Source organism: Eleginops maclovinus, chromosome 12 (genome assembly GCF_036324505.1).
Source record: "Eleginops maclovinus isolate JMC-PN-2008 ecotype Puerto Natales chromosome 12, JC_Emac_rtc_rv5, whole genome shotgun sequence".
In the NCBI taxonomy this organism is placed as follows: domain Eukaryota; kingdom Metazoa; phylum Chordata; class Actinopteri; order Perciformes; family Eleginopidae; genus Eleginops; species Eleginops maclovinus.
Window position 1 is genome coordinate 5,019,062 of NC_086360.1, and position 124,754 is coordinate 5,143,815.

The following is a 124,754-nucleotide window of genomic DNA, read 5'->3' on the forward strand; positions in this document are numbered from 1 at the left end:
CCAACTCCCCAATTTAAAGAGAAGGAGCGCTAACGATTTCCCCGGACGGCTCCTCCGGACTGATGGAGCCCGAGAGGAGAGGAGGCGCAGAGAAAGTAGAAAAATTAAGCCTCAGCTCAACAATGCATATAGATGGGAGCGAGGCTATGAGAAAATTAGCTTTTAATGGTGAAATGCATGTAGTTAAAACACAAACAAAGGCGGAAAATAGCTTTTAATATGTGGGGGTGAGAGAAGAAGTGGATGCAAAATGAGGTTTTTAAGCGGGAATGCATACAGATGGGGAAGAAATTACTGGGCAATTGGTGAACTGCATACAAAGAGAGGAATTTGGTTTTTATTGCAACAATGTATGTTAAACAGAAAGACTTGGCCCATTTCTTTGGTATACTGTAAGTAATGTGAGGCTATAAACAAACTACATCTCCGTTGCATTTCTTCATGTGACCACTGCTAAGCTAAAGAAGGGTAATGTTCGGCGTTGACGTTTAGTATAGTCTCATTTAGTCACTTTGTTAGCAACCACTATTTTTACGACACACAGAAAGCTTCGGAAATTCACAGGTAGGGTGTTGTATGATGTATTTTATGTCGTTATGTGAAAATATCTTCAGCTTGTGTTATCCACAGACCCTATTTCAGGCATCAAACCAAAAACAAGAAGTCGTCAAATATACCTCATTTCCGGGTCTCACTCTTTAATGGACCACTCTATGGGAGGCACGTAAAAAAATATTATATAATCAATGACCATGTACCAACCTCCCAGGAGAAGATACTTAGAAATATTTTTTATCAAACCTTTAACAAATAAGCACATACTCTCCATTTCTGATTCAACTTATACTATTGCAGCATCTATGCTAACCTTGTTGTTTAAAGGAACACACCTGAATCTCCGTAGTCTCACTCTTTAATGGACCACTCTATGGGAGGCACGTAAAAAAATATTATATAATCAATGACCATGTACCAACCTCCCAGGAGAAGATACTTAGAAATATTTTTTATCAAACGTTTAACAAATAAGCACATACTCTCCATTTCTGATTCAACTTATACTATTGCAGCATCTATGCTAACCTTGTTGTTTAAAGGAACACACCTGAATCTCCGTAGCCAGTATCTTATCACTGGACAATGTGTTTCAGATGCAAATGCAATACTTAAAGCCTGATCAGATGTATTTTTATTTGAAAAGGAACTAAAATGCAACAATGGATACTTTTTTCTTGGGTCTTACCGCATGAACAGGCCTACGGGGTTGGAAGCACCCTGATTCTCATCGGCCTGACACAGGGTCTCAAACAATATATTTTATGGAAAGCCTCGGTCACTTTTTAACAGCCACCTGCCTGCCAATCACCATGATATAAATACAGTGTAATGTCTCACGGTCCTTATCCGTGTACGTCGATATGTAATTCAGTACAGTGTTAGTCTCAGTCCGTACTCTTCTACTGTGTTGAATGTCAATACTTCTGTGTAGAAATGTCAGCAGACTAATTCCTGGGCATCTACAGGACCTGGTGGCCTCAGTGATTCTGAATTTGAATTGACTGTGTGTCATTGTCATAATATCAAAACTATAATAAGACACAGTGATATATGTGACCACCCCTCCTACTCCCCCTTGCTCTGCTTTTGACACATGTAACTATTCATGTTCCAGCTCGCCTGCCCCGACCTGTCAGCCCTGTCAATATGATTATTCCTCTCTCTAATTGCAGTCAGATAGAAGGAGGAGGAGGAAGGACAAGGAGGTGGAAAATAAAACAAGAAGGGGAAGGTGATAATTGTTGCTGTAGATGAGAAAAAGACTTGCAGACTTTATTGGCGGGTCAATGTGGTTGACGTTTTGACCATGACTCCCCAGCCTTTCATTGAACTTCTGGAGCCCTATTCTGCTCATTTTCAGGTTCATATTGGTATTTTGTGCCTCTACGGCGACATGTCTCCATGCTTTAATGTTCAAAAAGCTCTTTATTTTTATCATACTTACTGCAGCACCTCTTTTGAGCCTCTGTCTTAAACCAGAGCCGAGTCTGCTCTGATTGGTTAGCTGGCCACCCCTTTGTGATTGGTCAACTGCTTGAAGATGTGTCGGAAATGTCCCTCCCCTTAGCCTATCACGTACAATGTTTTGGAGCGCTAGCTATTAAAGAGCAAGTGTAACATAGCGATGTCGTTATGTTGCAAAAGTAAACAAAATACTTCAGTGGAGGTATTTCAGGCGGGGGGGGGGGCGGGGAGTCCCTCTGGAGCAGTGGCGATTTCTCTAAGACTTCAAGGGAAGCTCAGCTTCCTCTAAAATGTCAAAAATTAAATGGTCAAATATGTACTGTTGTGTTAACATTTAATTGACTACAAATGTGTTAGAAGACGTTCATCTCGAAGACGAGTTCGTTCAGAATCACCTACTTATCACAAGTCGACTGACTCGATTTTGTTAACTTCTCATACATTCCCGTAACGTCAATGCATTTGCCCGTACAAGCCGAGCTTCCATCCGCATTTTCATTGCCTCGAAACTCGACGTCATTGGATAAATGCCACAATTTTGTCCCGCCCCCGGACGGTCAGCGTCTCTGGGGGTGGATGGAGTGGTAGGCTGGCCTCGGCTAGCCTGGACGCTGGGCTTCCGCATGATGATTGGAGGATCAGTCGAAAAGCTGAATCACTTTTTGATTGACAGCTATTTTGAGATCCATGGTCACTTGAGCATTTGGGAGCTCAGACCCATCGCAGATTTTGCAAGTGAAGTCAAAAGACAAACTATTTGCTTGGCGAAATTGCTTGACCATTTCCATTGTTCATTTCTTACACTGTAAGTAAAACACACACATCGTATTTCGTTGTTTCAGTTTAACATAATTCCCACATTTCCTTGTTCGAGTTTAATATCGTTTTGTTAGTTTGTTCATTCATCCATACTGTTGGCTAGGTCAGAGTGAACTAGCCAGCTAGTAAGTTGCACACGATGGCAGATAATGCTAATATTGTCGACCTGATTTTGGCGAAGCCATTTGAGAGTCCTCCTTACGAGGAGAAACTTAGAATTAAACAGCAGGGCAGATCAACACCTGATAGATTTGGTGGAAAAAGTAGGGAAAAGTAACAGATCTTTTCAGCTCTCCTGGTATGACAAAGTTAGCTGGCTGACTGGAAGTGCTGTGACAAAGAAAGTGTACTGTTGGCCATGTCTCTTGATGAAATCATCTCAGGGATGTGTTGTCTGGTCAAAATTGGGTTTTGGGGATCTGTCTAACTTTGACAGGGCATGTTAAAGTCATGAAAAGAGCACTCGCATTCAAGTGGCAAAACATAATCAGGCAGTCAAACAAAACAGGGCCTTCCTAGACCGCCTTATTGATGTGACTTCCTTGCTTGGCCGGCAGGAGCTATCATTTAGGGGAAATGACTTGACCTGTGCTCTTGCAGCCACTGTTTCTGATGAGATCCGAGATACAATTCAGGATGCTCCCTTTTTTGGATGGCAAGTGGATGAAACAACTGATATTGCTTGCCATGCCCAACTCTCTGTCATTGTTCGCTATGTTGATCGTGCAGGTAGAATTCAGGAGCGCTTTATCGTTTTTTTTATGTTTCTTGGGGGCGAGATGCTCAGTCTGTTTTTGAAGTATTAAATGGAAACATGCAGGGCTACAATTTTAGGGATAAACACGTGGCACAGACATACGATGGGGCTGCTGTCATGGCTTCAGCCCTCAATGGTCTGCAGGCCAAAGTGAAGGCAATTGCTCCAAGTGCAATGTTTGTGCATTGCTGTGCACACAGACTTAATCTGGTGCTGTCACAAGGGGCTAAAGGCTTGTCTGAGTGCAGAATATTTTTTGCATCACTCTCTGGGTTTGCCACATTTTTCTACAAATCCACAAAGAGGACACATTTTCTTGAGTCTGCAGGCTGTTCAAGGTTGCCCAGAAACGCTCCTTGTCCGTTTCCATTCAGTTTAAACACTCCCAAAAACCCCAGGACACAGATGATTCGTTTCCATGAAGTTTACTGGGAATCTTGTGAAACTGTAAACACAAAACAATGAGATACGATCAAGCTAACCAAATAGCAAGCAATGGTAAAGCGGAAAGCTAACTTTAGCACTAACTTAGCCTAGCAACACAATTAGCGTCTTAGCCGTCTGAATATACTCGCAAACTCAAAATACTTGACGACATAAGGTTATAACAGGCATTAATACTTACAGACGTTGCCTTAGCAAAGAGAGAGAAAGAATAGCCTTTAACTGAGGAGCTGATGACTGGACGTGCTCACGCAACTGTATCTGATCGCGGCATGGCAAATGTACTTCCTGTCTCCCAGAATGCACTGCTTTTATATTGCCATGGTTGCGAAAATAAATAAATCGCATTAAACTATGATAGCAGAGTAACAAACACATTTCTAAAAATAACACATGGGATTGTGCCAATTCCATTCTCTTCTTGCTTTTGTCAAAGAGAAGCAGTCAGAGGGGGATTTTCAGGCTGTTTATGACTAAGCAGCAGGTCTCACATCCGACCCATGAAATGAGCCCATGAGAAAGCGCCGTCTCTCCCAATTCCAGGATCCCCAGGAGCGCTACAGAAGTCTGTACATGGTCATCCTTGACAATATCATGGAGCAGATTCCTCTGCGTTTTTCAAATTTGGAAAGTTTGCGCTAGTCAATCCAGGGAAGTTTGATGAGATGAGAGAAGGGTTTCCAGAGGAGGCATTCCAGAGTGTCATGGAAAGTTATGGCCAATACTTTGATTCAGGTAGACTGAGGTTTGAACTTCAAGTCCTGTATTCAAATCAGGACTTGCAGGGTAACAGGTGAAAGCTGTGTGATTTCTTGGTTTTTCTAAAAGACATGGAGTTGGACAGTGCAACGCCCCAGGTGTACAAACTGTTATCATTAGTGGCAACAATTGGAGTTACATCTGTGGCTGTAGAAAGGAGCTTCTCCAGTTTAAAAAGGCTTAAATCTTACACCCGCAACACAATGGGCCAAGACCGTCTAAGCAGCCTAGCTCTGCTGGCCATTGAGAGGACACTGGTCAAGTCCCTGGAAAAGACGCCTACTTGGTACGACAGGGTCACAGACCATTTTCTTGAAAAGGAACGAAGGGCAGAATTTAGGTATAAATAAACTGACAACTTTTATGATGTAGGCCAACAATGAGCTTCCCCTCTTTGAAAGACCAGCAGCCGCCACTGCTCTGGAGGGAAACTATTTAACACAATACAGGAAAGCCCATAAAAGGGCCTTTTAAAGGGCGTTTTTAACACCAATCAAGTCTAAGCTTTTGCCAATAAAAAATAAATAAGACAGTGGCACGAAAAGCGCCTCACTCCAATATTCAGTTGAAAATGTGACTTAAAACTAAAAGAAAAAGTAGAACCTTTTTTCAGTTGTTTTTAAATTATCAGCATTTCAACTGGATTGTGTCTTGAATCGGAGCATACAGCTCTGTTAAATCTCCTCAGATATACTTTGTAAAGTTACAGAGCTGCATTGTACATGTATCATGTACATTTGAATTCAAAAGGCTGACAGAGTTCAACCTATAGGTTTTTTTTATTTATTACTGGAGACCATTTTCCTTTTCAAAGTTTTCGGATTGATTTTCGACCTTCCAGGCACAGACAGAAGACCATTCAATTCAAAAGATGTTGAAATGACTTTGCTCTGTTAGAAAGATACAGGCTTTAAAAGCGTGTTCAGAGAAGAAACTTCAGTTCTACTCGTACCGTTCGGCTACTTTAAACAGGAAAGACACTTGGAGTCACAGTGAAAGGCTGGGAGGAACTTGCGCCGTTATGTAGCTTGTATAGACAGCAGTATTTATGAAACACAACTTATATATCTGGAACAATACCAAAAAAACTCTTTCATGATGTTCATTTACAAAGTTTAAGGTATGAGAGACTCTGTCAGTGTCAGAAAGTTTGTTGGTCCACCAATGTTGGTCATTGCAAAAATATCTGAAAAAACTATTGGATGTACAGTATTGTCATAGTACAACATTTTAAAGTCCCCAGAGGACAGATCCTTCTGAATTTCCTGTGATCCTTCAACTTTTCATTTAATTCCACCAGCAGATGACAACTTAACATCCTTAGGATGGATGGATCTGACTCCACATTTGGTACCCAAATCTCTTCATTTGAACTGTACATCTCTTTTCATTTTAAAACAGATGCTGTACTTCCATTAAAGACTTTTCTTTCTTTCTCTTGATAGAACAACCATGTCCCGAAGACACACAGGAAGTATGAATAAAGGGGACAGAATGCGGCGAAGACGTTGCCCCAGAACATGGGTAGCCTACTTCATCAAGTGAGCAACATCGGCATCCATATTTAAGTCACAGTTTCCTTAAAATACAATTGGACAAAATACCCTTCAGTCCTCTCCTTTGGGTTTCCTTAACGTTTTTACTTACTGAAAATATTTCGTTTCCTTTGTCGTTATCTTGTCTTGCACAATTCTACAACAATAATGACTTAAGCTACCTATGAATTTATCATAACTCCAACTTTGTGGAGGCTATAGCAGGAAATAAAAAAATGATAATATCCCAGTAGGCAATAGATTTTCGTCTTGATAGGATCAATGATCTTTCTGATGCCTTGTTTTTCAAATCCATTTGATTACTGTTTACTCTGCGGTTGTATGGGACCGGATTACTTACATGGCCAGGTCAATGGTTTAACACCCTTACAAGTGCTGAACACTGTAATGTTCCCCGCAAAACAAGACTAGGGCGAAAGTTGTTAGCAATGTTACTGTAGCATGGCAATTAGTGGAAGCTTCAGGCTTGGAGAATAACAGATTACATATACTGGGATAACGTAATCAGGATACGAATATGAAGTGACTGCAAGCTGCCTTCACACGATACACGGTAAAACGGCTCTGCGCTAACGTTGCCGTTGTGTTTTTACAACAAGAGCGGTGCCGTCCGTCTATACGGAAGTGTCACCCTCAACGTCGCACACCGCTCAGAATCGAGGCCGAGCACTGCGCTCGAATTTAAAATTATATTAACTTTGATCGCTGACCTTTCGACATGCAACCTATCATTGACAGCTGTTTGTAGCAGGGGTCGTATCTGCCCAACCTCGCTGTGAGCAAATAACAAATCACGTATAATATAAATGCAGCTTTACAGTAACATAAAAAAGTAGTAGAAGTAATCAGAATACAGGAAAACCTTTTAAGAAGGGTATTACTTGCAGGATTACAATTAAAACAAGGGGATTCTGGAAAAGGAAGAATAGTATAGTGATACAAGTGAAACCATAGCTAGTCCTGGTCCTCATTAAATGTCATGCTGGCACACATCTCAAAGTGTTGGTAAGCTGAATGAAGATAAAGGCAGCAAATGGCTGGGCTTCACAATTACATTTTTACATAATATACTAAAGTAAAAGCCATCTTATCGGTATTTCCTTTCTCTAGTATTTATTTGCATTGCATTTCACATTGAAGCGATCCAAAAGTAACTGAATGTAATCAGTTTATATTACTTTTATATTGTCAATGTGAGATTACATTTTTTACCGGTAATTTGTAATGGAATGTAATATGTCTTTTGGTTTTTATTTTGGATCACATTTCAACTCCAGTGTACATTTATACATATTTAGTTAAATAGTTTTACAGAGTGGTCCATCTTCTTCATTTTTCTTAACAAAACAACAACAGTACACACACTCAAGAACATGGGGTGTTTTCTTTTCATATAAAACATTGACAGTATAGATCCTCCAATAAAAGATTCAAACAGTTAAACAAAAGAAGGGTGTTTTCGGGGTAATATATGCTTTCCATTTCTCCCAAATTTCCTCAAATTGAAGTTCTTGGAGCCTCATAGAGAAGGTCATTCTTTCCACAAAGATTTTGTACATTATGTCGTACCAATCCTGTATAGGTGGGCCGTTTGGTTTGAACCTATTCTTTGTGATTGCTTTCCTGGCAGCTTGGATTATAGTTTTAAAGTAACCCTCCCGACGCTGGTAAGCATTTAAAAAAATGCTACCATGACTGACATTTTTGTTTCATAATCACATGAATTATATTGTATTTATCGTGTGCACATCATCAGTTTCTTATAACCATGCCACAGCTTCCTTAACTGAGTCCACTGTTATCTTTACTGATGGATCAAAATGGGAGTTATAATGCCGCAGAATGATCTTTAATATTAGTGTGAATGCAGCCTCACAGTTGTGTATTGGTTGTGCTGTGGTTAGTTTGTAGTTGTGTACAGGTTAGCTGTTAGTTCTCAGGGCAGCTCTGTGTCTGATGATGTGTTTGCTGCTGACCTTTAAACAACTCTGTCCCATCATGCTCCTCTTACAGGGGCCTGCAGGGAGTGCGCACACACACACACACACACACACACACACACACACACACACACACACACACACACACACACACACACACACACACACACACACACACACACACACACACACACACACACACACACACACACACACACACACACACTTATACAGAGAGGGAAAGGATAGACAGTGGTGCTAATAAAAAAACATGTAAATAAGTTTCTGCTGGTGTTGGAATACACACCGTATATGCGTGAGGATAATCACTCAAACACACACATATATGAACACACACACAGAGAAGCATCACTGTCTGAGGTTTGGTGGTAATGAGGCCTGTCATCCTTCCACACTGCCTCTTCCCTCCCTTTTCTTTCTTTCTTTCTTTTTTCATTGATCCACTAACAGATCCCCAATATAACAACTTGAAGTCGCAGTGGGAGCCTCCCCTCTTTCCTTTCCTCCTCCTCTTACCCCTACCACTCCTCCTCCTCGACACGCATCCCTCCGGACCATTTAAAAACCTACCACCACTTTCTCTCCTCCTCCTCCACCACCTCCTCCTCCTCTCTGTCTCTTTCTCTCCGTGTCTCTCTATCGCTTCCTATTTCTCTCTTTCGTCCACTCCAACGCTCTCCTCTTGCCCTCCGTCTCGGGCTCTCTGCTGGTTCAGACAGTCTTGTTATATCGGCTGACAAACGGAGAGAGGGTTTTCCCTTTCGCAGCGTGCTTAGGAGAGCTGGAGGATGCTTACGGTTGTAGTTTGTCTCACCCTGTGCTCCTGTAGAACAAATAAAAAGCTGGGAAAAATAGACCCAGCTGTGATGTTTCTAACAGGACACAGAACCAGAAAATGACATTTATCTCAGTTTGTGCCACTGCTTTAATACTTATGTATTACATATATACATACTGTATATGCTCATTTAAATGAGCCTCTTACTTGTTGAGTGAGAGTTTCATTGAGATGAAGCACAGAATACAAATATGAACCTGAAAATGAGCAGAAAAAGGCCCCTTTAAGGAGTTTAAGACTAAGATTACCAACAATACAGTCCTTACAGATATAGGAAATGGCAATCTTTATCACCCTCCTTGGCTATCACTACCCAATAAGAGATTCAAAATAAACCTTTAAGCAGCTTTCCTGGGAAATAGAAAAAGAATAGGACAGGAAAGCAAATGGAAGTCCAAACAGCCTTTCTGATGTTTTAAAGATGAACCGAACCAAACCCTCAAGCTGCTGATCACCTTTAGCTCTTCTCTGATAATCAGAAAGGAAAATCTGGACTATTTTCTTAATTTTGTGGAGATCTGACGTTTGTGTGGAGCGAGCGCATTGAGCAGACATGGGTGATATATTTCATTGTTTTCGGTCGACTTCCTGTCTTCCTCCAGAGATTTCTGCTCCGCTCTGACCTTTGTGTTCGGAGATGTTTTCCTCCCCTGTGTGTGTATGTGTGAAGGTGTGTGTGTATCTGTTTATCTGTTTGAATCTGTGGTTGTGTTTGTGTGTGTGTGTGTGTGTGTGTGTGTGTGTGTGTGTGTGTGCGTGTGCGTGTGCGTGTGCGTGTGTGTGTGTGTTGTAGAACAGGGGAAAACAAATCACCCGCTGTAGTTCTCATTAGCAGCAGTTTTGTGTCAGCTCTGAGAGATCAGCTGTCAGCTCTCGGCCTTCCTCTGCAGCTTCACCTTTTACCGACGATAATTACACCGCTTAACGCCAACGCTTCTTAAACAGCGGCCCGCAGAACCACCACTGGATCAAATGCAAGACTCAAAAAGGGTCTGTTTGATATTCAGGATAAAGTTGGGTTCTAAAGAACATAGTGTTTCAATCGTTTTCAAATCCCGCCAGTAGGCTTGTAACCCTGTTACAGTCTGTAAAATCGAGAAATACAGGATCTGCCGAGATCTGGTAGTGCTTAGATTCACATTTATAGCTCGCACTGATGTTCAAAATGTTTGTTAGTCCACAAAAATGAATCAAACCCTTTGGTAGCCATGTGTTTGCCCTAGTTGGCTAAAATGGCATGCAGGTCAAGTGTGAACGTATTCATAGGGATTGGCAAAATGGAGCTGTGGCAGTGAGAGTCCGGATGACAAAAAAGGCTCGTAACTTTTAAACTGATTCACATACCATGCCTAAACTCATGTAGTTCATTGAGGGATGTTCAGAGTGAAGGGGCTGCCAGTGGTCCGGCGCCGGGGAGCAGATTGGGGTTCAGTGCCTCAAAAGACATCTCGGCTACGGGTCCTCACTCTGTATTTGTTTTTTGTCCGATCGGGACTTGAACCAGTGACCCTTTCCCAAACCAAGTGGAGACTGAGTTACTGCCACCCTTAGCTAATGTTAAGGTACTGTTGTAGAGGCAGTCATTGCACTTGAATACTTCTTGATTTGGTGTGGTTTAGCCCTGCACTGTAAACTAAAGCCATGCCCTCACAATTAATAAACTGTTTGTCTTAGAGTCTTGTTGGAGGCACCATTGGTCTCAGAGTTACCTTTTCATTGAGGTTGTCTGATCAGTCAAAACATCTTGCCATGACTTGAGAGAAAGAGAACGTCTAAACATTGGTCATCCACCAATCATAGCTTGAGTCTTTTATTACCTGTGTTACCCCACCAACATGAAGGTTAATTATTGTGGCTAACAATTTTGATAGGGCCTTTTTCTTAAAGGACATCATGAGGTATCTCAGATATCACAGTAATGTTCCCCTACGATAAACATCCATCCATCCATCCATCCATCTTCTCCCACTCCCACTGAGAGCCCCAAACTTCTCTTTCCCTGGCCACATCAACCAGCTCTGACTGAGGGATTCCAAGTTGCTCCCAGGCCAGCGAAGAGATATAATACCTCCACCTGGTCCTAGGTCTACCACTCAGTCTTTTACCAGCTGGACGTGCCTGGAACACCTTCCCATGGAGGCGCCCAGGTGGTATCCTTACTAGGTGCCCGAACCACCTCAACTGGCTCCTTTCAACGCAAAAGAGCAGCGGTTCTACTCCGAGTCCCTCCCGGATGTCTGAACTTCTCACCTTATCCCTAAGGGAGATGCCAGCCACCCTGCGGAGAAATCCCATTTCGGCCGCTTGTATCCGCGATCTAGTTCTTTCGGTCATGACACAATCCTTCATGACCATAGGTGAGGGTAGGAACCAAGATGGCCCGGTAGACTGAGAGCTTTGCCCTCTGGCTCAGCTCTCTTTTCATCACAACGGTGCGGTAAAGCGACTGCAGTACCGCTCCCGCTGCTCCGATTCTCTGGCCCATCTCACGCTCCATTGTTCCCTCACTCGAGAACAAGACCCCGAAATACTCCTTCACTTGGGGTAAGGCCTCATTCCCTACCTGGAGTGGACAGTCCATCGGTTTCCCGCTGAGAACCATGGCCTCAAATTTGGAGGTGCTGATCCTCATCCCAGCCGCTTCACACTCGGCTGCGAACCGATCCAGTGAGTGCTGAAGGTCACAGACCGATGAAGCCATTAGGACCACATCATCTGCAAAAAGCAGTGGTGCAATCCTTAGCCCACCGAACTGCAGACCCCCTCCCCCACGACTACACCTCGAAATCCTGTCCATGAATATCACAAACAGGATTGGTGACAAAGCGCAGCCCTGGCGGAGGCCAACCCTCGACGGAAATCGGTTTGATGTGCTACCAAGGACCCGGACACAGCTCTCACTTTGGGAGTACAGAGATAGGATGGCCCTGAGTAGAGACCCCCTCACCCCATACTCCCGGGGTGAGGCTGAGTAGTGTGATGCCTTTGTAATTGGCACACACCCTCTGATCCCCCTTTTTAAAAAGAGGAACCACCACCCCGGTCTGCCACTCCTTCGGTACTGTTTCCGACTTCTACGCAATGTTGATGAGACGTGTCAACCATGACAGTCCCTCAACACCCAGAGCCTTCAGCATTTCTGGGCGGATCTCATCCACCCCGCCACTGTGGAGTTGTTTGACTACATCAGTGACTTCCCCCCGTGAGATTGGAGTTGATCCCCCTTCATACTCCAGCTCCGCCTCTAACATAGAGGGCGGAGTTGTTGAGTTCAGGAGTTTCCATCATTGCCCACATGTGCGTTGAAGTCTCCCAGCAAGACTAAGGAGTCCCCTTCGGGAGCCCCATACAGGACTCTTTTCAGGGTCTCCAAGAAGGCTGAATACCCTGAACTGCTGTTTGGTGCATAAGCACACACAACAGTCAGAGTTCCCCCCCCCCACATAACCCGCAGGCGTAGGGAGGCAACCCTCTCGTCCACTGGGGTAAACTCCAACAAAGCGGCACTCAATCGGGGGCTTGTGAGTATCCCCACGGGACTCCGGAGAAGAATAGAGTCCAACCCCTATCAAGAAGTAAGGTTCCAGAGCCGACGCTGTGCGTAGAGGTGAGCCCCACCAGGTCCAACTGGTAACGCTCCACCTCCCGAACCAGCTCCGGCTCCTTTCCCCCCAGAGAGGTGACATTCTACGTTCCCAAAAGCCAGCTTCTGCCGCCCGAGTCTGGGCCTGGCTCCAGAAGGGGAGCCCGGGCTTCCTCCGGGCCGGGTATCCTCGCTTTCAAGTATGTTTTCCATGAGGTCTTTTGAACCAATCTTAGTCTGGCCCCTTACCTGAGACCAATTTGCCATGGGAGAACCTAGCAGGAACACAAGTTTCCAGACAACACAGCCCCCAGGTTCATCGGGGCACACAAACCTCTCCACCACGATAAGGTGCTGGTTCTTGGAAAGGATAAACGATAAACAACACAAGATAAAATCGCCCCCTATTTTATTCCGACAGTTTATATATCTATCATTGAGTTAATATTATGCAGGAAGCCTGTCTGCTATCCACATCATTAATGTATTTTATTTCAGATGGCACTGCAGATTGCTGTTCCAGTGTTGGGTCAAAGTTAACTCTATGCACTTAACAAATTCCATTTAACAGGTGTCTTTTAATTTGAGGTTAGTTGAAAGCAATTATATTAACGTAAACCTAATATTGTTTATCTAAACTTAATATTATTGCTTTAAGATAACCTAATACAGTTGTGACATCTGTTGACATAATACATTTAATTAGTCAACATTTCAGTTGTTTTAGTGAAGGTACAGTGACAGGATGTTAGCCATGTATAGTTCCTAAGCATGATTGCATCATTACACTGAAAAAAGAGAACTAATTTGATCAAATGTATTCAATATAACAAAAGTGTGAACCTTTGTTTGGAAATTCATGAATAAAAAAAGCCATTCACGAGTTCACAAAGATTATCTGGATGCTGTGTAAACCATGACACAGCCAAACAACACAAATTGGACAGAGACAGAACACAGATACCAAAATAACATCAAATACACATCACTTTTTTTACAACAGCATATTGTTTATTGTAGAAAAAACACACCTGTTGGCACTCTGCTTCTGTGGTTGATCAATAATGAAAACAGAACTCCTGATATGTTTGTTGAAGAGATCTAAAATGCTACATTTACTTCATTGATAGGAGAAGTAACCGTCAGGACTTTGCTAGATTACAATGCTACAACAACACACAAAGAACAACATTTAAAATCAACATTGAGAGGACAGTTAGAATATATTAATCACATTTTTTAAAACATTTTCTTTCCAGTCCAATTTGTGCTGTTGTTTTTGCAAAACATGATATGGTGGATAATGCATCAGGAGAATCTCAATAAAATAAAAACATACAAAGAACCTCTTTATGTTCAATAATGGAAAGATAAAAAATAGTGCATGATTGAGTTTTTGCTAAAAAGTTAGTTTTTTGCATATGTCAAATTTGATATACTTTGATAAGATGCATAGAAAGTGCAAACAAATTTGGCAAATGTAGAAATATTTTGGCAATAAGAGATTAAAGAGGAGCTACATATTCTTTAAGTGCAAGTTTCCATGATGTGTGTCATGTTTGAGGTCACTATTCCTTATTAAGTTTGATACAGAGTTGCAGCGATGATGCTACCGGGCACCATCTACTGAATATACAAGTATGCTAACGTATAAAACATTAACCACAGTGAACCGGATGAACACGGACTACTCCTCTCTGCATACAGTGTGTCATTACTGACTGAAAACCTCATATCATCAAGTAGAATTAGAATGGTTATATATCAGGGGTCCTATTACACATAGGATTTCACCAATAAATAAAAGTGAATAGCTAAAAAAAATACATTTACTGGCAAATTAAATAAATTCCGGAGCTAAATTGGCTCATATGTGGATTGTTTCTTTTATTGATTTGATTTTCTAATTCCATTAAAGTTTATTTCCCCTCAAATCATGCCTCAAGGCTTTTTAAAAAATAAAAAAAACTAGTTTAAAACGTGACATCTTTGACACACTCCTCCTAAATTGGCCATTTTGAAGATATAAGGTGTTCAGCCAACTGTGTAGTGTTGATTTTTAGAAAGTTGATATAAATCTTACCTCCCTTCACAGACAATTTTTTGACATCATAGTGTGATATGTTATAACTAAATGAATAAATCTGTTACTTATATTATCTCTGTAGAAATCAGTCTCAAGTTGAGATCATCGTAACCAAGTTAACTGGACAAGCTAGCATTAGCAAGCCTGTTGTTAGCTTAATACAGCTAGATTTGAACTTGCTTAAATTTAGCATGTAACATTTAGCCTGGATTACAGTTAGCTTGTTGCATGTTAACATAAAAAACATTCAGTGTAAAATCATTGATAGGTAGGTTAGCTTGTTTTTTTGTTACCTACTGAAATTCAAATTCAATGCTCAGTGAGTTCATTAGTTTTGCTCAGGTTAGTTGAAGAAATGTTTCTGGGTTTAAAACATAATCTGTGATGCATAGCTTGTTGTTGTTAGAACCTTAGAATGCGAAAGCAATGATGTCAAAATGTTAATTTGCCAATCTGCATATGTGATTGATCACCAGTTCATAATAATCGCATTCTGTATTTGTAGTTAACTGTCGAACAGTGTTGTCTACCAGCCCTCCACCTCCACCACAAAGGGTTCTTTGACGGGGATCCTGCCGCTGTTGACGATCACACACTCAGTGTACGGCAAGTTCCTGTCGTTGGTGTCCTGGAGCTCGATGGTGTGAACCACAGACTGCCAGAGTAGACGGACAGAAGCAGGTTAGAAATACTCAATAGAGATATTTATAGGTCGTCAGGAGGTATTTTATAGGAGTTTATCTGTAATATGCAGCATGCTGTATTTCTCCATAACTGCACAGGATAGATCGCATTGTTCTGCTAACATTTTGAAAGCTGACCATTTAAGTCTTGGTTCTGGTTCTCTTTATCCTTAAGATGAACTTTTCTAATAACAGATACAGGAAGGGTTTTATTTTGATTTCATAAATTCTGATGCTGCTTATCTAATCTGGTTGTTGTTCAAGAAGTAGTATTGAAAGAAGTATTGGCATCCTTTACTTCAAAGTACTAATGCAACACTACCTTAGTAAAAGTATGCAAGTCTTATCAGCAGAATGTATTTAAAATATGAAAAGTAAGTAGTAGTTCAGTTTATCAATCTACAGCAATGGATGATATTCTATAAGATATTTATATTAGGCCTGATATTTAATTAGCTCTGATGCTTTCCTGTGAGAATCATTTATTTCTAAAAAAGTCAACTTTTCATCCATCCACATGTCACAACACAACTCCCTTTTCTTAAAGATTGCATGCAGCAAATTTCTGAAAAGAGTTTGAGGGGCCACCCACCATCCCGTCCAGGACTTTGCCGAAAACCACATGTTTCCCATCCAGCCACGGTGCTTTAGTAGCCAGGATGAAGAACTGTGATCCGTTGGTGTCCGGACCGGCATTCGCCATACTCACCTGGTACATAAACACACACATACCCACACACACAAATACAACATGTTCAATTTCATACATCACATCATAATCATTTTGAAAATGATGTTTAAATCACCAAGCCAGTCCTCTAATCAAGAAAAATGAGTGTACAAAAAGTGTGTTATTCCTACATATTGAGGTCATAAACAGAGATGTAAGCTCACCCAGCCTGTTCCCAAATGCTTTAGTTTGAAGTTTTCATTGGCAAAAGTTGTTCCGTAGATACTGTGACCTGGAAGGAACAAGTTGTGTTAAAAGGTTTAAATAATTGGCAAAAAGGTAAAAATGTGTACAGCTGTAGTTGGTTGGCTCTGTTGTGATTGGTCAGCCGCTTAGCCTATCATGTACAATGTGTTTGAGCAGTAGCAAATAGAAGCATGAGTGTTACCTAGTGATGTCATTATGTTATGTAAGTAAACAAATTAGTCCATTAGAGGTGTTTCAGGCCAAAACAAAGTAGTCCAATAAAGGCGTTTCAGGCCGGGGGGGAGGGAAAATTGCTCTGAAGGGAATTTTCGGATTTCAGCCTTTGCAGACCATTTACATGCACACCAGTGTTGGATGTGACGCATTACAAAAGTAACGGAGTTACAGTAATGTATTACTTTTTGCTGTAACTCAGTAATATAACGCATTACTTCTGAAATGTGGGTAATATAATACCTGTTACAATTCTCAGTAACGCAGTTACAACACATTTGAACCTGAAATGATGTGGTGTTTAGCTTCTAAGAATTCACAAACATCACGAGACATTCCGACACCAGAGAAATAATTGTGCAGGTAGAATACTAACTCAGTAAGCCTGAACAGATTCAAGATTGAAAGCTGCTTGCTCACAATGGAGAGCTGCAGGCTCGGAGAAAAGAAAAGAAAAAGACAGGAGTGCACACAGGCCAGAGCAACAGTAGGTAACTTTCTCTCGGTCTGCTGGTTGAACCCCGAGAAGTTCAGAGACTCGTGGCAGAGTGTTGAAGATCTGCAGCCTCTGTCCTCTGTGGAATCGCTGGCTTTTAGAAAGCTTGTCAGCCAAATCCCCGTTAACACACCAATGACCAGGTGAGCTAACGTTGCCACCGAGACTCGTTCATATACAGCAGGTCACAGGGCCGTGCAGAGGCTCCACTAACATTTTATTAATAACAAACAGAGACGTCATGTTACCGGTATCACATATTATTCAGCCCACTTAAACGGAGCATACCTTTAATTTCAGCATACTGCCATAGATAGCTTTAATTAATGAGCTGCAATAAACTACATTTCAGCATTTAAAGCCATACTTTTGAGGTTATTTTGGTGAAAGTAACTCAAAGTAACGCAGAAGTAGTGTAACGCATTACAGTGCAGAGACAGTAATAATGTAATGTAACTTATTACTTTAAAAAGACTGTAATAAGTAATAGGTACTGTATTACATTTTGGAAGTAACTTACCCATCACTGATGCACACAAACCTATATAACACACTACAGGAAAGCGAAACCCCCCCAAACGAGAATAGGCAACCTTTTAGAGGTCATTTTGAGTCTCACCTCCAGTTCCATCTCCAGCTGTGAAGTCTCCTCCCTGGATCATGAAGTCCTTGATGACTCTGTGGAACTTTGTCTCTTTGTAGCCATAGCCTTTCTGCAGAGACACATGACCAACACGCATTCACAGGTAGTAGGAACATTACATTACAGCACATACCAGACTCAACAGCAAGTAGATCATAGATGAAGTTAACAAAAAAATGAAATTTGGTTCAAAGGTTTCCTTTTTTCTGTAATTTTTGTAACATACTTAGGTATTTCACAGAGTTTAGAAATAGAGTTTTAAATATACATGCTTCCTAAACTAAGTGACAGGTTGGGAACTAGTCTGAATGAATGCAAAATGTTAATATCAATAAATAGAATAACAAATGTGTTGGTGGAATATATGAAACAGTTTTAAAAGTTATGTGTGTGTAGGTGTGTGTGTGTGTACACCTACCTCTCCGGTTGCTAGGGCGACAAAGTTATTGACAGTCAGTGGGACGACCTCGCCAAAAAGGCCGATGACGATGCGCCCAACCTCATGACCTCCGACTGTAATATCAAAAAACACCTGGACACACACACACACACACACACACACACACACACACACACACACACACACACACACACACACAGTAAGAAAAAACATTGAAATGTTTAAATTATTCAACTCTGGCATTTAAAAGAAATATTGAATATCAACTTTTTTTACTTAATAACATTCACCTGCAAATTAGACAATGGAAAGCAAATGTTATCATGTACTTATGTACCATTTTGAGGTATTTGTAATTAATTAAGTATTCCTGCTACTTTGTACTCATACTTCAATACATCTAATAGGTACATTTATGTGATATCAGGTTAATAGCTAAAACATATAATAAACAATCAAATTATGAAATAATTAAATGAATAAGACTGTTATTAATCCCTGGGTGAAATTCATTAGCTAACCAGCAAACCAAAAGTTCCTTTTGCATCAAAACGTACTTTTACTTTTGGCACTTTTAGTATATTTTGTATTTGTATTGGTAAATCTTGATTAATAGCTCTTTTATTTGACACATCACTATTTTTACTTAGGTAATTGTAATACTTAAATTATAAATAACAACAATATTTTTTCAGACTGATTATGAGCTCTGTAATATTATTTTCAAACGTTATGTCTTCAACCATCACCCTTTCACAATAAAAGCATGAGACGAGAAGCCAAGGTCACGTCATAAAATGATAATGTTATACTGTATATGAATTCAAGTAATGCATTAACCTAATGTACACACCAATTAAATATACTATCGTACACATGCACTGGTTCTGTGTGTGTGTGTGTGTGTGTGTGTGTGTGTGTGTGTGTGTGTGTGTGTGTGTGTGTGTGTGTGTGTGTGTGTGTGTGTGTGTGTGTAACAACGACCTGCAGGCAAACGCACTGCGCATTAAAAGTCATTTCAGTGGACACGTGTACGGCTGTGTGTGTGTGTGTGTGTGTGTGTGTGTGTGTGTGTGTGTGTGTGTGTGTGTGTGTGTGTGTGTGTGTGTGTGTGTGTGTGTGTGTGTGTGTGTGTGTGTGTTGAAACAAGTGTGAGTTCCGATCCAGGCCTCCCCCCGCTGAGATCGTTTAGATCGTCTCTGTGCTCGTGTTTGTAAACGCGCGCGTGTGCTCACTGTCAGTCATTATCCACGCTCCGGCGGCGCGAGAGAATACGCCACGGAACGAAGCGGAGGGAGACAAGACTCAGTTCTTACATTATTGCTTACACACAGGGAAATGTCATCACCCACCTTCTCGGTGACTTTCGGTCCTGTCCGTGTAGCCGCGCCACACAACGAGTGCAGACAGGCGGCAGAGAGGAAGAGCAGAGTGGGTATCATCGTCCGGAACTCCATCTTGACCCGCGGAGACACGGGCCCTGCTGCTGGGAGTAGGGGGTAGAGGAAGATGAGGAAATCTCAGCGAGTCACAGATGGAAGGCTGGCGGGGAAACAGCGCTCCAAATTCCGCTACATCATCAGAGCACTTCCCCCTGTGGGCTGGACCTGAATCTAAGCCCCGCCTACTGAGAAGAGAAAAGAGGAGAGGAGTGGAAAGGAGACAAGGAAATAAAGGAGAGAGGAGGCTTCACTTCAGGAAATAATGTGAAAAGAGGAGACAAGGAAAGAAAAGAATACTAGGAAAGTACAGTAAAGGAGAGGAAAGAACAGTAAGGACATTTAAAGAGGGGAGAAGAGGAGGAGAGGGGAATAGATGAAAGGAGTTGAGAGGAGATTAAAGAAGACGTAAAGTGAGGAGAGGAGATAAGAATATCAAAGAAGTTGAGAGGGGAGATGGAGAGATTATAATAACAAGAGGGGAGACGAGGAGAGGAAAGAAGACAAGGAAACGAGATCAAAGGAGATGAGAGAAAACAGGTACAGATATTGAATAAGAGGATAAGTGGAGGAGAGGAGATGAGATGAGGGTATTTAAGGAGATGAGAGAAAACAAAGAAAACAGTAAAAGGAAAAAGCACTAGGAGCGATGAGACAACTAGGTGAGCAAAGGAAAGGAGAGGAGAGGAGACAAATAGAAATGAAGTAAAAGGTGATGAGTCAAGCAAAAGAATAGAGGAGAGCAAACAAGAAGGAGTGAAATATAAATAAATAATTTTAATAATAAATAAATACATTTGTAAATAGTGTTAAACAAAATAAAAAAATAATCAATACGTTTAAAATCAAAATACAAGGGAAATTAATTCAAATGCAAATCATAAAATAAACATATTAAGACTAACATATTCAATTATGTCACATTTTCTAAATACAAAAAACATCTTGATTTCTTTTAACATTATTCTAAACTATTCAATGTGCATGTTCCATCCTTAATAATAATGTCCCTCAATGTAACATGCAACGCCCCCAAACAAACAACAAGATATCAGACAGAGAAAAAAAGGGTAATGCTTTGAGTCAATGGTTCCCAACATGTGGATTGGGACCCTCCATGCGGTCTCATGATAAATATGAGGGGGTCATGAGACAGAATAGAAGGAAAAGCATTGCTGTAACACAACTGATCCCCCTACTCAAATAAAGGTTAGCAGTCCTGTTTGTGTCGACCTTTAACATCCTGAGCTGATGGAAAAAATAACAGCAGTGTGTTTGATCATTTGTAGAAACAAGCGGAATGTCACACCTGTCAGCCTGCACACACCTGGAGAATCACACAAGTACATATCATTATACTGAGATCCAAGCCTCTAAAACTCACCAAAAATATGCATTTATAAAAAAAATCTAAATAACACAATGATGGATGTGTTTCATTTACCGGATTAAATACATTTGATTAAATAATCTTCATTAATCACAAATTGGGATTTATTTTTCTCACAGCAGCATGTTGGCATTACACATACGTTTGAAATATAATAAAACAAGATACAATTACAAAAATAAGCAATATATATACAGCGGGTAAAATAGGTGAACACGTCACCATTTCTCTCAGTAAATATATTTCTAAAGGTGCTATTGACATGAAATGTTCATCAGATGTCGGTAACAACCCATTCAATCCACACATGCAAAGAAATCAAACCATAGATGTCCATAAATTAAGTTATGTGTAGTAAAATGGAATGACACAGGGAAAAAGTATTGAACACATGAGGAGGTGCAAAAAGACATGGACAGCCAAGACACCAGCTGAAATCTATCAGTAATTAGAAAGCAATCCTGCCCCTCACTGCAAATTAATATCAGATGGTTCAGTCCCAACTGATGGCCTATAAAACCGTCTCTCATTACCAAGGTGGCACACAAGAAAGATCTCATGATGGGTAAAAGCAAAGAGCGCTCTCAAGACCTTGGCAACCTTATTGTTACAAAACATACTGATGGCAAGACAGAAGGATTTCTAAACTCCTGAATGTTCCAGTGGGCACTGTTGGGGCCATAATCCGGAAGTGGAAAGAACATCATTTCACCATAAACCAGTCCAGCCAGGTGCTCCTCGCAAGGTTTCTCACAGAGGAGTGAAAATAATTATCAGAAGAGTTGTCACACAACCTCTCTAGAAACCCCATACCAACAGTGAAGTTTGGAAGTGGGAACATCATGGTGTGGGGCTGTTTTTCAGCATACGGCACAGGCAAACTTCATATAATTGAAGGAAGGATGAATGGAAAAATGTACAGAGACATTCTTGATAAAAATCTACCAGGATGATGAGGATGAAACGAGGGTGGACATTTCAGCAAGACAATGATCCCAAACACACAGCCAAGGAAACTCTCAATTGGTTTCAGAGAAAGAAAATGAAACTGCTAGAATGTCCCAGACAATCACCTGACTTGAATCCAATAGACAATGTATGGAAGAACTAAAGGTCAAAGTTCATAGAAGAGGCCCACGGAGCCTTCAAGACTTGAAGACTGTTTGTGTGGAAGAATGGGCCAAAATCACACCTGAGCAATGCATGCGACTGGTTTCTCCATACAGGAGGCGTCTTGAAGCTGTCATTACCAACAAAGGATTTTGTACAAAGTATTAAATACATTTCAGTAAGCGTGTTCAATACTTTTTCCCTGTGTCATTCCATTTTAATACACATAACTTGATTTATGGACATCTATGGTTTGATTTCATTGCATGCGTGGATTGCACGTGTAGTTACCGACATCTGATGAACATTTCATGTCAACAGCACCTTTAGAAATATATTTACTGAGAAAAATGGTGACGTGTTCACCTATTTTACCCGCTGTATATATATATCAGTAGAAATATGTACAGTTTATCCATAAAGTATCTAAAGAAAACACAATATAAAATCAACAGAATAACATAACATACTCTATAATGGACCAACCTATGGTGGCCGACCCGTGCAAACCCGTTACTGGCCCAAAACACCTACATTAGGAAAAACGCATTGCACTTTCAAACGATGTAAATATAAAAACACAAATGTGCGAAAATGCACTCAATTGAAGAAACATCTTCACCAACTTGACAACACATGCGCAGCATCCAGAAAACCTACGGCAACTTACGGCTATGAGCTACGTTGGCTACGTTAGCTTATAGCAGATCTACAATAATATCGGAAAGAATGACGTGATTAAATTGTAAAAATAAGCCAATAAAACTTACATGTTAGCCCCTGTTTCCAGTGGCAGTAACAGTTGGCCAACTTTATGCAGTACTTTTTAGTGTCCCCCTTTTCGTTGTGTTTTGAGCTTCTTGCAGCGTTTTTCGTATGCACCGCTTTTAGTTTATCCTGCCCATGTTTCGTCAAGTTTGTGAATGTTTTTGTAAATTCTGCGTACATTTGGCAAGTTGTGGAAAATGTTTCTTCGTTTGCATCTGTTTTGGCACATTTGTCTTTTTATAGTTGCATATTTTTGCAACTTCAGCGCGTTCCTCCTAATGGAAATGTTTGGGCCATTGTAACGCATTTGCCCCAGTTGGCTACCATATCTAAATAACCAAAATAAATAAACACAGAATCTTATAACATTTTAAAAGGGTGCCAAGTTTTTTTTATTATGAAAGTGCTTTCAGGTTGTTAAAACACTTTTAAGGAGGTTATTAGGATATTATGTTTTTTATTATAATAGTTATTAAGCTGCCGTTGAGAAATATTGAATGAGAAAGACCATCAGAGTTTTAATTGTATAAATCATAACGTGATTATGACAAATCCGTAGAATGTAAAATCTCAACTCAAAACATGAAAAAATGATCGTGCAGCTATGTGGATTTGAATGTTTTCCTTCCTGATCGACAAACAAATGCATTTTCCAGCATGCAGCGATCAATAATGAGCTGCAGCGGTTAGTTTTGAACAATAAACTGAGGGATAATGAAGTCCATGCAGACGTGTTGGAGCTTTAAAACACTTTAGTGCATTAAAAACACCTCCGCTCAGCGCGGCTTCAGCTGCAGGAAATAAAGCTGAAAAAGAGAATATAGGTCCCTGCTGAATACATGTCTATAGAGATGAATTATAATAGTCAGCCTGCTGTGACCTTAACACACACATACACACACACACGGTTATCGGCCTCCTGTCAAAGCGGCCGTCCATTCGTCTTTTCTCCCCGCCATCCGCCGAATTAATTAAGCAGAAATGTAAACGTTTTAATTGAATGTCAAAGCAGGACCTTAACAACATGCTCCTATGTAAATGGATGTGACACAGCTTTAAACCTCTATATTCATATATATTCAGGGGGCTGTACATGTATTTGTGTGTGTGTGTGTGTGTGTGTGTGTGTGTGTGTGTGTGTGTGTGTGTGTGTGTGTGTGTGTGTGTGTGTGTGTGTGTGTGTGTGTGTGTTTTAATGAATAGTGGCCATGCAAACATTTTAATTGAATTACGATCAGCTGTGTGCTAACAAACCCTCATGGATTTGCACTAACACGGCCTCATTTAGTTGAAATGAACCCTTAAACCTTAAATTGTCCCTTAAAGGCTCCATTAGTGGTTTGTGAATGTTTACATGTGTAAAAGTATATTCAAATATATATATATAGTTTTTAAAAGCAATAACATATGTTTCTTGAACAATTCTGGTGTTAATCATCTCTCTTCATTTTGAGATGAATGTCTTTATTTGCAATCTTATGTTTAATAAAGACAAATCAAAATAATAGATACATAAGGGGGTTGACTTGCAATCACGTAAACAAGCTAACGGCATCAGAACATAATATTGAAGTGATCTTTGAGAGTGTAGACCTTCACTAATGGGGCATGTAAACCAAAGTAAAAAATAACAAGTGTATCTGTCCAGTGACGCAGATCCACCTTAAATTTGAATGGGATCTTTGGTTGCCTAAGCTTCACCCTTAAACCAAGTTCAACTAAAATAAGAGACTAATGTTTTTTTCATGTGTAAAATAGAGAGATGTGTAGCTGAGATTAAATGAAGGCAGGGTTTGAAGATGAGTGTGTTCAGAGGAAGGGCACCTGAAGTAGGAGATTAGGAAGTGGGAAAGCTATATTTTCATATAAATGTGGGACAAAATCCACAGGAGGAGGTCTGCATTTTTTCCTGTTCACATAAACAGATGATTAGCATGGTGAGAAGAGTCCACACTCACTGGACATATTTCGTTTGGTGGAGGCAAGGCAAGCGGCAGATTTCTTAGAGCCACTATATATACACCATGTATCCTCCCTGTATGTTAACCCCTGTGGATGCACTTAAATATACATCTTCTTCCATTCTTTTGAAAAACTGTGACATCAGTTAAATGCTTCATGTTCATGTTACATTTGATCAGCAGATCTGCAGTGTTCTCATGCAAGAATACACCACTCTGCTAAATGAACCGTTGTTAATATTGTGTTTTTTCTTTTCCTGCAGCCGTCTAAATAATTAGCTTTTGTTGTAGAAAATGATGAATTTGGGCAGTTAATTTATTGATCGACCCGCTCCTCCGATGTGCTTTGCTTTAGAAAGCCATTAATCAATGGATGAAAACACCTAATTCTCCTCCCGCTCTGCCTTTTCCTTTTTTTTCAGAGAATTTTATCTCCAGCAGCCACAGTGTGGAGAACAATTGTAATTATGGACAAATGTTGATGATGATGATGATGATGATGATCAAGTGGAAAAATAATACTTTCTGGACTTTTACGACAAGTAGGTTCATACATTACAAAAAGAAACAGCTCAAATGTAACAGAAAATATGATAAAACAAAGATGAAAGTTCAAATGTCCCATCAACTTCATAGAGAATAAACCTTAGAAAATGGTTTTAATGGGTTAAAAAAGTGTATTCATTTATAGTTCTTACATTAACATAAAGCTTTGCTCCTGGCAGTTTGATTTGTCTAGAAATATAATTATATTAATCAAATCAGACTATTTTAAATAAAGTTTACCTTTAAACAAGAGTTAACAGCCACATTTTATTTCACTTTCACCATAAACTATCTAAATTATTCCTCAGAGGGGCCCTATTCTTTTGGGGTGGGGGGGGTTCCTTTCCTGTAGAGTGTTATATTGGCTTGTGTGCATGTAATTGGTCTGCAAAGGCTAAAATCCCAAAGTTTCCTCCAGATGTATTTACTAAAAGGGCTTTGTCTTTCTGATTTTAAAATGCTGTTTAAATTAAAAAGGAGCAAAAAGACGTTTAAGTAGACATGTACCTCATTTTACTTCCTTTAATGTCAGAATCTGTCCACACACAGTCATACACTTTCATATAAATTATGAAAAGACACCTCATTTGTAAATAAGTTTCCTTTTCCTATTATTAAAAATATATTTTCAGTCAACTTGAGTTACATCAAACTAACTAAATACAAACTCCTAACCCGGTGAATTCCCCATTGGCTACCGTCAACCCTGAACTTGAGCTTCAGCCAATCAGACGGTATGTTGTTGCTCCACATTCCTCTGGGCTGAAAAAGTTGCCGTAAGCCGACGAGAGTTCATTTTCAGACGCTTATGTTTGTGTTTTTGTTCGTTATCAATCCACCAGAGGTCCCGAGGATGACAAATGGGGCCTGTCAGGGCAACGCCAGTCATAACAACGCACACACATACACACACACACACACACACACACACACACACACACACACACACACACACACACACACACACACACACACACACACACACACACACACACACACACACACACACACACACACACACACACACATATGTCTTCAGGCATTTAGTTGATGTTCTTATCCACAGCAGCTTACAATGAGTGATGTACACACACATACTGTATGCTTCACATGCCTAGCTAAGTGTGTGTGTGTGTTTGTGTGTGTGTGTGTGTGTGTGTGTGTGTGTGTGTGTGTGTGTGTGTGTGTGTGTGTGTGTGTGTGTGTGTGTGTGTGTGTGTGTGTGTGTGTGTGCATCTGCGTGTGCGTGTGCGTGTTAGTGTGCAAGAGAAAGCAGCAGACTGGTGGGAAAGCTTAGGGTCGTGGATAACAAGACAGAACCAGAAAACACAATGAGGTTGACTGTAATCTGTCTTATCTGCACACACACACACACACACACACACACACACACACACACACACACACACACACACACACACACACACACACACACACACACACACACACACACACACACACACACACACACACACACAGTTGAAGTGTAAGGTAGATCAAGCAGCTGTGGTGAGCTGACAGCAGGATGCCCCCCGACATGACCGGTAATAATAATAATAATCAGTCCTTACTAAAGGAAAAGTACAAAAGCTTAGCGAAATGTCCTTAAAGTATAAAAAGTAAAAGTAATCGTTGTGTAGAAAATGGCCTTTAGGTGTATATAAATATATTGTTGAATGTGTCATTTGTAGATAATATTGTTGCATCAAGTAGCATTTGACTGAAACAAAATTCTGAATGGCTATTTGTAAAATATTTAATTAGTTTGATTCCTTTGTGACTTAAAGAGTTTGTCCACTTCAATTATAGTTACATTTTTAGATATGCATTTAGTTAAAAGTAACTAAAGCTGTTAAATAAATGTAATGGATTAAAATGACAGTATTTATTTTTAAATGTATTGGAGTAGAAGTATATAGCATACAATGAGAATACTCAAGTAAGTACAAGTACCTTGAAATTGTACAGTACAGTACTTGAGTATTCGTACTTAGTTACTTCCCACCTCTGATGATAACAATAATAATAATAATAATATTAATAATAACAAAGGTGGTAATGATAATCTAAGTTTCAACATGGGCGGACAGGTTCAAAGCTCCTCAAGATAAATGAATAGAGAGAGAATTTCACAACATCACTGTTACGGCCGCCGCCTCCCTCGCCTCTCTAACTCTCCTTTGAATCTGTGTCATGTAAATGAGCTGTGCAGTCGCCCGGATGCCGTTGGCCGCTGGTCCCCAGTCCCGCCCACCCGCCCGAAGACTGTGATTGGAGCATGCTGGCCGAGACGCTCCAATCCCCGTGAACACCTTACCACGAAGACTACAAACCCTTTGGCCTTTACCTTCCCTGAGAAGAAACCTTTCGTGTTTTGTGGGACTGATGTTCCTCTTTTCTCATTAGTTATCGTTATGTTTAACCTCTTAAGGCTCAAACCGGTATTTGAAAAACCTACTGTATAGGCATAAGTTCCAAACAAGCATTCCTGGCTAGGCGAGGAAGTTTACAGCAACAATACATCACATATCCGACAAAAACATTCTGATCATTTGAGTCAGCTTCATTTCCTCTGTCGAAACTACTTAAAAAACAAGTGTAGCCTATTATTTAGTTATTAAAAGCTTTTCAAACCCTTATTCTTTACCTTTTGTAACCTTTTTACGGCACATGACCCAAACCAACCGGTGAAAATCCGGTAGTTTGTCTTTGGTGTTGTTGTTTCAGACACATGTGCATCACCATGTTCGAGCAGCAATGGGAAACAAGTGTTTTTTTTACAGAGGCTCAAATTCTGGAATTAAGACAGACGGATAAGGCAGTTCTTTTGATGTGTTTTGACATAAGCAGTTCAACAGTGTTGTGTTCTGGCCTTCAGAAAGTGCTTTCTCTTTTTAGTGACATAAAATACAGTTTGTGTGTGCTGGACATTTGAATTAATGCAAAGTAATGAGTTTGACTTTGAATTATACTCAAGTTCAACATTTTGTCAACTTTTGAAAGCAAACCATTCTGACTGCGCTGACCTTTAAGGGTCAAAATAGGAAGAAAGATGTCATAACGTATTAGCTGGTGTGTCACCATCTGGTTTTACATCTAAAAGAATAAACTGCTATTTCACATTACGTGGTTTACCTAAAAATAGCTTTTTTTATGCTAATAAATCAGGTAAATGTTGGCACACAAGCCTGGTCTGTATTTATTCCACTCTTCAATAACTTTGTGGCTGGCTATCACGTCAGCATTTGCCAAAAACTGCAGCTCATCACAGAAACTTGGGTTTTGCAAGGTGGATGACTTTTGCCAGGCACCTTTTGGTTGACCTTTATGACCCCATGATATCTGCCTGATAATGCTCTGCCTGATAGACCAATGGAAGAAATTTTCCGTTGGAAGTTCTGTTGCTATTTGTTTTATCCTATGAAGTGTGTCATAGTGGTAGCCAACAAAAAAGCAGGATCTAGGGCTCCCTATGACGTACAAACTTGCACGCCAGACCATTCACCCTTTTGCTCTCAACTTGGTACAAGTACAAGGAATTGAAGTCAGTCCCTGACACCTCACCCATCCTTTTTGCACAAGTTGTGTAAGAAGCCGATTGATAAGGGTCTATCTTATAGTCTGCCAACGTGCTGGGCAAAGTCATGAAAGACTATGTTGTTGACTTATCTGACACGGGATATCTCGTTGTGGCTTAGCCGGTAGAGTGGGTTATCCACTTGCTTTCTTGGATGCTTGCATCCTTGGGCAACACACTGAACCCAAATTGCTGCCCATAGTTAGGCCAGCAACTTCCTTGGTAGCCTGCTGCCATCTGTATACTATGTGGAGAAATTTTCCAATAAACTCCAGACAATATCGAGAGAATCAGGACTGCACATTGTCCAGAGTATCGCTTTCACATGACAGGGGATTTTCCATGTCAGAAACATTCTGAATTACTGGAAATACTCCATTCAGGCGAGGAGTAGTGCATGGGAGTGTGCAAGAGGCAAGACAAGCAGTGGATTTCACTGTGGTCTCATAGCCAGTCATTGTATGGTCATGAACAACCTCTCTCTCTTGTCTTTCCTTGAATTTGTTTGCTTTTGCTCATATTAATTCCGAATCTAGCTATCTTTTCAATTTCAATTTAAGTCAATTACAGTCTTCCTGTAAACGACCCTTTTTTCTTTGTTTGTTTTCTTTCTGTTTTGCGTCAGTCGCGACAGAATTATGATCAACGCAACTAGCTCGCACTGAATTCTCTGGGCAATTAGCAGCTCTGTTCACAGACGGACTGAATTGGACATCAAGTCACCTTAGTAGTAATGACATGGTGTAGGTTAAAGTTTGTTTAGTGTCCAGTCCAAATGATTTATACAGTTGCGTTCTCTATATCATTCCAGGGTTAATTGCATGTGGGAGAGGGGCTTCTGAGTGTTTCTGAATGGAGGGTGCAAGTAAAAAGTTAGAATAGACCATTTACCATTTAGGACAAGCTGGACTTGTAACCAGTGACAGTTGGCCAACTTTATAATCCCCGAATGTCGGCAAGTGCTCTGGTCCAGCATTTTTTACTTGCATCGTTTTGTACTTGCAGGGTTTCGTTTATGGAGTGCTTTAAGTAAACTCTGCGCAGGCTTTGTCAAGTTAGTGAATGTTTTCTAAATGCTGCGCATGTGTTGTCAAATTGGTGAAGATGTTTCTTAATTTGCATGTGTTTCGGCACATTCGTGTTTTTACTTTTGCATCGTTTTTGAACGTGCAGCACTTTTTTCCTTATAGTAATCTTTTGGGCCGTAGCGTCTTTTGCCCCAGTTGCCTACCGTACAAAATAAATAAACTCAGGACCCCATGAAAACCAAAAGCGTTTCTCCCAATGAAAATATGTTGGGCAATTGTAGCGCTTTTACACCTGTAGGCCACCATAGGACCATTTATTAGAAACATTTAAGAAAGTTACATTCTGTGTTTTATCACTTAAGTCTGTAAATGTGTTGATTCCTTTTTTATGTCTGTGAAGAGGCATGCAAAACCATCTTCAAAAAGATTGTACCATGTTTTCTAATTTGAGTTTTCGACAAAAAAATAAAAGCACTGCTAACATACAAACAAAAAATAAAAATAAAAGTTCTTCATTTTGTCTCTTTAGCCAATGTTCTTCAATAAAGTGCAGACAGACAGTATCTTTATCTTTTGAATAAGCATAGATCAACATATGATATACAATACAAACAAAAAGATAACAAAGAGCTACTGTTCAAGAACTGCAAAGCCCATATTATATTTTACAGTCTAATCAACCTTCAGATGGAGAACTGTGGTACATAGACTAACACAAAGGGTTATGTGTGTTGATCTGGGCATATAGTGTCAATAAACACCATTTGAATCAAATTTATCTGAGCTGCATCTGGAGAGAAGAAGAAAAAAGAAAAGCAAAGGAAAGGCTGAGACTTGAGAAAAGGAACACGAGAAAAAAGAAGATGAGGATGGGGAAAAGAAAAAGATAAGAAAGGAAAGAGGGAGAAATAATACGTGTGAATTAGAGGGGTGGGGGGACTGTAGGAGATAAGGGGAGGGTAAAGGGCAAGTGAATGGAAGAGAGAGAAGGAGAGAGAGAGAGAGAGAGAGAGAGAGAGAGAGAGAGAGAGAGAGGCTCGAGCAGCAACCGCTTCGGTAGTTTTGGCTCCGGAGACGCGCAGGACGCAACGAAGTGTCCCGGCTCCCCTCGATGGTTCACCGCAGCACGGAGGAGGGAAAAACCTTCCACCGCTGCCCGGAAATCAGCGCGAAGGAGCTGCAGAAACTGTTACCGCAGTAAGCTTCCTCTGCGATTCAACAACTTTCACATAACAACAAAGAAAAACACCCAGAGAAACTCCGGGGAAAGCCAGCGGAGCGTCCCTACCTCTCTACCCGCCCACCACTGCCTCTATTCGGCCACGGACAGCACGCCAGACCGCCAATCTGACCTGGACTTAACCGGACCTATTTATTTATTCAGATGAAACTTTTGCGCCCTGCGTGGTTAACAGCAAAAACTTACCCGAAGTGTGCGTGAGAGCGCGTGCATGGTTTTATTTGGTGTGTTTTTTTGCACTTGGCGTGCGTAAAATCGGCACTAAAACATCCATCGGAGACCGACACAGCGGAGCAGAGCAGGGCTGAAGCGGAGGGTCAACCAGGCTAAAGTCAGTTTACACAGTGTTTTATTGGCTTCAGAGCGTATACACATTGTATGTCTCAGAAATAGCGTTTTATAAATGCTTTTTATTAGCGGAAATACACTTTTCTGGTAATTCTTTGGCATAATGACAACAAACAAATTGATTTAAAAATCTGATAATGTGAAATTAAATATACTCATGAAAGTCTCAGTTATAAGATCATTTTAGAAAATACCTTTTCTGGTTGAATTATGATTGTTGTGCTTTAAAATATACCACTTTCCTTTCTTCTTTTTTTTTACAGCTTTTAGAGATATAATAGGGGCAAGTGTAACTTTATTCATACATTTTTATCACAGAGGTAAACAAATGTTGTCAGTGAGAACTGAAACAACCTGTCTGCACATCTCAAACTGAAATAGGAACATACTGATACTATCTATACTCCAAAATATATCAAATGTATTTATTTTAATTATAAACATGTGAAAGTTTACACTCCGTTGTAGTGAAATCCTGCAGGCTCTTAAAGTGAAAAGTATCAGACTGAATAGAGGTTTAGAACTACTGGAACAGTGACATAATGTCAACATACTGTCTTGGTCATTTTTGTACCAAAAATGTGTATTTAAAGTGGGACTTTTAGGTCTGATTATATCCTTTTTAGCTCAGTTTGAAGCATATATTTGAAAGTCAAGGTCATTAACAGTAAGGAAACCATGAAACCAGACTCCGCTAAATGCAACACACTCTATTAAAATTAAGAAACATTTATAATTAGGCTCATAAAGCAAACCATCGCTTTAAATATTGATTGATCAAATGTAACAGTTTCATTGAAGGCTTTGGTTTGGATTTAATTTGCTCCACTTAAAAACCTCATTGTATTACAATTAACAGAGATTTATGTTAAATATCCATCATGCATTTAGATTTTTATGTGTGATCCACCTTAAATCTCAAATTGACACAAAAACGTAACCCGACTCAAGAAAATGCAGATGTTTGTGCAAGTTGAAATTCTGCGTTCCATGTGTTCATGTTGCAGATTTAAAACAGACACAGTGTGATTCAGGATGAAACAAAGTGGCTGAGGTGCTCCATCTTAATCCAGATGTGAAACCCTTAACATCAGGTGGAGATCAGGTGCGATGTGGCTAAGAAAATGAGAATCTAGTGATGAGGCCGAAATATGATCAGCATAACTTGCACACCTTTGGATTGAATTTAGTGCAAACACACATTGTAATTGATCCTATATAAAGCCTGAAAATAATGATTTTCATGTGTAAATATAGAAATTGATGTGATATATTTGTATCAAATGGGATAAATGTCTCACCCTGAAACACATCTTACATCTGTTTTGGTATCTAGATTTGAATTTTTCTGCATCCAGAATTTGACACAGTGTCGTGTTCACTCCCTTAAATCCACCATGAATAGATTTGACCCGCTGTGTGTCCCGTACGTGTCTACATCCTGCCCGGACCTCTTTATCAATGATTGACACCTCGTCCTTTCTGCTCCCCCCCACAGCGGCCATGCTGAAGCCAGGTGAGCCCAGCGGCTCAGCCTTCCTGAAGGTGGACCCGTCCTACCTGCATCACTGGCAGCAGCTCTTCCCTCAGGCGCAGCTGAAGACTCCTCTGGCCCCAGCGCCGCCTCCACCTGACCGCCTCTCCATCCCCATGGACAGCCTGCGCCAGTCCCGCCTGCACAGCCACCTCCTGGCCTCCACGCACTGCACCTCCTCTTCTTCTTCTACGGCCTCCTCAACGTCTTCGTCTTCAGCAGCTGGAGCTCTCGCCCCATCCTCCTCCATCTCCATCTCCACCTCGGCGGGGATCTCCCAGCTGCCCGTTCCCCAGCAGATCGCACTCTTCGGGCAGGCGTTGGCCCCGGTGTGTGCCGGGCCTGTAGGACCTGGAGGAGGAGGAGGAGGAGGAGACCTCATGATGGTGGTGCCCCCAGAGAACCAGCAGGGTCACAATCCAGTGGCAGGGCTTCTCCATCAGGCCAAAGAGCAGAGCTGCGGGGGGGTCGGGGTGGTGTCGTCCAGTGTGAAGAGCAGCTGTGGAGGAGAGGAGGGCAGTAAAGGAGCGTCGGCCAGGTTTAAGCTGACATCAGAGGAGCTGGACTACTACCTGTACGGACAGCAGAGGATGGAGATCATCCCTCTGAGCAACCACACAGGAGAGCTCAACAACCGTACGTACACACACACACAAACACACACACACACACACACACACACCTCAGGCCTGTCAATGTTCAATGTGGTTACGCTATAATATTCCTTAATCCTCAGATAATATTCCCAAAAGGTCACGGATTGTGTCCCTATTGGTCAGCCGTGACTTTTGACCTAGTGTCACTACATCTATCTCCTAAAGTTCCTGCAATATTCATATAATAAATAATATTTCTACATAGTTTTATATTGGTCGCTGTCATGTTCAGCAGTGAGTTGGTACCTTGTGATGTTTGAGTCTTATTTAAGTTTGTAAAATGATATAAATGTTGCAGAATAAAGCTACAGAAATATTTGTATTATTTTGTATTTAAGTGTTTCAGTAATATTCCAATCATATTTTGTTTTGTTGTTTTTCCAGACAGTGATTTGAAGTATTTTCATAATTACATCATTGTTGCAATATTTTTAATATATTAGTTTATTATCAGTTTGTTATGGTTTATTGAACTTTAACCAAGCTGTTTTAATTATTTTGGAAATATTAAAATATTACTCAAAATTATTATTTTTTTCTTCCATAATTTCCCCATAAGCTAAGTTGTTGTCAGCTGTAAATTCATAATTACTTTATATATTATTTTATTCTCTTAAAATATTTTACAGTATTTCATTAAGCATTAACAACACTATTTATATTATTATTATAATACTTCTAAAACATGTACCTATTCAAGGCTCTATGGTGAATCAAGCCTTAATTGCAGCTAAACAGAAATCAATAATTAAGAAATACATTCATGATCTTTTCTTATATATTGTTCCCACTTTAAAACAATTTCCACCAGGGTAAAATACAATAACTACTTAAAGCTGTAATAGGAAACGAATTTGATCATTAGTTTTAGCGTGTTTGTGGGATGTTACAGTTGGTTAAACAGCTGCAGTGTTGGACAGTAGAGCTGGAGGAGGGTGTGTGTGGGGGAGTCAGAGGTCAGAGGTCAGCAGCAGTCCGCCCTGGGGTTCAAACCCTCAGACAGCAGCAGCAGGCCTGCAGCACAGTCAATATTAAGCACACTTTATTTAGATGTTATTAAAAATAATCATCGGGTTTTACACCTGCCTACCTCACATAGTCTTTAAACTTTAGTGTGCTGTTATGTAGCACATGTGGGGTAATTTCTAATTTAACTTAAATAAAAATGAAAGACATCGATTGATAAATATTTACGTATTATTTTACTTTTTGGCGCTCAGGGCCGTTTTAAAAAATCGTACGGCGTCAGAAGCGTTTAATAACACATTTATTCTTCTTTTCGTTTTTCTTTTCATTCTTTTCCGGAACAGTTAAGACATTATTTTTCATAATATGTTTTAGTTCTTTTATTTGCAATTTTAAACTTTGCAGTAAAATAATAAGAACACAGTTTTCTTTATTCCGCGTGAACGGATCAAACTCCTTTTATTACTGTGATCTCCGCTTTGTGTGTGCTTGTGTTTTTTCATGCATCACGGGCGCCGTTGTCAATATCTGTCCTCGCGCACACACAAACAAACGCACAAACTCACACCATCACTGTCATGTTTCAAATCTGCGAAACAGAGGTGCGTTTGATATGTTATCTCAGCATGTCCCGTTACACACTTTAGGTGTTCCCTCAGTTAGAGGAGCTCAGCGGGTGTGTGTCCAGTTTCACCGCACCAAACACTCCCGGTTTGAGCCAAAGTCACCGCTTGCCGCCTTGCACGTGGAGAAGATCCAAGTGAAGTCTCGTGTCTATTAGTTGGGACTGTTTAATGTTGAAAACTCGTGTTTTAGAAGCTTTACATTTTACTTTATGTGCCCGTTTATATTGTATCTACCATAGGCCTATAGATTAACAATGTAGGCTTATACTCCATTAATTGTTTTTGTTAATGTTCAACTGGCGTTTAATCAACTTCAACATAACTTCCTCAGAGGCAACTCCATAGCCTGTAACTGTCGTTTTATGAGCTTTACACATGTTTTTAAATTCGGTTTACACTCTCGAAATTATAATACCTCCGTAACGTGTCCTTAGGGAATTTAGTGTTGCATCACGATTGCTTGAAAAAAAAAATAGTAAAATAATAATAATACTCTAAGCCTACTCATATTTTTGGTTCAATGTGTCTACTGAGCGTATCAGGCAGTGTACGGGTTGTTTAATATAATGGGATTTAAAAAAATAAGTAAATACAGCTTTTAAACGATTCGTTTAATATCTCCATATTATTAAATTGCGTGTGGCTTCTCTCTTTAAATAGTGTGTCTGGCCTATAATAGCCTCTATTAAAGATGATTGGGGGCTATATCATCGTATTGATATATTGTTTTCCAATAATATATGTGAAATATTTCTATTGGAGCTTTGAGTTGACGTGAGTTATTTTAAACTCGTTTATGTTTAATTAATTTGATCTACTGCGGCATTTACAGGCGATTGGTAAGCATATTCTGAATATTTGTCTATGCTTTTATCCTGCTACAGCGGTGTCAACGGGCTTATATAGGTTACTGCTCTAATTCTCCTCCTATAATAACCCTATAATATAAGGTCATAGGTTCACGCTGTGACATCTGTATAGAAACTTTTTTATGAAGTGAATGTCGCTGTTTTTGGTTTCAGGCAGCCGCGATCCTAAACATCAGTGTGTGTGTGTGTGTGTGTGTGTGTGTGTGTGTGTGTGTGTGTGTGTGTGTGTGTGTGTGTGTGGTGTGTGTGTGTGTGTGTGTGTGTGTGTGTGTGTGTGTGTGTGTGTGTGTGTGTGTGTGTGTGTGTGTGTGTGTGTGAGTGTGTGTGTGTGTGTGTGTCTATATGAGCGCTCTTCGCTGTATATTCCGCGGTGATAAAACGGACCATCAGCAGTAATCTGCGTCGATACGCGCCAGCAGGGCCGATGAGGGATGGAGGGACAAGCAGGAATTAATTGCCGTATATAGTTTTGTGTTTACGGAAGAGTGTGTGCGTGAGAGAGAAAGAGAGAGAGAGAGAGAGAGGGGGGAGGGGGGTTCAGGGAGGACAGGGAGAGGAGGGGGATCGATCCACCAGCCACCGGCCCGCTATTTATCATCCCAACACGGCCGTATTGAGGTCTCTGGGGTTTGTGTGTGTGGTGTGTGTGTGTGTGTGTGTGTGTGTGTGTGTGTGTGTGTGTGTGTGTGTGTGTGTGTGTGTGTGTGTGTGTGTGTGTATGGGGGTGTGGATAAAACAGTCTCAGAAACACTCTCTCTCCCATGTGTCACCATTCAACCTTGATTATTATTTACACCAATAATATTAAGAATAATTAGAATAATAGTTGTCCTAAAAATATAAAAAGTATAAAAATAATATTTTTTCGGTTATTGCAATGTTCTTTCAAATATGTCAAATGTTAAATATTTCTTTATTCTATTTCATTTAAGACTATATTAAATGAATACATATTTCTATAAGTCAGCCAATCTCGATTTTCTATCATTTTTAATGCAATAACATCAAAGATTCAAGATCAGATTTATTGTTCTGCAACATAAAAGTTTCTAAAGTGTTGTGAAAAGCGTGAATTTTAATAATTTATTGAATTGACTTTTAATCGTAGAGAAGATTTAAAACAACCATCTGAACCATAATGTATGAAGATGCAATTAAAACAAATGTTTATATTAATAAACAAATTATCTAATTTGGTGAATTTTCTTTTTTTTTAACTGTTAGTTCCACTTCCATAAAGTTAGGGTACTTGTGTGACACAGATTAATGAAACAGATAAAACTCAAAGCAGCCCAAGTATAGATATCCTGTCCATCATATGGGTCATCTCCCACCCACAAAAGAAACCCTGACAATGTCATAGTTATGTCATCATCGGGGTTACTTCCTTTTCAGACTTGGCCAAATGCCCCCAGAGACTTTGAAGATGTTATCAAACTGTTTTTACAGACTGAGTAGTCCTTTTTAGTGATTCGTTAAAATTGCATGGCTTTCGCTTGGTGGCTAACATTTTTTTTTTACATAGGTCGGTAAGGGTTTCAAGAAATTGATACAGCCTTAAACACAGTAAGAATTTGGTGTATTTTTTGATTGTTATCTGTTAATTAAAAGGGCGGTCAATACATTTGGCATTTAAAGCATTGTAGATAATAATACTTAAAATACGTTTTCTGACATATTTAAACTAATCCTTTTTAACCATTATCGACTAATATGACTGAAACATATTTGTTATATTGTTAATGGTATTTAGTAGATGCAGGTTTAATATCTTTTTACTCTGAAAACTACAAAGTTTTATCCAGGTTGCTATTTTTTTCCGAAATGAAAAATACAAGTCCATACATCAACAGTTCTTCTTTTAAGGAAGCTAGCATTGGAAGAATCTCTGGAGATTTCAAATTCGATATATAACTATATACCATTTATTATGTTCTGTTAGAGAAATACAGCTTATGACTGGAAGTTGTCAAATGACTGGGACACATAGAAAAACACAAATCAAGTTTTATAATTTCCAGCTGCACTAAAAGTAAGCTGGCAGCTTTATTGTGATTTATTAAACTCGTTTTTAAAAATGCACACACACACACACACACACACACACACACACACACACACACACACACACACACACACACACACACACACACACACACACACACACACACACACACACTCGCATACACCCAGATCTGTTTGTTGGTTTCCAGCCGATCCTTGAGTCACCAACTTCAAATGTTTTTGTTTAGAGGCACCATACGCATAAAGCATAAAATGTGTAAATATGCCTAGACCTATGTTGTATTTTTGGTTGAGTTGTGTACTTACATTATCCAAAATGTTTCCATCCATTTTCTAAAAAGATTTTGTATTTTTAATAAAGCTAACGGTCCGTATCATTTGGTCTCCTGGAATGGCGACGTGTACCCTTTGAGCATGAGTCAGCGTTGTGGTTGTTTGACATAAATTGAATTATTCTCCAGTTTTAAGCCACATTGTTGTGTACACATTTAAAGGTCTTTGTAAGTTTTGACCATACATTTTAATTAGATGAACATTAAAGTAATCAGATGTCTGGATCTTATGTTATCAGAGAAACAAGCCGAGCAATAGCAGTAGCAAAACTGCTTTAGAGAAGCACTGACATTAAACATGTAACTGCTTTATATTACAGGTTTCAACCATGTCACTTTATTTTGGAGTAAAACAGGCCCCTACAAAAAATGTGGCCCTCAGTGTTTATCCTTTGAATGTCTAGATCTTAAGTTAACAGAGAAACTAGCTCAGTAAACATTAGCGGTTAGCTCTCAGCCCCTCCATCCTTTGTCCACTAAACGGTGTATGAAAAACATTGTTTTTTAATTGTGAAAATGCTTCGTTTAGACCCCATTTAGAATAATTTGGCTCCCTTGGAAAACCCCTTGAATGATGAACAATGGAGGTATCCCATGCTTCATTAAACCTTGTCTTTTGTTAAATGCCGATTTCAAGACCCTAGTGGCAGAAAAAGACACATTTTTAGTTAAATGCGATCGTTTGAACCCATGTTCGAGATGTTCAAACTGCTGTCCCACTCTTTTTTGGTCTCCACCATCTCCTGAGGGAAACGTTTGTCTATTTAGCTGCTAAATGCTATGCTTTGTTCCCTAGCTAGGTCCTAAATGTGTATTCAAACACCAGTGCTGTTTGCCGGGGTGCATTTAGTGTACGGGAGCTTGTTTGATGAACAAAAAGTCGAATAAAACCCAAATCAGGAGCTAAAAGGCTCAGATAGTGGAAGTTTGTTCTGTGTGGGATTACGGATTATAGAGTAGTCTCTCTGTGTGGTCCGTCCTCATCTGGATTTGCAGCTGTGTTGGAAACAAATGCAGTCAATATCCTTTATGAAGTGTGATGGTTTTGTTGAGAAGGAATCCAAGAGTTTGTTAAAGAGCTTCGACCTTTTCTCTTTGTGATGGCAGAAAGTCAGGAAACTGTTTTCTTTTACACTCAAATTTAGAAATGGGAAGGGACTAACTTGAAGTTACTGACATGTTAATGAGTCGGATTATTACCTGTGCTTTAAGATACACGTCTTTTAGAAACATGTTTGAAATCAAGGTTTTTATGAAGATTTATTTACCAAAGAATCCTTATTTTGGGGAAACCAAATAAGTTAAAAATGCCCGCAGACTTTTAGCTGGAAATGGCGTTTGGTGCTCAGACTTCAAGGCAGAGCGGAGCTGTCTAAACACTGGCGATGAATGTAACAGAATACTGAGTTTGAATGATGGGCAGCGAGGAGAGAACGCCATAACAAGTTCACAGCCAGTTCATCAGTCTGAACGAGGGGAAGAGAAAAAAGGCTGTAACTAAAAGAGCAGCGAGAAGCATTTGGTTCATTTACTGTGTATGTAGTGTCAGTATTAACCTTTACCGATATCTTGTTGCACATTTGCTGTATTGCTGTCATTTTCAGATGTTTCACATCACATGAACATTTTGGGGATTTATTGGTAAGGCATTGACTTTCTCAAATCTTTTTGACCTTGTATATTAACCCAGGTATTTCTATTGACAGAAACATTTGAACACAATGTTAATTGACTTTAATCTTCAGGTAAAATATTGTGGTCTTTACGAGCAAATGGATGGATGTTTGCTCAGATATAGAGTGAAGATAGTTGAGACGTTATCATGTTATTTTAGTCAAGCAAACACTAGTACATTGACTATTAGTAGTGATTGAAAGCTCCAGAAAATGTTTGAAGGTGGAACATGTTGATTTGTTTATTGGTCTCAAACGCTCTCGAAAAGTGAAAAAAAACACGTCTCTTTTTTCATACATGAAAAAGATATTAAATGTTATTTGATAAATGTAAAACTATTGTAGATGTTCTATATTTTAATGTAATGTAATGTAATCTTTCTAAAATAATTTATTAAAAAAATGACTGTATATCATTTATCATTCTTAAAGTTATTAAGTATGTAGTGAATATATGTAGTGTATATTTTAATGATAAATAATTTATGTTTGGCAGTGCACCGAATACTGTTTGTAATGACTTATTTCATTCATAGAACATTGCATAGTTTTGCTAAAGTATGTCAATATATACATACTGTATCTTATTGCATCAGAGTAGTAATAGTGATATAAGGCCTACGATTAGAAGTCGTTGAAGTACTATAAATAGTAAAGGTATGATAATGTTCCATTGTATTCCTTGTTATATTCTTTTGAGCTTGGTGGTTTTTTTTTTATTAACCTGAATTCTCACATTTAGTGTTATAACACAATCAGCTGTATTTGAAATAGGCCTTTATAATTTGAATCAAAATATTATCTCACCAATTTTATATCAAATTAAAAAGGCAAATTTCATATACAGCTGATTGTGTTAAAATTCTGGATTATTTGTATTAATTAAACACTAAGTAAAACACAATCATGTGCAACACATATATTTTTGTTGAACTCACCTGCAGTCTGTGTGTGTATTTGTATACGTGTGTAGTAGTCACTGCAAGTGTATCAGTAAAAAGTGAAACCCAGCATCAGAACAGCGACTCGACTCCTCTGTTGACTTACTTTTCATGTCGTCTACATCCTCTCCGTCTCTCTGCGCTTTTAACTTTTTACTGAAGCTGTGAAAATAATCAGAGTGTGTCGCCGCAGACGGATGATCACAGCTCATCTACAGCCGACACTGTTCCCTCCTCCTCTGTATGCAAACTAAATGATATCGTAAAGTGAAAACATATTTAAAGATAGACTTACGTTCGCTCTTAGAATCAAAGAAATCTTATTATTCTCTGTGTAAGAAGAGAGTGGTTGCAAATTTGTGCTTGTATACCTTTCATGTGGAAAACACATGCACTGAAAACAGTTGACTTTAATTAAATATATTATGTCAACAAATTTCAAACAACTGTAGTAGGTTAGTTGAAAGCAATAATATTAAATTCATACAGTTATGTGAAATCGGTTGACATAATACAATGAATTAAAGTCAACATTTCAGTTTTTTCAGAGTATTTAACAAGATATTTATATTGTTTTACATACTTTGAAATGTGTCAGGATATTTAAAAATATATACATTTCAACTTCAGGGGATTTAGTCTTAGAGTAAAACCAAAAACCCCTCCATGTTCTTCACCTGCTGAAAAAACTAAATTTGGAAAACACAAGATGTGGCGGACAGCTCTGGGAAAATAATGATAAAGACCCAGTGTTGGAAAGTAACCAAGTACATTTACTCAAGTAAATAGTAAAGTATTATATTTGATTTGTACTTTCTCTTTTTAAATTTGTTTTACTTGATGGCAAGTAGTGTAGTTTCACTGTACAAAGTGACAGCATTAGTTCCTTTTCCAATTCATATTATTTCTACGAGAAAACTTATTCTTATACATTATGATGATCTATAGGGATTAAGATAGCATGCAGTATAAAACGTTATTAAAATTAGCTCCACCGTCAACAGCGTTAGATTTAAAATTATGAACACAGTAATGGATCCTAAATGATCATTTATAGGTGTTACATATATTTTGTTTTTGGTACTTTAAGTGTATTTTGATGCTAATACTGTTTTATTTTTACCTCAGTAAAAATCGATGCGTTGTTGAGTCAAGACATGGTTAGCCTAGCTTAGCATAAAGTTTGGAAGAATATGGAAACAGCTAACCTAGGTTTTGTCCAAAGCTAAAAATGAGCACTTATTATCCTCTCTTATGAACATCCAAGGGGCCCTATAATGCTTTTTGGGAGTTTCCTTTCCCGCTAGTATTTTATAAAGGTTTTTGTGAATGGAAATGGTCTGCAAAGGCTAAAATCTCAAAGTTGCCTCCAGAGAGAGTTTCTCTCCAACACATCCCCCCTGCCTGAAACACCTGACTCCTGTTTACTTCTTTAACATAGTGACATCATTATGTAACACTTTCACTTCTATTGGCTAGCTCTCCAGGACATTGCACGTGATAGGATGAGGTGCAGGACAAATCTAATTGGTTCAATATATATATATATATATATATATACAGTATGTACAGTATATTTATATATATATAATATGTTGGGATTTCTACCCTTAAATGTGATCTCTCTTAGTTCCTTGAGTCAGAAATTTTTATTTTTTTATTATCTAGTCAAATAAATACATTTTCTTCACACAGCTGTTAAGCAGAGGGTGACTATAACCCATTAAACAGTGTTCCCATTGGTGAACACTTCCAGATAAAGTCAAGGGTTCCCGAGAAACTACGCCTTTTTAACATTTTTCCCATTTACTCAACTGTGAAGCTGTGTCTCATTCTGCGGTTTATTAATGACCCTAATGTGCTTTAATTTTCTTCAATCCATCATGGTGTCAAAGTAGCAGTCACTTTCTCAAACTGCGGATATTTCATTTTGGGAAGAACAGAACATTTACATCCTGTTCCTCTCAGCCTCGCTGCTCTGTGGGAGTTTTGTGTCCAGATAATAATCTCTCATTATGTTGCTACAGTCAATTAACATCCATTACTGTCAGACTGCATCTCTGAGTAAATGTTGACACTCGCTAATTCCCAGCAAAGCTGCTCGCCACATTTAACCTGAAAAAAAAAAACATGCAGAGAGCAGAACAGACTTTTTAGGAGAGTTTCAAACACATGCTTTTTCTCCCTCTAACCTTGTTCTTTACACAGTGTTTAACTTTAGCAGAAAGTTATTTAATTAAACCAAGAGTCTAGTTAGTTTGGAAAATAGTCAGATTTCTTTTACAGTTTTTTATCTTCGATGAAAGGAATATGCAGTTAACTTCATGAGCTGCATATTATTTTTAAGTAAAGGCCAGTAGATCACTCCAATAAACTTTTGATTAAATATTTAACCCCTTACTCATTTTAAACCTTCTGTTGTTACATTTGTTCTCCGTGTGGTATCTTAATTTAAAGGAAGTAAGTAAAATATGTTTTTTAGTAAACATATTTATACAATATATTCACTTAAATAAAAAGAAAAAACACAAAGAGAATATCATAGTATTAACACTAATCACAACCACTGTTACAATTTGCAAAAGTTTCCAAAAATGAAAAGTATTAAATTCAAGAAAGAAATAAAGGTCACACACAGCATTTCAATTATAACAATGTAAAATAAAGGTTGTGTATTTTGATCATCGAGCAGTTTGATGATGGTGTGTTTGCTGGTATTAAAATGTAACAATCAGTCATGTCTCCCCTGCAGGTTGTGACATGTGTGCAGACAACAGGAACGGCGAGTGTCCGATGCACGGGCCCCTCCACTCACTGCGGCGCCTTGTAGGCACCAGCAGCACGGCGGCTCCCGTCACACTGCCCGACGTCCCTGAATGGCTCAGAGATCTGCCCAGAGAGGTGACACTTCCTGTCTGTCTGACAAATGTTTTTTAACAATTTGTGGGAAGAAAACATCCAACCAGGGGACTTTCATGATAATATCTGTTAGTTTACCTGCAGTGCAGTTTGTAGTTGCAATATTGAACTTTACTTATTAATTTTTTTTTTCACGTATTCTGAGACAGAAATCTCCAATTTGGGAAAATAATAAGAAAAGGCCTTATATTAGAAATCCTGTAAAATAAAAAAGTTATTTTCTTAATGTGAATAATTAACTGCAGGAGTTTCATGGTGATGTCTATTAGTTCAAAAATAAATCCTTATTCTCCTGTAGTGTTTCCCCTTTGTTAGCACTTTCATTTTCTTACTATACTTTACATTATTGCGTTCAACTAACCGAATACAGTGAAATCTGTTGACATAATACACTTTCATTAAAGTCAACTTTTCATTGTTTTCAGTGTAGATGGGTATTGGTTGGTGAAGTGATGACATGGGCTCCCTTAACAAAAAGCAATGTGGTTTTTCCATTGGATTTCAGAATATCGCAAAAAATAAAAGCTGTGGCAAACGCACGTTTACGATAATTACACGTTTTCTTCAACAGGATATTAGATTCATCCTACAAGCTTTCGGCAACCATGAATAGTCTAATTAAAGACATATTTAATGTTGTAGAGCAAAATGATGAAGTCATTTAAGCTTGTGTTGATGACAGATCTTATTTCTAACCATTCATTTTTGAAAATACAATGTTGACTTTAGGACGCAGGAACTGAAAAATGCTAACTTATTTCCATTTTTAGGACTCATTCGTGCACCACTCTATTAACCTGCGTGTGTTATGTGTGCAGGTTTGTCTGTGCACCAGTACAGTTCCTGGGCTGGGTTATGGGATCTGTGCGTCTCAGAGGATCCCTCAGGGGACCTGGATTGGCCCCTTCCAGGGAATCCCTCTGCTGCTGGACAAACTGCACTCTGGAGCCGTCAGGAACAGCAGACACCTGTGGGAGGTAAGACACATGGCCACACACTGCTGCTGGTTTTATTCTTACATGTTCATGTTATGGCACTTTTGAAAGCATATCATTCTGTTTCCTCAAAAAAGGTTGTAAAATATATTGAAATATCGGGTTGGTTCAATCCTTTTTTGTCTGGAATTTCCGTCAAAACATTTTTATTTTTAATTACATATTTTTAAAGAAATCCATTCATTTAATTCATGATGCTTACTTGGGTGCAGTTGCATTAATTTAGTTTCTCATATGGTAAGAAATAATAAATATTCTGCCCCAACAAGTGTTCAAAAGCTTAAAAAAATTATGAAAAGATATTTTTGTAAAAATGTCTTTAAAGTCCTGAATTTCACTCTGTAGTCTTGAATGTATGTTGTAATGTGTGTGTTTCAAGGTTTCAAAGTTTCAAGGTTTCAAGGTCTTATTGGTCATATGCACAGCATATACAACGTATATGTGCAACTGCCATACCAGGCGGTGATGCAGCCAGTCAGGATACTCTCGATGGTGCACCTGTAGAAGTTGCAGAGTATCCTGGAGTCCATGTTGAACTTCCGCAGCCTGCGGAGGAAGAACAACCGCTGTCGAGCCGTCTTGGATATGACCCTGGTGTGATGTGTCCATGTCAGGTCGTCACTGATGTTTACCCCGAGGAACCTGAAGGAGTTCCTCGGAGGAGTCCCGTCGAAGGTGATGGGTGTGTGTGCCTCTCTCTGCCTCTTCCTGTAGTCCACAATCAGCGCCTTTGTTTTGCTGACGTTGAGATGGAGGTTGTTGTCCTGGCACCAAGATGTCAGGGCTCTGACCTCCTCTCTGTACGCCGTCTGTGATCAGGCCGATGACGGTCGTGTCGTCAGCAAACTTGATGATGGTGTTGGAGCTGTGTGTGGCCACGCAGTCGTGCGTGAACAGGGAGTAGAGGAGAGGGCTGAGCACACAACCCTGAGGGGCTCCGGTGTTGAGGGTCAAGGTGGAGGATGTGATGTTCCCCATCCGCACTGCCTGGGATCTGCCCGTTAGGAAGCTCATGATCCAGTGTGTGTGTGTGTGTGTGTGTGTGTGCGTGCGTGCGTGCGTGCGTGCGTGCGTGTGTGTGCGTGCGTGCGTGCGTGCGTGCGTGCGTGCGTGCGTGCGTGCGTGCGTGTGTGCGTGTGTGTGTGTGCGTGTGCCTGTGGTCAGCGTCATGTCACCTCTCAGTCCATTGATCAGAGCAGATTGTATTTACATACAGTGGCAGGGGAAAGTCAATGTGGCAGTTATAAACAGCGGCATTAGCATTAGTGAGAGAGAGGGGGAGACAGAGAAAATGTGTGGGGGGGGTGAGGCAGTGAAGGATGCTCGGAGACAGAGAGATGGATGAGTCCCTTGTGGCCGAGCTGGTAAAGGTCAGTCAGACGTCGGTTGAGCGGACATCAGTCTTTCTGCTGTTGACCACAGCAGGACTTCAGAAAGGAGAGAATTGGTGGGGGTGGGGGATGCAAGACGGGGTCTTAGGTCAGAGGTTAGCAAGGGTGGGGCATGCAAAGTTATCATGGGCCAAGTCCAGCAGGAGTGAGGCTTCAAACAGAGAAAGAGTTGAGTTCACTGACAGCAGGATTTCGACATATTTACACCATGAAATAAATGACCGAATAGAAACTTATATTAATAAACACTGGGACACAGATGTGATGTTTTTTTCATAAAGAGGAACTCACAGAAAACATTTAGGGTGATGGTCCACCCAAATACTGTTTACCAGGCACGTGAAGAGGATGTTAGAGGAGAAGGGGCTCAAATGCATAAAAGGGCCTTTCCGCGATTTTTGTTAATAATTTGATAAAAATATGCCTAGAATCTCAACTAAAACTAGATAAAAACAAAAAAAAAAAAACGATTTCTTGATATTTTTCCTCCACAGGTTATGTGCTTTACCATAAAATACAAATTAAGAATTAAATGTAGCAAAATTATTCATACGAACTACTAAAAAAGTCTGAAGATAAATTCCTATATTATGGTATTTTGAAGCTCAGTTAAGAATCCTTATCTGGCTGTTGTCTTAGGACCCAAGAGATTGGAGCTGGGGCCCACTGTGGGGTCCCAAACCGGCCTTTGAAGCCCTCTGCCATTGAGAACTGCTCATCCGATAACCCGGCTCTAACCATCGGCACATTATCGGCTGCCGGGCTAAAACTGGTCATTAGGTCTATTGATGAAGAAGCCTCACACGCAGATCCCATTAAAACTCACTGTTTGTTAAACTCGCCTATTGACGCCCACCAAAAGGGGAAGAGATGTTTGTCCTTTAGCCAATCAGGGAGCTTGTGTCATGTTGTCTATCGCGTCCAGGAATGGCCAGTTTTAATTAAGACACTTGCCGTTACGTCTGGGTGCAACAGGGGAGGATTTTCTGCCGCTGCAGTATTTTATGGCTCGACACATTGATCTCCTGCAGGGCAAGACTCGATGTGTGCCATTATGGAGGCATAATTATTTAACTCTCAGACCTGGGGCTTCACTGTTTCTCTGGTTAGTCATGAGAAAGAGATCTTAACATTTATTATTTTAATATCTGTACTTTGTTTTTTTAGTAATTCACCCTGCACATTTACGCCATTTGACATCCCGTAAAGCGCATTTTCTGAAATTGTTTTTAAATAAGGTTTTGTTCAGAGCTAAATCAGTTTGTTCATTAATGAGTTAATGATCAATTGATGGTTAGGGTTAAATTGAAGAGATAAAGAATTATATTTCAATCCGTGTATCTAAGGGGCATTTGTTTATCTTTCTTGAACTAGTAAATGGAAAAGTGTCTGAGAGGCTTTTTTTGTTTTTGCTTTTTACCTTTCTAAATGGTCAAATGGTCATTGGAGTGAAGGGCAGGGCGAGAACTCTCAAAAGTTATTTCAAAACAAAAGCACTCGCAAGCCTGTACCGGCCCTGACCAAGGAGCTGCCCTAGGCAAGATTTTATCTGGCATTTATTTTGAAACTGTACATCAGAATGTCCAGATATTCTCTGAATGACTTTCTGTGATGGACTCTTACCAACAACAATTCAAATTAGTCACCCAGTGGAAATGGAAAGTTCAATTGTATGATCAGATATGTCTTCATAAATGTATCCTTAAGTTTTACATTTGATAAAGTATTCACTCAATCATAATGTGGTAGTATATTATTATTATTATTGATTTCATTATTTAGTACAAATTACTTAATTTAAGTATACTTTAATATTTTAGGTATGTTTTTGGGTATGTTTAAGGTATATTTGTTATTGACAAGTAAGAGTAAGCGCCTTTAATTTGGAGGCAGTTTTTATTGTTTATTTTGACTCTTGGATGTTTTCGTTGTGATTGCAATGAACCAGCCTGAATTCATTTTGTTTTCTCTTGTTTATAATACCATCATCGTTCCTTCAACCGGATACTGTAGTGCTTCAATGCAAGTGTATTTTGGCATGCGAGTGCTTTTGTTTTGAAATAACTTCAGAGAGTTTCGGCCCGCCCCTCGCTTCAATGAACATTTGACCATTTAGAAAGGGAAAAAGCAAAAACAAAAAAAGCCCCTCAGACTCTCTTCTGTTTACTGGTTCAAGAAAGAAAAAACAAATGGTCCGTAGATACACTGATTTAGTTTTCTACTCTGTTTCCAGTTTTTCTTGTGTGAGGATTTGCATAGTTTTTCTCTTTTATATCATTGTTCTGTCAACAAAATATCTTAATAATGTATCACTCTTTATTTATGCAAAACAAAAATGAAACAAAGTGAGGAATGTTTTTCACATCCTTTTATAATGAAACAAAGGTAAGGAAAGGAAAGGAAGGTAGGAAGTAACAGCAAACAAAGGAAAGAATTGAAAGAAATGGGGGCAAAGGATATAAGGGAGAAAACAAAACAAAAAGAGAAGGAAGGACAAGAAGAAAGATGATATTATAGATTTTTATACTGTGCTTATCTTGTGTTAAATCTGATCGGCCAAGTAACCTGAAACTCAGTGAATTTTTTGGGCTTCGTGAAGTTTATATTTTTTGACTTTCTATACTTACATTAAAGTAAAACACACAGTCCTCCTCAGGGTGTTGAATTAATTGCTTAATTTAAAACAGGAATGAGCATAAAATGAAGTCAAATGTCAAAAAGAAAGCATAACATTTTTTTAGTCAAAGAAAAGGACTGATGTTGAGAAAGAACACCAGAACCTAGAGAGAAGGAAAAGGAAGAATGGAGAAAACTAAGAGCAGGGACAATAAGGGAACTTTATCCCTTATTATCTATATGTATATATATTAATGATAGCTCATGACCTCTTTAGCTTTTAGTATTAGCTTATCATTTTGAAATCAAAACGGCAACACACTTCAATAATGGCCCCAGCTTCACAGGATATTGGATAACAGAATTAACAACTTTTTGATTACCATATTACTTTAAGTTAACTGCTCCTAACATCTTTGCAACTTCTGTATTGACTGCAAATGATATGCACCTTCCACTGATTGGTTAGGAAAAACGAAAGACCCTTCTCCAAACTGAAATCAGCCAGCACACTAAATTTAACTTATAATGTTCTCACCGGTGTAGAATGCTGAATCTTTACAGTAAAGAATAACTTTAGCCATGAAATTAATGAAGTATTGACAGAAATATCATATTTTATGTGGGTCGTATTAGAAGAAAGAGCATTTTCTGCACTTTGGTCAAATAGCCGAACCTCAGTATTGTTGCTGACTAGGGTTGAGTATCAAGAACCAACTTGCAACCATTCAGCGTTTTCAAGAAACTTATATTGTATAGGACACATATTTTTCATTTCTGTATTTGTTCCTATCTTTTGCATATTTCGTATTGCTACCGATTTAAATACGATGGGCATTTGGGATGGGAGTCCTTTAAAATTAGGGTTAGGGTTTGTGTCCAAATCTGTCGAGCTAACGTAAAATCTTTTATCACAGTATGATATTTTGCTTGTTTGAATTAGTTCGAAACATTCCTGTCACAGACTTATAAAAGCCTAAATGTGCCAAGAAAAAGTCAGCAAATTTTCGTCAAATTATCCTTTTTCTGTATAAGAATCAAAACCAAGATTTGATAAGAACTGGTTTTGGATGCCCAACCCTTATTAGGAAAGAGTAAATATTCCCATTTGTCTGATCATACTTGTTGAAGGAAGGGAATGCTGTTTCCCGAGGATTCAAACTGATGACCTGCCGGGCCAAAACCTCGAGGCAGACCTGATTGAAAAGTATGTGCAGTACAAACAGGAGAACCGTTGTTAAGTCACAGCTCTGACCTCGTCCTTGGAGGCTTTTTTTACGGGAGTTTTCTTTTGGACAGATCTGAGACAGGGCGAGTTGTCAGCACACAGTCAGTGAAAACACTCCGTAACTTCAGAGTGGCAAGGAAAAAAACCTCAGCTACACAGTTTGAGGCAAAATATTTAGTTAGTGTGGGATGTTGATGAGACTCAAGAGGATGAAGCAAATTCCAAAACGCCTGTTGGCATTTTGGCTTTTTACATCTTAAAAATCTATTTTATCTGTCTGTGTCTTGGAACGGAATCACAGCTTTTGACGTCTTGACTGTTGGTCTGTCCGTTGGTGTTTGTCTGAATGTCCATCATCGTATTCCCACTGTATTCCCTGCAGAATTCCCATTGACTTTGTGTTTTCAGTGGTTTGTGGTCACACCGTCCAGTAAAGGGCTCTGTAATGTTTTCTTGACTGATGTCATTATTTAATGTTTGTGTAACTGTCTACAGTACATTCTGGGTTTTATTAGAGGGTCATTGACATCATCAGTTTGATTACATAATCACCAATGGTTTTATGTCAAACTGCATGTTTTGGTTTCCTGTTCCTGCTTTGCTTGCAGTGAAGCATTTGAGTTTTTATTGATGGAATTGGAAATAAAAGCACTGATGACTGCACTGATACAATGCAGCAGTTCAGTGGGTTTCATGTTTATCTGAGAGCTCTTCAGAACTCAAGGTTCAGGGGTACAGTGAGGAGATTGAAGGGCCAAGTCCACTGAAAGGACTTTTACATCTTTGATGTAGTAATGTTTAAAAGAAAGTGACTGTTTTTTTTTTTTTCAGATGGAATGTCATAATTGTGTAAAAAACTGTATTGGTGTGGTTGAGGATGCCAACCATGTTTGGCTATAACCATGGTTTGACGTCCATCATTCATTTCTCTCTCCTATTTCCTGTTATATATACACCATCGAAAAAAAGGCAAGGCAAGTTAAATACAGCGTTAAAAAGCATACAAAATACAAAACGGAAGTGAGAAAGTTGTTAAGGTAATACTGGGTATATTTTGAAGGTACATTTTAAAGATTCAAAAAGTGTAGAAGTGTATATCGTCTTTTTAATCACCATGGTAATGCAGTGTCCAACTTTTAATCCTAAAAATTTTAAAAAACAAAGATTTATTATTCTGGAACTTTGTTTCAGAACACTTCTAATCAGATGTATGATGCATAGAAATGGATAGGTGCTTCTGCATTATTGGTTCAAAGAGTAAGCAAAATAACCAAACAAATCAAAGTACAGTGACCACCGCTAAGGCAATGCTGTATCTTGCAATAATAACAAAAGTGACAAATAGTTATCGTTTGAGACCTGTTCTGAGCGTCCACTCCTATATGTAATGGGTTTTTCCTTGGCCCATGCTACACCCTTCCATCAAGTTTCATGAAAATTGTTCTTGTAGTTTTTTGTTATCCTGCTCTGAGACAAACAAACACAACCGAAATCTTCCTCATTGGGGGCTGGATAAGTGTTGTTTGCCAACATGGCTGCCTCCGACATCTATTATTTGAAGTGTTGATATAACATTCTATTTAGCATACAATATTTTATTTATGTTCATCTAACACTCCTGTAGAAGTAAAAAAACAACAGCTCTGTGGCCAAATCCGACTGTGGCCACCATAAACCACCCATGGCACTGTTTGGTTAAACCCACTCGGTGAGTCGGGTTAACTCAGTTCATTTATCCTCTCTGTGTGACAGCAGCCTGTAGGCTTGGTAACTGCGGGAGGTTCAAGAACAAAGACAAGGAGTTTTCCATCATGACCTTCGTGTTAGAATAACACGGTGTGTGCTTGTGTGTAGTCTCTTCGTAAGTTGTGCTTTTTTTTTTACAGTGTTCCCTCTCCTGTGTCGAGGTCTGCTGAGGTTTCACTTGCTGCGATGAATTAGAGTTTAGACAGTTACACATTCACTTCAGGCAGGAGTGTTCAACCATCTTTTGATCTTCTTCTGTTAGATCACTTAGCTTGAGCATTAATCAATAAAATTACTAATTGAACAGACAGAAAAAGGGTCTATCCAAATAAAATACATACCAATAATCATCTTGTTACAATTAGTTATTGATTGCTTGATTTATTTTTTCTTAAATATTAGCTCTGTTTGGTCTAAGCTTTTGCGATCCTTTATGTTCTATTATACACCTTCTATATCCTCCTTTCTATTAAGACATGTTTTGGACCTTGAGAGGGTGGAAGTTCAAGTGTGGAGATGTTGTACCCATGACTTCTCAAAGAAAGAACAACTCATTTGTGACTTGCGACTGAGTTGACCAGGTTGTTGTTGAGGGTTTTATCCGATTGAGGAATACGATTATTGGCAAAATCAGGACACATGTTCCTGAAAATGTGTTGCTGTTTTGAATATTGGACACATTTCAAATAATTTTACTGCTTAATGAAATCTTTGTTTTACATTTTATGCAAACAATATTCATCAAAACTACAAAAAGTGAGTTTTTTTTTTTCGCAACACAAATTACCGAAGTATGTAAAGATTCAATGTAAAAAACCAAGGTGGTGTTACTTCATTTCTGCGGGTGGTGGTACATCAATCCTGTAGGTGGTGCCCCCCACCGGTCGTGTGGGTATTGTTGCCTTAGTCCTGTGGGTGTAGTCACCTTAATCATTTGACTAATCTTTCCTCAGTCCTGCTGGTGGCACCTCAGTTCTCTAGGTAGTGATACCCTAGTCCTGCAGTTATTATTACATCAGTCCGGCAAGTGGGGGTCCCTCTGTTCTGTAGCTGATGGTACATCTGTCCTCCAGATGGTGGCACCTGTATCCTGTAGATCATGGCGGGTATTTCACCCTTCAGCTGATGGTAGTGCGACATCATTCATGTTGATGGTTTTACATCTGGCCTGTAGTTGGTGGAACCTCAGTCCTGTTGGAGGTTATACATCAGTCCTGTTGGTGATGTTGCCTTAATCCTTTTACTAATGGCACCACTGTCCTGTCAATGGTGGTGGGTCTGTCCAGGTGGCGGATCACCTCTGTCTAATGATTATCCTGTCCTATGGGTCCGGGAATGTCAGTCCTGTGGGTGGTGGGACCTCAGTTCTCTAGGTGGTTGTGTGCCAGACTATGGTAGTACATCAGTCCTTTGGGTGTTGGTATGTTCAAACTGTGAGTGGTGGTATGTCTGACCTGTGGGTGGTGGTACCTCTGTCTTGTGGGTTGTTACTCTTATGGGTGGTTGAAACTCAATCTTGTAGGTGATGGTACCTCTGTCCTCTAGGTGGTTGTACGCGAGACCTGTGGGTGGTAGTATGGCACTCTTTTGGGTGGTAGTACGTCAGTCCAGTGAGGGGCAGTACATAATTTCTCTGGGTGGTGGTACATCCGACCTGTGGGTGGTGTTATCCTAGCCCTGAATGGTAGTTACTCTTATAGGTGGTTGAACCTCAGTCTTGTTAATAATGGTACATCTGTACTCTGGGTGGTTGTATGCCAGGCCTGTGGGTTGAAGGGCGTATGACATGTGGGTGATGGTACATCAGTCCTTATGGGTGGTGGTACCTACAGTGTGAGAAAGCAGCAACTCTGTATTCAGACTGTTGACTCTGAGGTGAATCAGAGTCGGTTATGCAAATATTATCCATTTCTCTGAACGATTATTACCCTCTGATTTAAGAGTGGGCTCGCTGCTCAGTTCTCTCGAGTTGCTGTGGAGGTCCAGACTGTTGCTTTTGGGCATGTCGGCTGCGGCGTTGATGGCAGTGATGGCAGCAGGTTTATGAGGCTTACTGCTGAAAACGACAGGTTGCGATTAAGAAAACTGACAGATTTGGTGGACCGAATTCCAGCTTGTCACATGCAGGATAAATTAGGAGCAAACTGACTTTATTATGGCTTTATATAGCCTTTCATTACACATAGCAAGACGGCTATGAAGACATACTGTGGTTACCAAAGACTTGACATCAGCTGTATATGGAGAGTGTGTATGAACGAAGGATTTTCTGTCTGTCAGGATACTACGAGTAACAAGGAGAAGGAAGAGGAGGATCGACGAATAAGACACAGGAAGAGAAACTTCTCTTTAGAGATTGAAAACGAATAAAAAGTATATTACATTTGTTATTGGGATTTAATTTAAAGCAGGCCATGAGGGTTTGAAGAAATGTAAAATGCACACCTGAATTTGTTTTCTACAAGTGATGTCTCATGTTGCGTCTAATGCGGTTTAAAGAGTAAGGCTGATGTTAACTTATAAAAGACAAGATGCTGATAAACAATTTATTCTGTGTAAAAGAATAAAAAACATACATACACGTCAAAACAACATTGTTATTATTAAATAAATGTGATGTTAATATTTCCTTTATTTATGTGTGACTTAGCATTCCATTACTCTACCATTGATATCTGAGTAAGGATTGACCCTGTTTCTTTTTATCATCGTATCATGAATATGGGAATTACATTTTCTCAAATCATTTTTGAAAAGTTACTTCTTCAGTTTTAACAAATTCATATAACTCTAATAATACACTTTAGGGTATTGTACGGGAGGGAGAAACTCCCTCTTGACGGAACTTTAGGATTTTCACCTTTGCAGACCATTTACATGCACACAAAACCTATAGAACACACTACACAAATAGGAAAAACCCCAAAAGCATGATAAGGCCTCTTTAAGCAAGACCCATGGCCCTTTATATGTTTACCAACATACTGGTTACATTATGTGATAGCCCATAACTTATTAGCAGTCATCCAGAAATCAGTTACTTATAAATGAAGGTATTTTTTCTCACTATTTATCATCACCTGCCGGAGGAGGACACACTTAGATTAGGTTAAAGAGGAAGAGGTGAAGGAGGAAGGATAAGGGGAGGAGGGAGTGGGGAGGAGACATGGTGAGATAAGTTGGTGAAGGAGGAAGAGGCCGATGAAGCGAGCAGATAACGGTAGAATTAGTGGAGTTTCATTGATTAGCTGTAGAACAGAAGCGTACGGGCATTGATCCGCTCTCAGGAACAGTTTTACAGGATTTGGACTAAAAAAGAAAAAGAAGAAGACAACAAGGTGATGTGTAGAGAAAGAGTAGAAGAGGAACTTTTTCTGATACTGAGACACAGCTGATTGGTTACTGAGCTACTAATCAAATGAGAGAAACAGCTGATTGGTTTGTTTGTGGTTTAAATTGCCATGATTAGCTGCACTAATAACACAAATCCTATACCTCTACTCACTTCTCACTATAACTTGTTAAATTAGCCACTGTTGAAGTACAAGTTGAAGTGATGCATAATGCATGTTGAGCTCTTTATTAAAACAAATACAAACAAACTTTCCAAAGAATTACATTTTGCTTCATATTAGTTTTCAGAATTGTGATTGTCAGCATATGACATTTTGAATCTTGAACACCATAATAAAATGCTTTTGGTAAGCCTTGCCTCGAAGTTTTATCCAGGAGAGGTCAGTGAAACACTATCTAGCCTGGTGTTAAGGTCTTCATCAGGAAAACTGCTCATTATGTTTTTAGTAACAGAGGTAATCCAAATAAGGGTCCAGCTGGTGTAGAACCATCTCGTTTTAAAGAGGCCCTTTTATGCTTCTGGGCTTTCCACTTTCCAGTGGTGTGTTATAAAGTTTTATGTTCACTTGAATTCTCTGCAAAGGCTAAAACATAAGGGAGTTTCTCTCCCACACTCACCCCCTGCCTGAAACGCATCGATTGGATTCCTTTGTTTACTTCTTGAACATAGTGACATCACTATTTAACACTTGCGCTTCTATTGGCTACTGCTCCAACAGATTGTACGTGAAAAGCTAAAGGGCAGGACATCAATAATCATGCAAACAGATGAAATAACAAAATAAATGAGTGTTACATTGGGAAAACACTTTTTGAAAAGTGTTTAATGCACTTAGTCACTGCATTGAGAACTCTTCCAAAATAAAAATACTACATTTTAGCAGAAAATACAATGTTATTGCAGCTTCAGTAAATAATACAAATATAAAACAGACAAACTAAAAAAACAACAACTTCCTGATTCAGTGAATGAAAGATGATAAATGTTTTGCTGTAAAACACAAAGTTTGTGTGTGTGTGTGTGTGTGTGTGTGTGTGTGTGTGTGTGTGCGTGTGTGTGTGTGTGTGTGTGTGTGCGTGTGTGTTTGTGTGTGTGTGTGTGTTAAAGTGAGGGAAAGTGTGGTAACACCTTCAGACATGATAGCTCACAGCTGCATTAGCGACTTACTGACACACACGCGTCACACACACGTTGTCCTCTGATGCTGAAGAAGCCATTTACATGCCAGTGTTGCTTCAGAGCTGCCGTTAAGTGTTTTTAACAGATAACTGAACCACATTCCTGTCAGAAAACACACACACACACACACACACACACACACACACACACACACACACACACACACACACACACACACACACACACACACACACACACACACACACACACACACACACACACACTGTTGGTTGAGCTTGTGCAGACTACTCACCAACAGCTATCACTCAGAAAAGCAGTGTGTGAGCAAACGGTCGATACAAAATAAATATTCTTATTTTACTCGATCTGAAAGTCCTTTCAACAATCTGAAGTGTTTTTGTTGTTGTCACTTGGCAACTTTATACTAGATTTAACAACTTTTGTAGAAGCTGCTAGCTAATTTTGTTAGCAATCATGAATCCAAAATGTTGGCCAACTTTCTAATCCTGGAGCGTCAACAAGCAATCCGGTCCCAGCTGTGTGCATCACTTTTTACTGTCCCCAGTTCTCGTTGTCTTTAGTTTCTTGCAGCGTTTTGTATTTACAGTGTTTTGTTTATGCTTTTAGTAAACACTGCATTTTTTGTCAAGTCGGTGAATGTTTTCTAAATGCTGAGCATGTTTCTTCCAGATCGTGAAGATATTTCTTTATCCTCATGGGTTTTGGTACATTTGTGTTTTTATATTTGCATCCTTTGAAAGTATGGCACGTTTCTGCTAATATTGTCCATAAGATTTACAAAATCTAACTTTCAAAAACCATTGCTGATGAGGTTTAAACAGAGCAATGAACATTTGGCTCCTCCTGTAGCAAGCTCTGATGTGTGGTCTCCGTGTTTGAATATAATGTCCCGAACAAACAGAGGGGCCAAACTAGGATCATTTATTGAGCTATAAGAAACCAAAGCTGTAGCAAAAAAAAAAGATTGTTGAGCTCAGACCGAAAAATGACAGGCGGAGCTGTGAAGCCAAGCCGGCAGCATGGCAGTGTTTGCAACATTTTCTACCCGTTGATCTAAACAACATGTTATATTTGGCCGTTCATCTTGCAGATGGAATTTCACAGCGATGGATTTGATAAACACTTGGAGCCAAAATGTCTTTGACAGAACAGCATCAAGCTAGAAACCAGCTGCTGAGGCTCAAGTCAACTAATGTTTTACTGCACAGCCACAGTGTTAATGAAACATCATAAAACAGAGTATCAGAGTTGCTACATTCAAAATAATGTATTACATTATTTAAAAATTCGCACAAAATCAGCAGAAACACAATATATCAGGACAAGTTACAAAGCACAGGCATCGTGATAAAATTAAGAAATGTACAAACAATGATTTCATTGCTAAACAAATTAGATTAGATATGCTTCACTGATCCCGAAATTAGGAAATATTTTTGTTACAGAATGCATCAGAAAGGCATTGCACATGTAAATAAATAAACAAAGTAAATAATATAGATCTCATTTGGAGAACAGTGGCTTTAAATTGTGTTTGTTGCTGATTTCATAAGCCACTTACATTTTCTTGTTGTCTTGCTATAGTTGCTATTTTATTTTGTATACTTACTATTAGCATGTACAGTATACTGTATGTAACAACAAATAAACCTAAACAATACAAAGTCATGTAAACTATTAAAAATATGTTTAAATCTACGTGTCACATTATGAAATACACGAGACAGGATGGTGTTCAGACAGATTAAAGTGCTTACATGCAGCGAATCATAAATGAGGCTGTTTCCTCTGATTCCCACACTCATTTACTGCATTGATTGTTTGCTGGCTGTATGGACAGCAGAGAAGCCGGCTATTGGCTCAGGTCATCACCTTATAAACGCACTCAACGCCTCTTCAATACAGTCACACTGCATCAACATGGATGGATGGAGAGATGGATTAATAATGAACACAAAGAGAGGCGGAGGGACATCGACTCCATTTAACTGCGTATTGTGAATCCTTCTATTGAATGATGAATTTGTATGTTTGCACCAGATTAACATCTTTAAAAGTCTTTATAGAACAGTTTCCTCCAGTACTGTCCTTAAGTATCACTTAGACATACTTGTACATGAGTATTTCCTTAAATGCTTCTAAATAGAGTGGTGCAATGAGTCTTAAAAACTGGAAATGAGTTAGCATTTGAACACTTCTGGTTTTCCAGATGTGTTTTTGGTTAGATCTGTGGCTAACACAAGCTTAAGAGGTTTTCATGTTTTGCTCAGACATGACATACAATATGGCAGTAAATACCCATCTTGTTAATCTCCAAAGCTTCTATGTGTTTCAAACATGGCGGTTACTAACAAGTGGCAAATGAGACGTTATCAGGCTGAATATTAGCCGCCTTTAGCTTAGTGTGCCGTGATGTTGTTTATTTATAACTTTTTACTAATGCTGATTGCATTCATGCTTCAAAAATCAACAAAGTGGTGTTAATACGTGAAGATTATCCTGTTAAACAAACGTATAAGTATTGTGAACATTTGTTTGCCACAGCTTATTTTTGGAAATGATCAAAAATCCAATGGAAAATTCTTTGCTTTTTGTGTTTTAAGCCTACAAAAAATAATATTCAGCTTTTTACTACACTTTTTTAAACGCTCCTTTGGTTTATGTTTTATGTTCATGCTCGCTTTTTTTTTTACTTCTAATGTGAAAATGTGTTTTTAGACCTCAGAGAGTCTTTTTGCTGAGTTTTTATTAACGATTTACACCTAGCAGGCATGTGATAACCACATTACCAGAGTGCAGACAAGAGCATAATGATTGGTTGCTGGGCCAAGACATATATAAAAATTTAAAAAGTTAACATTAAAAGCAATAAACAGCAGTCTATATACATATATCTACATTATAAAGGACATAAACCACAAGAATACTCAATATAAAATGTTATAGATCATTTGGAATGTTCCACTTTATATTACAGTAGCAGGAAACATATGCATATGGGAGTATATCAATCACAGTTTTGTGAGTAGCCAAAATGTTCATGGTTGTATACGGTACTGGAGGGGCGGTACCAAAACTGTGCAGCAGTGAGTTCTCTGCCAGGCAGAGCAGAGTTGTTATAAAGTTTTATGGCAGCAGGCAGGAATGTTCTCCTGTACCTGTCTCTGTGACAGCGGAGCTGGAGTAGTCTGTTAGAAAAGGAGCTCCGCTGTCTGTCCAGCAGCAGGTGGAGACGGTGGGTGGGGTTATCCATGATGGACAACATTTTGTTCAGAGTCCTCCTCTTCACCACATATACAAATGTGTCCAGGTGGATGCTGATAACTGAGCCAGCTTTGTTAATCAGTTTGTTAACCCCCCCCCCCCAGTAGACCACAGCAAAGAAGAGTGCACTGGCAACAACAGACTGATAGAAGAACTCCAACATCTTTATACACACGTTGAAGGATCTCAGCTTCGGCATGAACAGAAATAAATAAGTCTTGCGATCTTTATCATAACAGAAATATCATGAAGTTACACACAGTATAAGATATTCCTGTAAACATGGCTTTAATTAGATTTGTTAGATCATCTAAAAAATGTTTAATACATTCAGTGGATCAATTGGTTCTTAAGATATTGCAAATAGTAGTTGCAGCTTGTGTATCTTATGTTACTACTCTTCAAGGTGCAGAACTGCCCTGAAATACCAACACTGTGTGCGCTCCTTCTAAATGTAACCACAATTTGTTTTGCGTTTGCCTAATACTGGCAAACCAAGAACGTCTGACTTATTATTCCGCATTCAGCTTTTAACCCTGTTCCGTTGTGTTTTCCAGATCTACGATGCAGAAGGGACGTTACAGCACTTTATTGATGGTAATGATCCCAGTAAGTCCAGCTGGATGAGGTATATCCGCTGCGCCCGGCACTGTGGGGAGCAGAACATGATGGTGGTCCAGTACAGGTAAGGATGCTTCTTAAAGTAATGTTTAGCAAAGGTCTATATAAAATATAACATGTAACAGAATTACATAATCGGATACAATGAAAATGAAACTGTAATCCATTAGTGCAGAGAAAAAAAGACGGAATCAGAAAAAATTGTAAACTGGGGATCGCTATATATACATGTATATTACTCTATTGAGGCAGTTGTACTTTAACCAAGTACTATTTTCTGTTCTGCGTTATACTTCTCCTCCACTCCACTTTCAGTATCCAATATTGTACTCTGCTACACTTATCTGACAGATTAAGCTACTTCACAGATTCAGATTCTTAGCTAATACAAAGTATAAATCAACTCGTAAATTAAAAAAATTGACACATAATTACAGGTTAAATTATCGAGCAGCAGTGTACACAGTATTGAAATGAGCTCCACTTTTACTAGCTGTGAGGACCACATTAGTGCACCAATAATCATTATCCAGTGGTAATAACTAACCAATCAGAGCAGACTGCGCTCTGGTTTCAGACAGAGGGTGAAAAGAGGTGCTGCAGCACCGGCAGTATGAGAAAAATAAAGAGCCTTTTGAACATTAAAGCATGGAGACAGTAGTGTCACAGTAGAGACACAAAATACAAACACAAACCTGAAAATTACCAGAACAGGCAAATCAACCTGTAGGTATGCCAATCAAACATTTATGTAGGTTGTAATTTTTATTTTGTCACCTGCTACCTCTACTTTGCAAGCGCACATCTCAGATCTTTTTTTTCAAGTAAAGACACGAGAAGCTAAGCTACCATATTAGCTAATATGCTAACTAAACTTACATAGCTGACCTTTTTTAACAGTACTACTTTTTTTGAAATGGTTGATATTTTGAATGTTTAGTTTTTGATCATTAAAGGGTGACAATCAGTTATGGTAATACACTGTGTTTGCTGTTATGGTCTTGACTCAAGAAAATAAGTTTAAGAATCTGGACGAACCACCTAAACAGGAAGTAGCCAGTTTCGAAAACAAAGAAACTGTGTTCTGATAAGTTTGGCATAGTCAGCAGTTAAAGAATGTGCTGATAGCATTGAGTACATGGTGGTGTTCTTAGGGACTCAACAGCAAATTTGACAAACTTATTGTACTAATTCAGTTTTTATCTATTTATTTGCAATTTCACAAATTATTTGACAAACTAAATTAGATACAGTTAAAACTTAAATACATTTAATATCAATCTACAAAGAAAAAACAAACAATTAACATTTAAAAGCACTTGAGAACATTCCTCTGGTTTTCCCTTTCTTAATTCAGGTCAAAATGAAAAAACTGCTATAAATACATTAAACTTAATGCTGTAGTTGATGTTTTTAATTGTGTTTAATTTAATATGTATTTTATGTAAGGTAACATAAAATACCAAACTATTTACTTTAATTCTTACCTTATCGATCAAAAAATGTTTTACTTCATGCTTATAACATTTTCAAAGGTATTTCAAAGTTACTTAAGCAGTTCTATTGATGGCCTTCGCCTCTTTTTGAATGAGTAAAATATAAATTCCTTTTAAAGGGGAAAGCAAGGACATGATTAAATACTAAATGTTATATATACAGCATATGTCGTGTGAGGAACACCATACAGTCATCGGGAAAAATGTGTGTATTATTCATTAAAATTGTGACGCATTATAACTTCTTAATGTAGTTTAAAAGTAATGTAGGTGTGTATGTAGGTCAATAAGGCCACACCTTCTAATAAAATCAAACAGACCTCGTGGAGTTTAGGGTCTGAACACAGTCACAAAATACCACATTTTATCAATTGTTTATTTTCATTACCAAGAAAAAAAGACAATACAGTTTGAGCAGTGTATTACAAAATCAAACCTAATACAATAGTAACTTTCTGAAGTAATAACCACAACTGAAAAACTATATAAAACAATACATATCTATATATACGTACCTTCTTAAGCTGGATATACAATTAATTTGTATAACTGCTCATTGTTGATAAAAAATTACATTCATCATTAAAGTTAGTTATGTCATAAATACCTTTACGCATCTAATTACAGAGAATATGTGTTTGATTTGGTAGAGGCATTACATACTATAGGCACATAGTTAAGGTTTGAAAGGTTATTGTGCGCCGGGTTAGGGTTAGGGTTAGGGTTAGGGTCTCAAAAAAGGCGAGACATGGTCACAAAAGATGAGAAAATAGTTGCCCCCTTAGAGAAGAAGTTATAGAAAAGCATCTTGCAGAAAAGCATAGAAAAATATGTGAAAGGACCTTTACTCTTCTGAATCTAAATTACATCAGACGAAGAGTGAACACTCTACGAAAGTATCTTAAGAGTGGCACTGACAATTAAGAAAGTAATTAGTAAACACGTAAAAAAGTATAAACTGAATATAGTAATCAATACTTATTAAAAGAATAAAGTGACTAATCCTAGGTTCACACAGGTCAGGTAGGGGTGTCAGGAATTCAAGAGCTCTACATGGATCCCACAAACAACATGTACATTTGTTAAAAAACATTGATATATGTAACTGGAGAAAAAAAAAATGACATTAAATGACTTTACATTTTAATAACTGACACTTTTATCCAAAGGGACTTACAATTTGTGCCGATAACTATAAAGATACACATGTAGAACAACAGGTAATATGGATATATTTGCTTAAAATAAGCCAAGCCTTTGTAAGTGCTGGTGGACTAGTTTCAAAATGAAATCTTTATACTGTATATAATAGTATATAGTTTGAAACTTTGCTGCTGCCTCCTAAAATATGAACACAAAGCTGTTGCAATCGGTGAGGGTGGTGGGGATCTATGGGAATGAATCCTTTTGAAGCCAGCCTCAGGTGACCTTTTGGTGGACATTCTGTTTTTGGCACTTCCACATTGGCTTCATTGCTTTGCCACGGAAGTTGGGTCTTGGGAAAAGGGTTTACAAAATGACACACCTACCTCTGGACTTTTTGACATGTTCTCGTATCCAGGTATTTTTTTCTTCTTCATGTTTTGTCTTCATATCATGGATTACCTTGTCCATATTTTCTGGTGGGCAAAGTGTCACAGTCAGGTCATTCATTTCTTGTTCTTGTTTTTTCTTCAATCCATCAAAATCTCTCTGATACGGTTTGTATTTGCATAGTTGTTGTATTAGCGAGTCATTGTGTTTCTGTTGCTTCTCGTTCAGGTCTTCCATTTCCTTGTCATGTTTTTCGACCTGAGCTGCAAAGACATCGGTGTTTCTGAGTTGGAATTCATTGCATTCTTCAGCTTGCTTTCTGGCCTCTTCCTTATGTTTTTTCTGGATATCTGCCTGATTTTTCAATACTTTTTCTTGAAGTTCCCTCAATTCTTTCTCCAGTTGTTCTTTTCTAATTAGATCTGCTTTCCTCACCTTTTCATATTCCAGTCTTTCTTTTTCGTATTCCTCTCTGAGCTTTTTAAGTTGACTTTCCTCCTCAACTAGTTTCTGTTGTTCTTCTAGATATTGTTTCTCCAATTTGTCCTTACGATCTCTCTCCCGAGTCTCTTTCTCTCGCTTCTCTTCTTTATTTTGCGTCCACTTCGCATTGAATGAATTAGCAGGACTTTGTCCCAACTCTATTTGTTGAATTTGGTCCAGACCTTTTCTCTTTGTTTCCTCTGCTTTTCTCCTCTCTTGTTTTCTCTTGACCTTGACCTGCTCCTCCTTAATGAACTCCTCCTTCATCTTGAATAGTTTGGTTTTCAAGTATTTTTCTTTTTCTGTTTTGGATATTTGTTCTGCCAATTGTCTCTTCTTTACCTGCATTTCTTCTTTGTGTTTATTTTCAAAGTACTCTATCTCTCTCTGTATGTTGCTTTCCTTCCTTTGCAGTATCCTCTCCACTTCCTTTTGTATGGCCACCTCAGATTCTTGGAACATCTCAGAGGTGTAGCAACTTTCACTATTCTTCCTTATCATTGACTCAACTTGGGTCAGAAGCTGGCTCACCTGAGTACGATTTTTCAGATTGTTGTTATCGAAGACCAGGTATCTTCCTCCACATTCAGTTATCAGTTTTAATAACTCTTCCTCGTCGTCTTCTTTTAGGTAACTCTCAATTGTTTGGTCATTCAGTTCATCTCCTCTGGTGAATAAAACGATGATGTAGTCTCCTGACTTCTCGCCAAAGAATTCTTTGATCAGATGCACACTATCCTTCTCCTCCTGTGTAAAGCGGCCAATCTCCAGCACCAGTAAGAACACATGGGGTCCAGGAGACAACATGCTGATGCATTTTGCGAGCTCCTGTTTGACTTGTTCATGGGTCAGAGTTGTGTCATACAAGCCAGGGGTGTCGACTATTACAACGGGCAGTCCATCAATCTCTCCTGTTTCTTTTTGGCAAAACTCGGTCACTGACTTTGCGCTTGCTTTAGTTTTGAAGCATTCTCTGCCAAGAATAGTGTTTGCTGCTGCGCTCTTTCCACAACCGGTTTTCCCAATGAGCACCATCCTGAGGTATTCACTGCTCTTCCGTTTATAGTCAGCCGTCTTCGCCCTGGGCTTGGCCATCATTTTCTTTGTGAAGCCTTTGGATTTCCCAGCTCTCATCTTTTCCACAGTGTGCAACACATTGAAAACCTGCTGCTTGTCACTGAGGTCGAAGACAACATATCGGTCTCCACAGCTCTGACAGAGTTCCCGGATGTGCGTGTTCTCTTTCATAAATCTTGCAACAGATGGAGAATTGTGATCTGTCTTGACTGTGAACAGAATCATGGTGTTATCATTGACTCGAGAGCTGAATGTGTTCTGGATGGTCTCTAACTCTCCCTTGTCTTCATCAGTAAGGGGACCCACAGGTAGGACCAGGATGAAGGCATGGACACCCTCAGGGCCACAGTGGGAGATACACCTGAATGATTCCTTCATCACTTCTTCCTGCGATTTTCTGTACAAGGCAGGCAGCTGTACCAGGGACACCCAGCGTCCAAACACCTCGCCCTGGTGTTTAACACACTCCGATGAGTCAGAAGGTGGACAAAACATACTTTCTCCAAGAATGGCATTCGCCACTATACTCTTTAGGTCTCCAAATCTCCCACACAACACCAAGTTTAGGAAGGGATCGGAAGTTAAAGATGTTGTCCTGGGATCATCTTCAGTAAAGTTTAGATATCCCCCTTTGTTGTCACTCACTATCTTTTCCATCTGTTTGATCAGTGCTTGATAATCGTTGTCAGTAAAAGCTTTTTTTTCAAAGTCGATGCTTTGCTGCCGTTGTCTGCAGTCTCGGATTACTTTGTTTAGAGATGCATTCTGTACCTCCCCATTTTCAGTTTGGATAACCATTGAGTATTTAAAAGCATCTTGACCATAGAAATTGAGGATGAACTTCAATATTTGTCTGTCCTCTTCATTGAAATCAGAAGGCTTTAGTAATAGAAGTAAGATATTTGGTCCTGGGGTGCAAAGAGCCACACACTTTTTCATCTCATGTCTTATTTTATCCACAGGCAGACTGAAGACATCTGAGGTTTTCACTACTGTTAGTTTTTCCCCCCTCCGTTCTCCATAGCTAACTTTACATTGCTTTTGCTTGTTCAGATAAGGAGAGTCTTTTTCCCTTGTGATGAAGTTACTAAGTGTTGTCTGTTCATGAAATTCCTTTCCAAACACCACAATCCTGAGTTCAGATGCTGTAAAACGACAAAAGCCAAATTATTAACATTTCCGTGAGTCCACGAGCTAATATTTAATGTCCGTTTTCCATTTTTCTAAATGGTTCAAACATGAATTTGTTTAAGTTATTTAAAGTCTAGGATAAACATATACACCTTAAACTTGTGTTTTGTAAAAGGTTTCAGTTGATCCTGTACTAAATTGGTTAACTGAAGTTGTCCCATATTGTTTACCATTTGTAATTGCCTTTAAGTCACATTCAGAAAATCTCTAAAATATGTTGATATATAAATCTGATTCTTTTGAAATATCCTCAACAAATCCTTTTTGGGAGATGCAACCTATTAAGATTCTGCTATATGTTGATGACTTGATAATAAGGTTATCCATTTGGGAACCCAATGCATATTGAACATTGTATTGTTATATAAAAATCTCCATACCATCGAATTCGAGGTTACATAATAATGATTTGCAGGTTGTTCCATAAAAGAAACCTAAGAGGTCGACTCTAGTTTAAAAATGGTGTTATTTAGACACAAATATGGGAGTGGTGTTTTGCATTTAGAAGGGGCACAGGACGGACATTGAACAGTTTGCCGTGGTCATTTGACATGTTCTAAATAAAATGGGGCACACACTGTGCACTGACCAAAAGTTAGCCCGCTGCAGCTGTCACATGTCTTGACTTTACATTAACCAATAATTTCCTTAAAGGGGTAAATCATCATCAATATCAAAAAACCTAATAGCTACAGCCATGTGGGTACAATCTGATAACTGGTTTTAAACTGCCCGTTAATCAACCCTGAGAGACAAGCAACCTAGGCACTTTTTATGGCTCTTTGACTTTGAACTCCAGATTTCAGATTATCGTACACACAGGGTAGTGTTGTTGCAAAGGAACAGAATGAGAGCAGTACGGACATTGAGCATGTTACCGTTGTCAGTTAACTTGTCAAAAAAGGAAATGGGCATCACTGGGCATTGTCCACAATATAGAACGAGTGGGCCTGCTAAAACTGTCATAATTCTTTGCATGGCAATGGTATCCATAAAGTTGGTTTCAGCTTTTTCCATCCCACTGCGTTGTTTTGAATGAGAATGTCCGTTATACTTCAATTCATTTTGTATTGTTGTTTGTCTTCGGTCTTAGAAAACATTTGAACACAACATTGACCAATCATTTGCCTTTAAAGGAACAAAACATGATTAACATGAACAGATATACAGCCATGTACCATTGTGTACAATGTTTCAGCACAGCTTTAAACGACACATCCCGTAACCATCACTCAAGACCAGTCCTGGCACTTTTTAGAAGTTTCTGACATTTCTGCCCCTTTGACCTAAGCTTTGGTTTGGGCTGTAAAGATCCCTGGGAAAAATGTCTGTGTCTTTTCTATAGTATTTACAGCATTACGGCTTCAGGAGATGTACACAAAAAATCTAAGTCTGGCATGTCCCTCAGCTTTGGAGTCACAGTTCAGTGTATTTTCAAGACAAGTGTATGACAAGGAAAGAAATGCGGAAATATTGCAATTTGTCATGTGTCTCATTCATCCTAAAACTACAGTAAAAGCATATTGTCAATATGAAAAAATATATAACACAAATGACTACAAGGTTAATACAATAGTCTATCATAAGACAGTAACCTTTTAATGATTCCTTAATCGGGACGGAGCTGGCACCCTATTCACTAAATGCAATGTTTCAGTTTTTACCAGAGCATGTGTGGTTGCATTCAGAAGGCTTAACACTTCATATCAATAGTTTTTGCTTTGGCCTGTGTGAATGTGTCACTCTTTTTCGTGTTCATTGCCAACATGTATAATGAGTATGACTAGATATGCCAACTAAAACAGGCTAGGCAACAAGTCAGTCTCAAGAACCCTCCCCATTCTTTTGGTCTGCCACAGTCTTATACACTCCCTCTTTTGTGTGGTTTACCTAATTTCTGTTATCATGTTTGGTTTCAGTGAAAACATATGCCTTATTGATAACAGAACATACTCACCAAAAGCTGGTGCTGCCATTGTGTTGCTTCGACGCAAACTTAAGGGAGAGTTCTTCAATTGGAGGAGCTTTTGATTGACTGTTGAGTTTTAAGAAAAGGCAAAATTAGATTATGACATAAAGTTGCCAAACACAATTATTCCACAGTGAAGTCTGAGTAAATATTGTTTACTTATTATTACACCCCTAAATTGGAATACTTTTTTGTAAGACTGGAGAGTTTTACAGGGTTTGTTTCTTTTTAACCTAGGGGAACACAACAATCGGACTCGCTTGCTGGGCAAAAAAAACAACTGGAAAATACAACAAATCTTTGCTGAAAAACACGTCAAAGCATTCAAAGATATTCTAATCAACGCAAATATTTTCAAGCGACCCTTGGATTTTTACGTTGTCTAACGGTATTATTGTATAGTTTTGTTTGTTTTTACAATAATCAAAGTTTTTAAATTCATTGCTATGTTTAGTTTCCCCACCAAAAACATCATTTACATAATATCAACCCTTTTTTCCATAAAAAATATTCTTTTGTGGCTTTAATGAATATTTTATATACTCCTACCACCTGACAATGATTTGTTGTGCCTCCTACCCTGGTAGTGCGACCACCCTAAACATGCTGATAGCTAGAAAAAAGGACATCTTGCTGCTAGCTGTCATTTATTTTCTCACCAGAGGTTATTGTCGTAGCTCTCTCAGTGTAGTGTATTTTTCATTGTGGCTGTGACCTTCTGATCAGCAGAGCAGTCGACACCTGAGAGTTAAAAATGAACTGTGTTAATGAATCCATTGAAAGATGAAGCATTTTTTTAAAGGCTTTTCAAAAATGTCCCAGTCTGTGATTAATAAAGTCATTCTTATTTTTATAAACATTCTGCATATTTATTGTAAATTACATTTTTATTTTACAATGTATCTACTCACCAGGTTATTTCTTGTTGCAAGGACGAGTTCTAAAATAAGATGAACTCTCACAGGCAAAACATTTTTATCTGAAGAGTCGAGAGGGCAGGTCCAAACATAGGTATGACAACAATAACACAAAAATCCCTGATGTGACACTTATGGGAATTGGTCTCTTATCTCTCTAATGTGGAAGTTCCCTAAAGACTGGTATAGGTGTGGTATAACACAAAGGCTTTCCCGTCATGAGGAAATCAAAAGTAATTTGTTCCCAGCAAGATGCAGCCAAAAGTCAATTAAATCAATTAAATGTCAAACGTCAATAAGACAACACAACTAATTTACATATTACTGTCATGAAAGATGCCCCATCTAGAGATGGGTGTTTCCTTTTAAGCTGGCATTGTAGCAAAGTTATGCTCCTACATATTTCTCTTTGCATTGTTTAAGGAAGTCTAAAAACACATAATGTCATTGCCAATGACTGCTTTAGTGGATTTGTAGTGAATATGGAGAATATTAAATGCTTTTGCTCGTTTGCTCACATCATCATCATTACGGGTGGAGTGGGTAAGACTGTTTTCATTGGCAGGCTAGCAGCAACCGTTGACTTGTGCTAGCCTAGCACTAGAGAACTCTGCAACTAGAAGGACTGGATGAAACATGTTGAAAACGGTCTCCTCTGATAAATACCACTGGCTAACTTGGAAATGAGGTCCTATGTCCAAAATTCTGAACTACCCCTTTAAGTATATGTATCAATAGGGCTTGGTAACTGTTCAAAGAGTTACTGAAACTGACTGACTCCCTAAGAATCCCTACCTTTGACACATCACGTGTGAATTCCTGTACGGTTGATGCCTAGACCTCATCAGTTAATAGATAGCAAATACCTGCCATTTTGATAATTTCTCAGTTAGCAAGCTAAAGAACAAAACACAGCTAATAATGAAATATTTCGGAAAGAAGCAGAGTGGCACAACTCCCTTTAGATCATCTCAAATCGCTGCAAAGGTTGGCAGGTGAGCTGGCTGACTACCTTGATTGTATTAATCATGTTTGCTAAACATCAGGAATGTACTGTTTGAACCAATGATTGTCACCGAAGACTTTCTACAGTTTTGTTGACCAGCAGCCAAGTTGAGATGGGTGTTAACCTCGAAGTTGGCTGAAACTTTGCCCTGAAGCAAAGCTTTGCTCATTCAGACATGTTTATATTTGCCTCAGCATTTTTGTTTCTCTCAGGCAAGAAAAGAACAAAGAGGAGACTCACTTCTTATCCTCACTGCTTTCAAGCAGCTTTTAATTGATGGACTCAAGTGCTCGTGTTAATTAATGTGCAGTGTCCCTGCTTACATTTAAAAGGATTACTGTAGTAATTATCATTTACATTGGAATAGCCAAGTTGAAACCAATGAAGCCCGCCTCCTTTAGCACAATTTACATATTTTAAGTTTGAAAACACAACAGATGATTATTCTGTTTTACAGTCTATTGCAACCTTTGACCAAAGTGTTAGGAATGTGCCTTTTTTTATTATGAAAATAGTTGACCAAAATTGGCAGGAGACCAAACTTTAAAAAATGGATAATTTCATGTTAGTCTGTTTGTTGTCACATATATAAGTGAAAAGGGAAAAGGTAAACAATCAAATGTTAACTGACTAATTTAGATTCTACTTGCCTTGTGTTGATACAAATAACAAATAAGATATTTAAAATGAAGACAGATATTTGGGCTTTTTCTCTGAAGGGAAATGTATATTAAAAGCATTTAAAATGAATGAAGACACAGTTAATTTCACTAGCTGTTACGGACTGATATTTAATTTAAGGGAACGACTTTAGAAACCACATCACAACTCAGAAGGTGGTTGTTACCCTTTACATATGCAGTCTGTGGGTGTAGCAAATCAAATATACATATTTACACATCCCAATATCTCAAATCACATTTGTCTCTGGGGGCTTTACACTCAAAAATATAGAAACATATTCCAAGATAAACTATCCATTTGACAAAAATGGAAATGTTAATATAAAATACAAATACAATAAAAAATATGACCCAGAAGGAATTTCAAGGCAAGCCTGAGTCAGCCCTAATTATAACAACCGACTACATAGCATACATCGCTGCTCAAGGCTGCCTGTAAACACAAAACGTTTGGCCCCCATGGTAAGACAATGAAACTTTATAATGAAATCTGAGTCTCTTCAGTGGCTGCAGAGATGATGTTCAGAACAAACTCAGCAAGTCAAATTTTTCAACAACAGTTGACACAATTATTTATAACACAAGTAATTTTTCCTACCCTCTGTATGTGTAGTAAGAACGTATTGTTAAATATGGTTTTGAAACTAAATCTCAAAATAATTGTACACGCGCAACATCAACACAACACATTGTGGTTTGTACAGGCTCCCACACTGTTACAGTAGATCAAGTGGTACATTTTTATACATCAGCTCGAAAAAGGAAGTATAACCATTCAAACACTGTTGCCATATATACAAAAAAAAAAAAACAATTATAATTGGCGAGTGCACTTACAAGAAACAACAGAGTGTATTTGGAGACTGTGCAAAGGAATCGCATTCACAATGAGTTATTATGGTGTGAAACTTTCTAATATTTTAATATATATACATACAGTGTTTACTGCAACAACAAAAGAATGTAATAAATCCATGATTATATTTTTCATCCATCATTCATTAGTGTTTTCAAAGTTAAATAAATATAAACCAATTTGAAAGTATTGGTTTGGCTTGTGTAAAAATAGATATTTTAAAGGACAAGATAGACTGTCTAGACACTGTTCTTTAAAGGGTAAATAATTTCTCCAGCTGTATGGTGACCGACAGGTGCGAACCCAAAACATTTCCATTAAGAAAAACGTCTTAAAAGTGAGGTAAATATAAAAACATAAAAGGGGCCAAAACACATGCAAATAAAGAAACATCTTCACCCACCTCACGAAACATGCAAATACAAAATGTTGCAAATAAACCATAAAGCTAGGATCGAACCCTTAAGCTTCTGATTGAAAGACGACTGACAGCTACAGCCACCCTTTATAGCTTAAGGACACATAAAGTCAAACTTGTAGTTACTACAATAGTCAAAGTTAAAGAAGTGATGTGGGGGCCACTCAAGTGTTAACAGACGCACAAGAGCCCAGTCTGCGGTGATTGGTTAGCTGGCAGCCTCTGTTGAGATTGATCACTGCCCCCTAGCCTATCGCGCACAATGTGTTGGAACGCTGGCCAATAGAAGTGCGAGTGTTACATGGTGATGCCACTATGTAGCAGAAGTAAACAAAGGAGCATATGGAGGAGGTGCAGGCACGGGTGGAGTGTGTGGGAGAGAAAAACTCCCTTTGGAAGGAAGTTTGGGATTTGAGCCTTTGCAGACCATTTACATGCACAAAATCCAAAATAACACACTACAGGAAAGGGAAACCCCAATTATAGGGCCCCTTTAATCAAGGGAAGGGCATCTGAACAACTTGATAGAGGCCATTTATGTATATATGCTGGTTCAGTATGAAAGAAAAACAAAATATGGCAGTTTTGTAGCTGTGTTGGTGTGACATCTCATAAAATGATACAAGCACTGTTTTCAATTGCTTTCTTCAAATGTTCCTGTACCCAGTGATCTATTTCCCTCTCATGTCTTATCGCTAGGTCACTGACTTCTTGGTTTAGAAGTTCTGTGCTGTGAAGAAAATGTGTCTTCTTCAAGTCATTCATTTCTTCTTCCTGTTTTTTCTTTAGTTTCATTATGTCTTTTTGGAATTTTTTGTTTTTGCTCAGCTGTTGTATCATCAAGTTATTTTTGTCTCGTTGCAACTTCCTCTGATCCTCCTTTTCCTTTTCCGGCCTGTCCATATCGAATGAAACACCTTTATTAAACATGTTTCTGAATTCGTTGTGCTCTTCACCTTGTTTTCTGGCCTCCTCTTCTTTTTTCTTTCTTATTCCCCCCATTCTTTCCTCATAAAGTTTGTCTAATTCTTTGCGCTCTCGTTCTTCATGTTCCCTTCCGATAATTTCCTCTTCTTTCCTTTTCTTTTCAATTATTTTGATTTCCTGCTCCTGTTCTTGTCTTAGCTTTTCACAGCGTTTTTGCTCCTCTTGCCTCTGTCTTTCTTCTTCATACTGTTTTTGCCACCATTCCTTTCTTTCCTTCTCCCAGGCCTCTCGTTCTTGTCTCATGTCTTTTCTGGCCTGTATTAATACCATCACGTCAGCAATAGGACTGTTTTCTGAGAGATAATACAGTTTTTCCTCCAGGGCTTCTAGTTTTTGTTCCCATTGGTGTCTTTGCAATTCCTCATAACATTTCTTGTTCCTTTCCTCTTCTTCTCTCATTTCTCTTTCTATTTCTCTCTTCCTCTCTTGCTGCTCCATCTTCTCTATGTGTTTCTCCTTTTCTTTAGCTCTCTGTACTTCTTGATCCAGTTTAGAGGTTACCTCTGCCAATTTTCTTTCTGTCTCTTTTATTTCTTCTTGGTGTTTTATTTTCAAGTCCCTCTGCTCCCTCTGTATCTCTGCTTCCTTCTCTTTCATGATCTTCTCCATTTCCTTTTGTATGGCAGCCTCTGCTCCTTTGAAAAAATCTGAGGTGTAGTATCCATCCCCATTCTTCCTTATCATTGTCTCAACGGTAGTCAGGAGCTCTCTGACTTGCGTGCGATTTTCCAGATTGTTGTTATTGAAGACATGGTATCTTCCTCCACATTCAGTTATCAGTTTCTTTAAGGAGTTATCTTTATCTTCTTCTATGTAACTTTCAATTGTTTGGTGTTTAAGCTCATCGCCTCTGGTGAATAAAACAATGATGAAATATTCCGAGTTCTTGCCAAAAAACTCCTTGATCAGTTCCACTGCGTCCTTTTCCTCCTTTGTAAGCCGACCAATCCTGAGTACCAGTAAGAATACATGGGGTCCAGGAGACAACATGCTGATGCATTTTGAAAGCTCCTGTTGAATTTCGTCGTTGGACAAAGCTGTGTCGAACAATCCAGGGGTGTCTACCACAGTGACACACCGCCCATCAATCTCTCCTGTTATTTTATTACAGTACTTGGTTACTGACTTTGGGGAAGCTTTGGAAACAAAGTGTTCTTTGCCCAAAATGGTGTTTCCAGTGGCACTTTTTCCACTGCCAGTTTTCCCAATCAGCATCATCCTGAGACAGTCTGTGCTGGGCCCCTTCTTGAGGGCGTGTCTACGCGGTAAAATTGGCGGCTTGGTAGGCTGTTTCTCCTGAACCCTTTTTGGAAATTCTGTTTTTGGCCCTATTGCAACAGACGCTCTTTTGGGTGTCATCCTTTGAAAGTATGTGTGACTTTTATCTTGTTCAACAGTTGATGCACGTCTTATAAGCTTAGGAAGCATCCCTTTTGTGAAGCCTTTGGATCCCACAACTCTCATATTTTCCAAAGAAAGTAAAACTTCAGACACTGACAGCTTGTTCTTAATGTTGCAGAAAGTATATTTTCCACCAAAGCTCTGAAGGAGAACTTGGATGTCTTTGTTTTCATTTAGAAACCTCCCAACATTATGATTTGCATCGGAAATGAAAAGAATCATGGTAAAATCATTCATCTTATAGCTGAACGTGTTTCGGATGGTCTCTAGCTCTCTCTTTTCTTCCTCACTTGGGGGTTCTAAAGGCAGGACCAGGACAAAGCAATGGACGCCCTCAGGTTCACAGAGGACGATGCTCTCCAATGATTCTTTCTTTGTTGTGTTCAGAGGTTTTCCATACAAGGCAGGCAGCTCCACCAGGGTAACCCAACGTCCACACACCTTTCCCTGTTTTTTAACACACTCAGATGATTCAACATGCGGACCAGACTTTCTTTCTCCCAGAAGTGCATCGGATGCTGTATTCTTCCAGCTTCCATGTCTTCCACACAAAACCAGGTTTAGAGGTGGTTTTGCGCATTCAGGTACTCCCATGGGACCTGTGTCTTCAGTGTAGGTTAAATATTGTCCCCTGTTTTCATCCACTATGTTCTCAATTTTCTCCATCAGTTCTTGATGATCATTCTCAGGAAACTCATTTTCACCATATTTCATTATATGTTGCCTTCGTTCGCAGTCTTCAATGAGCTGATAAACTGAAGGATTCCCTCGCCCATCTTTTTGTGTTATGATGACCATTGCATATTTAAAAACATCCGGTCCAAAGAAGTTCATGACGACCTTGATTTTTTGCCTATCCTGCTCAGTAAAATCAGAAGGGTTTACTAACAGAAGCAAAACATTTGGTCCAGGGGGGCAATGAAACACACACTTCTTTATCTCATGTCTAACACTCCCCATTGGCAGACTGAAGACGTCTGCAGTTTTCCGAACTTTGAAAGGTTTTTTCCTCCACTCTGCTTGGACATGTGAAAATTGGTTTTGAGTTCTTTGGAAGGAACCATCTTTTTTTGTGTGTGTCAGGATGTTACTCAGCGTGGCCTTTTCGTTTGGATTTTTTCCAAATATTGCAATCCTGAGATCAGATGCTGTAAAACAATGAGAACAAAAGCATTAAAATGTAACATGAGGGAATATCATTATCCTCATTAATGTCACTTGCAGAAGTTATATAATGTAACTATGAAAGTAAGCACATGAATTTTGGAATTATATTTAGTTGACTGAACTTTATGAAGATGATATAGTTCCATTTAGTCCCAAATTCAGGATTGCAAATCTGTTATCCTTACATTTAAACAACATTTTAGTTTGAAAATCAAAAACAGCTTCTGGCTGATTCCTGAACCAGAGTTGATAATAATTGTGTTATCAATTCAAAATGTCCTAACCAATCTATGGGGGATTCATTTACAAGATGCTTAACATAGTGAAACTGATCCTGCGGCTACTAGCTGACGACGCTAACAAAAACAATAGGGAAAACAACAGCAAAAACATTAGCAAGCCAGAGTGACTCAGACTTAGAGGAACTCACATGCGCACTGAACTTGATAAGATCATAAACCGGTACAGAGAAGCTCAGATTACTATGTAAATCTCAATCTTTGGAAAAAGTCTTGATAGCCTATGAAACCTGGTCCCTTTTTGCTCATTGTTAAATCATTTTGAGTTCAAATCAATGCAATTAGAAGAAAGAATAATACTAGAGCATTCTGCAAAACATGGGATAAGGCAAAGTTCAGTTAATGAACATCAAAACTCAGTAGATAAGATTAAATCAACATTATTGTAATGTTTCTCCCTCATTGTTTTGCCTCACAAAGCCAACAGCATGTGACATACATAACAAAACAAAGTTTACATGATGAAAAAAGGTTCCTTTTAATTGGAGCCATTTGGTGGTATTACTAAAAATGCCGAACTGGTATCATCTTGGTAGACATTAATGAACACCATTCTTTACAAGAAAATCGACCAATCACGACCACTGATTGTAAATTGGTGAAAAATAAGAAATTAATTCAAAATCCGTAAGAATTTTATAATTAGTTACTCTCAGGCTGCAAACTTCCCATTCACTCAGCCAGCAATTGTCTTAATAATAATTATAACTAATAGCAACTCCATTTCTGATCATGTCAAGCATTTCATTAAAGCCTTCCTTATCACTTATAGAACATATTTATTTTATAAATCCAAGTGGACTTACTACATGCTGATTTTGCCATTTTGTGTTAAAGGAAGTCCACCTTCAGCTGTGCCTGTTGGGATGATGGAAAGAAAATAGGATTAAGTAAATGAAACGATGAAGTCCAGAAAAAATGTGTTGGTTATTCTGGATAATTCACAAGCCTGTGGAAAATATTTAGTTCCAATGGGATAAGCAACCCTGCGACTCACAAGTTTTATCTCAATAACGATTGTGAATTTAATATGTATTGTATAGTTTAGATATTAATATGAACATTGTGTAAACTCTTTGGACACAGTTAATATTCATGAAGACTACTTGTTTCTATAGCCTTTAATACACATGGTTTACTTTAAGTAGCGTCATTTAGACACACCTGAATGCGTAACACTAGAATTAAATAGGTCTTAATTATACTGAATATTGTGAATAGTTTAATATAGTTCATTGTTTATTGTTTCATTTGGGATACAGACATGAATAACTTTGATTTAGCTAACAATCAAAATATGTTGAAGTTAATTATAAACAGAATACAAGTTATGTGTTTTTTATATTCATATAGGTGAACTTTGCAAAAACTAAATTAGCTTTGTTTCAGGTTGCAAAATGTCTCTTCTTTTCAGAATTCTCTCTTAAAGTCGTATCATATCTTGTGTAACAGCATACTGTCCAAATACAAAGTGAAGCAGTGTGGTCTGTCAGATCCCCATGCTGAAACTTTTACACATGCAGATTATGAATAAACTGTTTTCGTTAATCTAATTTGTTGGTTCTAGGAAACCTTAACACATACGTTATACTATGTACATAGTTATACTTCTCATAAGTTGTCTCATTTATCATCTGTTCGATCTACTCACCAGAAAGGAATATCTTGTTTCGCCACTTCTGAAGCTGCAGCTTGAAAATGAATTCAAAGCAGTCAAGGCTGAGTATGCCAACAACAAAGGGGCTGGGCCAACAACCTGGCAAACAAACTATTGGAGGTGGAAAATAAATAAAGAAATATAACAACTCATGGCAAACCAAGGGACTTCCCATTGTCTGCTTTTTCGTAACTTCCCTGAAGAGTGGAATAGGTGTGGTTGAGAAATGTGTCTCTTCCGCCTTCATTTGAATTAACAATGCATATCCAGACTAACTCTGAAAATACACAAATGGAAGGGAAGTGCAGCTGGGGACGGATTTAGATTATACATACTGTATTTGGCAAACAAAAAAGATACCTATTGACTTCTGTTAAATCTCTTGTTGCTGTAAGTAGAGGCACTTGAGCTAGCTTTACCATGAATGCATGAATCATGTTAGCTCTAGGAATGCCGCTTTTGAGCCACAGTTTGTCACAAAACAATTGGTACATCTCGAGTTTGTTGTCAACTCATATTTGCCCTGAAGCAGTTATGCTCTAACGTATTTCCCGTAACATTGTTGGGTGGAGTCTGAGAAAAAACAATGTCTTTGCCAACAAGTGCTTTACTGCTTTTCATCTGCTAAGGTCTCCAGGCCAGAAACAAAAACAAACAGGAGAAAAACTATCACTGCTTTCAAGCAAAACATTTTTTAACAAAGAACGCATTGAATAAAATGCTACGTGAGACCCCGACAGGATTGTGACTTTTTAAACTTACATTTCTCAGGTGCAAGTAAAGGCTGTTTCACTGATTGATTAAGAATCTGGTTGCCCTTTAATGTATTACAGATTAAAAAAAGGAATTGAAATACTCTTTTCTTCTTTTCACACACTATGGATACAATCACCGACATTTTAACTACAAATACAAAACATTCAGTCAGTTTTTAGAGATCTTTAATATAACAGTGTAAACACAATTGTAGAAACCAGATTACATGTCAAAAGGTTGGTGGTACAAACAAGTCCACTGCAATTCACAGCTATGAGTGTAAGTTAGAAACAGGTAACACTTGTCCACGGCAGTATGTTCAGATTTTCGACAATAAACCTTTAAAATAAAATATGACACTTAAACAAAAAGAAAAAAGGCAACAGTGGCAGCGGATATTCAAAAATAAGTGCAGCAAATTGAATCAAATTCTTCAGATGGACGCTGCAGCTCTGCCACATTTATGTTTAACACATAAAACACACAAGTGTTCATTACCCTCTGTACATTTATTAAGAATTCATTTGCAAATATTGTGTAGCAAAATTGGAACAACACATCATAGTACATTGTAAAACATTCTTATAGATGTTTAAGCATCAGCTCTTGGAAAACAAATGTTTCAAGCAATTATCAAACATTTTGCCTTATGTTGAAGTGTGTAAAGGTAACAAAACTGTATATTTGCGGAGTATCGACATTATAAATGACTAAATAAGGGATGAATACTTTCATAAATTGAAGTGACAGCGGTCAAAAGTGTCTGTAATTATAAACACGACTGAACAAAAGAATAACCCAAAAATATTTACCTTGGATATTTGCTAACTGCAATTATTGTGTAATTAATAGACATCCATTTATAACAAAAAGTAAATATATGTGATTATATATGTGATATATCAATTTATTAGTCACAGGCAAGGTTGTTGATGGCTTTGTTGCGAGTAATACTTTAAAGTCAATCCTGTAAATGATCAACAGCCAGTGAAGGTCATGGAGGATAGGGGTAAAGAACAGTGGGTGGAGCTGAGAATGCATGCAGCAGAGATTTGGATATATCCGAGATTTTTTAGGATGTAAGCTGCTAAACCATTGAATGCTTTTGAATCTAGTCTGGATGTAATGAATGCATAGATCGCAGTTCCAGCTGTGAATGACAGAAAGGGTCAGATACGGGCAGGAGAGAGTGGGGTCAAGGGCAATGCCAGGGTTACGGACATGAGTAGAGGTTTTTTAGAATAGAGCACTTGATATTAAGTGGAAAATCTTTGGTAGAGCAGGTAAGGGAGTTTGAGCCAATGGTGAAGATTTCAGATTTTGTTGCAGTTTAGTTTGAAAAATGTGTTTTCATCCATGTTTTAATGTCAGCGAGACAGATCGTGAATGTGAAGTGTGTGGCTGCAGAAATAGTTTGTGTGGAGAGGTAAAGCTGGGTGTCATCTGCATGACAATGAAACATAAGATTATTGTGATGAAGAATCTGTCCAAGAGGCAGTAATGATACAAAAGCAGGGGACCAAGTACAGAGCCATGGGGGACACCATGGGTAACTGAAGCAGTGCAGTTATTTTTGGATGGATATATGAATGGAGGTGTGGAGATGGAGGTGCCAGGTTTGTCAATGGAGGACCATTGCAAAAAACATTTCATAAAATGTTACAACCCTTGTTTTAGACTGCTTTCTTGAAATGTTCCTCTATCCAGTTATTTAATTGCCTTTCATGTGTTTTCTCTAGGTCACTGATTTCTTTGTCAGGATGTTCTCTTTTTTCTGTGAAACAAAGGTTCACCTTCAAGTCATTCATTTCTTTTTCTCATTTTTTTTTCAATTTCTTTAGGTCTTTCGTGTAAACTTTGTTCCTACTCAGCAGCATAATTATCACGCCATTTTTGTATTGTTGCTGCTTCAGATCCTCCATACCCTTTTCGGACTTGTCTAGACGCATCTTTATGAATGATGTATTGCATATTTCGAGTTGCCTTCTGACTTCATCTTCCTGTTTCTTCATTATTTCTTTTTCTTCCTTTTTCATCAATTTCCTCATATACTCTTCCGATTATATCACCTTCCTGATATTGTTGGTCCTTGTTTTCTTTCTCTCTGGTCATTCGTTCTTCATAGATTTTGACAGAGTTTGTTCCCGGAGATTTATGTTTTTGCTCCCACTGGTGTTTTTGGGATTCCTCTTGCATTTTCTTGTTCCTTTCCTCCTCTCCTCTTCTTCTGCTCCATCTCTTTTTCCTTTTCCAATTGTCTTTCCTTTTCTGGCATTTCTACTTGATGTTTTCTTTCAAGGTCCATCAATTCGCTGAACAAATCTGAGGTGTAGTAGGCCACACCATTTCCTTTATCATTGAATCAACTTCGGTCAGGAGTTGGCTGACTTGAGTACGATCCTGTCGATCTTTGTTATTGAAGACATGGTATCGTCCTCCACATTCATTTATCAGTCTTGTTAAGGAGTTATCTTTATCTTTTTCTATGTAAATCTCAATTCTTTGGTGTTCAAGTTCATCCCCACAGGTGATGATGAAATCTTCTGTCTTCTTACCAAAAAATTCCTTGATCAGTTCCACAGTTTCCTTTTCCTCTTGTGTAAATCGGCCGATCCGCAGCACCAGTAAGAACACATGAGGTCCAGGATCCAACATGTTGATGCATTTCACAAGCTCATGTTGAACTTCATCAGCAGACAGAGCTGTGTCAAACAAACCAGGTGTGTCGACCACAGCAACAGAGCGCCTGTCAATCTCTCCTGTTGCTTTTTGGCAATGCTTGGTTACTGATTCTTGAGAAATCTCGGAAGTAAAGAATTTTTTGCCCAAAATGGTGTTTCCAGTGGCACTATTTCCACTGCCAGTTTTCCCAATCAGCATCATCCTGAGACGGTCTGTGCTGGGCCCCATCTCTAGAGTTTGTCTACGCGGTACAATTGCGGTTTGGGATTATTTTTCTCCTGAACCCTCTTTGGAAATTCTGTTCTTGACCCAAGTGCAATGGACGCTCGATTGGGTGTCATCCTTTGAAAGTTTCTGTGACTTTTATCTTGTTCAACAGTTGATGCACGTCTTGCAAGCTTGGGATGTCCACACACCTCTTCCTGCTTTTTAACATACTCTGATGAGTATGTTAAAGTCTTCCAGCTTCCATGTCTCCCACACAAAACATTTAGTGATGTTGCGCGTTTAGGTACTCCCATGGGACCTGTGTCTTCAGTGTAGGTTAAATATTGTCCCCTGTTTTCATCCACTATGTTTTTCATTTTCTCCATCAGTTCTTGATGATAATACTCAAAAAACTCATTTTCACCATATTTCATTATATGTTGCCTTCGTCCGCAGTCTTCAATGAGCTGATAAACTGAAGGATTCCCTCGCCCATCTTTTTGTGTTATGATGACCATTGCATATTTAAAAATATCTGGTCCAAAGAAGTTCATGACGACCTTGATTTTTTGCCTATCCTGCTCAGTAAAATCAGAAGGGTTTACTAACAGAAGCAAAATATTTGGTCCAGGGGGGCAATGAAACACACACTTCTTTATTCCTTGTTTTACTTTATCTACAGGCTGACTGAAGACGTCTGCCGTTTTCAGGACTGTGAACAGTTTTTTCCTCTACTCTCCTTGGACATGTGAAAATGACTTTGACATTTTTTAAGAACCTTCTTTTTGTCCACTAATGAAGTTAGAAAGCGTTGTCTTTTCATTTGGATTTTTTCCACATATTGCAATCCTGAGTTCAGGTGGTGTAAAAAAAAAGAGAAATAATTCATTAAAAAGATCATTAGTTAGCAGCCAAGGGCAACAACAGTGCAAACAATAGCAGCAACATTAGCTATCCCATTGAACACACACATATAACGACTCACCTGAAATGATGTACATTCGGCTGGTTTTGTGAACACATTTCAGAGATGTTTGAATTACATAGGCATAACACACACAGGCTACATTCCAAATAAACCCCTTGACCCATCTCCAAACCACTTTTACTTTACGCGTTTGCATGAAAGTGCGGTTCCAAATCAACTGGGGGGAATGGGAGTTGGTTACCAGGTCCTCCAACAGCAAGACTTCAATGGTCAAGACTTGCAAAGTTTACTATTTCATGTTTGAATCAAACTTGTTTTTACACAGCTTGTTTTATGTCATACACAAAAAGCGTTCAACATGGTCAGGTAGGGCAGATGGTTAAATCAGGACTGAGGAGGTCTTAATAACCCACTCCTAGACCTGTCTTATAATAACTTTGGCCTGCTGCCTTCATAGTTTTTTGTCATTGCAAACTTCATATCAGATCATTTCATGCAAATAGTGACTACTTGACTTACCACGTGCTGATCGCGCCATTTTGTGTTTGACAAATTCCACTTATGTTGCTGCAGTTGATGCCTGTTGTGTTTAAGCAAACAAAGTTATACTGATGTTGAGGGGTGCAATTATTTGGTAGTAATAATATGCTGGTTATGCTGGATACTTCACAAACCTGCGAACAAGTAGTGATGGGATAAACTGGAAAAGGTGATGCCTGTTATGCCAATGGAAGAGCTAACCGTCAGAGCAGACTGGGCTCTGGTTTCAGACGGAGGGTGAAAAGAGGTGCTGCAGCACAGGCAGTATGAGAAAAATAAAGAGCTTCTTGAACATTAAAGCATTGAGACATGTCAGAAAAGAGACAAATGATGATGGAAATCATGTACATGTTGTAAGCTTCCATTATGCTGCTCTATCATTTTCACTTTTGACTGTAATTGGAACCGCTGTTTTAATTTATCTAACAATCTGCAAACCTACTGACCTTCAATCATTTTTCCAGTATTGGATTATATCTATTTTTGTTTGTTTTTTGCCTTTATGATCTGTTAATTGTACTCAGCAGAGCAGGAATCTTGCTGCATTACTTCTCACGTCCCAGCTTTAAAAAGTTTAAATTCAAAGTATCCAGGATGAGCCGGTATGCCAACAAATAAATAAAAGGTAGGGCCAACACACAGACAAAGAACTGCTGGAGGCTGAAAACACACAGGCGCACAAGTGCTAGCAACGCAGCCGTACCAACTGTTGGTTTACTAATCAAGAATTTAGTGCTGGACAGATCCTTAAATCAACTTTGGTGTATTTTAGCTTTAAACAAAACAATCATAACCTACAAACCAGCCGTCAAGGAGCTGGGCTGGCCTTTCCAGGATTTTGGCCATCCCAATCAGCGTTATGATTGTCAATGTGTATGCCATGGATGTATAATAAAAGAACAAATAGGCCTGAACAGATTTGAAATGAAACTTATGTGAAGAAAAGATACAAGACATGTAAAAGAAGATTGGAATATGGCAGAGTGTGATCTGTTCCCTTACAGAGGTCCAGGTAGTCTGGTTGTTTATGTTATATTTGCGGGCCCGAAACCGGGTTAACATATTGGCGGTGTCCCAGAAAATTGCGTTTCGCAAATGAATATATGTCATAAACTATGTTGTTTTCTCATCTGTGAAATTCGAGACGCACATATGCTACTTATAGACAGGGATACACGCTTCTTATTAATCAGCAAGACCAATAAACAGTTGTTCCCGCACCACCTTTTTTATCTTGGGCCCTCCCTCACTTATCAGCACTTCTGCTCAATGCTCTGTATAACCGGTAAAACTTGTCCATACCAAGAAACAGCAGGTTATGGTTACAGGATTATAATTCCCTTGATCCTAATCAGTAAAGTACCTACCAGGTTATTGTCCCTTTTAATAAAGAAAAAAAAACAACCACATTTCTGGACATGAGCTTCTTTTATCAGTACAGATAATTAGTTAAAGTACAGGAAAAGTACACTACCTTCTTGCAATTCCACTAAGTCCTTGAGCTGCATTCCAGTTAATCTTGAGGTACATGTTTCCTCTCATGCAATTTTACATTAATCACTCACCTTTTACTTCATCACATTTATCCGACATCTTTAGTTACTTCATAGACTCAGATTATTAGCTATTACCAAATATAAATCAACAAATAAAGAAAAATCGACATACAATTATCATAGACTATGATCATATGATATTTTTTTGTTAAAATATCCAGTAGTATATAAAGCAGTAATTAAAATTAACTTCACCTTTACCAGCTGTGATGAACACTGCATTAATAATCATAATCCCAATATGTAATTCTAAAAGTGGCCATTAACAAGCAACATTAGCATTTTCACTCTTAAATTATATTTGATGCTGATACTGTACTCATAGTTAAATAAAATATCGGAGTACTTATACCACCACTGGCTATCGCTGTTGAAGGTTTGTTGCTTATGGAGTTGTCTAGTGGTGTGGAATACCTGTCCTACTTCAGTTGTAACTCATTCACGTTGACATTAAAGTGAACGCTGGTATTGTAGAGTGATCCATTAGGCAGGGGTCCTCTGCTCGCCATACACAGCGTTACTTTTCCATCGCTTCATGATTTCTCAAACTACGGAGCGGGCCGAGGGTCCCAGAACGTGCGTGGCATTGCTATAACTAAGTTGGGTGAACACATTATTATTGTGATTAACGCGATATCACAATTGATCGACAACGATTATACACATTGCTACACCGTAAGGTAATAAAGTGTTGTGGAGATCGTATTGAAACGCAGGAGACGTTCATTACAGTTCAGCACACGAATGCGTGTCTCGTTTAATCACACAGTCAAAGTTAACAAAACAAGATGGCGCTGTCCTGTAAACCAACAAGCATGGGGCTCCACGTCATCGTAAACACAGATTAATTAAAGGGACCACGATCCCTTTTTACAGTTGTACTTTCAAGCATAAACCAACGGTCATACTTACAGGCATGAAACAACAGTGTGTAGAACCACACTTTAGAAGGAGGTGAATTATGTGTATTACAGTCACTACAGTGTATTCATTTATGACCCCACACTTTGTTTGTGTTATAAATGCAAAAGCTGATCATAAATCAATTTTTACTTTGTATGAAAACATTCAGAGGAAAGATCAAAGCGCTGTTGGTACTGGTCCCGCTGATGTGCCAGACGAACAGTTTTACACTCAACCGCGCTGCTGAACAGCAGCAGGGGTCTTTGTTTTTCTTACCTGAGAGCCTGTTGGATGTGTTTGATTTATAACACAGCCCCGCCTGAATGTAGCAGCATGTATGTAATAAACACATACATTTGTTTGAAATACATACAAGCCGCTACATGTCTCTTTTTTCATCCTGGGAGGTCACCGGGTATGTTTGATGTACAGCCCGGTCCCTCCTGAATGTGTTTTCACATGGATCCAACAGCACCCCACCCCTTCCCCGGTGTGGAAAGAATGAATAAAACGCATGCACACTCTGAAAACACAGCTCTTCAGGAAGACTTATTTCGACTTCTCACTTTTGGGGAAGTGTGCAGTCGCGGAAAAAATTAAAAGACCACTTCAACGTTATCATTTTCTCTTGTTTTATTATTTATGACATCTCTTTGAGTTAAATGATTTCTTTTCTTTTTTCATTGTATTCTATACACTACTGAGAATTGTTCTGTTGGAATTCAACAGACACTGGAATGGCTGCCATACATGTAGAGATAGAGAATTAAGAAAAAATTGGAGTGGTCTCTTAATGTTTTCCAGAGCTGTATGTGTTCACAATTGTTTTAGCTTGTGCCGGTATCAGTTTTCCTAGTTAAGTGTTTGGGAAATGTTTTTCTTTTGCCTTAGAACTAGGTGGATTTCATTGGATAATACTCAAAAAAGATCCAAGTCAAAACTTGCTTTGGTAAAAACAATATTTTATTATTTAAGCATGTCAAGTCTTTGATAATAATGAATTAAAATGACCCTATTATTGTTATTAATTAACAAAAGGATGTTATTACTTAACACGTTGTCTTCAGCAGGATAATCTCCACATATTAACACCACTATGTCGTTTTTTTAATCATAAATGCAATCTCCGGAAGTAAAATCTCATGCTAGCTAAGCTACCACCGTTTTTATAACATTCAACAGTGGAGTATTTACTGATAAATGTAATGTCGTAGAACAAAACGTGCAAATCTCTTCAGCTTGTTTTAACATATTTCATTAACTTATTTCAGGCAACTAACTACAAACTTGTTCCAAATGCTAACATCAAGACAAGGGAACAGGAAGTATAAAAATGCTAACTAATTTGCTAACTTATTCCTGCACAACTCTATTGTTACCATCCATTATCCATAAAAAAAAAAAATCCAGTTTGGGATAAATAAAGTATTTCGGATGTTCACAGTTCAGAGAAAACTGGTATACCGGCACAACTGTAAAGCCACCTTTACGTACAAAAGAGTGGCCATTAGGGGGGGGACATGGTCTAAATGGGGCTTTTGATGGCATCAAGAGATGTTTTAGTAAGGTAAAGGCAAACTTAATTAGTTGAATATTTCTAACAAAAGAAAACAGATGTGTTTGAATTATATGGACATTAAAAATCAGTTACCGATTAAATGTCATTTATTTTCATTTTGAGTGGTTGTCTGAAGCTGTTTGCTGAGAGTAATTTGTCTCCTGGCTCATAGGCACTTTGCCCAGTTTTACAATCCTATAAGCCAGACACCTTGGTAATTTTGAAGAAGAAAAAACATGTGGAAACAATCTTTTAAATGTTGTTGTTATCATGATATTTTTGGATGGAAAGAGTGTTGTCTCGCATTAGAGTGACCCAGGAACCAGTCATCTCAACGGCAGCGTGTTTGAAGTACATCATGGTCATTAATCTGTCTGAACAGAATGACAGACACCAGATACCTCCCATTAATCATTTGGGTTTGGTCAGATGTGAAATTGAGTTGTTATCAGACAGAAAAATTACAAAATCAGACCTGGACAGCGTCACCAGCGCGTCACAAAGTCCTGTCAGCGGTTTGTTTTGGCCTTGTCAGAGGCAAAGTTTAGGGATGACGATAACGTCAGACATATGCTTTCATTAAGTGAGTTATCCAGAATGACATAAAGCTAGCTGTGTAAATTCATGATCCTCAGAAGAGAATTGTAGTGTGTTATAAATGTTAATGGTCTGCAAAGACTAAAATCCCAAAGTTCCCTCTAGAAGTTTAGGTTTAGCGTTCTGCATATTGATTTGTCATGATATTAACAAGATACCAAAAGCAGCTAAACCTTATTTGTGTCAAATGAATGTGTCTGTGTTGTATTGCAGGTCCTGTATCTTCTACAGAGCGTGTATGGATATCCCCAGAGGAACAGAGCTGCTGGTTTGGTACAATGACTCCTACACTTCCTTCTTCGGAATCCCCCTGCAGTGCGTCGCTCAGGACGAAAACTGTAAGAGAGCAATGCTCACCTTTCTCTTTATTTATCTCTGTCTCCTGTGTGTGCTGTTTTCTTCCTGTATGTCTATTGAACGTCAGTTTCAAAATGGCAGCTTGAAAAACAATCCCATGCTGTTTCTCAATTCTGATACTTCCCTTAGTACACTTCATGTTGTGCACGCTAACAAAATAGAGTGTGTGAATTTCAATGGCACAGCATTGTCTTAAATCTCACACAGCTGCTGAGGCCCTAGGTAGCTAGCTGGATAGCAACAATCATTTGCTTTACCAAGTCATTCGAAAATGCTCAATAAAACCTTTCAAATCAACACTGGCTTAGGCACTTGAGTTGTGGTACTTTACTTAAAAAGTGATAAAAACACTATATATAATACAGTTTTATAGCGGTGTGTTTACTGAAGCAACTGCAAATGGGCTAAGTATTTAAACTAGCTGAGCAGTGACGTAATCCCATGAGAAGGTTCAGGTTTATTTAGCTGCATCAAAATAAGTTGATAAAATCGCCAGATAACTGTTTCACATCTCACACTAAATGTGACTAAGTGATCTAACCTAACCTCTTTGACTGCATGACAAAGGACAGTTTTCTTAAGATGTTGTTCTTATTTAGTAACCTACATTATTTAAAGTCTTGGACTGGAAGAAAGCCTCTGGCCCACCACGTAAACAACGCAATAGTCTGACAACCCGAGCCAGTCAAAATAAGACTGGATCAAGTCTTTTACTCGCCCAAATGTAGGAACCCTGTGGCTTGGTGTCAACCTGTTATCCCTCTCCCCCTGTTCCACTTCTACAAGCAACACTACATCTTCTTTTGTAAAGAAGAGATTCCATTAACATATACACGTTAATTAACCTCCTTCTTTCATCAAGGATTGTCAATCTATCAACATAATTCTCCGGGTTATAAGAAATCCTTCAGAACTATTAGTTAGTACATGTTGTGTTTTGACTCTGAGGTACATTTGGCTCATATTTGAGTTGATCATTTGCGTTGTCAAAATTCAACATAAATGTGTTACTTTTCCGGCAGAGAATAAAAATGATGAATTTTACTAAATTTGATTTAACCAAAATAGAATATAATGCATAAAATAGCCTTTATAGATGAGAACCACCCATTCAGGTAATTCCCCTCTACGCCCTTTTTTGGTTGAAAACATTTGTCTGGCCGTAAATACAGATTCTAAGGTTTTCAGTAAACACGTCAAACAACTAACAATACCATGCATTTTTGTATCTACAAGAAATCCAATTACAATGATCAGTCAGACATACAATTACATATTGTCATTGGAGATCGATGATCGACATCTATAGTTAAATTAAAAGATATAGAGGATCGAAGTCCTGTCAGTCTGCTGGTGGACGAGTGGCTGGCAGCAACACTCAACCTGGGATTTACTTGGGTTGTATTATATCTCAGTCCAGCAATATAGTCACCACTTTGACTTTTAACATTTTAACCCTTTACTTTGAAAATTGACATTAACCTTATTAGCATCATAATGAACATGTGAAGAAGTGTTTTCCACAGATATACACGTATTGACTGTCCGGATCCCATTGATTACAATCTTTGTCCTCTATGGAGGCCTGAAGACACAGACATTTCTTTTGATAAGAAAAGTTATATCAAAATCTGAACTTTGGATCTTTTTGTTGTTTGACGTGTATAACACAGAAGCTTTTAGGCAAACTTTTTTTTCTGCTTGGTGCTTGTTCTTTGTTTTCACCAAAAAGTGGGCTTGGCCGTCATTTCGCCAAGCAGTGATGTGGCGCTTCTATCAGCTAGTTATCATCTTATCAAACATTATACTGTATGGCCTGTTGATACCCTTTTCATTCTTAAGTTCCTGTTACATAAGGCTGTTGGCCTACCTTTTGTACAACTCACATTTTTCATTAATCCGACTTACGTTTGATATAGGTCGTTTGTGTGACAAACATTGTGGATACAAAGCTGTACAGATGACGCACAAAGTCGGTTGTTTGGTAGAACTCCCATCAAGTTGACATTTTTTGAAATGTAAACTGGTTGAAATGTTTTTACATACTTCGATTTTACTTTCAAGTCCTCATTAAGAAACAAGGAATAATTCTTTCTTTGATATTTTCCTCCTCCACTTATACTTTCTGTGTCCATGTCTCCTCTCTTTGTCTGTCACCAATTTATTGTGTTTACATCTCCTCCAGTTTTCTGCTCCGTCAGCCTGTTTATATATCTTCCCTTCAAACTGTTTTTCTCTGGATTTGACAGTAACTTTATCCTGCAAGTGAAAAAAACAAACTTTGACATTTTCTTTTTTCCTCTTTACACAATTATGGGCAAAACAAAACATGAAGAATGAGTTTAATCTGTAGAATCTAAATTGAAATGAATTGAATTAGGAGCTTGTCTTTCACGGAGTCGCAGTTAAATGAGATCGTGCTGATTGCAAATTAGAGACGTTTGGCCACAAACCGGTTTGTTTTACAGATGGAACGACTCTTTTACATGACATTGTTCATCATGACATGACTGTAGTAGCCTCTGCACACACAGTACCATACACACACATTTGTATTATGTACAATGTTTTTTTTGGACCGATGTTTCTAGTACATTTCTTACCAAACCGTTTTTCTCTAATGTCAACAGAAATATACAAGATTTTTAGCCAAATGTGCGTGAAGGGATAGTGATTGGCATTTAAGCTTAATGACTTCAGCAATCAAATTTAGACAAATCAAATAAGTATCTTCCAAAGTCAGTCCTGTTTTAATACAATTGTCACTTTGAGTAACTGCTGAAATCTTGTCAAGACAACATCCAATTCTTATAAATCAGCTAATATGTCCAGAGCTGGATAGGGCCTGTAGTCCAAACAAAGCCATAACAGCAAATACTCTTTATTTATTTTCCAGGGCAACACCTAACAGCCTCACACCCTCCATTTTTACCTTTCACAATAACAGCCCAACTTAAATTCACTTTACATTGTAGTATATTGTAGCATTTAAGATAATATATACGATCATTCTTGAGTCAATACAATCATTTCAATTAATATTGGGAGTCGAGTCATTAGTTTGTTTAGTATCATCCCGTGTAATAAGCAGGATAACGTGCAGCGAGGCAGTCATTCTGGGGAAAAGAACACCCTTCACCAGCGGATGTTCTTTTCCCCAGAATGACCGCCTCGCTGCACGTTATCCCTTACTTATGTTTAACTTTAAAAAATCTAAGAAGCCAGACACAGCAAACTTATGTTCTTTTCTTTAACTAACGAAACATACAATTTTAGATGGCTCTTCCTTCCATGTGAATACATTTGGTCCTCAGATGTTCAAAACACAGAAACATTGTGTACCAGCACACAGACTGGCAGAGAGCAAACAAAGACTGGAAGGTTTGCTTTTGTTCCACCCTGCAGTAAAAAAAAGTTTGTTCACATCCCAATTATGTGAAATTAGATTATGCCTCTTTTGTACAAACTGAAAGACAGCAGCTCTGCTCTAAATTAAAGACAGTTTGCTACTAACTGCATTTGGGTTTTCCATGGTATTGTTATCTGTTGATTGTGCCCACAAAGGATGAGTATGACGTCAAAACTGCGTACTGGAGACAGGAGGACTGTGACTTTTTGTCCTCAGTAGAACAGACATTTAAATGCAGAGAGCCCTGACTGAGCATGTTTACACTGGGAACTGGCCATTCAAATCCACGTTTGTTATCACAAAGCATGCTAAAATGTGTGGACGTTCAACAAAAACAGTACCACACTTAGCAAAATATACTAAAACATACAGAAGTATAAAGTCTTAGGGCAGATTATGATAGTTTAAAGGCTTATGCAAGATGTATTTTTGGTTTACTCTTGAGTGACTTAACTCAAAAAGCCTCCCAAATTTGGGCTAAGAACATAACTCGAAAAGAGGGCTTGGTAAGAAAAGGCCCCACCAACACATGTTTAATTTATTTTTGGAGCGGTTAAGAGACCAGTGAGATCGTGAAGCCTTAGTTGGTTTAAGACGAGTGACTAGAGGTAATAGGGAAGATGGTGCAATTCTTTACAACACTTGATCTGTAACAAGGAGAATTTAGAATATTGGGAGCAAATGTCATGACATAAGTATAGGGCTGATATGATAACATTTTGTAGTTCAAGTTAATATACTAGCAGCAGTATTTTTTACAAGTTATAGTTTGCCAATAGTTGATATCCATAAGCCAGAGAAAAGTGTATTACCGTCATCAAGCCTAGTTAACAATGTTAAAGCATCAGCCATGGAAAGAATAGGGCAACATTTTGAATGTTTTGTACGTGGAAATATAATGTCTTAGTAATATTTTTGATATGTTGTTCAAAGGAGAGATAAGGGCCAACACGGACACCATCATTTTTTGTCCATGGGCTTTGTTAAATTATTGAGGTAGTTATTTTAACAATTACATCGCAGAATTAAATTGCACTCAATTAGCCTTTCTGATTTTACAACATTTTTAAGTAATTACAGTAATTGCTTAATTTCAGATATGCATTCTTCCAGTTTACCAGCTAACGACAAACATCATCTTTTAATGGAAATGTAAAATTAAGTATCATGTGCTTTGAAATAAGAACCTAGTTTGTAACCATTAATAAAAGTACCAAGGGGCAATATGGAAATAGAGGACCAAGTACAGATCCCTGTGGCACACCATAACTGACCATGCTGGCCATACATTTTACATAATTATCACAGAAGTTCACAGTTTTCAATTTCTTTAATACAGTTGCTTGGAGCACATTGCCAAATTAACATTAAAAGCATATTCAGATTAAAAATACATTGGATAAAATGTGGCCTTTTTGGCTAGGTCATATGCTGTTGGTCACCATATACTTAGGTCAGTATGGGGTTCAGTGTCACAGCGCACTGTCAAAGCACACACTCCCTGTGGTTATTTACTCATGCATGTTCCATCCAATCACGGCCTCTTCTCTTGATGCTCTGCAGCCCTGTCGTTGCCTAACAACAACAACATGTTCACCAATGAGAGAGAAAAGTGAGACTGTAGTGGAGGAGGAGGTAAAAGATGAATATAGAAAAGAGGTTCAAATCTACAATTACTGTAAAGGACAGATAGAGGGAAAAGACAAGAGTATGGTTGATAGAAAGAGAGGAATGAAAGGCTCATTACAGCTGGCATATGCATGAAGAAAATAAGAGAAAGACCTTTCTCCATGGTCTTCACCTCTGCAGTATACTTTTTAGTGTTCACATACCTTCTTTCTATGAGATATTATTATTACCATTTGTATAATTGCCTCTATTGATTTTATAAGACTTTATTATCTCTGGTAACTTATGTTATTGATTACTAACAAAGCTTGGCAACATAATAAGAACTGTACTTCATACCAGCAAGGATAGTAAGACAGAGACACTTAATGATACACACGGGAGCATCTTGAGAAAGTCAAACCTTCTTACATGCAGTATGTTACATTTTTTTACGTCTGTACAACTATATACATATATATAGATCTATATGGATAGATGGATTATATGGTATAGATGGATTTTTACGATTATATGTATGTGTATGAATTACATATAAATGTGAAAATCCAATGTGCAGAGCCATATTTTCCCAATAATTTGCATTGAAAAAGTCTGAAACAATTGCACAATTTTCTCCTCTCTGTTTGATAAGAAATACAGTCACCAACTAATAAAAGAACAACAGAGTGAATGATTGAAGATATATCTAGTATTTGAAGACCCTTCAGTGGGGACCAGTGGCTCAGAGCTGAAAGCAAGACTCTGTCGGTATTGAAAACGAGGAGTATGTTTGAGAGGGACAATGTGGAACGTGTTACCACAATGCTGAGAGGTACTTTGGATCAAATCATATTCACCTCCATGCACGATCAGAAACAAATCTCTGGCAATTACCCTCCAACGGTTTCAAACATGAATAAATACTTTCCCGGACTTCCTGGAACTGCAGATATATTTGATATATAAAAAGAATGACTGACCCAGAGAAACATTTTGATTCTCCATACAAATTCTCACCTCCTTATGACTTGAAAAGTCCCTTTTAAACTTTACACTGTCATTAAGATCTGAGGTCAGGTTTTATTCATGTCACACTCCTCTGTAAAATGAATACACCGCTTCATAAAGAAAGAAAACACAGACTCTGCAATGTTGCATCTGCATCTGCATAATTCTCCCATTTCGATGAGGCATTTCATGCGCATCCCAAACCGTATTGATTAGCATTTTTTGTGATGTTCGTAGCAAAATGAATTAAGAGTTGGCGAGCGGCGCGTAACGCGGCCGTCGATAGTTCCGTCGGGCAACTTACAAATGGTGTAATTATCTCCTCATAAGGTTATTAGAGGATCAATGGAGCCTGGTGACCTGATAGATGGAAAATGGCTATGATGACCTGACTGCAGAAGGGCAGCACAGCAAGGTTTGACAGAGGAGAAAAAATAGGCGTAATGGTTCAGTTGGATATCTTAAACAAAGGAGAATGAAATTAGAGAAAGGAAAGGAAATTAAAAGATTTGGTGGACTGCTAAATACAGTAACTTTTTATACTGGTCCATCACAACTATCCCCACAAATCTTTTTTAGATAAAACTATCTTTTTGGGAATCTCCCGCCTTAAAAGCTTGATTGGGTACATTAGCATGTCTCTGAGAGGCCTCTATTTTTGATGCTTTGATGCTTTTTGTAGAAATCCGCTAAACAAATAAATGCTTTTTGGTAAGAAGAGTTTTGTATGATGACCGACGGCACAGCTGGGACCGGAGTGCTTGTTAAACTTTGCGACTTAAGGCCGTCACTGTAATTGTCCGTGTTTTGTGAGTATATGGATTGGGAAAGATCATGGCCATAGTTCCAAAAACATTAACTATTGTTAGAGTATGAGACACTTTTTGTATCTCTGTTGTCAGAGAGAGGGAGTAACTCTTTTCACTTTCTTCCTGATCAGGCTAAGAAATGCACTTCCCCAAGGGGACAAATACAATATATTATTATCATTATTTTTCAAAACACAATTTTACAGAATAAAAACTGAAACCATCCGCAGCGAGTTAAAGTAAGACAAGCGCTTTTAATGTCATTTCAAATTTGATGCAGGGTTATAGAGTCTTGGTCTGTCATTTGGTAAAAAAACAAAAACTGGGTTCAAGTGAGGACAGCTGGTATCAGCTGGTTCATCCAAAACCTAATTACTCACTTTGATATGATTTTGCTGTTCCTGTTAATGTCATTGTACTGGACCAGTAACACTTTTGTATCCCAAGTCCATCCATCTTATTGGTTTCATACATTTATCTTTCTTTATCAGCTTCTAATTTTAGATTTTTGTTACAAAGCACTTATCAAAACAGACACAAACTGCCACACTAAATAAATCAATTCATGACATGAAACACTAACCTTGACAATACAATTTACAACTAATGTACAATAATGGCAACAATTCAAGTAAAACAAAATACGGTTGAACGTTAACCTAAATATAGTTATAGTGCTATAAGCAGCATTGACTATGGCAGCATTTCTAGAAAAAAGTAGAAGTTGAGTAGTAGCATTAGCAGACATGGTTTTAGTGCTAGTAGAGGCAACTTCAATAATAAAAGCAGAGGTAGAAATGGCAGTAATTGTACTAGTAGTAGAGGTGAAACAGTTTACATGTACAAGTAAAAGTAGAAGTACCACAGTGTAAACATATTCTGTTACAAGTTGCAATCAAAACATAATTCAGGTAAAAGTACAAAAGTATAACCATCAAAATATAGTCAAAGTACCAAAAGAAGAAGTACTCATCATGCATAATGGCCCATTTCAGAATAATACATACAGTATCATATGTTTTGATTATAATTATAAGTATTATCAAAGCTTATGGTGGTAGCAAAAGCAGCATTGTTAACAGTAGATGTGGCAGTACCTTTTGTATTAGCAGTAAATGTTGCAGTGGGGCTGTAGTTTGAGAGACTTTCGGTAATCAGAGGAACAGTATGTCCCTGTAACTGTACTAACGAACAGACTCCAAACAGCCAAACTGGACCCATAATTTCATTCATTGAAACCAGGAATTACAGCTTGCTCTGGGCTAGCCAAGGATATCTGGCCTTAATATGGACAAAGTAGCTTTTTACCAGGCCAAGATGGCTGCGCTGGCCTTGTACCCAGCTTAGTCCTTCAGTTTTTCCAGGGATTCATTGGTCTGTCCCACGCCAAGTCAGATATGTAGTCCCTCTAATATGTTGCAGTCTGCCTAACTGCAATGGACTCCCTCCAGGTGGATGAGTCCAGAATACGGTCTACATACAGGCATCCAGATGACATCACCTCAGTGTGTCTAAAAGGGACATCTTAAATCAGAACATAAATGTGCATTACAAAAGCAACTAGTTTCTGCTCCTTGCATCTGTTATTAGGCAACAACCAGAGCTCACGACCATAGATTAGACTTTTAGTGGAGTCCAAGACTGATCTAACGGTGAATGTGCTTCACCTGGGATGGCAAATGAAGAACTGCTGAACGAAAAAAACTGAGTCGTATAAACTCTTTCTTTACCTTTTATTAGAAAAAAGTAATGTGTTCCAAGTAGAATCGTATTAAATAGCACATATATATTGCATTAACCGTTTTGAGCTCCTAGCCGAAAGAATTCTTGACCATCTTGATAATCATGCTAGTGGCTAAAACTCACTTTAGTGGACTTTTATTTTTGAAAGCCTTGCTCAAACACTTGAAACCAACCAAATCCTACGTAACCGAAGCAATTCTGCATTTTTTTTCTCCACAGTAAACGTCCCAGCCACAGTGGTAGAAGCGATGACCAGGCAGGAGTCCCTTCAATCTTTCAGCAAGAATGGCAAACCTTCCTCCTCCTCGTCTTCCTCTTTGTCGATCCCTTCCACTGCACACATGCGCTCCATGGTCTTCCCCCACTCCCCCTGTCCAAGGAATTTCTCCCTGTTAGACAAGGTTGGGGTCGGGATTGGGATTTCCTCGGACTCCAGTTTTGGCCAGTTGGGGTCGAAGAACCAGCGAGTCCTGGCAAGCCCGACCTCCACCAGCCAGCTGAGCAGCGACTTCAGCGACTGGCACCTGTGGAAGTGTGGCCAGTGCTTTAAAACCTTCACCCAGAGAATCCTGCTGCAGATGCACGTGTGTCCGCAGAATCCAGACAGGTAAGACGATATCTATTGAGATGGTGGAGGTATCTAAGCTCCAAAAGATGAAAATATAACAAATGTACATAACCGGCTCAATCAATTGTGTTGTACTTAAATTCAAAATTGTCACATGAGAACATATCATTGTATCATATCTAACTTTTGGACACCGTGTTTGTGAACTTTTAGGCAATAAAGGTGACAGTTGGTAATAATAATTATCATAATGACATAATGATTATCACAACCAAATTTTGCCTACTAAAGAGGACATATTAGTCAGTGTGTAGGAGAGAACTCCTTCTGGAGGGAACGTGGGGGTAGCCTTTGCAGACCATTCACATACACAAAAACCTTTATAGCTCACTACAGGGAAAGGTAACACCTAAAAAAGCATAATAGGGCCTCTTTAAGGAAGTATTTTTAATAAATGTCATGTATTTACAACAGTGGTAGCCAGTGTTACAGTCTAGATTTTTTGCTTCAAATAGCATATTTAGACAAAAGACTGAGGATAAGATCGTTTCCTATCATTTTAAAAGACTTAGGGACAATTCAATCGTTTATCAATTGGAATATTTTTGGTAGGAAAACCCAAAATGACACTCACCACATTAGTGTCTGTACGTCTTTTGTTATATATTCAGGAACACTTCTATTTGTACCAACATGATGAACATGACACAGCATTCAAGTTCAAATCTGTTGCTGTAGTTTTTCAGAGGAAGCCGGTGAACCAGACCTTTGATTTAGTCATTTGTTATTTTGTTGTCTCATCATCACACCGTTTGTGTGACAGAAAGTGGGAGTTAGTGGGTAAGAGCGAAGAGAGAGTAAAAGTGTCTGAGTGTGTATAACATCTGCCAACTTAATTATATACAGCGGGGAGGGAGGAAGAAGAGATGTGATGTGTGTGTTTGCAGTATGTGTGTCGGGGGGGCGGAGGATGTATTGGACATTTTTTGCTTAGCTTTATTTTTTGCGAGGAGAGTCAGAGTAGCGTATAAATCAACGCTGTGCGTCAGTGAGAAATACCTCGCCTTACGGTGACGGGGCCAGGAAAACAGATGCCACTTATTCAATAAACTAATACTCATAGGGAAGAAAAATGTGGGCTGGATATGGACGGGGGAAGGATGGTCGATGTGGAGCTGCCTGTCAATTGGAAGGTTTTATGGGACAGAGGAGCAGATAAAATTCAGCTGAACAAGCCAAACAGGCCAGAGTCCTGAAGCTCCAAAGCCCATCTGTGCCTCACACTCTTGTCTGGGTCTCGGTTTAGACCTGTATGCCCATCAAAGCATCACCCGGCCCAAAGGCCCGCCCCCTATTCAAACACACCTCCTGTAGCCAGGCCAGACAGCGTCTTTCGTGGACTAAGACTGTGGCTGGGAGGTGGAGTGGTCATCTACCAACTGGAAGGTAGAGGCTTCAATCCCATCCGCTGCAGTCAACATCCCTAAGTATTCTTGGGTTAATTTACCCCATATTGCTCCACAGGGCCAATGGTGTGAACGTTAGTTCCTTGAGCATTCCTTGTGTGAATGCTAACTTGTATATGTGAAGAATTAAAGACTGGAAAATGGTATATCAATACAGTCTATTTTCCATTTGGACTACCATCAAAAGGATTGAAATTACAGGTTGTAGGGCTTCTTCTCAGACCTAACAGTCAGAGCATTATATCCGTTGTCTGTTATTGTAATCAGAAACACAGTATGGCAAGCTGCAAATTATTTTAAATGTATTCATGTCCTAAAAGTGAAGCAAATCCAAACTTGATTTTATTAAAAAGGGAACAGGATGATGGGAAGTTGTTGAAGGAGTATTCTGAAGCATCTATTTAAACTAAGAAGTCTATGAAGACCTTTCAGTTACAGCTCTAGTAAATATTTCCTTTATGAAGGTTTCTAAAGCAATTAAACACATATTTGTACGCATTCAACATCACAGCTCCCCTCCAAGCGATAGATGCACAATCCAAAATCTGGGACACTACAGATGTCTTGCTTCAACTGTTAATATTTCAATCTTAAATGAGTATCATCTTGATGAATATAAAGCTCATTTGGTCAATGACAATCATTGAGTCACTGACATGGTGGCTACTTGTCTTTAGGTTACCCCAATCAATAAGCAATGACATGACATGGTTGGTTTAAAGGAGGTTATATAGCTCTTATAAACGTGTTGTTTCAGCAAAAGATAAGTGTTCAGGAGTTCATTCACGCAGATCATATAGGAGGTAGTAGCTAAGGGAGTTGTACAGGCCTTTAAAGTCATTGAGGAACGAGTCTTGTATGGAGTTCTAGCAATCATTGAGTAGTCTTTAGGCGAGTTATTGTAGTCATTGAGTAGGATCATAGAGTTCTGTAAACTAAAACTGTAATTCACTTAGTTGAATACTCAATTCTGATCTGATCAATCAGGATATTCTGCTGTTTCATAATAGTATTCCGCTGCTAGGCTTATCAGACCATTGCTAAGGACATTCTGATCCAAGGAACATCATATCATTATTCAGAATAAGCACTATATTCTGTCACTCCATCACAAAACACCATGGAATACTTTTTGAGTACACATTTTTATATTAATGCACTCAATGTTGGATTCATGATGGCTTAACTGTCCCCACTCAAGAAAAGAACAAGAGAACAATACAAAAGAGAAAGAGAGAGGTTTAAAGACTATGATCACGCATAAAATCAGCACAAGATGGACGGGAAATTAAACTAAATGGAATATGGTTTGGGCTCTGTCACTGACAGCAACTTGATCCGTTACATGGCAGACAAACTCTGCCAATACAACCATCATATTGGGTTACGTTGCTATCATTGCAATGCAATGTTTAAATCAATGTTTTGTTTCAAAATATTGATTTATGTACTGAACAGCCATCTAATAAGCAAAATGGTGTTTACTAGTGGTTGTTTAGTGACCTGATAAGTGTTTATTGTGTTTCTATAATTCCTTTTAGATGTTTCTATTTAACTTTGGTAAGGTTTAAGGGGTATTTATGGGTAGTTAAACTCCCAGTTCAAGGGGCATTGAAGCTGTTAAATCCTTCATGTAGGTTAATTAGTAACCAATCTATATTACCTTTGAAGAAACCAGCCCAGCTTCTTTTGTCCTTCGTGATTTTATAACACTTCCCCCCCCCACACTCCCTTCATACATATTTATTGATCTTTACTTGATGGGAACATTTGGACCTGAAGACTGATGGCTCTTTATATCAGCCTTGAAAAAAACCCCAACGCCTCCTTTCAGCTTCATCTCTCTCAGGTTAGTTTTACTGCTGACAATTTCTTTTTCTAGACTTTTGTGACATTTTCCCCTCGTGTTTCATTGCAACAGTATCCATCATAAAAGGTGCAGTTTGTTTATGTCATGGCTGCTTTCCATTCTGTTCTAAACCGAGTCACATTTGGGACAATGAAAGTTTTGATGAGTGATGATCGGGAAAAACATCTGAACATAAACGGACTGCATTTCCACTTACGGTTTTGACAGATTACAAAAGCAATGCAGTATAAACTACTGCTTTGAAAGAAATTAATAAGCACTGCTTTTATGATTGATGTGTTTACTGCACTGGTGTTTGAAAGAGCTTTTGGGGCTTTTACTCAAAACAGTGTAGACTTTGATCTCCAGTGTTCACAATTCAGATACAATTCTGGGGGCTAATGTTGTTTATTACTCAAACATGTATGTATATATGGATTTAATAACGCTTGTATATCAAAGGAAAGATAGTTTAGAGCTGGTTGAAAGTGTGTATCATCACACAGTTGACTTTGTAGAGGAATTAAATGTTAATTTTGTCTTTTGTTTTAACCACCTAGCAATGCCTTGTCAGTGATGTTGGCCCAACACATGGTTCCGCTGTTTTTCCAGTGATACAGTTAAACATTCTCTATTACTAAAGACTCCAATAATCCCTCATGAGTAATGGAGCGTGGTAAATGTTGAACTCCATCACTGGAAAACGTAAAGAACCCAGAGCTGCGATAATTGACCAGGCAAGAACCTTTCCAAAATATGAAACTGAAGCTTTTGATATGGCCAGCATTCAGATGTCAATAAATCATTTGCATAATGATATATACTCGATCAAACACAGCTTTTAAATTGTCCTAATATTGTTTATGTTTGCTGTAGCTTGTGTTCCTATCCACAGGGACTAGTTTTAAGTCAACTGGGAAAGATATGACCATGTGCAGAATATTAAGAAGCATTTAGGCTTGATGTTGGTCAATTTCCAACTTTGATGGTCAGGTATATTGTACAGGCTTAAAACGTGTTCATTTTATGCTAACAGCATTAGTTATAATGACACCTTCTGACAAATAAAAGGTAACCTAAATCAGCTTACTGTGTCTATGATATAAGAGTGCTAAATAGTAATAAGCAATATTACAACACGGTTAACATGGTTTGTTAATAAACTGACTAATAATTTGACCGGCAAATTTCATTATTCTCTTTTGGGGTTGCAAGACATGGAAGCAGTAATGGGGGCCTATCACTCTCCTTTGGGCCTCTTCTGTGACATGTTTACTTGTTTAATGTTCAAAAAGGTTATTCTCAAACCAGAGCCCATTCTGCTCTGATTGGTTAGCTTTCCCGCCCCATAGCCTATCACGTACAGAGTTTTGATGCGCTAGCTAATAGAAGTGCAAGTGTTACATAGTGATGTCACTTTGTTACGGAAGTAAACATTGGGAACTTTGAGATTTGAGCCTTTGCAGACCTTTTACATGCACAAAAACTTATAAAAACACACTGCAGGAAAGGGAAAACCCGCAAAAGCAATGGGTCCCCTTTAGAAGAAAACTAAAATGGTGGTAAAATAACAACGTTTGGTAAATAAGGAAATATTAATATTAAAAGTGTCACATGTTTCAGTACTTAAGGTTCCCTCAGATTACCTGCACTTATAAGACAATTGTATTGAGGTTGTCAATTTCCATTTTGACCTTTTGGACCTCAGACTGGCTTCTAACTTGCTAATGAAAACGTTTCAAATTATTATTCAACATTAATCAGTTACATCGCATTAAATGATCGCTAATGATCCATAGTTACATTGCGTTTGTTGAAGCATGTAAAGCAGATGTCACTTCTAAGTTTGACCTTCATCATTGTGTCCCTACGGACATTAGCTGTCAATGAGTTTGTATTGAAGGTCTTCTGTTGAGTCCAATTAGCCTTTAGTGATCAACTGTCGTTATCTCTATTTAGTTGTGTGTTGTGTTTTAATTTTAATACACACTCACATACAAAATGGTAGATGTCAAACAAACATTTGATAGTGTCTTTCAAGGGACAGCAAATATTATATATATTATAAAATAACTACTGCTGACGCCATGACAGAATAGATCAGTAGAAAATGTATCTAATCTAAATATACTGTACATACTAAAGACTAGCAACATTTCTTTTATACAGCATGTACACAATTTAAAAACATAAACAGAACAAGTTTTATTTAAAATGTAAATGCAGTGAGGTAGAGAACAACGTGTTTTATATTGCAACGGGGAAACACATTAGAGACTGGTTAAAAAAATGAAATGAAAAATAAAGATATTGATAACTAATAACTATTCTGATATAAAAAAGAAAATGTTGGTAACATGCCAATAATATGGCAATCGTATTTGAATAATCATTCCTAAATAATGACCTTTTCTTTCCATTCTCCCTGTATTAAATATGTAAGTACTGGAAATCTGATCTTTTGACAGTGCCAGACTTCAATTATTTTAGTAATTATCTTGTAATTAGCAGTGTCACCATCTGGGTGAACTGTGGCCACATAGGGTTAGCAGCCTTGCTTGTCATATGTTATTATGACATAGTGTATAGGGCTGGTGGTGGAGAGTGCTCATAGTTGTGCTATAGTTATGTGTCTGATTTTAAAATCCAACACATTTTGACATCGATGTTTTTGCTATTTGAGCCGGAAAAAAAGTCATACAAATTTAAATGTTTGCATGTCAGGCTGAAACAAGACTGTTGACGTTTGGGAAATGTATCACCCAACAGTGAGGGCATATTTGCATGTAACACTAACACAGATGTGTTGAAAAATGACTTTATTCTTTTTTTCCAGTGTGTAGCCCCAGGAGTAACTAATAATGATCCATCACTGTGATGGACGGGCTTGTAAAACTCCTTCAAAATCTATTTTTATCTGCCATGTTTGCCATAATAATGAAAACCGTCTTTGTGTTGCATCTGCATACGAGCAGACTTAAAGAGTGCATGCTCATTTTTAGGTTCATATTTGTATTTTGTGCCTCTACTGTGACATTCTTAGATGAATGAATGTTCAAAAAGCGCTTTATTCCTGAAATAAACCTGAAAATGAAGTTCTCTAAAACAAATAATATAGTAAAAGTCCTATATCTTCATATTGTCTTGGAGTAAAATGATTACAAGCTTCCTTGATGACAACAATTCCCCCTCAATCTTCTCCACCCCTCCTCCACCCTATAAAAAGAAAAGGCTCTTTGATGACATGATATTGGCTGTTGGCTTGGTTCTTATTCTAGGCTCATTTGATGAGAACAACTGGTTGATGAGAGGACATTATGTGAGCTTTCTGCTTTAATAGGTTGGTCAATAAAGTCAAAGAGAGGGAAGGAGAGAGAAACAAAAGAGAGATGGATGTTTGGCGGTAAAGAGAGAAGAGTGGATGAAGGAAAGAGAGTTTAGTGTGTTTGTATGGGGGTCCACCAGTGATTTTATTTGTGTTTGGGTGTCCGCGCACATACACAGTATATGTTTGTGTAAGTGTGTGTGTTCAGAGAGCCATTGATTGTGTATTGACGAGGCGGGAGCAGTGATTTATAGCTGCTGGTCTCGGGGGGGAATGATGTCTTCATACACAGGCGGACAGACGAGTCGTCCTTCCAGCGCAGATATAACTCCGTATGGATTAGACCCACTCCATGCGGGTCAATCAACACACTTCACTCTGCATCACTGCATGCTGCAAACAGACACACACACACACACACACACACACCCCACTGACATCAAGTCAAAATAACATTCAAAGCACACAAAAACTAATTTTATTTAATATCTTTACTTGCACTTGGTTTTGTTTCCTTGACTGAAGTAAAAGGTCTGAGTACTCTATCCACCGCCAGGATAAATAATTATTTATATTGTATTTATAAAGTGATAATGACACATTCAATTTGAATTCCCTTAAAACATAATTTTGTGTTTTTTAAAGAGGCCCTATTGTGCTTTTTGGGGGGTTTCTCTTTTTGTGCATGGCATCCCTGTGTTTCCGTCAGAAGGAGTTTCTCTCCAATACACCCCCCCCACCCCACCCCCACCCTCACCCCTATCTGAAAAACCTCCATAGGACTCCTTTGAATACTTGCGCTTCTATTGGTTGGCGCTCCAACACATACATGATTTGTTAAGAGGCGGGACATCTTTAAGCGGTAGACCAAGCACAAGAGAGCCAGCCATCTTACCAATCACAGCAGACTGGGCTCTTGTTTCAGACAGAGGGTGAAAAGAGGTGCTGCAGCACAGGCAGTATGAGAAAAATAAAGAGCTTTCTGAACATTAAAGCGTAGAGACATGTCCCTGTAGAGACACTAAATACAAAGATGATCCTGAAAATGAGCAGAATATGACCCCTTTAACAGTTTTTCTACAGTCAGTGGGCAGCAGTTTCTATTAGCATTTCTCCCCTTTCCTCACTCCTGACCACCTTCTTCACCTCTAACCTCTGTCTGATGAAATGAAAACATGTACATTATATGCGCCAAGAAACTTCATTCCCATGTACTTATTGGACCTGTGAGTTTTTTCTCTCACACACACATGATGTCTCTTTCATCAGCTCATATGTCAAAGGTGTGGACAAAGCGACAAGTTGACACCGACTGTTGTTCTTACCACATGCTGTGTTGAAAGGCGACATAAGGTTTATTGTCCCAACCCGCATTTCATGGACATGTTGAAAATGACCTGGTTTATAGATCTCACCCCACACTCATCGAGGCGAGGCTAAGTGGGAACAACATGGCAGCCTGTTCTACTCTCAACGCCCTTCCAGACCAAGTATTATTAGTTTGCCAGTGGACCAAATCGAAGCGTCTATTTCGTGTTTTTGTTAGCCTGACGCAGTGTTTACTCTGAACATGCTTCTCAACATACTATAACACTGTCAGACTGAATAACTGGAGACGCTAACGAGTATTGAGAGAGATCAGTCATGCGAATGTTTGTAATGGAGATTAGCAACAAAAGACTTAAAGAGGACATATTATGTTATTTTTCAGGTTCATATTTATACTTAGTGTCTCTACTGGGACATGTCTCCATGCTTTAATGTTCAAAAAGCTCTTTATTTTTTCTCATACTGCCTGTGCTGCAGCAACTATTTTCTCCCTCAGTCTGAAACCAGAGTCCAGTCTGCTCTGATTGGTTAGCTGGCCACCTCTGGTCAACCAATTGAGATGTCCCGCCCCTTAGCAAATCACGTGCAATGTGTTAGAGCATTAGTCAAAAGAAGCTCAAGTGTGACATAGTGATTTCATTATTTTTCAGAAGGATCCCAATCGAGGCGCTTCAGGCAGGGGGGGAGTGTGTGGGAGAGAAACTCCCCCTACAGGGAACACAGGGATTTTAGCCTTTGCAGACCATTTAGATGCACAAAAACCTATAGAACACACTACAGAAAGGGAAACATGAAAAGCATAACAGGGTCTTTAACTCCTGGATAACTATTAAAAGTTGACTTGGGTGGGGGTGGGGGGGGGGTTTGCATGTTGAGTTCAAGGATCAACAATCAGAATTGCGGACTTTAGCAAAAACCCTAAAAGAATTCACAGATTTCATTTCAGTTTTCAGCGGTTATCCTGAATAAACGTTGCTCCTATACTGTGTTAATTATTTAACACACAATTATTTTATTAATCACTTTTTCCAGTTTTTTTTAGCTGACTTCTTTATCCAAAGTGTCTTACATACGCTCAATACTGTACAGACATGCTTAGAGGAGCAAATGAGGTTTACTTATCTTGCCCGAGGGCACTTCCACATGTTGACTTTTTACTAAAGTGAAAGATCTTAGTACTTCTTCCAACACTAGAACTAGTCTTATGTTTATTTCAGTGCTGGTTTTGCTAAGTCAAACTGAGCCGCATAAGGCTATTGCTCAGCAACAAATACCCTAACCCTGTGTGTGGTAATTCATGCATACATGTGATTGTGTGCAAATGATTGCTTATTAAATTCATTTGTGCACAAGAAAAACATTTTCCTGGGCTTTTCTGTGCAAGTCGCTTTGTGTTTGTAAGATGGAGGTGTTTGTGCTTCCCCTCATCCTCCTCCCTCTCTCTCTCTCCCTCTCCTCTGTAATAAACAATAACCGGGCATTAATCTCCCGGCCTGCTGCCTTAATAAATAATATCCACACATTCATCAACTTAAACTATTCACAATCAATGCAGCTCTTCATAGAAAACCCACCTAATAAATAGTGGTGCGGCCCACTGAGGCGTGAACTTATAGACCAGCCGGCTGATAAATGAACCCACCCCCACGGCGAGACGCCTTTTATGTGGAAAACTGCAAGTGAGAATTTTTCGATTTTATATAACACTATTTTACTCTTATTACAAACCTCTGCGTGTGTTTGTGTGTGTCTACATCCTCTCAGGGTACAGTAGGTGTTTGTGATTTATTGGAGTGTTGGAGATGTTGGTCTATTTGTTTTATTCCAGTTCTGGGGTGTTTACCTATTTGTTAGGCACTGATGTCAGAGTTTTTCCTTATTGGTTTCAGAATACGAATCACTTTATATTCCGACTGTGAGCAGCACACGGGAATTTGTCCCAGTCGCACCGCAGCAGAGACAATTCAACAGCTATCACAGTATTACGCAGTGATAAACAAGGTACACTGAGGACTGTGTGTGTGTGTGGATTTAGAGATATGAGCAGAGACTGAGATCAAACTGTAGTATTGTCCTTTACGTTAAAACACAATACTGTTAGCAGCATGCTGTGTGTGTTCAGCTCAATAAATAGAAACAGCGTGAGATTAGATCAGCTGCTCTATGGAGGCTGGACACTCTATTAGCACACACACAGCTATTGTTTGGTCGTTTGTTTCGGCCTGATTCACTCCCACTGTGAGCTCCCATTTGAGGCACACAAACACACACACACACACACACACACACGCACGCACGCACACACACACACACACACACACACACACACACACACACACACACACACACACACACACACACACACAAACACACACATACACACACACACGCACACACACACACACACACACACACACACACACACACACACACACACACACACACACACACAGACACACACACACACACACACACACACACACACACACACACACACACACACACACACACACACACACACACACACACACACACACACACACACACACACACACACACACAGAATCTCTTCATATTTATCTATATCTTCCTTTCTTGTTCTGTTACTGTCTCTTTTTCCCTCTCTCTAACATCACAACACACACACACACACACACACACACACACACACAAACACACACACACACACACACACACACACACACACACACACACACGCAAACAGTGATAAATGGTTCAGTCGTGATCTCGGCCTGCATCGTTGATGAGGGTCATGCTGCCATGGTTACAGGGCAGTGTCCGACTTTTCCTGCCCTGTGTGTGTGTGTGTGTGTGTGTGTGTGTGTGTGTGTGTGTGTGTGTGTGTGTGTGTGTGTGTGTGTGTGTGTGTGTGTGTGTGTGTGTGTGTGTGTGTGTGTGTTATCTGTGTTTACAGACCTTTCTTGCCTCATCCCTCTCTGTCTATTGCTCTCCATTAATGTGTGTTAGTGTCCAGATGTGTTTTTTGTATTTGGGGATATTAGCTATGTTTGTGTGTACATGTCTTATTGTGAAGTTTTCAATGTGTGTCCCTTCACAAAAGTGTGAATTTGGCGTTTTAGAATGTCCTGTATTTTATCAATAAAGCAGTAAATGATATCGGCGATGACAACAAATCATTTGCTAGTCTATGCATTGCTCAGCTGGAGAAATTCCCTCTGGAGGAACTTGGGGATTTTATTCTTTGCAGACCATTCACATGCATAAAAACCTATATAACACACTACAGGAAAGAGAAGGAAAAAAAACAAGACAAAATACGGCCTAATCATACCTCCCAACCGTTTTTGGAGGAATTACGACCCCTTTGGCTCAAGGCTTCTAAACTTACGCATACACCTTTCTCTCCCTCAGACCGTACCAGTGTGGCCACTGCTCCCAGTCCTTCTCTCAGCCATCAGATTTGAGGAATCACGTGGTGACACACTCAAGTGACCGACCCTTCAAATGCGGATACTGCGGTCGCGCGTTCGCTGGCGCCACAACGCTCAACAACCACATCCGCACGCACACCGGGGAGAAGCCGTTCAAGTAAGTAACAGTGAGTACCCCCCACCCATCCACCCAACCTGACCCTCTGCTCCCAATCCCTGCTGCAGACTCCGACCGGATTGACCAGTTTCACCTAGCTATGACAGCCAGCTAACACTAACTGACATTCTGCTAGCCGACTAATGACACCCTCATGCTGTCTCTGACACCCTAGATATTACCTACTGGCCTCCTACTTACCAGGCATGTCACGTTTTCTTAGCGTCATGTCCGTGCCATTAACTATGTTGGGAACTGATGAATTAGGGTTAGGAAGTCAAGTATTACAAAAATTGTAATTGTCATCATATCTTATCAATTATGAGAGCATCGGTGTAAAAAGAGAAGCAGCTCTATCACAGCGTTAACGGCCTGGTAATGAATCTCTGCACACAGACAGCTCACTTGAATTTATTTTCACTTTCAACTGAAGACTGATAATGAGAAGGCAAGCCTCACTGCAATTAGGGCCTTCTGGAAGCTTCTGTTGTCACGCTGTCATCTTGTCAGCGAAAGAGCACAATAAAGATTCCCCCAGTGGACACAGAGGTCAGCATTAAGGGAAAGGGCAGGAGGGCGGCAGAGGGGAAAGAGTAAGGGATATTAAAGAAAGGGAAGAAAGCAGAATAAGGGATTCGGAAATCCAAGGGACAGGTATCAGGGGAAAGCCGAGGGAAATTAACGTCCTTAATAAGCAATCAGATAAATCCAAAGTTGTCATTGACGTGGAGAGCCAAAGGCCGAGAAGAATGGGTGATAAAAAGAGAGAGAGAAGGAGGAACAAGAGATCACGGTGTAAAAAGGGAAACGACAATCGCCGGCGAGAAATCCGGTTAAAGCAAATCAGCCTTCGGAGGAAACCCCCGAACCTTTTCATCAGCACTTCAGAGTCTCGGTGGAGGCATAGCGGGACAAAGACAATCATGGACGGGCGTCAGAAATCTTTAGCGGATCGATGGCCTCGGGGAGTTATCTCCTTTCGGATGGTGCCACGAATAGATTAAAGCTGCCACTGTCACTTTGTCAGGAGGAAAACTCTCAACTTTATTTTCCCCGCTGAGGAGGCAGAGGCAGGGATTCTGTGTGGTCGGCAGCTTTTCAGCACCGATACTCGCTAGACTATGGAGCCTGTCAAACTGCTGTTTTCTCCGCTGTTCCATTGTTCCAATGTTTCTTATACAGATTTAACTTTAAGGATCCAGCAAAGGACTCCATACAGCAAAGTGATGATGCTCCTGGTTCCTTTTGTCTTGTCATTGCTCCTGTGTTGCTTTGGCTAGGTCAGAACTCAGTTGAGAGCAAATGTTGGACTATTGTGCTCTGGTCAGCTTTCCTTTGAAGTCTGTAAGTCAGTGAGATATTGTTAGACACAGTCACACTGACTTTGTGTGAGAGTTAATCCTCAAGAAAACACGTCTGTTTGCTATTAGGGTTCCAAAATGATGGAAGTTTCCTGTTGATATTAGGACTGCTGAAAGTCTACACATATTCCGTCGCAGACTGAAAACCCACCGGTTTGGACTGCAACTTGACCATTAAACCTAACACACATTCAAAAGTCATAGTACTTAAAAGATGTAGGTCCATAGGTAATTGATAATGTGCAGCGAGGCGGCCATTATGATTAAGATCCCTCCCTTCGCTGCACATTATCCTGCTTATTACTTAGTCAGATAGTAAACAAACTAACGACTCGACTCCCAGTATTAATTGAAATTATTTTATTGACTCAAAAATGATCATATTTATTCCACTAAGAAAAAAAAATCTGGAACTACGACAACAACAACTTTACGGCAGCACTGATCAAGGTTTTATGTAACTGTTCAAGTCTGTTCAGTTTCTTTAAACCCTGCAGAGCCCAGACCAGATAGAATCGGAGGATGAAACCCTCTTTATTAGTCACATACATGCACACAGCAGAGCACACACAGTGAAATTTGTCCTCTGCATTTAACCCATCCTAGCGCCTGGGGAGAAATGGGGAGGGGGGATTGGAGGTGTCCGGTGCCTTGCTCAAGGGGCACCACAGCAGGGCCTAGGAGGTGAACTGGGACCTCTCCAAGCAGCAGTCCACTTTCCATATTTCAAGTCTGTTCGGGGACTTGAACCTGCAACCCTACGATTCCCAGTCCAAGCCCCTTCTGACTGGGCCACTGCTGGACCGTGTTCCTGTTAGTGTTTACTTCCTGTCTGACTTCTTCTGGGGATTTATCTGACGTCCAGCGCTCCGTATTTTCCTTTCTCTCTCTTGATCCTCCTTAGCAATGGTTATTATTGTCCTTGACAGCGGTCTGTTCTACTGTATCAACAAAGTGTCACATGTTCTGAATTGACCAATCAGAATCGAGTATTCAACTAAGCTGTGTAATAAAGACAAAATAACACGTGGCACTCACAATGGTTTGGCTTTTTGAAGCTATTGTACCTGCAGGTTTCTTGTTTTTCTGTGTTTGTATCATCATGGTTTATTTCACTTACTGTAAGTCGCTTTGGATAAAAGCATTAGCGCAAGTAAATGTAATGTTATACAAATCGTGTTTTAAAAGTATATTGACAATTAAAGTCAAGTCATATCAGTATCTTATAATAAGAGGTTACAGATAACCCACAGATTGCAACACATCCAACAAACCTTAACACCAACCCCAATTGTTCCTGTCTCTTTTGAGACATCACCTTCCAAAGTTGAGTTTTTGAACATCATTGGAGCACTTTTAAAACAAGTTCATGCACACCATAAAGACTTCTTTAACATTACAAGTTGGAGAGTGACGTTCTGTTTGACTTCTGTGATAATGATACTTTTAAACCATGAAATGAAGTCACATTTGCTAACTAGCTAGCGGGAAAGCTGTAGTATTTTTTGTACCACATTTTTGGCCTATAGCCTCACTAACATGTTTTTGGCATTATACTACAAATCAAACGGGCAGAAACACGACTCCTACATGGATTATGAACTTCTGCATTGTGAGGGCTAGCACATCCGCAAACATCGAGCAGATACAGAACATTTTAACAATATCATGTGGGTTCTGTTTGTGTCCATCTGATGTTCCTGAAAGGAAGCAGTCGGGACATTTAAACCAAGAATTGCTTTAAATCTGAAGGAAAAAAAGATGTTGCGGTGGATACTTTTTTTTATGTCTGCTTCTTATTCACTCTCTCTTTCAAGCTCTCAAAACAGAGCTGATCGTTGAAACATAACAAAGAAAACAAAGATCGTTTTGATGTGTTTTAGTACGTTTGAGTCAAGTGTGAATGAATTCTGATTTACTATAAGCAAGAGAAAAATTATGTATTGCAAAGCATATTGATTATTTGTTTTGTGAGTTAAACAATTATTATTGTCCACTTATGCGTCAAATATCATTGCGCCGGATAGGGGTGATAGAAAGCGTGTCGATCTGGCGATATGACTCCATCACTGCTGTTTGAGGCTGGGAATAAATGCAGACAAAGGAAGATAATAGTGTATTATGGTCTAGTTGAAAGGGGCTTGGAAAGGTTTTTCATATCGAGGCACCAAACCTTTAGCCATTCCCAAAGTCCCAGTTTGCCTCCTCTTGACTCCTTGACCCCTGTCTTAGCCCCGCCCACGGGAGATGTGTGCCGAGGATAGAGGACTCGGGGCAAGAGGCATTTAAAGAGAAAAGTGAAATCCTTTCGTTGGAGTGGTCATTTTGAATCAACGTCAATTAGTTTTGACAGGAGCCACAGCGCCATCAGCTGACCAACGTATTTTTAAACCGTTGTATTTTATCATCTCTATCAGTTGACCAGGATTTGTTTATGACAACTATACAGTATTTACTTTTTACTCAAATGTAATGTGACAGTAACATGGGCTACAGATGCTTCCATGGAGGAGACCCCGGTGTATCGTCGCTCATAGCTCCTCCGGCAAGCCTCCTAGATCCTCGATGTGCATTCAAAGAATTTGGATATCCTTTAAGATGGCAAACTGAAATGAACGACCAGATCACTGCTCGAAGAGGCGAACATTTGAGAAATGAGAAATGGCTTATGAGTGGAAAAAAACCAATGGCACTCTTTCATATTTTAATGTAGGAATCAACCAATTGGTTAATCTAAAAAATACCTGATCTCAGGTTGTTACAAAAAGTCCCAGAGTCAGATTCTGGGCAGAATTGGTTTTTGTGATTGATTTTTCTCAAAACTTCTGCCTGGATGCTGAAATGTAAGCAACACTGCAAACAGAGACTTATTGTACTTGCCTCCTTCTGGTCCTATCAACATGTGACTGAACTCAATCTGTACTTGTTTACTCCCCATTCTGTCCCGTTTTAGGGGTTGAAGATAAGACGTGAGCTGAAGCGTCACTGATGCTTGAGGGGAAAGAGATTAAAGCAGCTGCTGTCACTTTGTCCGGACAGAACTGCTCAACATTATTTTACACCGCTGAGAAAACACGAAGGAGTTGGCCGCTAACAGACGCTGGCTGGTCGATAGCCAGCGGATGGCATCCGACCTTGTTTCAGCTCCACTCTTTGTTCTGCAGAACCGTCTTCGTCTCTGTGATGCTGGATAAGAGTCTGTGACAGAGGAGCTTCAGAGGAGCTTTGATGTCCGTAGCTGCTGTGGTTTTGTGAATTTACAGTAGAATTAGCAGTAGGATCGTCTACCTTAACAACACAGCTGTTCAGTTGGCAGTCTGGTTGGTTTTTCCTGCACTGCAAGAAAATTCACAAAATGACGAAAGGAAGATCCATTTGCTTAAAGTCTTACCGGCACGATTCCTGCTGTGAACAAGTCTTTAAAATGCTTCACTCACGCATTCAAACGTCTAACGCTTACTACAATCAGATGTAGGAAGATCTTGTAGTTGATGTTATTTTAACTGAAGTTTGTGAAGTAAAAGCATTTAAAACCGTGTATACATTTAGTTTATGCCTCCATTCCATTCAATTTTTCAATTGGACAATTGGACTTCAATGCTTATGTTGTGGCGTTAATGTTAGAGTTTATAAGAGAAGCACCTTAAATAGTTTTTTTATAAGGTAATGTATGTGCTGCTCTTTGGTTCTATCCATACAAGGACATATATCAGTGAAATGTTGGACCCAAATCAGTTCAATTCATTGAAATCTAATGTTAAACTATTATTAGTGGGTTTTCTTATAGGGGCCAAGTGTTTGGTGGTAGTGTAAGTTTAATATGGAATTTTGCACCATTCACTATTAGCAACATTTAGCTGCTAAACCTTACCGTTTTACAAATTTGTACACCAATCAAAATGCCTCTTTCTGTTGTGACTTGTCAATCAAGCGACAGATATATTCCAATATACTCTAAATATACAGGAAAGCTGCTGGATCTAAAAGCACATTTTTGAACTTTTTATTTAATCGTATAAATGATACAGGTATATTTCATAAACACTGAATTCATAAAGGTTTTATTTGGTTCTGAAAGGAAAAGCTCAATTTAAACAGCTTCCAAATCCCCATTCTTCAGTCCACACTGAGCTTCAAAACACATTTTTTTTTGCCTCTCCTACCTTATCTAACTACCACCCCCACTCCCTCCCCCTTTCCTATCTATCTAACAGCATGTTAGTCTTGTTTCAGGGCTGCTAAGTCCAATACCTCAACACAGCCTTCTCTTTGAAGGGCCCCCTTCGCCCCCACCACTCCAAACACACACTAACACATTCATATACATGTAACTGCCCCCTCACCCCCCTCCTGCTCCGACTAAAAGCTCCCTCTCTTCTCTCTTTTTATTGGAAGTGACAGTGACGCTGCTTTATCAGGCCTGGATGTGTGTGTGTGTGTGTGTGTGTGTGTGTGTGTGTGTGTGTGTGTGTGAGAGAGATGGGAATACCCTCCTCAGCCCGCTTGATAGATTATTGACAGGTGAACGGTGTGTGTGTGTGTGTGTGTGTGTGTGTGTGTGTGTGTGTGTGTGTGTGTGTGTGTGTGTGTGTGTGTGTGTGTGTGTGTGTGTGTGTGTAATTTGTCGGTCAGGTTGTGAAGATCAGGGCAACAATTACAGCTTGCTGCTCCGCTGGGCCTCACACACACTTTATACTGTCACTGGATATTAGGGTTAACAGGAGTGTGTGTGTGTGTGTGTGTGTGTGTGTGTGTGTGTGTGTGTGTGTGTGTGTGTGTGTGTGTGTGTGTGTGTGTGTGTGTGTGTGTGTGTGTGTGTGTGTGTGTGTGTGTGTGTGTGTGTGTGTGTGTGTGTGTTGGTGCTGCTGTAGAAGGAGGGCTTCACAAAACAACAACATTGCAATATAATTCACGACATTGGAGGGAATTATCCCTTTAACAGCTAACCAATCAAGAATGGTATTTTGACACATTTAACACATATTGAGCCTCCTTTTATTTAGACAATGCATCATATCACTATTTCAAATATATTTTGATAAACTGTTCAGCCCTAGGTCTTCCTGTCTTCAACAGTGTTGTGTTTTTCTGACATACACATGCTTAAACTGATCACCTTCTTTGTGCTTCTTTTTGTATGTGTTTGTGTGTGTGTATGTTAGGTGCGAGCGTTGCGATCGCAGTTTCACACAGGCCACTCAGCTCAGCCGCCACCAGCGACTCCCCAACGAGTGTAAACCTGTGAATGAGAGCAGCGAGTCCATCGAGGTGGATTAACCCCCCTGACTGTTCATTGACTGACATGGCTCCACGCTCAGGCGGCTACATCTGAAAACGCACCTTTCCAACTCTGTGTTTCCTCTCCGTCCACAACCAGCCAGCATATTCATCACCCGAATATACATTTTTAACCGTAACCCAAAACTCCGACTTTATGTTTTGCTAGGAATTGCTATAAGAACCAGGTAATGGAACTCTGTTAGTATCCAGGATTCAGCTTAGTTGGGAAGTTTATATAAACAAATACAGTTTTTTTAATTATGCTAACCCAGAAATAGACACAGTTTAAACGAAAATGAGAAGCCTGGACAAAGATACAATATTTAACTGTAGGTAGAAGATACATGAAATAAAATGTTAGTATACAAACATATCTTCACCAGGATGACTGATCCAACCCTTAACCCTTAACCCTAACCCTAAGGGAATAGTTTTGAAGGAGACTCCAAAACAAGTCAATTGTACACAACTGCAGTGTCAGTCACGTGAATGCAGCTTTACACTAATATATTTTTCTTATAGCTACATTTTAATTAATAAAATTGTTATCGCCGTCCTGTCCAGTGAAGGAAGGGTTTATGAGTTATTTGAAAAACTCGTAAAAAGTTTGGAGATACATGGTATTCACAGGACAGCGAAATATGATGATCTTATAGAAATTGATGCATTACTGAAGAACAAAGCACCCTGCAGTATATTAAAAAGTTACAATCAACAGACCCTTAAACATCTGTGGCAGTAAATACACATTAATGCAGCAATAATATTAATACACAATAGTAAAACACTGACGGAACATTTTGATGAACAAGAGTAGTTTTACTTCAACTATTTTATTTAAGTTTAATTACATAGTTTTAGAATTTAGTTTTTTTTACTCTGTATAATATACGGTAGCCGACAGGTGCAAACGCGTTACTATTGCTAAATGTATCATCTCTGAATGAACACATCGCTCTGGTCCCAGCTGTGTGCATACATTTTTAGTGTCCCCATTTCCGTTATGTTTTGTGCTCCCAGCAGCGTTTTGTATTTGCAGTGTTTAGTTTATGCATCACTTTTAGCAAACGCTGCGCATGTCTCGTCAAGTTTGTGAAGATGGTTCTTCATTTGCATGAGATTTGACATATTTGTGTTTATTTATTTGCATCGTTTTTAAAGTGCAGCCATTTCTCCTAATGCAAATGTACGGGGCCGTTACAGCGCGTTTTGCATCTGTCGGCCACCGTAATAATTCACTGCAAAAGTATTTTGAGCATTTAAATGGAAGTGTATCCAATCTGTACCAGCAAATAGTGACCAGAATATAAAAGCTTCAACAAACGTCTGTAGAAGTCATTATCAAATAAATTGTGACAGTAGGCTACATTTTAAAACACATGTCCGTTCTGTGATTACACTTCGGCTCATTTTAAATATGAATGCATACCATTACAAGGTATTGAAGTTGTTATTAAATATGTAGGTGTGTATTCTATACTGAGACAATTACAATAGTATTTTTTGGATTGAAAGTAATTCACAATCAATAAATACTAATTGGAAACAGGTAGCATGTAGGAGCCCTTAGATCTCTTTTAATACTTAACAAACATCAGTTGGGATTGACAAAGACTGAACTGCTTCAGTGTGGACGGAGATACCGAATATAATTCTAAAGAGCGGTTTCAGATTTAGCCGGCTACATTTTGACTTAAGTGACTGACTGACTTCTGGACAGGAGAGACTGTAAAGCAACATTCATCCTACTGAAGAGAATCCAGATTCAACCAAACCAAAGAAACCCTTTTTTTGTCTCCAGCTGAGAAAATGAACTTTCGCATGAAGCGGTCTGACTTACGAACTTTTGGACTACGATATTTATTGGAGACTTTTCGGGAATCCTGTCAGGTTTCCCTCCAAAGAGTTCTTTCTTGAAACCGGGAGAAGAACAATGATATACCAAAAAAAAAAAACAGACTGACCGGTCTGTATGTAGCTTTACGTCTCGGATTCTTTGTTTCCCTTTTTTTTTGCAACAGCGATGCCAAAGGAGGGCGCGACCAAAGCGAATGCACATGGAGCAACTACACAAACTTCTGAGGACAACGCTCCACTTTTACATTGAAAGTACACAAAATAAAATGATAAGGAGTATGTATTGTAAAAAAAAAAATAAGAAAAGAAAATAATGGACAAACCAACAAATTATATTTATCTTTTTTCTCATGCTTATCATGCTTTGGGCACTATGGTTTTTTTAATTGTTTTATTTAATGTTGACAGATGTAAAGATGGTGAAGAAAGGAGGGAAATACTGAAGAGATTATGGATGTGATTTCTTATAGAAATAATCCTGCAGTTTCAAAGAAAATGTGTTAAATATGAAGTTGACACAGCATGTGTTAAAAAAGTGTTTTTGATTGTTTTGTTCACGGTCAACTTTTCTATTTCTTTCTTTTCAGATTTAAGTATAAAGATGACAGCTAATCAACTGAGGCACAAATATCATAAAAAACAAAAAGAGCATATGTTTCTGGTTTCAAAAATACTTTGTCATCTCTCTTACGATACATGTTGGTCTCAAAGAGTATATTTGCCGTGCAATGCAAGGTTGAATCCTTTCCCAATACTCTCAGATGTGTAAAGAGTGTCATTACAATTCACTTTGTATTCAAATGAATGAGGGTAAAAGCACAGTTATTACATGAACGCCAAATAGGTTGTTGTGCCTGAGAGTTAAAAAAGCTTTAATAATGATAATGTATGACTTATTTTCCCAAAGAGCTTGGTGGATCTTTATCTACAATCAAACCAAAACACAAAGGGGTGTTTCACTGCAGAAAAACCTCTTTCACTTTAATCTGACAAATGCTTGTAAGAGTTCATAAGCAGCTTTATTAAGTGACAAAACATATTTTATTTATTCATCATGAAAACAAAGTCTTACTTGATCAACTATCAAATGCTCAAGGTTATTCATACAAACAAACACAATTTATGAAAACTGAGAAATATCTGATGCCAGAGGTTGATTTAAAAGCTGATGTGGTGCTAAAACCTGGTTAAGAGAGGGTCTGACAATAAAATGGTTCTCTAAATCTCTATTTAACCAACCAAATCTAACACACATCCTTCCATAAACACTTCCCTCTCCCTCAGGCCCCCGCCTTACAGCTGTGTGCAACAGCGGTGGAGGGGTTATGTTTTTATTGGACTACGTAGATGGAGTTTAGCATCGTAAGGGCTCCTTCGACAAAAATCAATGGGATTTTTCAATTAGATATCCAAATATTGCACATCAAAAAAAGCTCTTGTTTATGATACTTTCACGTTTTGCTCAGTAGGATGATCTCCACATATTAACAGCACCTTTATCTAATGGGTGAAGCGTAAATGTCATCACCAGAAGTAAAAAGCTAACATTAGTCTAAAAGCAAACTACATCACGGTCGCATGGGTGCGCATCACCACTGCTAATCTAAAGGTGGCGAATGTTCAGCCTGATGGCGTTTTGTAGTCCCATGTAGCCACTTGTTAGTAACTGCCATTTCTTTTCTTATAGAAGCTCCAGAAATGTACAACAACAAAATGTTAACATTTCTTAAGCTTGTGTTACCCCCAGGATGTACTACAGGTTTCTAGCCAAAATCCCATTGACTTCAAGAGGAGGGAACTGGAAGTGCAAAAATGCTAACTCATTTCTGGGTTTAAAGACTCATTCCTGCACCCCTATGTTAGTGCCTTGTCCGAGTCGACAAGTTGATGTAGAGGAGAAGGGACACACTGCATCAGGGCTTTAACATGGCATCATTTTTCTCACATTGGTGGCAGTGTCATCAGTTTCACATTTTTACATATTGAGAGTTATTCCAACAACTTGTTTATGTTAACTAATAAAACAAATGAATATAGTTCAGTTTATCTCCCATTTATAAACTTTGTGATATGAAAACAAACCCTGTTGTAACTGAAAATGCTGCTCTTTAAACTCTTACAGGCGTGTTTGTGTTCCTGAAAGTAAAACTTCTCTTCATTAAGAATTCAGATTGAACTAATGCTGTATATATAGAAAAATACCAACTATGGGCTTGTCATATGATCTGTACGATTAATGGGACTGAGGAGCAAAAAGTTTGAGTCAAACACAAATGTGAATTTGAACCAGAGCTCTTAGCAAATTCACTTTCTGTTCATGTGTCAGGCTCAAAAGGACAATACCAGGAGAAGAGAGTCTAAAAGTTCCTGCGTTTCCCATTAAAACACAAAAAGGAGGGGCCATACAACCTGGTGACACGGTAGCATGTGTGCGCATCACCACTGCTAAGCTAAAGGCAGACTTGTTTTTTTACTGGTCTTATTTGGTCACTTGTAACGATTGGGATTTCAGAAAGGCTGAGAACACACGTTAGTGTAACAAATGTTTTGGCTTTATTAACAATCTTTAACTTAATGTTATTTTGTTACGTTCTTAAGCCATATTAGCTCAAACACATTACCAAAAATAATTCCAAATAGCACATCCTCAAATTAAAATAAATCAGCTTAAATACATGTGTAATATTCCTTTTTCTTTACACATTAAACTACAAGAACTGAATTTTCAGTATATCCTGCATATACACATTACATGTTACACATTGAATGTGTTATTCACATGTTCATTCTGAACGACTCGTACTTTACTGTCCGGTGCATTAGCAACCGTCGTTTTTATGAAGCTTTGCACCGTCACAAGCGTCATATTAACTGGCATACTTTATGTTGTAGAACAAAACATGAAATTCTCTTAAGCTTGTGTTAACCACAGAACTCATTTCAAGCTTTAAAAAAAATAACGCATTTTAAAAAATGACTGAAACTAGGGAACCGGAAGTGCTAAAATGCTAGCTAGCTCCGGGTTTAGGACTCATTCGTGCACCACTCTATTGAAAAAAGGGAAACGACCTAAAAAGTGATGCAGCATTCCTTTTCCCTGAATGAAATAAAAAAAACGTGTGGATGAAATAACGTTCTGGGATCAGCTGAACACAAACTGAATCTTGCTCTGACCTTCTGATGACGATTATCATTTATTCTGGTATATTACAGACAGAAAGGAAACATCTTCATGCCAAACAGAAAGACTCTTATGAATCCATTTTTGACTCGATCTTGTTTGCATGATTTCTCTGCCCCCCCCCCCCCCAACCCCCCCACCCCTTTTCTAAATGAATGACAAAATGAGGTCATAAACAAAAAGACATTGTTCCATCGGAAATAAAGCTGAAACCCAGTTTTGATTCTTTACAGTCTCTCTCTGTGGTTTTGTTGTTTTACAATCCCCTCCATGACTCATGGCAAAGACACACAAAGAAGACATACAATAAAAAGGTTTCAGATTGCAAAATATTTTTTACCAGGTGAAATGTATCATTGATTTAAGAAAAAAAGTCCTAATAATTTAGAATAAAACACATCTGGTTATGTATGCATACATTATATAATCAATATGATATGATTATTGAAACCACTTGTAGTCAGATGATCCTCAGCACACATGTCACATACAGCTCCGGATAAAATTAAGAGACCACTCCAAATGTTTCTTTATCCCTACATTTATGGCAGCTATTCCAGTTTCTGTTGAATTTTAACACAGAAAACAATTCAGTAGTTTATAAAATACGATAAAAATAAATACAAAATAATTGAACTCAAAGACATACCTATAAATAATAAAACAAGAGAAAAGGATAAAGCTGAAGTGGTCTCTTAATTTTTTCCGGGGTTGTATAGGTGACATTTACACACACTCTTATACCATTCTTATAATTTGGACTTGAAATATTCAGACAAGTCTAATTAAATGATAACTTTATTCTCATAACATTTATTCTTTTGAAATTAGGGACCTGTCTCTCGTTAAATTGTTACTTTTTTTCTCAAAATGTCTACTTTACTCTGGCAAAGATGTTATGTCTTACTTTGGAAAGAATTATGTCTTTCCCCCAAATGTAGCCTTAATTCTCATTGAACACAAAGTTAAATGTAACAGAATATTCAAAGTTAAGTAGCAATGCAGAATGGTATATTCAGTTAGCATGCTAATTGCGGTACATATGTATCTCGCACTCTTTGGCATAATGTCAACACTGTGACCTATTTCCATTTTTGCACATATTTAAACAAATTAAATGGCCATTTACTACACATTACTGAGGTGATCGACAGGTGAAAAGATCAAATATGCTGTAAGCTAGCTAGCTAATGTAGCTAATAGTGATTTCAAACAAAACTCTAACAATTATGAATCAGACCAACTTTATAATCGCTGAACGTCCAGAAGCTCTCCGGGGCTTCCAGTTGAGTTTTTTTTTAGTGCTTGGCAATGATTAAAACATTTTATCACACGACTTTCTGAGATTATTCGCGATTAATGGCATTGTAATGCGCAACAAAATAAAAAAATAATTCACAAAGTAGTGCAATAAGTTTGGTTTGCAAACAAGTTTAACAAACAAGGTGCTTTTTAACAGCAGTATTCCCTTTACACTGTTGAAAAATCTCAATATAAACATTCATTAATGCAGTCAAATAAAATATAAAACCAGAGCTTGTTGCCACTGCTTTAATGTTTTATTGAGTTTATTACAGAAAAATAAGAAACCTTCAGAGTCCAGTGATAACAAATTAAACTTTGCAGTGGTTACAAATAACTCTGGTCCTAACAACTTCGCTGTCTCGAGGAGATTTAAAAATGTCCATGTCAGAGTTTGGTACCTTTCTCTTGTGAGCGCTTCAGCAGACTGAGGACCGCCCAAATGCTCTCATCGGATGAGACGCATGATGAGGCCCATCCTAAGCCAATATCGATCAACATCCCGCCCCTCCGTCTGTATGTGTATTCAGAGCCAATGAGCAACGGACTTTCAAAATAATAATTGAATAAAACAGTTAATGCGCAATAAAATAATGGTTGGCGTTAATGAATTAATGCGATACTAACGCGTTAACTTGTCCTAGTCTTTATATTTGTATATTTTCTGAGGCTGGAGCACGTTCTCCCAATTGAGGTGTTTTGGGTGGATGTAGCTTGTTTGCACTTGTCGGCCACCGTACATTACCCCTTTAAAACAGACTTTATTCTGTATATTTTATGAATAATGAAATGCTTATCAGTTGTTGTTCACTTGTTATTTAGAAGAGTCTGGCCTCAGATCGCCAGAGATGATCAATTAGATGTGTTTGAGCTCAACTGATCATTTTTATAAATGGCCACACAGAAGGTTTAGTGCAGCTGCCTTTACTTAGTGCTAACACTGTGTACCACAGACACAGACACAGACACACACAAACACACAGCCCCTCCTTGACCTCAGCTCTGTCAGTCTGCAAACACAAACTGGACTTTCCACTTTCCAGTCTGATTTCTAAGATTATTCCTATGAGGATTGGACAAATTCACCAAAACAAACACAGTCAGAGCTTTCAAACATCCATCATGGCCATTTTTTTCACACTGTGGGAACCACATCCAAACCCGAAGCAAAACAAATGATCACACAAACAAAAAAGCTGTCTACCTTTCGATACTTTTTGGTTTGACAAACATGTAGACGCATCCAGATTAGATTACATGTAATGAGATTAGAGAAGTGGTAGGGTTTATTAGAAGCAGTTATCGAGAAAACTGTTCAGTTATGACGCAGGAAATATGGAAATGCTCCCAAAATAGAACAACTATGATAATGACTGCTGGGAGGTCTGCCTGTTGCTGTCAGATGTGACAGCTACAAGAGAGGAAGAAAAGAGGACAATAACAGCGTAAATCAGGTGTTAGTAAAAGTAATTGAATGTGTGTGTGTGTGTGTGTGTGTGTGTGTGTGTGTGTGTGTGTGTGTGTGTGTGTGTGTGTGTGTGTGTGTGTGTGTGTGTGTGTATGTGTGTGTGTGTGTGTGTGTGTGTGTGTGGGGTGTTTAGTGGTTGTAAGGGTTTGCTTTTGTGTGGAATTTCCTGTTGGGGGGAGAATATTAAGCAAGCGAGGGGTCACACTTTCAAAACCAATTATGCATGAAGCTGTGGGTTGGTTTTTTTAAAAATTGGAAACATGTCAGAGTAGAAAAGTGGGAAAACTTCACTGTGAGAAAATCTGAGTGCTGTTGAACTGACCACAGGTTTTACATATTTAAGTGTGTGTGTGTGTGTGTGTGTGTGTGTGTGTGTGTGTGTGTGTGTGTGTGTGTGTGTGTGTGTGTGTGTGTGTGTGTGTGTGTGTGTGTGTGTGTGTGTGTGTGTGTGTGTGCCTCAGTAAATATATGTAACTTATTTTCATATTTTTAGATATACTACTGTCTTGTTTCACAATATTTTAGATAAATATTACCATGACTCTTTAAGGGAATTTTCAACATACTAAATTTAGACTTTTTAAACATATTGTACTATAACATTTTTCCACATACTACACTAATTTTCTAAATGTCACACTGTTGTTTTCTTCTGATATTTCTGACAAACTATACTATAACATTTATCTCATATTTTAGACAATACTATCCCAGTGGTTTTTCCTGATATTTTCTAAATAGTATACCATGTCGTTGATTTTTTCAGCACACTGAACTATTAATATTATTCAACTTGCTATACATAGATCGATTGTCCTGATATTTTCGACATACTGTACTATGTCGTTTTTGTTGATAATTCAACATCCTAAACAATGGCTTATTTTCAAAAGACTATACTTTGTTTTTTTTCTGATTTTTTTTACATACCATAGTATACTAAGTCGAAGATATGCAAATACAGGACGTAGTCTGTTGTGGTGAAAAAATGCCCAGAACGAAATCATACATATTTATCAAAATGAGCAAAAAAAGACATAGTAGTATAGTATGTCAAATTTAGTGAAAAACGACATGCATACAAAACAAACTATAGTTAGTCTTAATACACGATAGAGTATAGTATGTTGAATTTTGCAAAAAAATACACATAGTATAGCATGTTGAAAATATTTTAAAAACGAAGTAGTATAATGTGTGTAAAACATGCAAAAAAGACATACTTATTTTTTGGGGATACTTTGACAAACTATACTATGGGCTTTTTTTCTGACATCTTCAGCATACTATTCATTCATGTCATTTTTCTTGCATATTTTCGACATTGTACACTGTGTAGTTTTTATTATTTCATTCAACAAACTATACTATGTGGGAGGCTGTGGCGCAGTGGGATAGTGCGCTGCTCATCAGATCAGGGAAGAGCTGGTTCCACTACAGTCAGCATTACACTTCAGTGTGTATGCAAGTCGCTTATTTTTCCACAATACTGTTTTTTTTCCCCGAATACTTTCAAACTTTTTTGGGACACACTATACTATGATTACTTTTTAAAAATATTTTCCAACGTACTTTACAAACTGTTTTTCCTGATGGTTTTTTCTTTATTTCAGAAACTCATGACTTGACGGATCCTTTCTGCTTTTCCTCTCACATGAGTATAAACCTGATTCTGACAAGTTTAACAAACTGACATTTCTTATTCGGATAGAAATGTTCTCGCTCAACATCACATCTTTTCTTTTGCCTTCCCACTCCTGTTATCTTCCTCCCCACCCTCCTCCTCCTCCTCCTCCTCCTCCTCCTCCCTCAGTAGATAGATGGGTCGGGAACATCTGCTCACCATCAGCACTGAAGCCCACATGTTAACAC

The 124,754-nt window shown here is 38.7% G+C and overlaps 4 protein-coding genes and 2 pseudogenes across 4 annotated transcripts; 1 reads left to right on the forward strand and 5 right to left on the reverse strand.

The window, feature by feature from the left end:
* Positions 1-13,597: 13,597 nt before the first annotated feature.
* Positions 13,598-19,782, reverse strand: ppic (peptidylprolyl isomerase C). Its single transcript, XM_063898213.1, has 6 exons — positions 19,550-19,782; positions 18,216-18,329; positions 17,774-17,867; positions 16,403-16,470; positions 16,101-16,217; positions 13,598-15,480 (listed from the first exon to the last, which is right to left on the reverse strand). The coding sequence occupies exons 1-6, from the start codon at positions 19,652-19,654 to the stop codon at positions 15,352-15,354; spliced, it is 627 nt and encodes a 208-aa protein (XP_063754283.1). The 5' UTR covers positions 19,655-19,782; the 3' UTR covers positions 13,598-15,351.
* Positions 19,783-33,107: 13,325 nt separating this feature from the next.
* On the forward strand, positions 33,108-117,582 carry prdm6 (PR domain containing 6). The gene is made up of 8 exons (XM_063897912.1): positions 33,108-33,774; positions 43,979-44,127; positions 44,964-45,122; positions 60,459-60,586; positions 87,603-87,727; positions 96,546-96,933; positions 108,257-108,433; positions 114,957-117,582. The coding sequence occupies exons 1-8, from the start codon at positions 33,108-33,110 to the stop codon at positions 115,069-115,071; spliced, it is 1,908 nt and encodes a 635-aa protein (XP_063753982.1). The 3' UTR covers positions 115,072-117,582.
* On the reverse strand, positions 62,377-69,248 carry LOC134873977 (GTPase IMAP family member 8-like). Its single transcript, XM_063897911.1, has 4 exons — positions 69,183-69,248; positions 68,931-69,012; positions 68,260-68,337; positions 62,377-66,256 (listed from the first exon to the last, which is right to left on the reverse strand). The coding sequence occupies exons 3-4, from the start codon at positions 68,276-68,278 to the stop codon at positions 63,528-63,530; spliced, it is 2,748 nt and encodes a 915-aa protein (XP_063753981.1). The 5' UTR covers positions 68,279-68,337; positions 68,931-69,012; positions 69,183-69,248; the 3' UTR covers positions 62,377-63,527.
* LOC134874200 (GTPase IMAP family member 8-like) lies at positions 70,966-77,751 on the reverse strand. The gene is made up of 3 exons (XM_063898243.1): positions 77,657-77,751; positions 76,812-76,863; positions 70,966-75,687 (listed from the first exon to the last, which is right to left on the reverse strand). The coding sequence occupies exons 2-3, from the start codon at positions 76,828-76,830 to the stop codon at positions 72,761-72,763; spliced, it is 2,946 nt and encodes a 981-aa protein (XP_063754313.1). The 5' UTR covers positions 76,831-76,863; positions 77,657-77,751; the 3' UTR covers positions 70,966-72,760.
* On the reverse strand, positions 80,236-81,498 carry LOC134873244 (GTPase IMAP family member 7-like; annotated as a pseudogene).
* Positions 81,331-82,176, reverse strand: LOC134873245 (GTPase IMAP family member 6-like; annotated as a pseudogene).
* Positions 117,583-124,754: the final 7,172 nt, after the last annotated feature.

What these genes read in the sequence shown, in the direction of transcription:
- ppic (XM_063898213.1), bottom strand. Translation starts at nt 19,654, where the DNA reads ATGGAGTTCCGGACGATGATACCCACTCTGCTCTTCCTCTCTGCCGCC. An exon ending in TCGCCCTAGCAACCGGAGAG is followed by an intron (nt 17,868 to 18,215) that starts GTAGGTGTACAC and finishes GTGTCTCTGCAG; the next exon opens with AAAGGCTATGGCTACAAAGA. An exon ending in GCAAAGTCCTGGACGGGATG is followed by an intron (nt 15,481 to 16,100) that starts GTGGGTGGCCCC and finishes CTACTCTGGCAG; the next exon opens with TCTGTGGTTCACACCATCGA.
- prdm6 (XM_063897912.1), top strand. Translation starts at nt 33,108, where the DNA reads ATGCTGAAGCCAGGTGAGCCCAGCGGCTCAGCCTTCCTGAAGGTGGAC. An exon ending in CACAGGAGAGCTCAACAACC is followed by an intron (nt 33,775 to 43,978) that starts GTACGTACACAC and finishes TCTCCCCTGCAG; the next exon opens with GTTGTGACATGTGTGCAGAC. An exon ending in ACAGCAGACACCTGTGGGAG is followed by an intron (nt 45,123 to 60,458) that starts GTAAGACACATG and finishes TGTGTTTTCCAG; the next exon opens with ATCTACGATGCAGAAGGGAC.